This window comes from Bufo bufo, chromosome 5 (genome assembly GCF_905171765.1).
Source record: "Bufo bufo chromosome 5, aBufBuf1.1, whole genome shotgun sequence".
NCBI lineage: Eukaryota > Metazoa > Chordata > Amphibia > Anura > Bufonidae > Bufo > Bufo bufo.
The window spans coordinates 430040475-430172527 of NC_053393.1; the positions used below are offsets into that span (position 1 = coordinate 430040475).

The 132053-nt window shown below is 45.4% G+C and overlaps 1 protein-coding gene across 2 annotated transcripts; it reads right to left on the reverse strand.

Annotated features, from left to right (window-relative positions):
- Positions 1-208: 208 nt before the first annotated feature.
- CAPN7 (calpain 7) lies at positions 209-69966 on the reverse strand. Of its 2 annotated transcripts, XM_040433478.1 has the most exons (21): positions 69219-69966; positions 58760-58868; positions 54414-54571; positions 52275-52342; positions 50938-51144; positions 50758-50844; positions 42972-43098; positions 38892-38977; positions 38170-38263; positions 36518-36664; positions 26352-26458; positions 23957-24077; positions 22170-22314; positions 21146-21245; positions 18576-18711; positions 16396-16471; positions 5688-5833; positions 3652-3714; positions 3441-3571; positions 2126-2218; positions 211-995 (listed from the first exon to the last, which is right to left on the reverse strand). In XM_040433478.1, the coding sequence occupies exons 1-21, from the start codon at positions 69318-69320 to the stop codon at positions 851-853; spliced, it is 2448 nt and encodes an 815-aa protein (XP_040289412.1). In that variant the 5' UTR covers positions 69321-69966; the 3' UTR covers positions 211-850. The 2 variants fall into 2 exon arrangements, with proteins under 2 accessions (XP_040289413.1, XP_040289412.1); XM_040433479.1 differs by lacking the exons at positions 5688-5833; positions 18576-18711 and having other exon boundaries at positions 209-995.
- Between the last annotated feature and the right edge of the window lie 62087 nt (positions 69967-132053).

Consider the following 132053-nt stretch of genomic DNA (forward strand, 5'->3'; position numbering starts at 1 on the left):
CACACGACCGTTCCGTGTTTTGCGGTCCGCAAAACACCGAAGCCGCCCGCGTGCCTTCCGAAATTTGCGGAACGGAACAGGCAGCCCATTGTAGAAATGTCTATTCTTGTCCGCAAAACAGACAAGAATAGGACAGATTATATTTTTTTTGCGGGGCTACAGAACGGAGGAACGGATGCGGACAGCACACGGAGTGCTGTCCGCATCTTTTGCGGCCCCATTGAAGTGAATGGGTCCACACCCGAGCCGCAAAAACTGCGGCTCGGATGCGGACCAGAACAACGGTCGTGTGCATGAGGCCATAGGCTGGATTTACACGTTCAGATATTTTGATGCCAGAGCCAGGAACGGATGATGACCAGAAAAAACATATAAAGGAAAGACTGCATCTTCTCCTTTTTTTTTTTTCCCACTCCTTGATTGGGTTTGCAAAAACCTGAATGTCTAAATCCAGCCCTCAAGTAGACCAAAGGGTCCCAAAGGTAGGAACCAATCTATCAGGCATTTATGGCATATTCTGTGTCTATGTCATAAATGTTTAAGATGGGATCCGCTAAAAAAGTCCAGGGCATATTACAACATGGTGGTGAAAAAATATTTATTTTTTAGCCTATTTATTGAAATTCTCCAATAAAATATTCAAGTAGACCTATATACTGCATCTTAACAGCAGTATCCTTTCCCTTCCATAAAAGAGCGCTTGTCCTTGTGAAGTAGGAGCAGAAAGCGGTGTATAATAATCTAGAGCTGTATCACAAGTCATGTAAGTGCCATGCTTTCCAGAATTCTCCCTTAAGGTGGAATTGTATTGCAGAGAAAAGTCCTGAGAGGTATTGCTCCTTGTTCTTTATCATTGTAGCTGTGACACTTTGATGGGAATTACACTATTGAAGTCCAAAAAGAATGGGCCTTCCTGCGCGGGCAAGAATGTAGTAGGCATAATATTGTAAATTCCTGCCGGTAGATTGTCTATTTCCAGATAGCAGAAACCACATCTGAGGAAAGAAAACAGTAAAATTGAGGATAAACATATATCTACGCTACACAGTCACTTATAAGACAGACCAATCAAGGATGGAAGATATTAGATAGTATATCTTTGGGTTATGGCATCAATGTGTGTTCGCTGTGGGTCTGACTGCTAGGGGCCATAGCTAAATCTTTATTCAAACATGGAGGGTGTAGCAGTGCTTTCTTTGGCTTGCAATGGTTGTGCTCTGCTTTTGCAGCATGCAGAGTACGGGTCCTACATACTTTCTATGGATGCATACTCTGCATGCTTCAAAAGCAGAGCACTGCCGATGTCAGTTGAAAGTGTAGAGCTCTCTGAGAAGTGCTGCTGCAACTTCAGTGCTTTGAGTAAAGGTTTAGGTACCCTTTAAAGGGATATTCCCATCTGAGACAATGGCATATTGCTAGGATATGTCCCCATTGTCTGATAGGTGTGGGTCCCACCTCTGGGACCTGCACCTACACCAAGAACGGAGCAGGGAAGGTGGTGGCCGGCTACTACCAAGCGCCACCGTTCTTATTCATTTGTATGGGGCTGACGGAATTAGCCGAGCCAGCTCAGCTATTTTTGGTGGCCCCATTGAAATGAATGGAGGGCAACTGTGCAAGCGCTGTGCGCTCCCATTCACCGCACTGGGGAGAGTGCTTGGTGGTGGCCGGACCTGGGCCACCACCTTCCTCCACAACTTTCGGGGATCTGTTCTTGGTGTAGGAACAGGACCCGCACCTATCAGACAATGGGGGCATACCCATGCGATATGCCCCCACTGTCTGAGATGGGAAAACCCCTTTAAGCTTTTACTGCTTGTAAAGATCCACCTTCGTCCATGTGCTGCAACCAGCATAATAGATCAGTTACTGCTCAGCCACCTTTACTTGAAAGGGGCTGAGAGCAATATCAGATATGGCGCATGGATGAAGTTAGCTCTGTGTGTGATAACAACTGACCTGCAACGATCGCACACTGTTGGCATACTATTTAAATGGAACCCCTTCAAGTCCAGTTCTAGGCTCAGTGGAGGTACAGTATTACAGTCTGGCCAGCCCTTTGAGAGGAACTTATTGCCACAGGCTTACTGTCTCCCATACAAGCATCCCATCCCAAAGGACATACCTGTAATCACCGCTGCTTTTCTTCTGGAAGCCTGACTGTCCTGCATCACCATTTGTGGACACTGTTATGACCTCAAAGCCCACGCTGTATTGCCTGCAAAATAAAATAAAAGTCTTATGGCTACACATTATAGTGGAGATAAAGATTTCACAAACGGAAAAAAAGCAGTGCTGAAGAACATACACTGGTTTATCCTTCTGTCTAGCACGATTTGTTATCTTAGCCTACTATCCTTTCAATAAATTATTTTAATCCTTATATTCTATGGATTATTTTACTATAGGTAACTTTTCAATTTGCTGCCGATTCCGCATATTAAAGCCTCATGCAGACGTCCGTGAGATACGGGACTGGCATTGCAGGAGCTATGACGCCGTGCACTCCTGCAATGCCAGTCCCGTATCTCACGGACCGTTTTCCACTGACGTCTGCCTGAGGCTTAAGAGTTGGTGTTACCCATGTGAACACTGGAGACCTCTGGTACATGTGATGCTACAGAGAAATGGGCACGTGATATGCAAAATGGGGCAGATTTACTAAGAGAGTCAAAAAATGTGCCATTATTTATCACAGTGGCTGATGCCGGATGATAAACCTGGCGCCTCTTTAGTCTAAATTTACACAAACTATTGCTTGGCTTACTTTATGCCAAAATTGTCTCCGCTGTTCACATGTGGAACAGGTCTCTTGATCCACTTAGTAAGTTGCATATCTATTTATCTTATGCTTTTCGAGGCCGCCACCTTTACTCCTAAAGCATTCTGGGAATTTATTAAAATAATGAAGTTACTGAATGATACTGAGCAGCAGTTACAATCATTAAATATAATTAGTGCGATGTCTAACATCTCAACAGTATCCAAGCAGATTCCTGGCACTCGCCTCAGTCTCTATATCTTGTGGTCAGTGTCTGTGTTATAGACCATAGACTGTTGGTTCTGGGCAGGGGCGGATTGGCCATAGACCTTGCAGGGAAATTTCCCGGTGGGCCGATGCCCAGGGGGCCACCTGAGCTCTCATTAAGGTCGGCCAGTGGAAGTTTTTGGGGATGTATTTTGTGCTGTGGTATTTGGCTCTGTTGGGGTGCTATAATGTGCCACAATATGGTATTGCTGGCCCTGCCTTCTTTCAATTTGGACCAGACTACGAAATGGGGACACTTTTAGTATTTTTTTCAGGGCCACTTTGAATTCCCAGTCCACCCCTGGTTCTGAGTCTCCAGTTGTCTCTCAACCCAATCCATTGTTAGCACTGTTCAACATTCTGTTACTTATCCAAGTATAAAAAAAAGAACAAACATAGACAAACAACAGACCTTGGTCCTCTGAGCTCAACCAGTAATGGTCCAGCTTTCTCCATGTTAAACTGATAGATGGGATTATTTTTGTGGGTATCTCTGAAGTTACCGCAGCCTCCTGCACTCTGGCCTTTCCATTGGCCATTAATCTAGAAGAAAATGCACTTGTTAGAACCCCACAAATTGTCAGTAGTGGTGCAATGTAACCCACCGGATGCATCATTCTTACCCGTCTGTTAATTGTATATGGTGTTGGGATTTTGGAATATGTAAACTTGCAAGCTGCATACACCTACAATACAAAACCGGTAACATGTCAGCTCCCAGGGTGCATCCTACTAAGAGAAATCAGAAATGGACTGAACATATACGTTGACCTCTTAACTACGATATATGAATTGCAGAATGTAGTAGATGCAAAAATTGGGAGCTTGGGAGAACAGATGCAAACTGACGAAAAAATGAAAATTCCAGCCTCCGAATAAAACAATGGAATCCTTTATTGAAGAATAGTCATAAAATCCAGGTATGCCAAAAACACAATGCACAAAAAAAATGCACCTCCTGTGATGCATTTTGGATGTATATAAAACCCTTAGTCGTAGCTATATATGGTGTTATATACATCCGAAGCAGGAGGTGTGTATTTCTTTTGTTCACTATGTGTTTGGCATACCTAGATTTTATGACTATTCTTCAATAAAGAATTCTAGGCTGGAATTAACCGTTTTCGTCAGTTTGTATATGGTGGAGTGCCACACTTTTCCGCAGCCTGGACCTGCATTAGAGCCGGCCGTGATTATTTCTTTGCCTTGGGAGAACAGAGTTACAGAATGAACTTCCCCAGCGTTACATAACTGTCTGCATTTCTGGATTAATGTACAGTCAGTGGGTATATGTCAATAAAAAAAAATAGGTAAAGAACTGGTGGAAAAGAGCAGCTCCTACTCTAGCGGCCACGTGTGAACCACATATTACATGGTTGCCAATTCAAGTGAACTGGTGCATGCAGCTTTCCAGGTGATATCGGTTGTTAACCAATACATATTTAATGTATAATGACCATCCAGGTATCTTTCTAATAAAATGGAATCTGTCAGTTTTAGGCTGCAGTATATAAGGTTTGCATAAACTGCTGACAGAGACCCTAAATACAACCTTGGTCACTTACTTTAAAATCAGCATTGAGGAGTATGAGCAACAGCCGAGGGCTGGAGTCCACTCAATAGACTGTAGAAGCTCAAGAATCAGATATTAATAAGCGTCCAGCAATCAGTGCACTATCTCCACTGACTTCTATAGGAAGAGAGCTTTCAATCCCCCGGGAGGTGGAAGCTGTGAGCTTATGAATATAATAGACTCCAGCGTTCGTGCTGGAGCTGCTCAGTAATGATTTAGCAAAATGACTGGGTCATTTTAAGTCAATGAGTTAGCATTTTCATCAGGGCCTCTGTCATCAGTTTATACTTTTCTCATAAAACTGCTGACAGATTCCCTTAACGATCATTTGCCTCTGTTTACGTGCAGCAACTACCTGATAATCATTTTCTCACTGCTGGTTTAGATGTCTGGGGTTTACATTCATTCATTCATTCAATGACTTCCCTGTAAGCCTGTGATAGACCTGCATTTATACAGAGCAGGCAGAGCTGCAGGGGGAGGAGAGCAGGCAGAGCTGCAGGGGGAGGAGAGCAGGCAGAGCTGCAGGGGGAGGAGAGCAGGCAGAGCTGCAGGGGGAGGAGAGCAGGCAGAGCTGCAGGGGGAGGAGAGCAGGCAGAGCTGCAAGGGGAGGAGAGCAGGCAGAGCTGCAGGGGGAGGAGAGCAGGCAGAGCTGCAGGGGGAGGAGAGCAGGCAGAGCTGCAGGGGGAGGAGAGCAGGCAGAGCTGCAGGGGGAGGAGAGCTGCAGCAGCCTATACCAATAATTAGACCGGAGATGTGTCTCAGACTACTGAAGCCTGCTTGTGGGCACGGCATCCACAGTCACAGATGCCAGCTCTGTTCTAATGGAGCTGAGCTAAAAAGTAGCCAAGCAGCAAGTGAAAGAAGCTAAGAAAAAAAATGCTAAAAATCAGGAATCAGATGAAGTGGATATTTGCTTTAATTATGCAGGAGAGGACAACCTTTGATAAAGGATTTCCAAGAGCTGTCTGTTTGGGGGTCAGCCAGTTTACAGTCTGTTCACTCTCATTAGAAACTGTAACCTGAAGCAGCACCACAGATTGGGGCACTTGCTACTGTCTCCAATACAGGTGTCCTGGCACTTACCCTGAGTGTGTAGTGGATAGTGTTCTGCTTTTCATATTGAGACACCACTAAAGTAAACGTGTGGGTACCAGGGGCGGTCAGAGGGATCTTTGTAAGGTAATGAGGACTGTTTATCCGTATTCCATCGATATAAGGCGCAGGGTCAGCTATAAGACATAAGAGATACACAAACTGCATGAGGTGACAATGCTCAAGAACACAACGGATGCCTAAATTATAATATGGGGAATATAAGATTCAAAAAGTGAAGCAATGGCATGTTCCAAATCTACAATACCGCTTTTTACCAATATTTTCTTAGGTCTGATATTCCTTCATAGCTTCATGTACTTTAGGATTACTTCAATTCAAAGAACCAGAAGTATATTATATTTATAGGTATGTGTACTTATAAACAACATGGAATTATTTAGTTAAAGGGGTTGTCTGGGCTATCAGAGGGTTGGGGTCTGACACTGCAGACTTCCACCAATTAGTTGTTCTCAGGTACCGCCGGTGCCACAAGCAGACAACTGATGTATACCAGCAAGGCGGAGGACACTGTTTTGGCCTGTGTCTGAATATTGGACCCCTATAGAGACATTTAGGGTGTACTTCAGGGTTCTTGACGTACCTGCTAATCATCAACAATAAAACGCAATGTGAACCCAGCTTAGGCTACTTTCACACTAGCGGCAGGACGGATCCGACAGGCTGTTCACCCTGTCGGATCCGTCCTGCCGCTATTTCGCCGTGCCGTCGCTCCGTCCCCATTGACTATAAGGGGGACATGGGGCTAAGCTCCGGCGCAGCACGGCAGTGCACGGCGAGAGGCCACCGGACTAAAAGTACTGCATGTCTGACTTTTTAGTTCGGCGGCCTTTTGCCGTGCACTGCTGTACTGTGCCGGAGCTCCGCCCCCGTCCATATCATAGTCAATGGGGACAGAGCGGCAGTCCGGCGGCACAGCGAAATAGCGGCAGGACGGATCTGACAGGGTTAACAGCCCGTCGGATCCGTCCTGCTGCTAGTGTGAAAGTACCCTTACATGCTTATGGTGCACACAGCCAAAAAAATCCATACACAATCAGAAAGAACTTCCACACACCCACAAACTTATGTCGTAATGCACAACACAACATTCAAAAGGGATGAAAACCTCCTGTTACATCCCACAGCTGTTATTGGTGTATTTAGATATTAAACTGGAAAAGTACTGGAAATGAAGAAAAGAGGTTAGATCGTTAATAAGGTATGTTTCTGCTTCCGTAACCTTAGTAAGGGGGCCTGCATCAACAGCCACGGCTACATAGTTTTGGAATACCTACAATTACCACCTTTGCACACATATGTCACCAATGGGGTGGACCACGGAAAATAATAATTACTAATAGGCCGAGCAAGTAATGCAACATGTGAACAAGAGTTCCTATTCACTGACACAGCACAGGCAAAACTGCAAAATGCTGTATGTTTATGGACAAAGGATCAGATGTCACTGCAAGATTAAGAAAATAATAAAATCCAACAAAATGATACACAACTGCAGTATTGTGGTAATACTTCCAAACAAACATATCATTTTTAAAGTGTACCCTTAAAAAAAAACCTGTATAATAACTGTGAAGGAACAGGTCTTTTTTGGGCTTCTCTAATGTCTCTGCCATATTATTCCCCGTTTCCTAAGCACGGCTAGATGCATTTCACTCAGAAGTAGGGGCCATACCCCTTCTCTGGAAGTCTGCCTGCACTGTACTGCTGTGATATATTTTCCCTTACTTCCCATTATGTTTGTTTTCAGCTCTGGAGCTCATAGAACAGATAAGGAGGCGGATATCACACTTACAGACACACAGGAGGCCATTATAATCAAAAGCTGTGTAGAAGCAGTTCTTTTATCAGGCTCAGCTAGCTCTGACATTTCATGTGAGCCGTCTTTTGTGTCTCTGTTACAAGGGACAGATCTTGCCTGACAACAGGCAGTGGACTGTAAATTAGGTGTCACAAGCAGACAGCTGAGAGGCTCTGACAGGAGCCGTTCAGATCCTCCCCCTTGAGTTTCTTTGTTTTGGTTTCTGTTCCTCACCTCGTTAGGCTATCTCAGCTGTCATGCAGTCAGACTCATTACCTCCCTTTATATTCTCCCCCATAAGGTAGTTGGGTGTGGCTGATACTACTTCCTGGAATGAGTGTGCATGCTGACTTCAGCTCCCAGCTCTCAGTTCTCAGTTGTCTTCAGATAAGTGCTGTTTTGTATTTATTATTTTCTGTTGTCTGGATCCAGGGGACCCTGACTCCCTCCGTGTCTGTGTAGGGAGCCGGTGGTCGTGTCCCCTCACTATTGTAGGGCCTTCAGGTTAAGATAGCCGAGGTACGTGGATATGCGCCCATTCACCTTTAGAGTGGTCGCATAGGCTGAGCATTAAGGGAGAGCGGCAGGTCGATTGCAGGGGTCTCCCTTTATGTTCCTTAGTTGTGGATCCAGTGAGTCATCATTTGTTATTTGTATCATCTTGTTTCCTGTACACCATCCGTGACATTATCAGCCACCAAAACCGTCTCAAGCATGGATCCGGTTTCACTTTTGGCTGAACGCTTCCAGGGTCTTTCATTGGAGGTAGCTGATCTCCGTAAGACTTTTTCTCAGTTTCAAGTGACCGGTTCAGCTTGCGTTCATGGAGTTTGTGCTGAGCCTAAGATTTCGCTCCCGGATACGTTTTCCGGGGGTAGTGAGAATTTTGTACGTTTTAGAGAGGCTTGCAAACTCCATTTTCGCCTTCTTCCCCATTCTTCCGGTGATGAAGAACGGAGGGTGGGGATCATTATATCGCTGCTCAGGGGTAATGCTCAGTCCTGGGCCTTTTCCCTGCCGGAGGGGGCACAACCCCTCCGTTCAGTGGATGAATTCTTTTTAGCCCTGGGTCAGATATATGATGATCCGGATCGTATTGCTCTGGCTGAGTCTAGACTACGTCTGTTATGCCAGGGTAAACAATCCACAGAGATATACTGCTCAGAATTTCGGAGATGGGCAGCAGATACGGGTTGGAATGATGCTGCACTCCGAAGTCAATTTTGCTATGGTCTTTCTGAGGGATTGAAAGATGCATTTGCCTTTCATGAAAGACCTACCTCCTTGAATTCTGCTATGTCTCAGGCTGTTCGTATTGACAGGCGTCTTAGAGAAAGAGGAGAGATTTCTCCTTCTTGTCATGCTCAGTCCCGGGACAGTGCACCGGTGTCATTCTGTGCACAGGGGTCTCAGTCGCTGTCAGCCCCTTCTGAGCAGGAGCCCATGCAGCTGGGGTTGATTGCCTCTGACAATAGAGGATTCAGCCCGCAGGGGAGTGTTTGCTTTTGTTGTGGAGGTATAAATCATCTGGCAAATGTTTGTCCCTCTAGGAGATTCAGGCAGTTTTCTGGGAGTAATAAAGAGACAAAAAGGAGGAAATCTTTTAAGAATATTCCGTCTGTTACTATTGGCAGGGTTGAGGCGGAAATTGAAGAATTGTCTTTTGCTTGTAGTTCCCGTTTTGTCCTGCCTGCTAGGGTGGCGCTAGAGAGCAAGAGCATTTTTTGAGATTTTTGTGGATAGTGGAGCAGCTGTCAACCTCATTGATAACCAATTTGCAATAACTCATGGTTTCCAGGTTTGCACTTTGCGAAAAAATATTCCTGTTTTTTCTATTGATTCAGCTCCACTTTCTCAGAAATCATTAAAGGGCATAGTTCACAATATCCGTTTAATTGTGAATGATACTCATGTTGAGGATGTGTCATGTTTCGTCCTTAGCGGTTTGCCTACTCCTCTAGTGTTGGGGCTACCCTGGCTCTCTAAACATAACCCCACCATTGATTGGCCAGCGAGGCAAATAAATGGTTGGAGTGACTTTTGCAGAGAGAATTGCCTCATAACATCTATTTCTGAGGTTTCTACTAAAACTGTACCACCTTTCCTCTCTGAATTTTTGGATGTTTTCTCTGAGAGTGGAGTTCAGGATTTGCCTCCGCACAGGGAGTATGATTGCCCTATTGATCTCATCCCAGGTGCCAAGCTGCCTAAATCTCGTTTATACAATCTTTCCCAACCTGAGAGGGTCGCGATGCGTGCTTATATCTCTGAGAGTCTGAGAAAAGGACACATACGACCCTCAAAGTCACCTGTTGCCGCTGGTTTTTTCTTTGTTAAGAAAAAAGATGGTTCTTTAAGACCTTGTCTGGATTTCAGGGAGCTGAACAGTATCACTATTCGTGATCCGTATCCGCTTCCTTTAATCCCAGATTTGTTTAACCAGGTTGTTGGGGCGAAAGTCTTTTCCAAATTAGACCTAAGAGGGGCATACAACCTGGTTAGGGTCAGAGAAGGAGACGAATGGAAGACGGCTTTCAATACCCCTGAGGGCCATTTTGAGAATTTAGTTATGCCTTTTGGTTTGATGAATGCCCCAGCCGTTTTTCAGCATTTCGTCAACAGCATTTTTTATCATTTAATGGGAAAATTTGTATTAGTGTATTTGGATGACATTTTGATTTTTTCTCCTGATTTCAAAACTCATAAGGAACACTTATGTCAGGTCTTACTCATCCTGCGGGAGAATAAATTATACGCGAAACTGGAAAAATGTGTGTTTGCGGTTCCAGAGATCCAATTTCTGGGGTTTCTTGTCTCCGCTTCTGGTTTTCGCATGGACCCCGAGAAGGTCCGCGCTGTGCTTGAGTGGGAGCTTCCTGAGAATCAGAAGGCGCTGATGCGTTTTTTTGGGCTTTGCTAATTATTACAGGAAATTTATTTTGAATTATTCCTCTGTTGTTAAACCACTCACGGATATGACCAGAAAGGGGGTAGATTTTTCTTCCTGGTCGGTAGAGGCGCGTAAGGCCTTTTCTGATATCAAGGAGAGTTTTGCTTCCGCTCCCATCCTAGTACAACCTGATGTTTCCTTACCCTTCATAGTTGAGGTTGATGCTTCTGAGGTGGGGGTGGGGGCGGTCTTGTCTCAGGGTTCCTCTCCTGCCAAATGGCAACCGTGTGCCTTTTTCTCAAAGAAGCTCTCCTCCGCAGAGAGAAATTATGATGTGGGAGATAGGGAATTGTTGGCCATCAAGTTGGCTTTTGAGGAATGGCGCCATTGGCTAGAGGGAGCCAGACACCCTATTACCGTGTTTACTGACCATAAAAATCTGGCCTACTTGGAGTCAGCCAAGCGTCTGAACCCGAGACAGGCCAGATGGTCTTTGTTCTTTTCAAGGTTTAATTTTGTTGTTACGTTCCGCCCTGGGGTTAAGAATGTGAAGGCAGATGCCCTGTCACGTTGTTTCCCGGGAGGTGGGAATTTTGAAGACCCGGGTCCCATTTTAGCTGAAGGTGTGGTGGTCTCTGCTCTTTTTCCTGATTTGGAGGCAGAGGTGCAGGCAGCCCAGTCAGAAGCTCCTGATCTTTGTCCTCCTGGGAGGTTGTTTGTGCCTCTCGCTTTGAGACACAAGATTTTTAAAGAACACCATGATACGGTCCTTGCTGGGCACCCGGGGACAAGAGCCACACTGGATCTCATTGCTCGGAGATTCTGGTGGCCTGCGCTTCGTAAGTCAGTTGAGGGTTTTGTGGCAGCTTGCGAGACTTGCGCTCGTGCCAAGGTCCCTCACTCACGGCCATCAGGTCCTCTCCTTCCTTTGCCCATTCCTTCCCGTCCTTGGACACATCTGTCCATGGACTTCATAACGGACTTGCCTCGTTCCTCGGGGAAGTCTGTGATTCTGGTGGTGGTGGACCGTTTTAGCAAAATGGTGCACTTTATCCCTTTTCCCGGTTTGCCCAATGCTAAGACGCTGGCGCAGGCATTTGTTGACCACATTGTCAAATTGCATGGGATTCCTTCTGACATAGTCTCTGATAGGGGCACGCAGTTTGTTTCCAGATTCTGGAAGGCTTTCTGTTCTCGCTTGGGGGTTCGCTTGTCATTCTCTTCTGCTTTCCATCCGCAGTCGAATGGCCAGACAGAGCGTGTCAATCAGAATCTGGAGACATATCTGCGCTGTTTTGTGGCGGAGAATCAGGAGGATTGGTGTTCGTTTTTGTCCCTTGCTGAGTTTGCTTTAAATAACCGTCGTCAGGAGTCCTCTGATAAGTCACCATTTTTTGGTGCATATGGGTTTCATCCGCCGTTTGGGACTTTCTCTGGAGAGGGCTCTTCTGGTTTGCCTGATGAGGACAGATTCTCCTCGTCTTTGTCATCTATTTGGCAAAATATTCAGGATAATCTAAAGAATATGAGTGAGAGATATAAGCGTGTGGCGGATAAGAGACGTATGCCTGGTCCGGACCTGAATGTTGGTGATTTGGTGTGGCTGTCTACCAAGAATATCAAATTGAAGGTTCCCTCCTGGAAGTTGGGTCCTAGGTTTATTGGGCCTTACAAGATCCTGTCTGTCATCAATCCTGTTGCCTACCGTCTTGATCTTCCTCAGACTTGGAAGATCCATAATGTTTTCCATAAGTCCTTATTGAAACCTTATGTTCAACCTATTGTACCTTCTCCTTTGCCTCCTCCTCCGATTATGGTTGATGGGAATCTTGAATTTCAGGTCTCTAGGATTGTGGATTCTCGTCTTGTCCGTGGTTCCCTCCAGTACCTCGTTCATTGGGAGGGTTATGGTCCTGAGGAGAGGATGTGGCTCCCAGTGACGGACATTAAGGCCTCTCGCCTCATCAGGGCTTTCCATAGGTCCCATCCTGAGAAGGTGGGCCCTGAGTGTCCGGAGTCCACTCCTAGAGGGAGGGGTACTGTCACAAGCAGACAGCTGAGAGGCTCTGACAGGAGCCGTTCAGATCCTCCCCCTTGAGTTTCTTTGTTTTGGTTTCTGTTCCTCACCTCGTTAGGCTATCTCAGCTGTCATGCAGTCAGACTCATTACCTCCCTTTATATTCTCCCCCATAAGGTAGTTGGGTGTGGCTGATACTACTTCCTGGAATGAGTGTGCATGCTGACTTCAGCTCCCAGCTCCCAGTTCTCAGTTCACAGTCGTCTTCAGATAAGTGCTGTTTTGTATTTATTATTTTCTGTTGTCTGGATCCAGGGGACCCTGACTCCCTCCGTGTCTGTGTAGGGAGCCGGTGGTCGTGTCCCCTCACTATTGTAGGGCCTTCAGGTTAAGATAGCCGAGGTACGTGGATATGCGCCCATTCACCTTTAGAGTGGTCGCATAGGCTGAGCATTAAGGGAGAGCGGCAGGTCGATTGCAGGGGTCTCCCTTTATGTTCCTTAGTTGTGGATCCAGTGAGTCATCATTTGTTATTTGTATCATCTTGTTTCCTGTACACCATCCGTGACATTAGGTGGAAGTGAGACCCCTAGTGGCCATGACTTTACAGCATTTTTTCAGGTGGATACAGGCATTTTTTTTTAACCCCTTAAGGGGCCCTATTTCACCTTAAGGACTTGGCCATTTTTTGCAAATCTGACCAGTGTCACTTTAAGTGCTGATAACTTTAAAACGCTTTGACTTATCCAGGCCATTCTGAGATTGTTTTTTCGTCACATATTCTACTTCATGACACTGGTAAAATGAAGTCAAAAATTATTATTTTTTTTGCATAAAAAAATACCAAATTTACCAAAAATGTAGAAAAATTTGCAAATTTTAAAGTTTCAGTTTCTCTACTTCTGTAATACATAGTAATACCCCCAAAAATTGTGATGACTTTACATTCCCCATATGTCTACTTCATGTTTGAATTATTTTGGGAATGATATTTTATTTTTTGGGGATGTTACAAGGCTTAGAAGTTTAGAAGCAAATCTTGAAATTTTTCTGAAATTTACAAAAACCCAATTTTCAGGGACCACTACAGCTCTGAAGTCACTTTGCAAGGCTTACATAATAGAAACCACCCCATTCTATAAACTACACCCCTCAAGGTATTCAAAACTGATTTTACAAACTTCGTTAACCCTTTAGGTGTTGCACAAGAGTTATTGGCAAATGGGGATGAAATTTGAGAATTTCATTTTTTTGCCTAAGTTTCCATTTTTACCCATTTTTTCCACTAACAAAGCAAGGGTTAACAGCCAAACAAGACTGTATCTTTATTGCCCTGACTCTGCCGTTTACATAAACACCCCATATGTGGCAGTAAACTACTGTACGGCCACACAGCGGGGCGTAGAGGGTTTTTAGAAGGCAGATTTTGCTGGACTGGTTTATTTACACCATGTCCCATTTGAAGCCCCCCTGATGCACCCCTAGAGTAGAAACTCCATAAAAGTGACCCCATCTAAGAAACTACACCCCTCAAGGTATTCAAAACAGATTTTACAAACTTTGTTAACCCTTTAGGTGTTGCACAAGATTTAATGGAAAATAGAGATACAATTTCAAAATTTCACTTTTTTGGCAGATTTTCCATTTTTATATTTTTTTCAGTTACAAATCAAGGGTTAACAGGGAAACAAAACTCATTATTTATGGCCCTGATTCTGTAGTTTACAGAAACACCCCATATGTGGTCGTAAACTGCTGTACGGGCACACGGCAGGGCGCAGAAGGAAAGGAACTGTTTTTTTTTTTACACCATGTCCCATTTGAAGCCCCCCTAGAGTAGAAACTCCAAAAAAGTGACCCCATTTTAGAAACTACGGGATAGGGTAGCAGTCTTGTTGGTACTAGTTTAGGGTACATATGATTTTTGGTTGCTCTATATTACACTTTTTGTGCGGCAAGGTAACAAGAAATAGCTTTTTTGGCACAGTTTTTTTTTTTTTGTTATTTACAACATTCATCTGACAAGTTAGATCATGTGGTAATTTTATAGAGCAGGTTGTCAGGGACGCGGCGATACCTAATATGTATACAATTTTTTTTATTTATGTAAGTTTTACACAATGATTTCATTTTTAAAACAAAAAAAAGTTTTAGTGTCTCCATAGTCTAAGAGCCATAGTTTTTTCAGTTTTTGGGCGATTATCTTAAGTAGGGTCTCATTTTTTGCGGGATGAGACGGCGGTTTGATTGGCACTATTTTGGGGTGCATGCGACTTTTTTTTTGCTTTTTTTTACACCGTTTTTATTTTTATTTTTTTACGGTGGTCACCTGAGGGGTTAGCTCATGTGATATTTTTATAGAGCCGGTCGATACGGATGCGGCGATACCTAATATGTATATATTTTTTACACAATGATTTCATTTTTGAAACAAAAAAAAAATCAGGTTTTAGTGTTTCCATAGTCTAAGAGCCATAGTTTTTTCAGTTTTTGGGCGATTATCTTGGGTAGAGTATGATTTTTGCGGGATGAGATGACGGTTTGATTGTTACAATTTTGGCGTACATCACTTTTATTACCTTTTTTGGGAAGTAAGGTGGGCAAAATTTCAATTTCATCATAGTTTTTTATTTTTTATTTTTATGGCGTTCACCGTTCGGGTAAAGTAACATGACTGTTTTATAGATCAGGTCGTTACGGACGCGGCGATACCAAACATGTGTAGGGAATTTTATTTTTTTCATTTTTAATCAGTGATAAATGTGTTTTTTGATTTTCACTTTTTTTTGACCCAGACCCACTTGGTTCTTGAAGATCCAGTGGGTCTGATGTCTGTATAATACAGTACACTATATAGTGTATTGTACTGTATTTTACTTACACTTTGTCTGAACAGATCTATGCCTTTAGCACAGATCTGTTCAGCCCCATGGACAGCAGGATGCCTGAAAAGGCGTCCTGTTGCCATGGGAACCTTCCCTGTCTGCTCAGTTGTGGCCACAACTACGCAGGCGGGGAAGGGTAAGGACTGGGGCTCCCTCCCTCTATCACCCCATCCTGTCGGGGGGCTGCAAAGGCACAGCAGCCCCCCGATGGGAGAGGGAGGGAGATCCCGACTGTTAACCTGTGCTTTTCCATACCGCGGTCCGTACGGACCGCGGTATGGAAAGGGTTAAACGGCTGACATCGCATCACAGATGTCAGACGTTTATACCAGGGTGTCAGCAATATGCTGACAGCCTGGTATACCCACTAGACGCCAACGATTATTCAAGGGGAGGCGGGCGGGGGATCGCGATCCCGCCTGCCGCACCGCCCGCCTCCAACACCCCCCCTGCACCTCCCGCCGCCATATCATCATTCAGGGGTGCAGGGGGGGTGACACATATATCATTTAGGCATATAAAAGTTTCTGATCCACGCGGTCAGGGACCGCGGGGATCAGAAACTGTAGAAAGCGCAGCAAACCGCAGGTCTGAATTGACCTGCGGTTTGTTGCGATCGCTGACATGGGGGGGGGGGGGGTGTCACGGTACCCACCCGCGCATTTAGCCGAGGTGCCTGCTCAATGATTTGAGCAGGCACCTTGTTCCGATCACCGCCGGCCGAGCGGCAGTGATCGGAACAACAAATGACGTACCGGTACGTCATGGGTCCTTAAGGACTCGGGAAACATGCCGTACCGATACGTCATGCGTCCCTAAGGGGTTAAATGAAGTGATTTAGAAATTTGCTAGTTACACCATTCTCTATTAAATGAAATTGTGTGAAAGTACAGTGACTCTTTCAAGGGAGATTATTGATGGTCATACTAGTTTTATAGGCGGAATTCCTATTACAATGAATGGAAGGTGGTTTGCAGGCGGATACTGGACGGACTACGCACCGACATCTGCATGAAACTTCCACCGCGTGATCTGCCTTTAGTTGGAGCATGTCTCAGATATGCAGAAGCAACTGTACAACTCACCTGGGTAGTAAACCTTTTTGCCATCATTCTTGTAAACAACCAGTGTAATAAATTCTCGATTTTGGGCAAAATCATCCTACAATAAATAAGCAGAATAACTTCAATATTGTGCTTTTATACCTTTAACTACAAATGTATTGCTTCATTTACGTGCAAAGTTTAAATTATTAATAAAGTGTTATTTGCGTGTTCCTTTAACAGGTCTTCGTTATAGGCAATATGTCATGGGCAAGTTCGTGGGTTTGAGGCGTTTCACCCATCAGTGATTTTTCCCTTTATAAAAATACATTTCTTCCATATAAGACAATGGAGGCTAAAAGACAGATCTGCAGTTTAAGCTTTCATTGTCCCAATACTGTTCCACGACAGGAAATTTGCCGTTCAGCTACTTAATTGTGCAAAACTGCAAAGTTGGTAAGGAGCCCTAACCCCTCTTCATTATCTGGCATGTCACAAAGTACAAGGTGGAAAGTAATTAGTGACTTGGTAACTTACAGACTTCTCAAGCTTATGTAAGAAGAAAGCACTTAGCATGGCTAAATATTTACTCGTTCCTGGTTACAAAGGTGTGGCCATATTATCGCTCGAGAATATTTATGTCACTGACATTTTCCTGCCTTGGACTGTAGATTTATACATCAGAGAAGTACTGCGAAATATTATGACCCTGCGACATTGAAATACACCCGTTCAGGTTTTAATCACGTTTTCTGATGCAGTTTTTGAAGCCAAGTGTGGATCATAAAGGGATCATGAACAGAGAGAGAAAGCACCAGCCCAGGTTTACATATAGATTTTGTGCCGCTTTTCAAAAACACATAAAAAATATGAAAATGTTTTAAGGTGATTGTATGTTTTTACAGGTGCAGTGTTTTAAATCAATGTGTTTCACCTGTAAAAACTACAAAAGCAATGACCACATTGATGCAACAGGTTCCGCCTGTGTAAAAAAAAAAAAAAAAGATACATTTTTTACGATGCATATTTAAAAATGACTTAGAAGCAACAAGTACTGCTATGGGACTGCTCTGTACTATTCACGTGAACAGACAGAGCCGCCCCAAAAAAGTGAATGGGGACGCCATACTTTTTTTATAACTTGGTGCAGTGCTGGATTTCTTGTAGTGCACACCTGGCTTTAGCTTCAAAACTACATCCGAATAGCTGAGCAAAATTTGAACATGTAGCCTTTATAGAAGATCAGGCAGCATATCTATCTGCACATTAAAGGAGTATTCTGGTTGGTTAAAGTTATCTCCTATCCACAGAGCAGGATGGAGCAGGAGTGGGATTTGAGAAAATGTAGTACTCACTGCACACAGATGTGCCCTAAAAAGCAGGCGAGTAGCCAACATGGCACAATTAGGCCTCGTCCACATTTCTGTGCGAGTAAAAAAACTTACATGTTTCATCCGTGATGGATCCGTGGTTGCGCCGTGTGTACATTTTTACTATCCGTGTGTGATCCGTAATTCACTGACGTTGTTCAGCTATAAATTCATTTCCAAAGAATCTCCTATTAGTCTTTAGTGAAAAACTGATGCACCACAGATGCCATCCATGTTGTGTCCTTGATTTTCACGGATCCATAGACTTCTATGGGTGTGCTTGGTCTGTATCACAGATCAAAGTAGTGCAAGTCTCCGTGATTGTTTTACTGACCCACGGTCAATAAAAAATATTGAAATGTGAACAGATACATTTAAATCAATGGGTACCTGCGCTGTCCGTGGAAAATGTGGACAGCACGTGTCAGTGAAAAACGGAAATATGGACGAGGCCTAAGCATTACTCACTGGTACTGAGTTACATATAATGTTTAAGACCATCTGCTATAATTATAGAATACACAGTATGAGTAGAGACCACCTCCTTGTTATAATGTTACATTATTCAGTGCCCCATAATAGTAACACCGATGTCCTTATGCCCAGAAATGCGAGCTGGCGCGACTGTGCATTACACGGACAGCCATTAACTTGATTGGGAGGCATGTAATGCTACATTTCCCCTGCAGACGGCAACAGCAAATCCCCCGGTAGTTGAAGAAGCTGAACCCATGGCGACTATTGGCCGGTTGGGTTCCATACAAGCATGGGTCGCCTTCATGAACATCCACATTAATGTCACAAATGCATGACATTATATGTCAAACTCAGCATGGGATCAGCAATACAAACCTTATCCGTGATGTGCCTGCTTAGCAAAATCCACACTGCAGCTCCGCCCTTTGGACACTGGACATCAAGTCTGTACTGAGGATTGTTGGCAAGACTGTATGCGTCTTTCACAGGACCCTGTTTTGCATCCCATGTACTGGAAAAAAATGTTTTTACAATTATGAAAGGGTTTCTTCTTTTATAAGACTAAATAGAGATAGATAATAGGACGCACCTCTAACTATATATGAGCTTTACAAATCAGTAGTTTTGTCCATAAATATTAAAAAGTATTTCTACAGGTTTTATGGTAGATAATGGTGATGACATATCCTCCGGATAAGTAATCAGATCGGTGAGCATCTGACAGCTAGCAGCCCCACCGGTCAGCTGTTTTCTGCAGCCTCAGAGGCCGAAACTATCCGGAAGCACAGCTCCAAGAGGCTGAAACTATCCGGAAGCACAGCTCCAAGAGGCTGAAACTATCCAGAAGCACAGCTCCAAGAGGCCGAAACTATCCAGAAGCACAGCTCCAAGAGGCCGAAACTATCCGAAAGCACAGCTCCAAGAGGCCGAAACTATCCGGAAGCACAGCTCCAAGAGGCCGAAACTATCCGGAAGCACAGCTCCAAGAGGCCGAAACTATCCGGAAGCACAGCTCCAAGAGGCCGAAACTATCCGGAAGCACAGCTCCAAGAGGCCGAAACTATCCGGAAGCACAGCTCCAAGAGGCCGAAACTATCCGGAAGCACAGCTCCAAGAGGCCGAAACTATCCGGAAGCACAGCTCCAAGAGGCCGAAACTATCCGGAAGCACAGCTCCAAGAGGCCGAAACTATCCGGAAGCACAGCTCCAAGAGGCCGAAACTATCCGGAAGCACAGCTCCAAGAGGCCGATACTATCCGAAAGCACAGCTCCAAGAGGCCGAAACTATCCGAAAGCACAGCTCCAAGAGGCCGAAACTATCCGGAAGCACAGCTCCAAGAGGCCGAAACTATCCGGAAGCACAGCTCCAAGAGGCCGAAACTATCCGGAAGCACAGCTCCAAGAGGCCGAAACTATCCGAAAGCACAGCTCCAAGAGGCCGAAACTATCCGAAAGCACAGCTCCAAGAGGCCGAAACTATCCGGAAGCACAGCTCCAAGAGGCCGAAACTATCCGGAAGCACAGCTCCAAGAGGCAGATACTATCCGGAAGCACAGCTCCAAGAGGCAGATACTATCCGGAAGCACAGCTCCAAGAGGCCGAAACTATCCGGAAGCACAGCTCCAAGAGGCCGAAACTATCCGGAAGCACAGCTCCAAGAGGCCGAAACTATCCGAAAGCACAGCTCCAAGAGGCCGAAACTATCCCGAAGCACAGCTCCAAGAGGCCGAAACTATCCCGAAGCACAGCTCCAAGAGGCCGAAACTATCCGGAAGCACAGCTCCAAGAGGCCGAAACTATCCGGAAGCACAGCTCCAAGAGGCCGAAACTATCCGGAAGCACAGCTCCAAGAGGCCGAAACTATCCGAAAGCACAGCTCCAAGAGGCCGAAACTATCCGAAAGCACAGCTCCAAGAGGCCGAAACTATCCGGAAGCACAGCTCCAAGAGGCCGAAACTATCCGGAAGCACAGCTCCAAGAGGCCGAAACTATCCGGAAGCACAGCTCCAAGAGGCCAAAACTATCCGGAAGCACAGCTCCAAGAGGCCGAAACTATCCGGAAGCACAGCTCCAAGAGGCCGAAACTATCCGGAAGCACAGCTCCAAGAGGCCGAAACTATCCGGAAGCACAGCTCCAAGAGGCCGAAACTATCCGGAAGCACAGCTCCAAGAGGCCGAAACTATCCGAAAGCACAGCTCCAAGAGGCCGAAACTATCCAGAAGCACAGCTCCAAGAGGCCGAAACTATCCGGAAGCACAGCTCCATTAAAAGTGTAGTGGCCATGCCGTTGTACTGCAGCAGAGCTTCCATAAAGTGTTGTTTGAATAGTTTATAAAAAAAAATAAAAAATTTCTTTGCGTTTACATATTGACACCCATCATCTTTGAATATTTCTTACTATGAAGGTGTGTAAGGGCGTTTTTTATTTTAGGGCGATCTGTCATTTTTATTGGTACTATTATAGGGTACGAAGATGTTTTGATCACTTTCGGTTCAATTTCTTTGGGGAGGTGAAGTGACAAAAGAATGGCAATTCGGCCATTTTGATTTCTTTTTCTGTTCCAATGGTCACCATATGAGACTAATATTTTAATATGGGATAAATATTTTAATACTTTAGTATTGCCGCATCGGGAAATGGACAAAGACATGTCTATTTTTTTTTTATTTCTACATGTAAAATGGCAAATGTGAATTCTTAAAGGGGTTGTCCCAATACAACAACAAATCCCCTACCCATGCCATACTGTCATGTCAGTATATTGTCAGCAAATGATTTACCAATAAGCTAATTCATAGGGACAACAGCACTTCTCCCCACTGCAAAAATGGCACTGTAACAAAGCTATGTTGTTATGGCTTGTTTTTTTTAATATATATCAATTACCTCCCTCATTTATAAATGTATAATCAATAAAGCTCATTGCCTGACGATATCACTTACTTGTGAATGCATGTGGATTCTTTAAAAAGACTTGGATTCCAGCTCAAATAAATGACATCATAATACTGACACAGGTCGTCCCATGTGATCCAGAAAATACCTAAAAGAATATGACATTTATTAGAGCTATATCAGTTGCTAGTGACTTGACTGCTTCTTTTCCATACCAGTCTCCTCCTTCGAATGTAGTCAGTAGCGCTCCTTCCCTGGAACTGGTTCAACTCACTCACTTACGGTAAATGACTGTATGAGGACCTCTGCTGGGCACACTGTGTAATAGTCTTTATGCGCAAAACAAAAAAAGAAGACCAAAGTAATGGTAGTAGTAAAACGTACTGATAAATAAAGAAGTACATCTAGACAACGTGTTTCGATGTAGGTACTGAATCGAAACGTGTCGCTTTTATGTATTAGACTATTTATTGAGAAATTTTACAACTACCATTACTCGTTGGCAATGCTTTGGCCTTCCTTCTTTTTGTTGTTTGGCACCTGAATCTACAAGTGGAGTTTGCTATACCGCCTGCTGGCCAGCAGAACCGCAGCCACCATCATCCGTGCTACGTGCTTATTACAGAGTTGTGCCTTCTTGCACAACCCAACAGATTTGAGCAGATTCCCACACTCCATCTTCCCGTTTTGCTGTGGGGTGACTGCACTGTGGTTTGCTGGTCTTTTCTAAATTTCTGCCGGTATTTTGTAACACATCTACCCCCCTCCCACTAGTCAGGCTTAATTTTTAGAGTTACAAATCCCTAGTTTCTTTGGATCTTATAAATGATTCCTAAAGGAGGCCCACTAAAGATCTAAAAACCTTTACAAGTTCTAAAACAAGACATATAAATATTCAGTCATTTCCCACTTTCTGAGTAGTCACGGCAGCCCCCATCACTTTAGCAATAGTTGCGGCAGACCCCCCTATATTCTCAGCAGTCAGAAGCCCCCTCTACACTACTCCCAGTAGTCTCAGCGCGGCTCCCCCTAGCTATCCCCCTACAGTTGGACAAGAATAAGTAAAAATAACCATTATCAATTTTTTGGGCAGTCCGTGGGTCAAAGTTTAAGTATTTCTGTAGCTCTGGGGTCCAGCTTCTCTCATCTTTCTCACAAAAACGACCTTTCCACCGTAAATGGCTCCATGGATTCTTTAGCTGGAGAAAACGTAATGTCTAAAAAAGGAATAAAGAAATATTTTAGATTTTTTAGGCGTTGCTCTGCTAACATCACAGTTTGATTTCAGTTTGGCCAAGTTCTCCAGTATGAAATGTTTATCCTTTATACAGAAAATGATGTGGTAGATGGCTCTTATTAGGGATCCAACATACTTAGCAGATCTGATGTTTCAGGTGACTTTACAGAATCAACTGTAGTGTGTACATGAGGAATAACAGTATATATATTCATTATAGGACTTGTAGTCTGCATTTTGAAGCAGTTTTCTCCCCCTGAAGGCCAATCTAGGAGTAAATCCTGATAGGACTTCTAAGAGAGACAATAAAAGTCCAGATTACCCCCCCCCCTTCAAAGGATGATTGACAGCTCTCCCTGTATCAGTATTCACAGAAGGATGTCATTCATCCTGTGTGGGCGGGTAATCAGGACTCTCTCACTGTGTCTCTTTGGAGTCCAGGCAGGTCTCTCTCACTGTCTCTCTTTGGGGTCCTAGCAGGTGTCTCTCACTGCGTCTCTTTGGAGTCCTAGCAGGTCTCTCTCACTGTGTTCTTTGGAGTCCTAGCAGGTCTCTCTCACTGTGTTCTTTGGAGTCCTAGCAGGTCTCTCTCACTGTGTTCTTTTGAGTCCTGGCAGGACTCTCTTACTGTGTCTCTTTGGAGTCGTGGCAGTACATGGGTGCATTCCTATGGATGAGGGGGAATATAGTCACACTTAATATAAACACTTAGGCGAATTACAGTACAATCCCTGGACAGTATTCATATTAAATGTGACTCTATTCCCCCTCATCCATAGGAATGCACCCATGTACTGCACATAGTTCAGCACCTTTTGGTTCCAAATATTTTTTTCTTATCTAAACCCTAGGTGCGTCTTATAAAGCGAAAAAAAACGGTAGATAGAGAGAGAGACCTGCCAGGACTCCAAAGAGACACAGTGAGAGAGACCTGCCAGGACCACTGCAGTACATGGGTGTATTCCTATGGATGAGGAGGGTTATAGTCTTATTTCATGCATACTTAAGCTCCTGAGCTCCCCTTCATATCCTGGCTATCACTTACCCAGGAACGTCAGGTGTAGACAGTCCAGAAGTCCCAAGGGATAGCAGTGCCGACTGAGGGGGATCGGAGGGTCAGTAACACTCCCTCCCTTCTTCTTCCTCTTAACTTACGGCAGCAGCGAGTGGCCAGGCGGGAGACTGACTAAGCTGAATGGTTGAAGCAGCCAAGCAGCAGTTCGCTGGCACTCACCAACATCAGCTCAACATGCAGGGTGGCAGTAGAGAGGAAGAATCGCTCCTTCTCTGCCTTGGAGCGGGATCCCGCTGCAGAGGACAAGACATGCAGGCTGGCGGCATTCAGCTTTAATGGCTGCCGCCTGCCCCACACTTCTCCTAGAGGGCGCCGCCTCACTTCTTAATGCTGGCGGAGCAATTTTTATTGGACAGGTTTGTTTTATAAGACACATTGACTTTCCCCCACCACTTTACGGTATATCACAGAGCTCTCTCCCTCTTTCACACCTTACAAGTTCACTTTAAATACACAGATTTCTGCAGCACAAGGCTGCCAGTAGGGGGCAGTCATTAACTTCATGGAAACTGTATGCACAGACAAATACAAAACAGTCACATCAGACCTTGTATTCTCTAATGTCCAAGACGGCATATGCATGTGTCGGTACCAAGCCCCACTTTTCACCCTCCTCTTCAGACATCACCCCTGTGGCTGTGGTAACAAGGACATCGCCTTTGTGAAATCTGAAAGGAATACATAGATTTCAGATATATAAAGGAATATATTAAATCGAAAAGCGAAACATATTAGGATTTTTTTTTTCACTTTGGGACAGGGAAACCAACAACAAAAACTGTTTAAATGGTCATTGACAGGGCCAGGATTTTTGCAGTCCTTGCCGTGGCCCATATGAATGCACCCTAAAGACACCGCAATTATTTAGAGGTGCATGCCTCTTAACATTTGTGGTGCATCTTTGCAGGTCTGTGTGACAAAGCAGAGATTTAGACCAGCAAGTGAGCTGGTGGAGATCTCCTCTATAATCTAGGCCACGTTCTTGGCTTAGATTATAATACATACCACAAGAGAATTTAGACTAGAACCTTCAGGATCACAGGTGCACATCCATGAAGCAAACATGATTATAAAAAATAAGATGGCAGCATACCATTATACATACAAACAATAGAGATAAGAAATGGGGGTCATTCTAAATAAAAGTGGTACAATACAGACTATAAATGAGTTAATGGAAGCTCTTAGCGCACATATTTGATCAAACGTGTGTCGGGCCCATCTACCAGGCGTCAAGGTTTGATCAAATATGTGCGCTAAGAGCTTCCATTAACTCATTTATAGTCGGTATTTGTGGCGAAACCAACCTCGCCACAGTGTTTTGGAGAGGCCTGTTTATCAGCCTCTTGCCTCAGGATTATGGCCCATACTAACTTTTAAACCCCTGAACCTATTCAAGTGAATTTTGGATAGGTTTGTCCCCAAGTTATACTGTTTAAATTGATGTAAGTTATATGTATGGCCAATGTGAACTCACAAAGTTGTAACAATTTATAATAAGTGTAACTTGTCAGCTTGGGAGTAAAATGCTGGGTGTGTTTCTATTGTGCCATTGTCCCATTGTGTGTTTAAAAGGTGATGTCTGTCCTGTTGTCTACACATGTGTATTGGCGATCTCCCTTTGTCCTGAGAGATAATTGGATTGCTCCTCAGGTTGTCTCCGGGACAGAGAGGAGGAAACCATGATGCATTGTGGGGATATGTTGTATCTGTCCTATGTCACAGTCTTCATTCTGGTCCTCTGGGGGCGTGAACGATTGGTTGCTGTAGTTACATTGTATGTGTTGTAAATTACTGATTGGTTGTATTTCAAACCCCTGTGGGCAGTACTATGTTTGTGGTTTATGAATAAAAGAGGCTGTACGTGAAGTACAGTCAGACCACTGCTTGACCCTCAACACGGAGCCTTGTCTCGTTATTGGGGGGATCCGCTGTATGCTGTTAGGGACTGATTGCCAGGAGTGTAAGCTGATTCCTGTTCGTCTGCTAGCAGCTATTCGTGAGGTTCCAGTTTGGAGTGCTATTTTGTATCCAGTTCGGGAGTTTGGTGTATCCTGCAGTAGCTGTGCCTGTCTCTCAGAAAGGGGCTTATCAGCTAAACGGATTTTAACCCCTTGTCTGCGGAAACGGTCTGTTACAGTATTGTACCACTTTTATTTAGAATTATCCCTATTTCTTAGCTCTATTGTTTGTATGTATAATGGTGTGCAGCCATTTTATTTTTTATAGATTATAATACATGTGACAAACCGCCTACTCTGGCCCCTCACCACTTTCAAAAGTGGCGAGCGGTGAGTAAAACACCCAAAAATTTGCACAATTTTTGGCAACAGCAGCATACGACTGACTTTTTGCCTCCACTTTTTTGGCGCAGAGGAGATGATAAATGTCCTCCTAAATGTATCCAGTGCTGTCAGGAAACTTGTGAACCATGGACATTTTATTTCAATGAATATATGGAAATGAGCCTCTAGGAGCGAAGGGGGAGTTGCCATTCCACCTGGAGGCTCTTCTCTCTCTGCAACTGCCGCCCCCTATGCACATTGACAGGGCCAGGTATTATGATGTTTACACTGTCTGGCCCTGTCAATCAAAGAGCAGAGGTCACAGGAGTTGCAGGGAGAGCAGAGCCTCTAGGTGTAACGGCAACACCCCTGTTACTCCTAGAGGGTCATTTGCATATATTCAAACATAATTTTTCTTGGTAATGCGGGCACACATGAACATGGGACCAACACAGATGCCTTCAGCTGCAAAGTGCACATGTAATAGGTCAGCCAGTGTCATAGGTACAAATCTGCTGACAGATGTCCTTTAGGTTTTATATAGTCTTCATTTTACTACTCGATCGCCAAAATTAGAAAGTGTCTTAGCTGTTGTATTGAATTTATCTAGAAGGCAGCATGATTAGGAGGTAAGCAGGCGATCTTCGGACATTATACCTTTGGTACAACATTCTAAAAGCGCTTTCTTTGTCAAAGGATTGATTGTCAGAGTGCATAGCAATTCTCTCTGGTATCCATCCAGTCAGCGCATGCAGGTCAATGTTCTGAAAGGCAGACACACCACAGATGTTAAATTCCCTTTGTACTTATTAGATCAAATAACAAATACCTAATTAAAAAGCGTTCTGTAAAAAAAAACACAATTATGATGAAACTGTAATATGTTACACTGCATACTGGGAGCCTGCAGTACACTCCTTGGCACTACACATTAAGGCCATGGCTTTATATACGGTATTCTTAATTATGCTTCAGTTGCAAGATAAAGATTAATAAAAGTTTGGGCACGTGCACTGTGGCTCTATATACATTCTGCGTTTCTCTAGACATGCTTGCAGTCAAGGGGGCAGCGGCCTCCTTGCTTCAAGTCAAGATAACCACGCCCCCTGCCCCTTCACTGTGACTGGCTTGGGATGGTTTTTGGAGGGGACAGGTTCCCTTTAAACAGGTTTTCCAGGATTTTTATACTGATGACCTATCCTGTGGATAGGTCATCAGTATCTGATCGGTGGGGATCCAACACCCGGGACCCCCGCTAATCAGATGTTTTAAGAAGGCAGCAGTGTTCCCGGAGCTTATCAAGCACAGTGTCGTACATTGTATAGCAGATGTGCTTTGTATTGCACTCAGCTTCATTCACTTGAATGGGGCTGAGCTGCTCCTAGGCCACGTGACTGATGAGCATGTCGTCACTGGCCTAGGAAAAGCAGAGAGGAGGCTGCAGCGCTCCTCAAACAGCTGATCGCAGGGTCCCAGGTGTCGTACCCCCACCAGATACAGATGACCTATTCTGAGTATGAAAATTTTGGAAAACTCCTTTAATTTTCGTGGTTTGGAGAGTTGTATCAGTGCAGCCTGTGTAAAGTCTGTTCGGTCTCTGCCGGACTGCACAGACCCCACACAGTGCTTCAGATCACCACTAGAGCCCAGCACTGAATGAAGCCAGGCTCCCCCTGTAATGGTCAGGATCAGACATAACTCTGATCCCGGCCACTTAAACACCTAGATGCCACAGTCAATAGCATCCACAGCGTCAATGCAGTTAGATAGGGGGAGGGTGACTCCCCCTGTTGCCACTGCTCACAAGCAAAAAAATAATGGGGTGCTGATGCATTACCATGGCAGTGAGGGGCCTAACAAAGCTCTCCTATCCTGCTGTGACTGTATGGCTAATAGGCTGCACAGTGTTATAGACTGCCTGTCACAGTTACAGAGAAAGGCCATAATGTATTGGTATACATGGTATAGCAATACATTACAAAATTGATGTTCCCTAGTGGGACAAAAAAAATTATAATTAAACATTAATAAAGTTTATACAAAAAAAAAAAAAAATTCAATAACAGTGGTTTATTTTGCAAGAGTGGTAATGGTAAAAAAAACAAAAAAACAAAAAAAACACATACAATACACATCTATGGTAACGCTGTGTTTGACAAAACCTATATTATAAAGATAAACACGGTATTTAAACTACTCTTTGAACGTAAAAAAAAAGCAAAAATGAAAATGGGATTTTTTTCCCTACCCTCCCCCAGAAAAAAAAGGTTAATCAATATATCATAATCATATACTCCAAAATGGTACCAAAGAAAACTACATCTTGTCCTGAAAAAAAACAGGCCACATACAGCTATGTTGGTGGAAGAATGAATTAAGTTATGGTTCTTAGAATGCAGTGACAACATATTTTTTTTTATTGTTTAAGGAAATAAAAACAAATATAACTACGGTATATATATTTGGTATTGCTGGGATCAGATATCGCAATAACGCCTGTACAAGTGTCTTAGACGCCTGTTAAGGCCATTTTACTCCCTAAAGAAAGTGTAACGTGTACCAATTCGCCTTAGACTACTTTCACACTTGCATTTTGATGCGGATCTGTCATGGATCTGCACAAGCGCATGCATTCAGATAATACAACCCCGCATGCATCTGTTCAGAACGGATCAGTTTGTATTATCTTTTTTTAAAATTTTTATAAATATTCTTTATTATTTTTCACATAAATTATCCTATACATTACAATAACCATTTACAATATTTTTCAATCAAACATTTTTACCATCCTCCTCTTAACCTCATCAGAAAAAAATAGAAGGAGAATACAGAGAAGAGGAAAAAAAACCCAAAAAAACCAAAAACTAAATTGGTACCTTCCTCGCGAAAATCGGCGTCGTTAGCCGACGCATGCGCAATAGTTACTGTGATGCCGTACAAGGAATGGGCATCGCAGTGTGCATGCACCGGCCAAAGGAATGAGTTCGCCGGCGTGGGATATCGGCAGCATAACAAGTTAGTACAAAGGCGGTCAGAGGGAAAGGATGGGCGGGCAGAGGGTAGGAAGGGGCGGGGGGACGCAATGAGAAGGCTGAGCAAGCAGGGCACCTAAGACAGTAACGCCGCCCTGGGCACTTGCGAGCCCTCATTTGCATATCTTATAAAGATCGTTTTTTAGGGTCCAGGATTGATGCCAGAGGTAACGTTTTTATTAACTGTAAGCATGCTAGGGAGCTATGGGAAGGGTTAAAAAAGTGAAATGCTGGTGACAGACTCCCTTTAAGCTCATTTTACATTCTAATAGATTTTTATTTATCTTTATCATATTTGATCTGTAAATCTGAAGAGTATTGAGGGTCTGGATCTTTTTTATCTGTGCTGCTAAATAATACAGTCTTAGACCTGGGACTGACATACCCCCTTTCCCCTCTGGACACTGCAATATCTGTCTCTTAATTCTAGGTTTCCGTCCCCTCCATATTAGTTCGCTCAGCAATTCCTCTATTATCTTAAAGACACTTCTTGGAATTTCTATTGGGGAGTTCCAGAGGACATCATTTATCATCAGTAATAAACACATTTTAATCAGAGAGATCCTCCCGGCCATGGAGAGAGAGATGCCTTTCCATACCTTAATCTTGCTTTTGACTTTAGCTATAAGGGGGATAACATTTAGTCGAGTGTAATCCCGTATTTTAGCAGAGATATTTATACCAAGGTATTTGATGCTCCCACCTTCTTCCTTTATTTCTAATGGTCCTGGTATAAAACTACCCAGAGGGTCCAGTGGGATACACGCAGATTTTTCCCAGTTAATCTTCAGGCCTGCTAACTTACCATATTCTTCAAACTGGGCCAATATATGAACCAAGGAGTTATGTGAGCCTACAAACAGCATTAAATCGTCCGCATACAATGAGAGTTTTTCCTCATGGTTCCCGTATCCAAATCCTTTAATGCCATCATGCTGCCTTATTATTGCAGTGAGGGGTTCCAGTGCCATCGCAAACAATAGAGGGGAAAGGGGGCAACCCTGTCTGACCCCTCTACCTATCTGAAAGGACTGTCAGATCATCGTTTACTGTTATTCTAGCACTTATTTGAGTATACAGGAGTTTTAGTCTCCGAACCCCATTCTCCTCAGGGTAGCAAACAGGAAGGTCCACTCTACAGTGTCAAACGCTGTGGATGCATCACTTGAGACTATTATCCGTTCCCCTCTGTTATTAGGTATTATCTGCATGTTCATAAAACATCTCAGGATGTTCTCAGACGTCGTTTTACCTGGAATAAATCCCGTTTGATCCTCATGTATGATTGTACTAATTATATTTCCTAATCTGGCTGCTAACACTTTTGCGAGAATTTTATTGTCGGTATTTATTAATGATATTGGACGGTATGAGTCCATCGTCGTAGGGTCTTTCCCTGGTTTTAAGATAAGGGTGATCAGGGCTTCCCGCAGGGAATCCGGTAATATTTTACTCATCCTTGCAGCGTTCCACATATTTAGGAGTTTTGGGGTGTATATCTCTTTGTATTCTTGATATACCTCAAAGGGAATTCCGTCCAATCCTGGGAATTTGTTTTTCCCTACATTTTGCAAGGTCTTATTTATTTCATCTATATTTATCTCTTTTTTGAGGTATTCTTTCTTTGCTTTCATCAGAGCATTCACTTTTATGTTGTCCAAAAACTCCTCTATTTCCTTTACATCGGCCTCTAATCTACTCCTATACATATCTTTAAAGTATAACTGTCGTATTATTATTTTTTTGGAGTATTGGATTGTGGGGATTAATATCTCCTTGGTGGCCCTATTTAAATTTTTCACTGTGTATTCAATTACCCCTTAATTCCACAGTTTTGTCCCCTGTACTGCCTACTTTTACCTGTGCTTAACCGCCTCACGTCCGCCCATAGACTATAAACGTCCTATGGGTGGACGTCTATTTCTGACAGCACGTTTTAAAACGTCCTGTCAGAAATAGCAGCTGCACGCTAATCGTGCAGCTGCTGATCGGGTTGCCCGCTGTCAGTGACAGCAGGGCAACCCTAAGACAAGGCAGGGACAGTTCCCAGGTGTCCCTGCCTTCACGATCGCTGCAGACACAGCGCTCACCGAGCGCTGTGTCTGCAGAGCAGGAAGCGCTGTGCGCTTCCTGTTCCGGCCCGGCGGTCATGTGACCGCCGTGACTGGAGAGTGCAGGGGCTGTGTGAGGTCTCTCAGAGACCTCGATCAGCCCTGCTGTGAGGCTGTACAGCGCTGGATTGCTGCTGTACAGCCTCTATAGGGGTGCATTTGTCCTGTAACTGGGGCTACTATGTCAGCCCCAGTTACAGGAGAAATCAACTGTGAAAAAAAAAAGAAAAAGTGAAGCAAATGTCCCCCAGAGGTCTTGTATGACCTTATGGGGGACGAAAAGTGTAAAAAAAAATAAAAAAAATAAAGGGTTGAAAAAATAAAATAAAATAAAATTTCACATTTAAAAAAAAAAAAAGTTCCCAAGTTAGGAATAAAAAAAAAAAATTAAAAATAGAAAAAATAAAATAAAATAGACATATTTGGTATTGCCGCGTCCGTAAAAACCAGCTCTATAAAAATATCACATGACCTAACCCCTCGGGTGAACACCGTAAAAAAAACAAAAAAAAAAACTGTGTCAAAACAAGCAATTTTTGTCACCTTGCATCACAAAAGGTGCAACACCAAGTGATCAAAAATGCGTATGTCCCACAAAATAGTACCAATAAAACCGTCACCTCATCCCGCAAAAAATGAGCCCCTACATAAGAAAATCTCTCAAAAAATAAAAAAACTATAGCTCTCAGAACATGGACACATTAAAACATAATTTTTTTGTTTCAAAAATGCTATTATTGTGTAAAACTTTAATAAATGAGAAAAAGTATACATATTAGGTATCGCCACGTCCGTAACAATCTGCTCTATAAAAATGTCACTTGACTGAACCCCTCAGGTGAACGCTGTAAAAATAAATAAATAGAAACTGTGCTAAAACAACCAATTTTTTGGTCACCTTGCCCCATAAAGTGTTATAATGAATGATCAAAAAATCATATGTACCCAAAAATAGTACTAATAAAACTGGCACCTTATCCCCTAGTTTCCAAAATGGGGTCACTTCTTGGGAGTTTCTACTGTAAGGGTGCATCAGGGGGCTTCAAATGGGACATGGCATCTAAAAACCATGTGGAGTTCCTTTTCTTCTGCGCCCTGCCGTGTGCCCATACAGCAGTTTATGACCACATGTGGGGTGTTTCTGTAAACCGCAGAATCTGGGTAATAAATATTGAGTTTTGTTTGGCTGTTAACCATCGATGTGTTAAAGAAAAAAATTGATTAAAATGGAAAATCTGCCAAAAAAGTGAAATTTAAAAATTTGATCTCCATTTTCCTTAAATTCTTGTGGAACGCCTAAGGGGTTAACAAAGTTTATAAAATCGGTTTTGAATACCTTGAGGGGTGTAGTTTCTACAATGGGGTCATTTATGGGGGTAACCTCTATGTAGGCCCCACAAAGTAACTTCAGACCTGAACTGGTCCTTATAAAGTGGGTTTTGGCAATTTTCTTATAAATTTGAAGAATTGCTTCTAAACTTCTAAGCCTTCTAACGTCCTAAAAAAATAAAATGACATTTCCAAAATGATGCCAACATAAAGTAGACATATGGGGAATGTTAAATAATAAATATTTTATGAGGTATCACTTTCTGTTTTAAAAGCAGAGAAATTGAAATTTAGAAAATTGCGAATTTTTCAAATTTTTGGGTAAATTTGGGATTTTTTCATAAATAAAGGTGAAATATTTTGACTCAAATTTATGACTATCATGAAGTACAATGTGTCACGAGAAAACAATCTCTGAATGACTTGGATAAATAAAGGCGTTCGAAAGTTATTACCACATAAAGTGAGATATGTCAGTTTTGCAAAATTTGGCCTGGTCAGGAAGGGGGCAAATGGCCCAGATGGGAAGTGGTTAAAATAGGGTTGCTAGGCATCTAGGAGGACGCTGCGTGCAAGGTCACTGTAAGTAAATGATTAAAGCCAGGTCCTCCCCAGCAGCTGATAACAGTGCCTGGGCTGTGTGCACTTCTCCCTGTCCCTGCGCTTGGCAGACGCTCCCTCACTCAGCAGACTTGGAGAATGCAGAGTTGAATCAGCGCACAACAGGGAAGGGAGATCTGCCGTCTGCTCAGTGTATAAATGAAAGCAACATGTGGTAAGAGGACCCCTTTGTGCTGCAGGAGATTAACCCTTTAGGGGGGGAGGGCTCTGGTTACTGACACTTTTGGGGGGCTATTGTTACTGGCTAGTGAGGGCAGGCGGGATTAGCCTCAGGGTGAGGGCAGTGGCGGCCATCTTAACTAAATAGAGAAATTGCAGTTTTATGCAGACTGGTTGCTAAGGGCTGAATCTTATTAAATATGGGGTAAGTCAGTCTAATAGTACCGTATTTATCGGCGTATAACACGCACTTTTTCCCCCTGAAAATAGGGGGCAAATCATGTATGCGTGTTATACGCCGATATTCATTGCGCTGTATGAGCCGGGAGAGAGGAGGGGCTGGAGTCCGTAACTAGGGGCGGGGCCCGGTGCAGTCACTGTACTCTTACACCGGGCCCCGCCGCTCACCAAAGTATTTATAAACGTGAATCCTTATCCTGTTATTAAGCTGCCCTCTCCCATGTTCCCCTGTATCCCCATAGCACTTACTTAAGCTTCAATAGCAGGCAGAGCGGACGGCAGCAGTAACGTCACTCACTGACGTTGAGCGCCTGCTCCGCCCCCTTTATGAATGAAGCAGGCGGAGCAGACGCGCGACGTCAGTGAGTGACGTTACTGCTGCCGTCCGCCCTGCCTGCTATGGAAGCGTGTGAATCGTAAGTGCTGTGGGGATACAGGGGGGACATGGGAACATGGGAGAGGGCAGCTTAATAACAGGATAAGGATTCACGTTTATAAATACTTCGGTGAGCAGAGGCCCGGTGTATTGGGGGACACTGTTATGAGGGGGATCTGTGGATGACATATAGCAGTGTCATCCACAGATCCCCCCCATAACAGTTCCATCCACAGATCCCCCCCACCCCATAGCAGTACAATTTGAAATTTAATTTTTTTTCCTGAAATTTCCCTTAAAATGAAGGGTGCGTGTTATACGCCAGTGCGTGTTATACGCCGATAAATACGGTAACTGATTCTGGAATATCATGTTATTACTAACTACATATATGAAAATTGAAATTAGGGTCTAAGTGTGACAGTTATCCTTTAAAGTATTCTCTGATTGTCTCCTTTTTTTCCCACTGTTTGCCCTGCACCGTTTACCAATCTTTGAATAAAGTTACGTTTACGTTGGGCTGCAACAATAGCTGCCAACTTCTTCCCTGGTGTATGCCCCTGGGTATAGTGGTCATAAATATAGTTCACTCTTTGTTGCTCTGCTAATAGAAACATTATGTCTGAATATTCACTTTGTTTGTCTCTCCATGTCTGGAAGTTTCTCTCATTTGGGTTAGCAATGTATTCCTTTTCAGTTATGTCTAGCTCCTGCTCTATTTTTCGTATCTGTTGCCTTTTTTCTTTTTACAAATAGCTATATGTTTCATAAGTATCCCGCTCATATATGCTTTGCCAGCCTCCCATACAATTTTGGTGTCTGCCGTTCCTTCATTAGTGTCAAAATATTCTCTAAGTTCACTTTTTCGTGATTTCCATTTATATCTATCCAACCTAATTTGATTCTAATCCTAGTTTCTTTCTTTTCCCCCGGAGTCCCTTATATTTACTACCATTGGACCGTGATCTGAAACTCCTCGCTGTGTGTACGTAACCTTAGCGATTTCGTGAATTATGCTATAATCTGTCTTGTAGACTGGGGTATTGATTCCCACAAAACTGCCCCCTCAACCCCCCCTGACTCCCCCACCTCTTGCGATATCTGCTTCCCCTTATCTTCTTGAATTTTATCCTGTTTTTTATTACTGCCTTGCGGGGATAGGGACTGTCTCGTCATGGTTGTAATTAATTGTTGCCTAGACCTATCGATCTTACAGTTGCCGGGGGAGATGGATAAATCCAGGGTAGTGGGTGGCTTCCCCCGTTTTCCCCTCATATATTTGGCCATTATGCCTTATGTTCTTCAGTCTATTTCTACGGTATAGCCGAGGGAGTTCCAATTTCCTTTGACCTGCAGTTTATTTTACCTGCAATACCCTTGGTGTTTAAACGCAGCGTATAATAGAAACCCCAAAAAAAGGAACCACCACTCTTCTGAGAGGGTTTGGAGTGTGCTTTATGCCTTATTATTGTGCCCTATACAAATTCCGTTCACTTCTGGTCCCAGCTAATAGCTATTCAAATTAGTATCATCTTCAACATAGCTAAAATCCGTCTTGAACACCATTAAAAGTCAATGGAGGACGGATCCGTTTTCTTTTGTGCCATATTGTGTCAGAGAAAACTGATCCGTCCCCATTGACTCACATTGTGTGCCAGGACGGATCTGTTTGGCTCCGCTTCGTCAAGCAGACAGCAAAACGCGGCAGGCAGCGTTTTGGTGTCCGCTTCCAGAGCAGAATCGAGACTGATCGGAGGCAAACTGATGCATTCTGAGCGGATCCTTTTCCATTCAGAATGCATTAGGGCTAAAGTGATCCGTTTTGGATCGCTTGTGAGAGCCCTGAACGGATCTCACAAATGGAAACCAAAACGCCAGTGTGAAAGTAGCCTTAGACTTTTACCCGTCATACAGGGTGCGCTGTGAACGGTGCAGGCAGCGCAGCGATGCTGGTGCCTGAAATAACCAATATCAAAGCTCTGTACAGCTAGGAGCTTTATTATTTGTCGGTTTGGGGGGGCTGCTGGAAATGGACCGACCCAACGTGATTTATGCCGCATGATGAACGCTGTAAATTTAAAGTGCAAAGAAATATGGTTGAACTGCTCATTTTTCCATTACCGCTCCCAAAATGAGTTATATGTACTCCATATGTACTCCAAAATGGGGTCACTAAAAAATTCTAATTCGTCCCACAAAAACAGGCCCCCATATGGCATCAACAAAAAAATAGAAAAGTTATGGGCAAAAAAACCACCAATCCAATAGTAAATAAATTTGCAATAATAATGGAGATTAAAATTGATAACCATTCTTAAGTTATCAGCCCTAATTCAGTACAAATTGTATTTCCTTCATTTAGCTCCCTGGTCTTTCTATGCTTAGGAGTCCAGTGGACGGTCCTACTCAGTGACTGAGCTTTCCCTTCATGAACGATAGCCGTCAATCACTAGGATCACCCACTGGACTCCTAAGCATAAAAAGAACAGGGTTTTAAATTAATAAAATACAGGTTATATTAAATTTTTCACCAAAATTACGTATATGAATCTTCCCGGCTCCTCCTGCTCTATAACACTTGAATGGGAGGGAACAGTTGTAATTACAAAGGAGACGGCCTGCAGGTAAACTTTGAATTGGAGGCAGCGCTGGTACTAGGGCCACAACCTCTTCAACAGCTGATCAGCGTGGAGGGGGGGGAAGGGCGCGGGGGCGGCGGGAATTGGACCCCCGCCAATCTGATATTGATATTATACCACCACACAATCCATTTAAGACGTTAATGGAAAATACAACTAAAATACGCTTGAAAGAAGTAATGTGTTTTTAAAAGCATCTGCAAATTGTGACCATGTGCAGTCATTTGAAATCAATGGGAAGCTGTTGGTCACGGTTTTGCCTAAAAACCCAGCTAGAAAATATACAGGAAGAAGTTAAGCACTCTCATCTTACTGAATTCGATCCTGGAAAGTCATAACCTCCCATCACTTTCATGTAGGCTTTTTCAATAAGAGACACCCATAATTCATTCTTGTTGTTCGAATAGGAGCACAACAGCTCTCCATTATGATCCACTGGCAGAAAATCATCTATGATCACCTGCAAGAATAAAACAATGCCAGAAATACTAAATCACTCACAACTAGGTAGACTACTAAAACATTTTACAAAGAGTCAAAGGGGTTGTCTCACCCCAGACATTGGGGGCATATCACTGGGACCTGCGCCTAGCTTTAGAACGGAGCCCACAAAGTGAAGGAGGGCGAACTGCGCATGCATGTCCACCCTCTATTCATTCCTATGGGAGCCAAAAATAGCCAACCGCTGGCTCGGCTATTTCCATCAGCCCCATAAAAAAAATGGAGTGCTGGCCGCGCTTGCGCAGTGCACTTCCCATTCATTCCAATTGGACTGGCGAAAATAGCCGAGCATGCCGCTCGGCTATTTTCAGCGCTCCCATAGGAATGAATGGAGGGCGGCTGCGCATGCGCGGGGTGTCCTCCTTCACTTTGCAGGCTCCGTTCTAAGGAGAGGTGCAAGTCCCAGAGGTGGGACCTGCCCCTATCAGACACTGGGGGGTACATCCTAGCGATATGCTCCCAATGTCTGAGGAGAGGCAACCCCTTTAAAAGGAATCTGTCATCACATACCTTGATATAAATCAAGCTGCCTTGGAAGATGTGCGCTGGGCATCTGAATGTAACCCATGTAGTTCCGTGGTGCCAATACAGAGCTGTCAGCTATAGTTGGGCATTGCCGTTGCGCCCGGAATACCAGTCAGGGTATGCGCAGGCAAAGCCCCCTCCACTGTGAGTGACAGGGCCAGGCAGTGTAAAGCTAATCTTGCCTGGCCCTGAAATCTGGTGGCAATGCATGCGCTTCTGTACAATATTGAAGCTCGCTGGGCGGATAGATACATACACAGAACAGATTCCATCCGCTTCATTAAAAGATACAGCGCGTAGATTTCAGGGCCAGGCGAAATTACCTAAATGGAGCTCCAAGTGCAACGGCAAAGCATTGGTTGCACCAAGGGTGTAATTAGAATAATATAAAATAGCTGATATCTCTGGATTGTCCCCACAGATCTACGTGGGACAAACTGCATATATATCAAGGTTCCCTTTAAGTCTATGGGACACAATGTTATTAGTAATGTATACATGTGGTATCTTTTGTATTAGTACAGAATGATTTAATTCAGCCCTATAAGGGTCCATTCACACGTCAGTAGAATGGGTCCGCATCTGTTCCGGGTGCGGACCCATTCATTCTCTATGGGGCAGGAATGGATGCAGACAGCACACAGTGTGCAGTCTGCATCCACATTCCCGGAGCGCCCCCCCCCCCCCCCCCCGATCTTCCGGTCCGCGTTTCCGGAAAAAAAATAGAACATGTCCTATTCTTGTCCGCAATTGCGGACAAGAATAGGCAGTTCTATAGGGGTGCTGGCCGGGTGTATTGTGGATCCGCAATACACTACGGACGTGTGAATGGACCTTAACCTACAATTTATCAGTTCATCTAGGAGCGTACATATATAAACAGCGAGAAGAGAGGGGAACTCTTTGAAAACCACTTTCTAGGTCCCAATGAGGAGTTACCTTTCTAGGTACGCCATTAATGTGCAGCTTCACCATGTATTTGCCACAAGGGTTGTATTCTGGTTCTCCCTTTTTGTTTTGTGGGTAGATGATGCTGTGAATAAAAGAAAATACTGGTATATTATCAAGAAAAGTCATTTGAAAGAGCAGAAAAGAGAATGACTGCACAACTGGTGCCATGATACAACCAAAGGCAACAGCAGAAGGATCCACCTGGTCAATAAGCCAGTTCCCAGCGCCAATATAAATCCAAAATCCTACACAGGCAGATAGTAGGGTCCATTAGGGAAGATGACTGCTGCGTGTAAATGTAGCTTTGTGTTCACAATTGTGCAAATTTTTCTCGTAAAATGACGAACACCATGATGGAAACCTGAATGACTAGAGGTCTGTCGGGGACTGCTGGTCTCTGTCATGCGACTGATCAGTCCCCGACATGAATTCTGCTTTTCTGTTCTTTGTGATGGAACAGAAAAGCCGAAAACCCGACACAGATGTGAACAGAGCCTAAGCTGTCTAAAGCCAATTATTATTTTTACAGCACATAAAAAAAATGCCTGATGACGATCCTCTTATCCCCACTATTTTATCACATATTTACAGAATCAGTTTAAGTTATATATAAAAATATTGGATACATCCAAAAAGGATTTCTCTACTAACTGGTATGACGTACAGAGACCCCCAACCAAATGTAAGAATGCACTGTATTGGTCTCATACCTTGTAATCAGTTTCTTGTTGTAGCGTCTTTCATAGGCAGCACTGATGGCGAGGGAGGCCACAAAAGAGCAATCGGACACTATTGTCTGACAAAATACACACAGTGGTTACATTATGTTCTTTCCACATTTCACATAAGGTAAGGTTAGTTTCATATCACCCTACCAGAGTCCACCGTATCTGGCCTAGACGGATACTGCCACTCTCCGCCAGACCCTATTGACTATATTGGGATCTGGCAGGGATTCTGGCGGTTTCCAGTAGGAGTGCCGGGTTTCGGCCAGACAAAAACCGGTGTGTGCACCAGTTTTTGTCTAGCCCAAACCTGGCACTTATGCTGAAAACCGGCCAGATCCCCTCTGGATCCCATTATAGTAAAAGGGCTCCAGCAGTATCCAGCTAGGCCCTATACGGTGAACTCTGCCAGCTTTACTGCAGGTGTGGAAGTAGCCTAACCTTCCCCTAAAAGTTATCTATCATGTCTGACCTATTAACTGCATTAATACATGTACACTATTGCCACAGATCAGAAATGTTATGGTAATGCTCTCCGCTATCGTCGCCCACTGTGGGCCATGAAATGCATTGAAAGGACTCCTGAGCACACTCAAGTCTTCTCTATGCATTCAGTGGCCGGGTTTGAGCGCGCACAGCGGGGGACCTTTAAAGACCAACAAAAACTAGAGCTGGATGCTAAAGGAACACCCGTGTCTGAAGCCAAATCCTCAGTGATAGTCAAAGGGTGGCAAATTATAAAAAATATATAACCAGGAATAGCTAGTGTTGCAAATGGGCTGCTTCAAGGTATTTGTTATTTTTCCATTTATCAAGATTATCAAAATGATACGTCCTTCCAATTTTTTGAAAGAGTTATAAAAGGGCAGGCAGTAAATGAGGACCACGTCTGTTCGCAGGTTATGCGTGGTATTGCACCTCTTCCTAATCACGTCAATACCGTGAGCTGCAATACCATACACTATTAGGGGACAAATGTGGTGTTGGAGAGCAACCATGTTTTATCTAAAGCCTGACAACGCCTTTAAAAAGGTACGGCCACACAGTTTTTTGGACGAGGTTCTGAGGAAGATCTGTCTGCAGGATTTTCAGCTAAAGCCAGAAGTGGATCCACCAGGAAGGAGAAGTATAAATCCTTCCTTTATATTTGCTATTTTTTTCAATCCACTTTTGACTTTGGCAAAAAATCCTGCAGGTAGATCTGACTGAAAAACTTATCCCAAAAAACTGCCCATACCCAAAGAGGACCTGTCCGCCGCTCTCCAGACAGTCCTTCTTTAGAAAATGTAGTAATAGAGTAATGAGCGAGCACTCATACACTTGGCAACCAAATTGACATGTGCAGAAAATATTTATTATATCCCCATAAAATACAAGTAATAAAATTTATAAGAACAATGTAGCAATAATATACAACATTACAATCACATATATTGTGGTAGATATGATCAACACTATATTCATATGACTCAATAGTGTCGATAAATTCAATAATATATATCACACCAAGAAACTTCAAGTATATGCTGATATTTGGGAAGAGGGGGTATTATCTTCTAGCGCTCTATCCCAATTTGGGAAACTGAATGTCACTGAAAATGTTGTAGGTGTATTCACTGGGAGCGCAATATGTTCATAAAGTGTCCACAGGAATCCTGATAATGTGAAAAGTCTCTTATAGCATATCCTTTTAAGCTCGATATGAGCTTTGGATTGGAGAAAACTTTAAATCGATGTTTGGCTTACCGTCTAGCGTCTGCTGTCTCCCTATTGCTTCAATGGAGCTTTAAATATTTGCCGGCTTATTCAGTCGCTCCATACAGCAAGCTGGTTTAAATTTCGCAGGAGTTCCAAAGATCGCAGGAGTTACCACTCTGTTCCGCAATTTCCTTTGGTGCAGCTTTCGACGATAAGAATAGTTAATCCTTTACTGTAGAGATTGTCTTCTGTATGGCCATACAGTATTATCGGAGGCTTTTCAATGCAGGTACATCACTTGTTTCACCATACGCGTTACGGGTAGATTCACTCTCCCTTCCTCAGTGGTCAAGACACTGAGGAAGGGAGAGTGACCACTGAGGAAGGGAGAGTGAATCTACCCGTAACGCGTATGGTGAAACAAGTGATGTACCTGCATTGAAAAGCCTCCGATAATACTGTATGGCCATACAGAAGACAATCTCTACAGTAAAGGATTAACTATTCTTATCGTCGAAAGCTGCACCAAAGGAAATTGCGGAACAGAGTGGTAACTCCTGCGATCTTTGGAACTCCTGCGAAATTTAAACCAGCTTGCTGTATGGAGCGACTGAATAAGCCGGCAAATATTTAAAGCTCCATTGAAGCAATAGGGAGACAGCAGACGCTAGACGGTAAGCCAAACATCGATTTAAAGTTTTCTCCAATCCAAAGCTCATATCGAGCTTAAAAGGATCAGCTATAAGAGACTTTTCACATTATCAGGATTCCTGTGGACACTTTATGAACATATTGCGCTCCCAGTGAATACACCTACAACATTTTCAGTGACATTCAGTTTCCCAAATTGGGATAGAGCGCTAGAAGATAATACCCCCTCTTCCCAAATAACAGCATATACTTGAAGTTTCTTGGTGTGATATATATTATTGAATTTATCGACACTATTGAGTCATATGAATATAGTGTTGATCATATCTACCACAATATGTGACTGTAATGTTGTATATTATTGCTACATTGTTCTTATAAATTTTATTACTTGTATTTTATGGGGATATAATAAATATTTTCTGCACATGTCAATTTGGTTGCCAAGTGTATGAGTGCTCGCTCATTACTCTATTACTACATTTGCCTTTAAGAGAGGGTGGGGTGATTCCCTCTATATGAGCTTGCAGCACCATACCTTAACTACTTGCTAGTGAGCCACCACAACCTACCACTTCTTTAGAAAATACTTGTACTCCCCATGAAATAATTTCTTTTAACTTTGTACTGCGCTGTTATTCTGTCATCCCTCTGACAACTGGGTACTACCAGTTGGTGGGGTGCCTGCAATTAGGGCTAACAGCATCAGACTGTAGGGACACAACCTTTGGTAACGCCCACTAAGGGTACTTTCACACTAGCGTTTTTGTTTTCCGGTATCGAGTTCCGTCACAGGAGCTCAATACCAGAAAAAACTGATCAGTTTCACCCTAATGCATTCTGAATGGAGAGTATTCTGTCCAGGATGCATCAGTTCAGTCCCTTTTACGTTTTTTGGACAGAGAAAATACCCCAGCATGCTACAGTTCTCTCTTCGGCCAAAAATGCTGATCCCTTGCCGGAACGCCAGTATTAATTTACATTGAAATGTATTAGTGCATCCGGCATTAAGTGTTCCTGCAAAATGGATCTGGCTTTTCAGTCTGCGCATGCGCGGACCTTTCAAACTGCAACAAAAAAAAACTAATACCGGATCCGTTTTTCCGGATGACACTGGAGAGACGGATCCGGTATTTCAATGCATTTGTCATACGGATCCGCATCTGGATCCGTCTGACAAATGCCATCAGTTTGCGTCCGGATTGCGATGGAACTGCCTGCCGGAATCCTCTGTGAAAGTACCCTTATAAATTTCTAAGTGGAATGACACAGCTCAAAAAGTTATTAAAAATGCTCCAGAATTTAAGGAGAATGCAAGAACTACTAAAACAGACAAGTGAAGACTAGTGACAGGTGCCCTTGAATGTGTTACTAGTGCTATGCTCTGGAGCAGTACACCAGTTATACTGTACGGCAAGGTTCACAGCAGCAGCGCCATTTGTTTTTCTGTTCTGGTACAAGAGCAGAAGAAATGACAGCCCTGCATCCGGCCTATGCTGGACACCACAACATTTGATGGATGCCATTATATATAATGGGGTCTGTGAGGGTTCTGCGGATGTGAACCAAGCCTCGATTATCTGTTAAATATTAAAAAAACAGGCCAATGCTTAAATGAGGCATTTTGCTGAACGTTAGAATAGCTGTCAAAATCAAACAGCCCTTGTTAATGCCGCCACACACGATCTTACAGTATGTGACACAGTGCTGTCCTACCTGCTTAATGCTGAAACTGGAGACAGTGTAGATCATGGTGGGGTTGTTGGTGATTTCATCCGGCCTCACCCACCTGGAAAACATGGCTTTCTGCTTGGGGGACAATGCCAACTTGCCAAACTTGTCTCTGAAGTGTAAAACATGTGGACGGTCAAAAAAAAACGTAACCATGTTGTGTTCTAGTCTAGCTGCTACAATGTTAAATGTGTGGAATATGCTGATCAAAGTAGACCTGTCGCAGGAGGCAGGGCTCAGCGGGAAGTAAGACGACTGCCAATAATACACTGCAAGTGGGGATTAGGAGTAGTAACACAATACAAAGAAAAAACTTCATTATGTAAAAAAAATAATACAATGAATGAAAAATCGCTGCATATAATTGGTATCGTCACATCTGGAACGACTAGGACTATAAAGGGTATCACAATATCTAACCCGCCCTGTTAAATGTCATTAAATTGCTGTTTTTACTTATCCTAACTCCCCAAAAATGGAATAAAATGATCAAAGTGTCACCTATACCCCCAAATGCTACCAATACACACCACACTCCCCCCCCCCCCCCCCATAAAGGCCCCATAGTTCTCACAAATACAAATAAGTGTTTTTATTGTACAAAAGTAGTAAAAATAACTAGATACATATCAGCACTTGACATCAAATCTAATGATTGTCAATGGGGTCACGTTGTGGCTCCTGCACTGGTGTGACCACAAGGCGACAATCACGTCTTGTCTACGACTCGCTGTCGAGTGACACGTTGTCATGTAGCCACAGCCTTATATGTACCCAAAAATATTACAATTAACAATCTAGGGCCGCATAGGCTAAGCAGACAGAAAAGAAAAAAATAATGGTTGAGATGGAAAAACTAATGAAACTGCAGAACTACAAGGACCAAAAAAGGCCACAGTGGTAAGGGGTTAATTAAATGTCGCTGCACAGTGTGTGCTGGTGCTGCTGTATAGAAATAACGGGCTGAAAAGAATCATTCTGGAGCTCTGTTATCGTTTCTTACCAATATGTCCAATTAACAATCTTGAATATGATCTGGAATACTAAAAACGAGGCAGAGTAAGCAGGGCTCCAGACTAAAAAAATATCAAGGAGCCATTGGCTCCTAACCTGAAAAATTTAGGAGCCAAATTTACATTTTTAGTCGCCAAATTTAAAATACATATAATTACGGTATAATAAAAAAAAACACACACATGTCTTACCTAGGGTTGTCACGATACCAAAATTTTGACTATCTCGGGAGGAGCCTGCTCTAGTTCTCCTGGGCGTCTCCTTCTCCCAGGCTGGAGTGCTGGCCAATCGCAGCACTCAGCTCATAGCCTGGGAGAAAAAAACCTCTTAGGCTATGAGCTGAGTGCTGCGATTGGCCAGCGCTCCAGCCTGGGAGAAGGAGACGCCCAGGAGAACAAGAGCAGGATCCTCTCGGTTGAGCCGAAAATCTGAAGATACCGGAGCCTATACTGGGAGAACGGAGCGGCGCCCATGGATAATAGTAAGTGCAGGGAGATCCCTGGGCGCTGCTCTCCATATCTGTATACTTAGTTTAGATTTTTTATTGTAATGAAAAATTGAAAAATCCTCTTTAACCACCTCAGCCCCCAGTGCTTAAACACCCTGAAAGACCAGGCCACTTTTTACACTTCTGACCTACACTACTTTCACCGTTTATTGCTCGGTCATGCAACTTACCACCCAAATGAATTTTACCTCCTTTTCTTCTCACTAATAGAGCTTTCATTTGGTGGTATTTCATTGCTGCTGACATTTTTACTTTTTTTGTTATTAATCGAAATTTAACGATTTTTTTGCAAAAAAATGACATTTTTCACTTTCAGTTGTAAAATTTTGCAAAAAAAACGAGATCCATATAGAAATTTTGCTCTAAATTTATTGTTCTACATGTCTTTGATAAAAAAAAAATGTTTGGGTAAAAAAAAAAAATGGTTTGGGTAAAAGTTATAGCGTTTACAAACTATGGTACAAAAATGTGAATTTCCGCTTTTTGAAGCAGCTCTTACTTTCTGAGCACCTGTCATGTTTCCTGAGGTTCTACAATGGCCAGGACAGTACAAACACCCCACAAATGACCCCATTTCGGAAAGTACACACCCTAAGGTATTCGCTGATGGGCATAGTGAGTTCATAGAACTTTTTATTTTTTGTCACAAGTTAGCGGAAAATGATGATTTTTTTTCTTTCTTTTTTTTTCTTACAAAGTCTCATATTCCACTAACTTGTGACAAAAAATAAAAAGTTCTATGAACTCACTATGCCCATCACGAAATACCTTGGGGTCTCTTCTTTCCAAAATGGGGTCACTTGTGGGCTAGTTATACTGCCCTGGCATTCTAGGGGCCCAAATGTGTGGTAAGGAGTTTGAAATCAAATTCTGTAAAAAATGACGAGTGAAATCCGAAAGGTGCTCTTTGGAATATGGGCCCCTTTGCCCACCTAGGCTGCAAAAAAGTGTCACACATCTGGTATCTCCGTATTCAGTAGAAGTTGGGGAATGTGTTTTGGGGTGTCTTTTTACATATACCCATGCTGGGTGAGATAAATATCTTGGTCAAATGCCAACTTTGTATAAAAAAATGGGAAAAGTTGTCTTTTGCCAAGATATTTCTCTAGGGTGAATAGGACTTTACACTCTCCCTGCTGTCCTGTGCTTTGTGCACACAACAGCAGGGAGCTGACCATGGCAGCCAGCCTCTGATCAGCCCCCTCCAGCCTCTGATCAGCCCCTCCAGCCTCTGATCAGCCCCTCCAGCCTCTTATCAGCCCCTCCAGCCTCCCTCTTATCAGCCCCTCCAGCCTCCCTCTTATCAGCCCCTCCAGCCTCCCTCTTATCAGCCCCTCCAGCCTCCCTCTTATCAGCCCCTTCAGCCTCCCTCTTATCAGCCCCTCCAGCCTCCCTCTTATCAGCCCCTCCAGCCTCCCTCTTATCAGCCCCTCCAGCCTCCCTCTTATCAGCCCCTCCAGCCTCCCTCTTATCAGCCCCTCCAGCCTCCCTCTTATCAGCCCCTCCCCCCCCTCTTATCAGCCCCCTCTGGTAACAAACCCACCCTGCCTCCCTCCCCAGTATTAATCATTGGTGGCAGTGGCCACAGGGTCCCCCTCCTCCTCCCCCCATCATTGGTGGCACTGGCAGTGGGCAGTTCCGATCGGAGTCCCAGCAGTGTAATGCTGGGGCTCCGATCGGTTACCATGGCAGCCAGGAGTCACGCTACTGAAGTCCTGGCTGCGATGGTATGTTAGTGAGCAGCATTATACTCACGTGCGCCGTGATCGCCGGGAGCTCCTTCTTCTCATAGGTCTGTGCGGCGCATTGCTAATGCTATAAGCATAGCAATGAGCCGCACAGACAGAAGAAAGAGCGCCCGGCGGCCACGGCGCACGTGAGTATAATGCTGCTCACTAACATACCATCGCAGCCAGGACTTCAGTAGCGTGACTCCTGGCTGCCATGGTAACCGATCGGAGCCCCAGCATTACACTGCTGGGACTCCGATCGGAACTGCCCACTGCCACCAATGCAGAGAGTCGAGACTGAAGAACCCAGCCCCCGACCTCTGACAGGACGCTGTGATCCGCGCGAATAACCCCTCAACTGAGGGGTTAATCGCGCGGATCACAGCGTGCAGTCATAGGGGCCGGGATATGGCCGGCACATTCATTGGTGGCGCAGTGGCCACAGTCCCTCCCCTCCTCCTCCTACCCTGTTCTTAGTGGCCAGCGGCAGCCGCGCACAGTGGGGAGGGAGGGACTCCTCTCCTCCACTGTGCCGCTCAGGAAACCATGGTGCGCGCCGAGAGCGCATCTTTGAAAACGGGCTGACAAATACCCAAGCGCCAGGACCAAATTCCTGGTCGCCATGGCGACCTGGCGCCCGGGATTTGTCGAGCCCTGAGTTAGTGGAATATGAGACTTTGTAAGAAAAAAAATAAATAATTCCGCTAACTTGGGCCAAAAAAATGTCTGAATGGAGCCTTACAGAGGGTGATCAATGACAGGGGGGTGATCAATGACAGGGGGGTGATCAGAGAGTCTATATGGGGTGATCACCCCCCTGTCATTGATCACCCCCCTGTAAGGCTCCATTCAGATGTCCGTATGTGTTTTGCGGATCCGATCCATGTATCCGTAAAAATCATACGGACATCTGAATGCAGCATGACAGGGGGGGGTGATCAATGACAGGGGGGTGATCAGGGAGTCTGAATGGGGTGATCACCCCCCCTGGAAGGCTCCAGGGAGACGCCTGTATGTGTTTTGCGGATCCGATCCATCTATCAGTGGATCCGTAAAAATCATGCGGACATCTGAATGGAGCTTTACAGGGGGTTGATCAATGACAGGGGTGTAATCAATGACAGGGGGGTGATCAGGGAGTCTATATGGGGTGATAACCACAGTCATTGATCACGCCCCTGTAAGGCTTCATTCAGACGTCCGTATGCGTTTTGCGGATCCGATCCATCCATCAGTGGATCCGTAAAAATCATGCGGACGTCTGAATGGAGCTTTACAGGGGTGTGATCAATGACAGGGGGGTAATCAATGACAGGGGGGTGATCAGGGAGTCTATATGGGGTGATAACCACAGTCATTGATCACGCCCCTGTAAGGCTTCATTCAGACGTCCGTATGCGTTTTGCGGATCCGATCCATCTATCAGTGGATCCGTAAAAATCATGCGGACATCTGAATGGAGCTTTATAGGGGGTTGATCAATGACAGGGGTGTAATCAATGACAGGGGGGTGATCAGGGAGTCTATATGGGGTGATCACCACAGTCATTGATCACGCCCCTGTAAGGCTTCATTCAGACGTCCGTATGCGTTTTGCGGATCCGATCCATCTATCAGTGGATCCGTAAAAATCATGCGGACATCTGAATGGAGCTTTACAGGGGGTTGATCAATGACAGGGGTGTAATCAATGACAGGGGGGTGATCAGGGAGTCTATATGGGGTGATAACCACAGTCATTGATCACGCCCCTGTAAGGCTTCATTCAGACGTCCGTATGCGTTTTGCGGATCCGATCCATAAATCAGTGGATCCGTAAAAATCATGCGGACATCTGAATGGAGCTTTACAGAGGGTTGATCAATGACAGGGGGGTAATCAATGACAGGGGGGTGATCAGGGAGTCTATATGGGGTGATCAGGGGCTAATAAGGGGTTAATAAGTGATGGGGGGGGGGTGTAGTGTAGTGTAGTGGTGCTTGGTGGTACTTTACTGAGCTACCTGTGTCCTCTGGTGGTCGATCCAAACAAAGGGGACCATCAGAGGACCAGGTAGCAGGTATATTAGACGCTGTTATCAAAACAGCGTCTAATATACCTGTTAGGGGTTAAAAAAAACACATCTCCAGCCTGCCAGCGAACGATCGCCGCTGGCAGGCTGGAGATCAACTCTCTTACCTTCCGTTCCTGTGTGCGCGCGTTTACAGGAAGTCTCGGCTCGCGCGAGATGACGCGTATATGCATGACTCTGCGCAGGGCTGCCACCTCCGGAACGCGAATCTGCGTTAGGCGGTCCGGAGGTGGTTAATACCCATTTTCCCCCTTAGGGGCTAGAACCTGGGATCTTTCATCCCTTGTGCTAATTACCCTGATAGATCTCTATCAGGGTGAATAGGATCTCCCACTCTCCCTGCTGCCCTGTGCTTTGTGCACACAGCAGCATGGAGCTGACTATGGCAGCCAGGGCTTCAATAGCGTCCTGGCTGCCATGGTAACCGATCGGAGCCCCAGGATTACACTGCTGGGGCTCGGATCGGAACTGCCACTAATGATAATACTTGGGGGATGGGGGGGTTGGGGGCGCACTGCGCCACCAATGATTCTGATTTATAATACTGGGGTTGGGGGGGGGTTTCGGCACACTGCACCACCAATGAATATCGTTTATGCTTAATACAAACGCAGGCTGCGGGTGCCGGACATATGCCATACCCGGCACCCAGCCTCTATGACTGCGCACTGTGATCCGCCGCTATTAACCCCTCAGGTGCCACTCAATAAAAAGGCCGCACATGCTCCGTTTCATCCTTCAGCTGCCCCCTGAGCTGTGATAGGGAGAGCATGGACACACATACATTAGTAAGTGCCTTGTATTAACTTTCTCTACATGATAAATGGATGCGGACAGCACAAATATAACATGTGTGCTGTCAACATTTTTAGCGGCCCCATAGAAATGAATGGGTCTGCATTTGATCTGTAAAAAATGCAAACCGAAAATACGTTTGTGTGCATGAGGCCTAAGTGTGTATACATATGTACATAGCTCTCAGTCACTGATAGCTGACCAGAGGAGGTCTTAAAGGGGTTTTGTTACTTCAGCAAGTGGCATTTATCATGTAGAGAAAGTTATTACAAGACACTTATTAATGTATTGTGATTGTCCACATTGCTTCCTTTGCTGGCTTGGTTCATTTTTCCATCACATTATACACTGCTCGTTTCCATGGTTACAGACCACCCTGTAATCCATCAGTGGTGGCCGTGCTTGCACACCATAGGAAAAAATGCCAGCCTCTCTTGTGGCCAGGACAGTGGGAGCTCACTTAGACTGGTGCAACCACTCTGTAATCCAGCAGTGGTGGTCGTGCTTGCACACTATAAGAAAAAATGTCAGCCTTTCTGGTGGCTGGGATGGTGGGAGCTCACATAGGCTGGTGCTTTTTTCTATAGTGTGCAAGCACAACCACCGCTGCTGGATTACAGGGTGGTCGTAACTATGGAAACTTTTGGAAAATAAATGCTATTTGCTGAAGTGGCAAAACCCCTTTCAGAAAAATGCTTTACGGCAGCCCCATGGGCCATAGACACAATGGTCAGGAGGGGACCTCATTGTCTTCTATGGGAGAGTTTTCTAGGCATGCTGTGTGACCTGTGCAGAGGTCATTGTACAAGGAAAGAATAGATAAGCTTTGACAATCACCTATTGTGAATAGTGGATCCTGTCTTATCTATACACAGAGGTGATCTCATTACAGGCAGAATTAGAATGACAGATAAGAAGATAATTGCAGGAAAGTGATGTGTATAGACCTAGAAGTGGCGCCGATTATTATTCTTAGTGGCCAGTGCGAAAACCTCAGGATTTTATGGTTTTTGATTACATATAGATATTGACATGGAAAATTAAAAAGAACCTCATCGAAAATTCTTTAAAAATATGTTAAACATAAAAATGTGATTTAAAGAGGACCTTTCATGTTTTTTTTTAAGTTCAGATAAATACCTTTCCTTGCGGGGTACCCCCCGCTGATCCAATCACAGCAGACAGCGTCACAGCAGGGAGAAAAAAAAGCTCACCTTCTCCCTGGCTGTGACGCTTTCTGAAGTGATTGGATCGCGGCACAGCAAGGGAGAAGGAGACGCCCAATGAGAGACCCTGGCGTCGTCTCCTCCTCCCTGTACCGATGTTCAGTATTGACATACTAAGTGGGAAAACTGCAGGAGGGCACAGCGGTGCGTAGGAGCGATATTTGAAAAGAACAGGCAGGGTGGCAGCAGTGTAAAGGAAAGGTACCCCGGAAGGAAAGGTATTTATCTAAACTTAAAAAAAAAAAAAAAATGAAAAGTCCTCTTTAAACAATAGGTCATTTTCTGATGACACATTCCCTTTAATATAAAAACAACTTTCTTTAGGTTTCTTTTAATAAACTGTGTATATTTTTACATACTGCCTTTCTGTGTTACGCTATGAATTTTTACTTTTCATTTGCTTACGATTACTTTACCGCACACTTACGAGAAAGGCATAGGGAAGGCGAAGCGCTCTCGCAGATCAACGCTCATGAAAGGCACATATTCAATGCCATTAATTTTTGAGGTCTTCCTGTAAAAAAGATGAAGACTGTCAGCCCAGAACATAAAGGAATGCACTTATGTATTGAAGGTAGTGTGAGAACGCAGCAGTGAGATCGCTTACCTCAGCACTTCTATTTCCTCCGCTGTATACCTCTGACGAGGGGGCTCGCTGTTCTGGGACGGTCTGGCAGATGCTGGTTTATCGTTTAGGCTGAAGTCTGGACCCAAAGGCAGGAAGTTTCGTGACGGTTGGTTTTGGTTTTGCTTGGGGGCAGATGGCTTATCTTTTGAAGCTGCTTTAAACATGGAGTCTTTCAGCGATTCTGCTCTATTGAAGAAAATAAAGAAAAGTTTCATATCTGATTTCTAAAAAACGGTTCATTCAACAGCCTAATGAAGTCAAAGATGGAATCTTTATAACTACTGGGCTGAAATGATAACTTCTAAAAATGAACCACTTGTCAAGGACGTGTAGAACTTGATTACATGTTTCTTAACCCAAAGGGTACTTGCACCCATTGTGGATTACACTGGTTTTTAGTGCGGAAAAAACACAATGTAATACAGTATGAGAAAAGTGGATGAGATTAGAAAAAATAAATAAAAAAATTGACATGTCTGTTCTTGGTTCGGTCTTCAAAACCGCACACATAAAAAAAACCTAAGGCTAGGTGTACACAACGACATGTGTCGTGCGACAATTTTTATAATGATAGTCTATGGTGTCGCACCGTGACATGCTGCGACTGCGACAGTTGCAGAAAAATCCATTTCGAATAGATTTTTAGCGACTGCCGCATTGCAGTATGTTGCAGTGTGACACCATAGACTATTATTATAAAAATTGTCGCACGACATAATGTTACAACCGCATGCATCCGTCATGAACTCCAGGGAGACGGATCCATTTTCTATTGTGCCAGTTTGTGTCAGAAAAAATGGATTCGTCCCCATTGACTTACATTGTGTGCCAGGACGGATCCTTTTGGCTCAGTTTCGTCAAGTGGACAGCGTTTTGGTGTCCGCCTCCAGAGCGGAATGGAGACTGATCGGAGGCAAACTGATGCATTCTGAGCGGATCCTTTTCTATTCAGAATACATTAGGGCAAAACTGATCCGTTTTGGACCGCTTGTGAGAGCCCTGAACGGATCTCACAAACGGAAAGCCAAAACGCGAGTGTGAAAGTAGCCTAAAAAGCTGGCTAACCCCTTTAAGAGTACCTCAAGTGTGGAGGCATTTTTCAGGGGTACCCCTGCGGTAACAGGGCTGGTTGGGAATGACTGCTTTAAAGGATTGTTGTTTGGCAGCACAGTCCGACTGTACAAGTATTTCACTTTAACAGAATTAAGGCAAGTGTGATTTCCGCGAATATATGACATGCCGACAAAGGAATGTGCCACAGGCAAGAGGCGGCTGACACACTATGAAGAACTGCTCCGAAACATGGAGGTGATCACCTGTCCAGAGCTTGTCGAGCCAGCTGCTTCAGTTTTGTTTGCATGTGTTGATCTGTAGTTTCATTGGACTAAACAGAAAAATTAACAAATTGTTAGAAAGAAAAACAATGAATGATTTCAAACAATAAATAATTGAAAACATGTCTTTGTTACCCATAGCAACCAATCACAGCATTCATTTTTCAAAAGAAATAAAACCTCTGCTGAGAGTGGTATCAAAGAGAAATCTCCTGCGCACCTAGGCCTCGTCATATTAGGACTAGCGTCCAACAGTCTGTGCGCCAGAGTGAAATCTACCGCAGCTCGGAACTGGCGTAGATTTCTGTCTTCATACACACTTGGCCCCGCCCCCTTTTCAGAAAGTGCCGAGGGAGGCGCTCAAGCGCCACAGTGTTTATGACTTTTTTATGCCACAAAAATAGGTGCGGGGAGATGATAAATCACCCCCCCCCCCCCAAAGAGCTTTTCTTTTCTACAGCTTGACGCATCCAGATAAAATCTGCTGATTGGTAGTGGCTCATAGTGGGGAGGAGGTTTGGAGTGGGGCACCCCTCTTTGATATTGTCATGCTGACAAGGGATGTCCTCATGGGAATTTTTATTTTATTTGCCTCAACACATTTTATGACCCTCCTGTTGTCGTAATCAATACGTTTTCTGGGGAAGGAATCAAAGGGGCAGGCGCCATAACAAGCATTTAAAGGCAATATCCAACCACTGTTATGCTTTGTGGGCACCTCCTTAAGGTTGTAGTGATGAGCGAAGCGACTTCGGGTGTTAACTTACATCCAAAGCCTCTTTGTTCATAACTTCGGAATAATACTGCGCGGAGATCTGTCTCCATACAGTATTAAAATGTATGGGCTCCGATGAGACAGATAGTTATTCGCAAAGTTGTGCGGGACTTCGTTGAATAACTTCGGTTATTGATTTTTAAAGTGGAAAAACACTTTCGAACTTGAAACCAAACTGGGATTCGGTTCTGACTGGTACCTCAGAACCGAAGCAGAGTTTGGTTTCAAGTTTTAAAGTGGCTTTCCACTTTAAAAATCAACTGCTTCGGCTCATCGGAGCCCATACATTTTAATACTGTACCGAGACTCTCCGTACAGTATTAATCCGAAGTCATGAACGAAGAGACTTCGGATGTAACATCCAAAGCTCGCTTAGCTCATCACTAGTTGCAGCCACACAGGACAAATTTTCCAGAGATTCCGCAGGCAAAATTCCATTTTATTTTGCTGCGGATATTCTACGGATTTTACTCTCTGCATTTAAAATTTGAACCACAGGTCAATTTACATTGTGGATTTTTCTGCAGTGTGGGGATAGCCCAGGCCCATCCGAAGTTATGAACAAAGCGACTTTTGATGTGACAAATGACCGTGACGTCATTGGCCTAGGACGAGGCTGCGGTGCTCAGTGGAGTCCCGCAACCTCTTCAAACAGTTGATTGTGGGGGTACAGGGAGTCCCCACTGATCTGATATGGATTTATAGGAAATGGATCATCTGAATGTGACCATTCATATAAGAAAATATACATTCTGAAATGCTCTGGTTTTCACACGGACCACTGTACTATGAATAACTGGAGAGCGTTGAGTTCATGTGCTCTACCATGCTACAATAAACCAAATCTCAGACAGGATTAAAGCTCTGTTCACACCTGCAGTAGTCTCTGCACTGCTAGTTTTATCATCAAAAGGACAGACCATGTGGTGGAGCCTAACGTCATTGTAAGTCGATAGGGACCATTAGCGCTTCGCCACCGACATCCGTTTTGTGATGGATCTGGCACAGCATTTTGGTTTATATTTTCAGTCAGGCTCAAAATAGCGTAGCGTCGTATCCATCAAAAATAAAATGGATGCCACAAGGTAACTTAAGGCGATTGAAACATAACATGGATTTGTCGTAACTGATCCATCAGAACTGTCACAAAGTTGGAAATCATTACACGCCAGTGTGAACTGGGCCAAACTTCTCATGCTACAGAAGAACACACTTTTATGTGGCAGGTGACACCACCGAGATGTCCCGTCAGTCCGGCAGACATTACTGAACATATGCCGTCTCTGATCTCTTCATCTGTGCCATCGGTGTCAAGCATCATGCACATTGCCAGACATGTCACTCACCGTCGTCAGGCAAAGCTCCACTGCCTGAGAGTACAGCTCAATCGCCTCTTCTGCATTGCCTTTGTCATCTTCATCAAACGCCTGGGTGACAAGGAAGTGCGCTCGTTCTAGATCCAAATGCTGCTTTGATTTTAAGGGGTCAATGTTCTGGGCTTGAACTGTGTGATATTGTGAACAGTACAGAACACAGGTTAATACAGTCCTCTAGGCGATGTGGAGCTCTTCTGTGAAAATATCGAATCTGTCACCTCCATCATCACCATCTAAGAAAGGGAATTGCATAGTAGCACTTAGCCCCTTATTCACAGTTGTACCTTTCTTTCAGCCATCAGTGCTTCCTATCTTCAGAAAAAGAACTTTGTTTGAAATGCAAATGAGCCTGTAAAGTGCCCAGCGGGGGGCGTTAATCTTGGCAGAAGGAGCCCAGGCATGCCTCTTGCCAGTGCCCAAGTCCACCTGCATGCGGAGCCCGTCTCCTCTCATCGTTGACATGACGCGCCCCCCCGCCTCAATGTCAAATTCCAGCCCTAACTCTGCCCATCTGTTTGCTGCAGCATCACGTCAAAATCCTGCGCATGTGCAGTGCCAAAGTGTCTCACTGCGATCCCTCGCCCCCATACAGAATCATTGTTTAGACAGCACGATCTGCTGCCCAGAAACGAAGATTGGTGTGCCCGGATGAACGACAGGCTCACTAGATAAACGAGCGTTTCGCTCGTTCATCGGGGGCACATTTAGATGGGCAGATTGTTGGGAATGAGCGTTCCCGATAATCTGCTCGAGACCGGGCAGTCTAAATTGACCTTAATGCTCCGCTGGGCACTTTGAAAGTTCATTTTCTGAAGATCGGAAACACAGATGGCTGAAAGAAAGATTGTGAATGAGGTACTATGTGCTACTATGCACTTCCCTTACTTAGCAATGATGGAGGTGGCAGATTTCCTCACTGAACGGTATAACCAATATATACTATTATCCTTATGGCCCATTTAGTAATACATTTCCTTAGTAAAATGGTGACAGCAGGTTTTTTCTTACTATCATGTTAGTAATCAGGCTACTTCTATAGAACATGAACCATATTTATAGGAATACAATTTCAGAAAATCCTGGCTTTTTCTAAATTCATGTAAGTAAACATATGAAGTACTATGCATTTAATAACTGGAAAACACTGTTATACACTTAAGAAAGGCTCACGGGTGCGGACCTGTTCATAAGGCTGCGTGAATGCGCCCTAACTGTAAGAAATCTATGAATTTGTCCTCAAAAAGAGTTAGAAAAACTCTATTGGGGTAATTTATCAAACTGGTGTAAAGTAGAACTGGCTTAGGTGCCCATAGCAACCAATCAGATTCCACCTTTCATTTTCCAAAGGAGCTGTAAAAAATTAAAGGTGGAGTCTGATTGGTTGCTATGGGAAACTAAGCCAGTTCTACTTTACACCAGTTTGATAAATGACCCCATATATGTATGTATGTCCTGGAAATGCAGAGAATCATCTGCGAGTCTAAATTGGAATAAAAGAAACATGTAAAAGTGTACCTGGTATATTCTGTGGTGCCATAAAAGGGTTGTCTGGGAATAAATAACTTTTCACAGCAGTCCGCCACCTCCCTCCGCTATGGAAAGAATCATACCTACTTGCTCCGTACAGCTTTGGACCTGGTACCCGTGTGTCCATCTTCTAGTCCGTGATTTGTTTACTTAGCTTCCGCCATGGGCTTGATCATCTGCTCTGTTGCAGCCAACAACTGGATTCAGCGGTGAGGTGTCCACAAAACACACATCACAGCTGAAGCCAGTTATTGGCTGCAGTGGAGCAAATGACCATGCCTGTCCAGGGACGAATTAAACAAGCCACAGGCTGGAAGATGGACACGTGGGAGCGGCACACAGGACCGGTGCGGCAGGAAGTAGGTAAGTATGATTTTTTTCTATAGCAGAGGCACGCTGCAGGTTATTCCCGGATAACCCCATTACTGCTGTCTTCCTGTTCTGTCTAGCAGTCCTGAGATGACTGCAGGCATGCCCAGTGGTGAACTTCTCCTCCAGTCTTTAGAGGAGGAACTTACTACTGAGTATGTGCTGCACAGTTTCATTGTAACTAAGGGCCTTGGAGCAGTATGAGGAAACCTGGATAGAACTGATTTTCTATCACCACTAGAACACCCTGCTTATCAATGTTTATAGTATAAGGGACAGGGGAGAACACAGGAGAGGTGAGAACTGATTATCTATCACCACTAGAACACACTGATTATCAATGTTTATAGTATAAGGGACAGGACAGAACAGAGGAGACGTGAGAACTGATTTTCTATCACCACTAGACTACCCTGCTTATCACTGTTTATAGTATAAGGGACAGGAGAGGTGAGAACTGATTATCTACCACCACTAGACCACCCCGCTTATCACAGTTTATAGTATAAGGGACAGGAGAGAACACAGGAGGAGAGGTGAAAACTGATTTTCTATTACCACTAGAACACCCTGCTTATCACTGTTTATAGTATAAGGGACAGGAGAGGTGAAAACTGATTTTCTATCACCACTAGAACACCCTGCTTATCACTGTTTATAGTATAAGGGACAGGAGAGAACACAGGAGAGGTGAGAACTGATTTTCCAGACTTTACATTAAAGCTCGGTATATGCCTTATTCATCTTAAACTCCTAAAGTCAGAAAAGGAAGAACTTTGAAAAGAATTGGCAGCTAGAAGAACATTTGAATCAGCTTTAACAGTCCTTTGTGAGGAAAACTATACTGACTAAACATAAGAACCTGAAAAACAAGAACACCACAGTGGATTCTGAGGTCACGGTGAAGAAATTTCTGATATTCAGAGTTTATAGTTTCCCCATTGACTTAAATCACCAGTAATAAGATAGTAATTGCCAAATTTAGATCGCCACCAGGGTTCCAAAATTACCTAAATTTGTATTAGTGGAATAACAAGGGGTGTGGGTTTTGTGGCCATACTATAAACACTAACTCAAGGCAGTATTACAAGTCTTCGGCCTCATGCATAGTTAGAGCTTTTCACATGGATTGCATTCAGAATGTTTACAAATTTATTAAACAGTAAAAACTAAAATTTTGCAGGGACATAAGCATTCAGACCCTTTGCTACGGCACTTGAAATTTAGCTCTGGGTGTCTCCCATTTTGATCATCTTTGAGAAGTTTCTACACCTTGGAGTCCACCTGTGGTAAATTAAGTTGATTGGACATGATTTGGAAAGACATACCCTTGTCTCCTCTTAGAGTTGGCTGCCCCAACAAACTAAGTAATTGGGGGAAAAGGGCCTTGGTAAGAGAGGTGACCAACAATCCATTGGTCACTCTGGTTGAGTCCCAAAGATCCTGTATGCAGACGAAAGAAACTTCCAGAGGGTCAACCATCACTGCAGCACTCCACCAATCTGGGATTTATGGCAGGGTGGCCAGAAAGAAGCCCCTCCCCAGTAAAAAAACTAACAAAAAAAAAAAAACAACAGAAAGCCTGCCTGGAGATTTCAACAAAGACTGTGAGAAACAAGATTCTCTGGTCTGATGAAACAAAGATTGAACTTTTTGGCCTCAATTCTGAGTGGCATGTTTTTGAGGAAACCAAGCACTGCCCAATATACCTACATGATGGTGGCAGCATCATACCATGGGGGGGGGGGGGGGGTTCAGTGGCTGGGACAGGGAGACTGGTCAGGGTCAAGGGAAATCTGAATGGAGCAAAGTACAGAGATATTCTCAATGAAATCCTGATCCAGAGTGCTTTGGACCTCAGACTGAGCCGAATGTGTACCTTCCAACAAGACAATCACCCTAAGCACACAACCAAGACAACACATGAGTAGCTTAGGGACAACTCTGTGAATGTCCTTGAGTGGCCCAACCCGATCCCTGACTTGAATCCAATCAAGCATCTCTGGAGAGATCTGAAAATCACTGTCTACCCAAGGTCCCCATCCAACCTAACAGAGTGAGAGGATCTGCAGAAAAGAATGGTGAAAAAAATTCCCAAATTCAGCTGTGTAAACCTTGAGGCATCGTATCCAAGAATAATGGAGGCGATAATCATTGCCAAAAGTGCTGAGTAAAGGGTTTGCATACTTGTCAATGCCAGGTGTTAGTTTTTCCTTTTCAAAAAATTTGCAATGATAGTGAACATTATGTTTCCACTTAGCCATTATGGGGTACAGAGTGCAGAATGATGGGGGGGCTTGATATTTTTATTTTAGCACAAGGCTGCAGAAGACTTTCCGAAGCCACTGTTCATGTTAGACAATGGGGCTATGCACATGCTGCAGTGTCTACTCCATCTTCTTGCTGCCATGTCCACTTACCTGCAGTGTAAAGTGCTTCAACTCTTTCCTGGTATTCATTTATCTTTTCCTGAATATTCTCTAGTGAGGATCCTGCCATTTCAGCATAAATTAGTGCTTGAGCGGCCTCCTGCATTGTAGAAATCAATGGGGTAGAATTGATCAAAACTGGTTTAAGAGGAAAACTGGCTTAGTTGCCCATAGCAACCAATCAAATTCTACCTTCCATTTTTCAGAGCTCCATTGGACAATGAAAGGTGAAATCTGATTGGTTGCTATGGGCAACTAAGCCAGTTTTTCTTTACACCAGTTTGATAAATCTCCCCCACTGTCTATATTAATACAGTTAATACAGTTATATAATATTAATATAGTTATACAGTTAATATAGCCTTAAAAACAAAATCAACTATTAATAGCAAAATCTACATACAAGGAAATTTTGTTCTTCTGTGACCCCTGTTGGGTAATCTCCTGGAGAAAGCAGTGATATATTTTAAATGCCTAATTCTGTGTAAGATCATGTACAGTGGTCCCTCAGGATACAATGGCCTCAGGATACAATATTTTCGACACACAATGGTCCTTTCTGACCCATCGTAAGGCTACTTTCACACTGGCGTTTCTGGGTCCGCCTGCGAGATCCGTTCAGGGCTCTCACAAGCGCTCCAAAACGGATCAGTTCAGCCCCAATGCATTCTGAATGGAAAAGGATCCGCTCAGAATGCATCAGTTTGCCTCCGTTCAGCCTCCATTCCGCACTGGAGGCGGACACCAAAACGCAGCTTGCAGCGTTTTGATGTCCGTCTGATGAAACTGAGCCACACTTACAATGTAAGTCAATGGGGACGGATCCGTTTTTTTTTACTGACACAACATGGGGCAATTGAAAACGGATCCGCCTCCCATTGACTTTCAGTTTAAGTCCAAACGGATCCGTTTGCATTATCATGAAAAAAAATATATATATCAATTTTTTTTTTGTTCATGGTAATGCAAACGGATCCGTTCTGAACGGATACAAGCGTTTGCATTATAGATGCGGATCCGTCTGTGCAGACACCAAACGGATCCGCACCAAACGCAGGTGTGAAAGTAGCCTAAGATGAAACCAGACTCCACATACAATGTCTCAGGCTCAGATCCAACCAATCCAGGCCACTTCTCTGGTAAATAGCTGGATTAGTTGCTGGTTAGCAGCCATTCCTGACTGTTATATGTAAGGACTTGTATCTGTCTTAGTTATCTGCTTATTTTTCTTAAATCTTCATTTTCTCTTATCTTGGATGACATTTTGGAGCTTTGGAACAGATTACTCAAGTTACAATGGTCGTCATGGAACCAATTAATATTGTAACTTGAGGGACCACTGTATTGACATTTAGCCCCTTTCACACGGGCAAGAATTCCAGGCGGGTGCAATGCGTGAGGTGAACGCATTGCACCCGCACTGAATCCGGACCCATTCACTTCTATGGGGCTGTGCAGATGAGCGGTGATTTTCACACATCACTTGTGCGTTGCGTGAAAATCGCAGCATGTCCTATATTCTTCGTTTTTCACGCAACGCAGGCCCCATAGAAATGAATGGGGATGTGTGAAAATTGCAAGCATCTGATGCGGTGCGATTTTCACGCATGGTTGCTAGGAGATGATAGGAATGGAAGCAACCCCGGACCCCATTAAAGTAAATTCACTGTATTATTTTTCCCTTATAACATGGTTTCTTCTTCTTTTAGGACCCGCAAAAGGGCCTTTGATGATTTCTATCTTCATTCAGCGGGACCTGCGCTGACGTCACCGCGCTCTCCACGTGGTTAGCGCGATTACGTCATCAAAGGTCCTTTTGCAGGTCCTGAAAGAGGAAGAAAGAAGAGGATGTCAGCTGCGCGATCAATTGGATGAGGTTTTTTTTTTTTAACCCCTCAATCCACATTTTAGTACGCATTCTGTATTAAGAATGCTATTATTTTCCTTTATAACCATGTTATAAGGGAAAATAATAAAATGAATAGAACACCTAACCTAAACCCGAACTTCAGTGAAGAAGTCCGGGTTCGGGTCTGGGTACCACATTCAGTTTTTTCTCACACGCGTGCAAAACGCATTGCACTTGCACGGAAAAAACTGAACATAGGAACGCAATCGCAGTCAAAACTGACTGCAATTGTGTGCCTACTCGTGCAGTTTTACCGCAATGCACACGCGACACATCCGGAGCAAATCCGGAACACCCGTGTGAAAGAGGCCTTAAATTGACTGTAAAGAGCATGGGTCAAGAGCCATAAAACCACCTAAAAGACAGGTAAAAGGGGTGAGGCTCTGCAGACATGTGCGTCGGTATTTTAGCGTCTCTAAGGACTGACACCAACAGCGCCTGACCACTGACCATCGTGCAGTTTCCATTATGGTGCAGGTTATTTTAAAGGGAAATGTGCAGCACGGTTTTTGTCCCCAGAGTTTTTACTTAGCAGGTATAAAGGGTATAATCTATAAGCACTGCCAGAAGAGTTTAAAAGGGTTGTACCCTCTAGACAACATGCCATAAATGTCTGATAAGTGTGGGTCCCATTTGGCGCCACAGTGAATGGAGAGATGGCCATTCTCTTCACAAAAGGGCGCTTGGCTATTTTTGGAAGCCCTGTAGAGGTAAATGGAGGGTACTGCAGCCATCCTACCATTCACAGATCAAGTTCTGAAACCATCTTGACCCTGAAAAAGACACTGTTCAAACATGTGGCAACACAAAAACAAAAAAATGCATCCAGTTTTTATGGCGTTTTTTTTTTGTGGTGAAAAAATACCAGACCTAGTGTGTAGAGGCTCTTTAACCCCTAAGGCCCCTTTCACACGGGCGAGTATTCCGCGCGGATGCCATGCGTGAGTCGAACGCATTGCACCCGCACTGAATACCGACCCATTCATTTCTATGGGGCTGTTCACATGAGCTGTGATTTTCACGCATCACTTATGCGTTGCGTGAAAATCGCAGCATGCTCTATATTCTGCGTTTTTCACGCAACGCAGGCCCCATAGAAGTGAATGGGGTTGCGTGAAAATCGCAAGCAACCGCAAGCAAGTGCGGATGCGGTGCGATTTTCACGCACGGTTGCTAGGAGACGATCGGGATGGAGACCCGATCATTATTATTTTCCCTTATAACATGGTTATAAGGGAAAATAATAGCATTCTGAATACAGAATGCATAGTAAAATAGCGCTGGAGGGGTTAAAAAATAATAATAATTTAACTCACCTTAATCCACTTGATCGCGGAGGCCGGCATCTCCTTCTGTCTCCTTTGCTGAACAGGACCTGTGGTGAGCATTCATTACAGGAAAATGACCTGTGGTGACGTCACTCCGGTCATCACATGATCCATCACATGATCTTTTACCATGGTGATGGATCATGGAGTGCTTCCGTGGGGTTTCGTCCAGTACTTCCGTTCCGCAAAAAGATAGAACATGTCCTATTTTTTTGCGGAACGGATGGATCGCGGACCTATTAAAGTGAACAGGTCCGCGATCTGCTGCGGCTGCCCCACGGTGGGTGTTCGTGCATTGCGGCCCGCAGAACGGCCACGGGGCGCACACGTGTGCAAGAGGCCTAACAGAGATCTATTAGGGTGAATGGGATATTGACACTCCCTGCTGAGCTGTGCCTCGTACATAGTTCAGCAGCGAGCTTACAATGGCAGGCCTGGTAAGCTTCAGAAGCGTCCAGGCTGCCATTGTAACTGATTGGAGCCCTGCAATTTTACTGCGGAGGCTCTGATCGGAAGGCAGAGGTAGCTGTATCCCTCTGCCTGACGCCACAGATGATGTGATCCGTGTTAAATGCAGCATCTTAGGGGTTAAATAACAGGGTTGGTCGCGATTGCCGTTCCTCGTAATTTTGGTTAAGTGCCTGCTGTATGATACAGTCAGCACCTGCCACGTATGGAGCGGGCTCACCGCAGCAGCCCGCTCCATACAATTGCGGGCGCATAATGCTGTACATGTATGGAATGGCATTATGCGTTAATGGGTTAAGAGAACCTGTCGCCATTAAAAAAACACAGTACAATCTGCAGGCAGCAGGAGGAGCAGACTGCTACTTTCACACTTGCGTTCGGAGTGGATCCGTCTGGTGTCTGTACAGACGGATCCGCTCCTATAATGCAAACGCTTGCATCCGTTCAGAACGGATCCGTCTGCATAACAGTTTTTTTCAGATCTGATTTTTCACTTTGTGAAAACTTAGATCCGACAGTATATTCTAACACAGAGGCGTTCCCATGGTGATGGGGACGCTTCAAGTTAGAATATACTAAAATAACTGTGTACATGACTGCCCCCTGGGGGCAGACCCCCCCCCTGCATTTAACTCATTGGTGGCCAGTGCGGGCCCCCCTCCCTCCCCTGTATTTAACTCATTGGTGGCCAGTGCGGCCGGCCCCTCCTCCCTCCCTCCCCTGTATTTAACTCATTGGTGGCCAGTGCGGCCGGCACCCCCTCCCTCCCTTGTATTTAACTCATTGGTGGCCAGTGCGGCCGGCCCCCCCTCCCTCCCCTGTATTTAACTCATTGGTGGCCAGTGCAGCCGGCCCCCCCTCCCTCCCCTGTATTTAACTCATTGGTGGCCAGTGCGGCCGCCCCCCCTCTCCCTCCCCCCCTAATTAAAATGACCGACCCCCCATCATTGGTGGCAGCGGAGAGTTCCGATCGGAGTCCCAGTTTAATCGCTGGGACTCCGATCGTTAACCATGGCAACCAGGACCCTACTGCAGTCCTGGCTGCCATGGTTACTTAGAAATTTTAGAAGCATTATACTTACCTTCGCTGTCTGTGGCCGGCCGGGCGCTCCTCCTACTGGTAAGTGAAAGGTCTGTGCGGCGCATTGCTTATAGCACAGACCTTTCACTTACCAGTAGGAGGAGCGCCCGGCCGCACTGGCCACCAATGAGTTAAATACAGGGGGTGGGAAGGGGGGGGGGCGGCCGCACTGGCCACCAATGAGTTAAATACAGGGGAGGGAGGGAGGGAGGGGGGGCCGGCCGCACTGGCCACCAATGAGTTAAAAAACAGGGGAGGGAGGGAGGGGGGGCCACACTGGCCACCAATGAGTTAAATACACCTGCCAGGCAGCAGGGGGCAGTCATGTACACAGTTATTTTAGTATATTCTAACTTGAAGCGTCCCCATCACCATGGGAACGCCTCTGTGTTAGAATATACTGTCGGATCTGAGTTTTCACAAAGTGAAAAATCAGATCTGAAAAAAACAGTTATGCAGTTAGTCTGGACGGATCCGTTTGGCTCCGCACGGCCAGGCGGACACCCGAACGCTGCAAGCTGCGTTCGGGTGTCCGCCTGCTGAGCAGAACGGAGGCCAAACGGTGACAAACTGATGCATTCTGAGCGGATCCGCATCCACTCAGAATGCATTGGGGCTGTTCGGGGCCGCTTGTGAGAGCCTTCAAACGGAACTTACAAGCGGAACCCCGAACGCAAGTGTGAAAGTAGCCTAAGGCCTCATGCACACGACCGTGCCGTTTTTGCGGTCCGCAAAAAACGGAAGCCGCCCGTGTGCTTTCCGCAATTTGCGGAACGGAACGGGCGGCCCATTGTAGAAAGGCCTATTCTTGTCCGGAAAACGGACAAGAATAGGACATACTATTTTTTTTTTTGCGGGGCCACAGAACGGAGCAACGGATGCGGACAGCACACGGAGTGCTGTCCGCATCTTTTGCGGCCCCATTGAAGTGGTCGTGTGCATGAGGCCTAAGATATAGTTTTATGGAAAAGATTCAGCATAGTCTGGAAATGTATTCATGTCTCTCCTCATTCTACTTTAAGCTAAGGAGTCATGTGGGCGGTCCTAATCAGTGATTGATAGTCTTCCCTGTATCTGGCAGGCCGTTCCTGGCCGGATCAGCGGACGCAAGCGTGAAACAAGTCTGGGCACAGAATGGGCAGAGGTTTACATGAATAACATACCAATTCTGCCGAATCCTTTCCCATATAAGTAATCTGCTCAGCTCCTCCTGCTCTATACTATGCTGGCTGTAGACTGCACTTTCATAGTGACAGGTCCTCTTTAAGGAGCTTTCCACAGAGCTATGGCTTTCATCAGGCACCCACAATGGCTGTCGGTATTCTTAAACTAGATTATTAAAGAATTACTCCAAATGAAATCCTTATATCATAGAGACAGATCTGGTTACAAAATGTAAATGGTTGTCCACGTCATGGGAATATTATTCAACATAAATAAGCGGACACGCTTACTGCCATTATGACATACTGTGAATGGCATCTGACCCATAGCAGGAAGTACTGAGTGCAGGGAGACGGCTCACGTGCCCTCGAATCACATGGTTCGTGTCTGAACTGACATCACACGGGATTACACATCCAGGTGATTACATCACTCCGCTGCTATGCGAAGGAAGAACGTTTATTCTTTCCAAATATTAATCAGACATTTTCCAGGAGGAATAACAGAGGAGTGGCCCACTGCAGGGTAAAAAAAAAAATTGTTGCAAAGAGTAAATCTGCTACAAAAATCATCTCATTAAGGGCTCATTCAGACGGCCATATGCTGCCCGCAAAAATGCGGATCCGTTTTTTTGCGGACAGTTCAGGATGTCCGCAAAAAAACTGATTGCATTCCGTTTTTTTGCTGATCCATAGGACTATAATAGGACCATGTCCTGATTTTCACTGACAAGTATAGGACATGTTTCATTTTTTTGCTGAGCCGTGCAATAGAAGAAAAGGGCCCCATGGAATGGAATGGGCCAGCATCTAATCCGCAAAAAAACTGATCCGCATTTTGGTGATGGATCATGTGATGGACCATGTGATGAGCGCAGTGACGTCACCACAGTTCCTTTTCCTCACAGATGAAGGCAGAAGAGAAGCCGGGCTGTGCGAACAAGTGGATTAAGGCGAGTTAAATTATTTTTTATTTTTTTTAACCCCTCCAGCCCTATTGTACTATACATTCTGTATTAAAGGGCTTCTGTCCACCCACTAAACAGTTTTTTTTGTGTACTTATAATCCCTATACTGCGATTTATCCATACATAATGTGATTAATCATTTTGGTTCAGTAGATTCTGCTAAAAACGTACTTTAATAATATGTAAATTATCCGGTCTACCAGCAAGTAGGGCGGCTACTTGCTGGTAGCAGCCGCATCCTCCTATCATAATGACGTCCCCTCCGCATGCTGATTGACAGGGCCAGCGGACGGGATCTTTCTCTGCTGGCCCTGTTTGCATTCAAAATCTGGCGCCTGCGCCGTACCTGTCTTCAGTCGGCGCAGGCGCACTGAGAGGAGGACGCTCGCTCGGCCGGCGTAGATGTGACGTCATCAGCACAGGCGCATTGAGGATGGAGCGGCCGAGCGAGCGTCCGCCTCTCAGTTCGCCTGTGCCGATTGAATACCGTTACGGTGCAGGCAGGAGATCTTGATAGCAGACAGGGCCAGCCATATAAAGATCCCGTTCGCTGGCCCTGTCAATCAACATGCGGAGGGGGCAGCATTATGATAGGAGGATGCGGCTGCTACCAGCAAGTAGCCGCCCTACTTGCTGGTAGACAGGTAATTTACATATTATTAAAGTACGTTTTTAGCAGAATCTACTGAACCAAAATGATTAATCACATTATGTATGGATAAATCGCAGTATAGGGATTATAAGTACACAAAAAAAAACAAAAAACTGTTTAGTGGGGTGACAGAAGCCCTTTAACGGGAGCAGGAGCACCAGACATGGAGGTGTTGTCTACAGTGCATAGGCCATTAATCCTTCAGCTGTCATTTGCAACCCATGTAAATGCCAAAATGACATTCTCTTGGCCCCTGTCAGGTGAGGAGACCCCTATAGATACATATAATGTATACCCCGGAAGCTTTGCCCAGCATATGCATTAAGCACAGGGCTCAGAGATAATGTGCGCCAAGCCTGACATTTTTCCAGGCCTCCTATACCATCAGTGTTTTAAAGGGTTTGGCTCCTCTCAGACATCGATGGCATACGTCTCTAGGATGTGCCATCAATGCCAGATAGGTGTGGGTCTCACCTAGCTGGAGAACAGGACCCCCGAAGTGAAGGAGAGCACACTGCGCTTGTGCAGCTCCATTCACTGCTATGGGAGTTCTGAAAATAGCCGAGCCGAACGCTCTTAGCTATTTTTGGAAGTCCTATAGCAGTGATAAGAGATTATGATGCGCAAGCGCGGCCACCTCTTCGTTCACCGCTATGGGACTGCCGGAAACAGCCAAGTCAGAGCTCAGCTATTTTAAGAACTCCCATAGAAGTGAACAGTAGGGGCCACACACGTACAACTTCCTGTCTTCACTAGGAATACCCCTTTGAAGGGAGTCTGTCACCACATTGGACGTTATAGACCGCTTACATAGCGTTCTGGCATAACTTTAGATTAATCAAATGGTACCTTTGTTGCGTTCTTCTGCGGTTCACCTGCAGCAAAAAGGGGCTTTTATTCATATGTAAATGAGGGCTCGCACAAGCACAGGGGCGGCGTTAACCTCTTTGGAGCCCAGGCTGCTCATCCTCTTTTGTTAATATCCCCGCCCCAGCCTCTGCCCGCCCTTCTCTTCCCTTGCGTCCTCCTCCTCTTCCAGCGAAATCCCGCGCCTGCGCTCTGGCTCGCTTGGCCGGGGCACGTGCACTGCGATGCCCTCCTCTTCTCCTGCGCGACTCTGATCCGCCTCCTTGTAGCTGAGTTCGCACCGTTGGCCGGAGCATGCGCAGTAGCTACATCGATGCCATGCCCACAGTGGGCATCGCAGTGCACATGCCCCGGCCAAGCGAGGCAGAGCACAGGCGCGGGATTTAGCTGGGACAGGAGGAGGACGCAAGGGAAGAGAAGGGCAGGCAGAGACTGGGGCGGGGATATTAACAAAAGAGGATGAGCAGCCTGGGCTCCAAAGAGGTTAACGCCGCCCCTGTGCTAGTGCGAGCCCTCATTTACATATGATACACGTTTTTGCCGCAGAAGAAGAAAGCAACAAAAGGTACCATTTGATTTATCTAAAGTTATGCCAGAACGCTATGTAAGCGGTCTATAATGTCCAATGTGGTGACAGACTCCCTTTAAGTCTCTTAAAGGGAACCTTTTACCGGGATTTTGTGTATAGAGCTGAGGACATGGGTTGCTAGATGACCGCTAGCACATCCGCAATACCCAGTCCCCATAGCTCTGTGTGCTTTTATTGTGTCAAAAAAAAAAAAAATGATTTGATCCATATGCAAATTAACCTGAGAAGAGTCCTGTCCATGAGATGAGTCCAGCGTGAAGGAGCCGGGCACCGCCCCGCATCCTCCGAATCTCCTCCTTGCTCCCCGACGTCACAAAGCTAGAGCGCTGTAATCTCGCAATGTGCGAGCTAGCGCATGCGCAGTGTCCTCATAGTGTTCCTTCCCTGTGCTTGCATCAGCCTTAGGGAAGGAACTGCGCATGCGCTAGATCGCGCATCGCAAGATTACGGCGCTCTAGCTTTGTGACGTCAGGATTCTGAGGATGCGGGGCAGTGCTGGGCTCCTTCACGCTGGACTTATCTTGGGGACAGGACTCATCTCAGGGTAATTTGCATCTGTATCAAATCGTTTTTTTTTTTACACAATAAAGCACACAGAGCTATGGGGACTGGATATTGCAGATGTGCTAGCGGCCATCTAGCAACCCATGTCCTCAGCTCTATACACAAAATCCCAGTGACAGGTTCCCTTTAAAAAGGAATCTCTGGACTTTTCTAAAAATCTGGCAGTCTTCTGATGGTTTTCTCAGCACTTAGCCCTCCGCCGCACCACCACTGTCACATGGGACCGCCAGGACTGGATGCAGGGTCTTCTTCTCAGATACTGACCGGATGCCTACTGAGTACACATACTGCATACAGGAAGACCCTGCACCCAATCCTGGCTGTTAAGTGAAAGGAGCGAAGACTGCAGAATCAGCTGCGCCACAGAGGGGTAACTAATGAGGAACCCATCTAAGAAGGCTAACGGACATTTAGGAAAGCCTGGAGAACCCCTTTCAGACCCTGCATACGATTCCTTGCTGTAGAGCACCTGTTGTCGGGATGCTCGCCTTACGCTATACATTTATAGAAGTGTTAATGCAGCTGCCATTCCCAATCCTTGTCAGACCTCCCGCACTCAACTGTATCCGTTTTGCGGTCTGCAAATCGCAGATCCACCAAATATGGACGCGGTCCGTGTGCATCCCGCACTTTTCACAGTCCCCATTGTAAAAATGCCTCATCTTGTCCACAAAACGGACAAGAAGAGGACCTGTTCCATCATTTGCTGCCTGGCTGTACGGATGACATCTGTCTGCTGTCCGCATTGTTTGCGGCCCCATAGTAAAGAATGGGCTCGCATTCCAGCTGCAAAATCTGGTGGTGCGAATGAGGCCTTAGGGAAGGTCTATTCTATGATCGGACTTCCGATCCCATCCATACCTTGTAATAGAAGACCGCCTCCTTGTATTTGCCTATCTGATCGTTGACCACCGCTAACTTGGCGAACTTCAGGGCATCCAGTTCCAGTAAGGAGGCATCCATGGTGACAGCGAGATAGTAAAGAAATAATAAATAGGTGTATGGGCAAGTGCGATGATGTGTCGGTCAGTACAGCATTGGGCGGTAGGTATTGTCACTTGAAGGGTCTTCAGTCTTAGGATCCAGTTTGTCAGTCTTGGAAGATCTGGGATCAGTCAGTAAGCAGGCGATTGTCAGATCTGAGGGGATTTCGGATTGTCTCCAGTCTCAGACACTTCGGTAGCAATGTCTCCTGGGGTCTCCGGCAGCGCCCATCATACTGTGGTGAGGTGCCATTGCCAGGCTCCGCTGGAGTAGTAGTCCTAGTAGCAGAGATCTTGATGACTAGTTCCTTGATGAACCCTTCCTGGTAATCCTTAATGCCAAGACACAGCTTATCCTTCAGAGCGGAGATCAGAGGGGTGACAGGTGTGCCATGCACTGTCTGCGCTCACACACCCCTGTGTTTACCTGATGTCGGCACACGGTCACTTCCTGCTCCGCACTGATGAGCTGCCCCTGTCATCCTGCTGCCTCCTCCCCCTGACACAGCAGGCTGCTCCCCGCTCACCTGCTTGTGAGGACGGGGCTGGCCGGGTATGCGGAACTGAAGTGTGGCGTGGAGGTTCCCGCGTCCCCACCTCCCGGGCTGACAGCAGGCAGGAGCGGCCTGGGGAACGCAGCTTCCTGTGAGCACTGAGCATGCGCAGAGCTGCTAGCAGCGCACTTGGCTCCTTTGCCTAGTCCCGTGCGGTGAAATATGAACTGCACAAATTATCCATATTACTACCGTAGTAGCAGCCAATAAGATTACAGCTATCCCATATCCAGAGTAGTTGTCAAAATGAAAGATTGATTCTGATTGGCTGCCTTGATTGATAGGCTTTTTAGTACAACAGTGGGCACCTTACAAGCACCCATACCTCCCATCTTCAGACATCCCAACCTGCAAAAACTCATTTCAGGGAGGTGCACTTCTCATTTCAGGGAGGTTTTCTTTCGCAAACTTTTTATTAAATTTTCCAAACATATGCAGTATCTGCACACTTTGCTCTATGGTGTGGAGGACTGGGCTCATCACCCTGCCCCAAATTATCCTATTTCTGTATATGATTAAAGGGATTCTGTCACCACCTATAAGCCCTGTGAGCTAAACATATGCACATGTCCAGGGCAGCATTCTGATTTCTAAGGTGGTCTTATAAAAGCTATTTGTGGCTTTATTCTGTGGAAAAACAGGTTTTACTAACCTGTCAATCATTGAATTAAGGTGCCCAAGCAGGGGAGGTCTGTGGATGCATGGTGCCCGGCCGCACGCATCGCCGTTCGTGCCCAGTGCCGCCTTCTACTCCTCAGTGCCGCCTCTCCCCCCCCCCCTCCTCCCGCTTCAAGATCCGCGTGCGCACAGGCTCAGCCTGATGCGCCGTTGCGGACTGCTGGCACCGGCTTCTTCTTACACTGTGCGCCCGCGCCGAGAAGGAGACACAGCTACAGGTTGCCGGAAAGGTTTAGCGCCGTTGCGGACTGCTGGCATCGGCTTCTTCTTGCACTGTGCGCACGCGCCGAGAAGGGGACACTGCTACAGGTTGCCGGAAAGGTTTACTGCGAGTAAACTAGAGATGGGAAGTTCGGATCTTTCACATGAATCGGTTAATTTGAATCAGTTCATTCAAATGAACCGATTCATGAATCGAATCTTCGGTTCATTCGCTGAGCTGACAAGAAGCAAGTGAACCGAAGCTTAGGTTGCGCAATGCGCATGCGCGGATGACGGAAGCTTGGATTCACTTGCTGACTCACTGAGTCGGCTCTTGGTCTGAGTCAGGAAGTTTATTCTTTAAAACCCTGTGTGTAATTATCTACCCCACTGTAGGAAAAAAACAAGCATCCAGGGGGGGTGAATTTAACACTGGGGTAAATAATATAATTAAAATGGAGGGTTAAATGTGTAAATGTATTTAAAAAAAATACATCTCTCTCAATAGTTCTATAGCTACTGAATGAGACAGAAGAAGGGATGCCTTTAAAGGGCTTCTGTCACCCCACTAAAGTGATTTTTTTTTTTTGGGCTAGTTAAATTAGTTATATAGCGATATATTAAAATATAATAGTGTTCCTTACTTTGATCCAGCAGTTTAGTCAAAAAACGAAGTTTTATCATATGCAAATCCGGTCTCTACCAGCAAGTAGGGCGTCTACTTGCTGGTAGCTGCTGCAGAAATCCGCCCTCTCCTCTTTTTGATTGACAGGGCCAGCCGGGATCTCCTCCTCCGGCCAGCCCTGTCGGCATTTCAAAAATCGCGCGCCCGTGTTGATTCTGCGCAGGCGCTCTGAGATGAGGAGGCTCGTCTCCTCAGAGCTCCCTCAGTGCACCTGCGCCGATGACATCATCGAAATAGAAGACGTCATCGGCGCAGGCGCACTGAGGGAGTTCAGAGGAGACGAGCCTCCTCATCTCAGAGCGCCTGCGCAGATTCAACACGGGCGCGCGATTTTTGAAATGCCGACAGGGCTGGCCGGAGGAGGAGATTCCGGCTGGCCCTGTCAATCAACAAGAGGAGGGGGCGGATTTCTGCAGCAGCTACCAGCAAGTAGCCGCCCTACTTGCTGGTAGAGACCGGATTTGCATATGATAAAACTTCGTTTTTTGACTAAACTGCTGGATCAAAGTAAGGAACACTATTGAAGTAAAAGAAAATCCAGCACCTCGTATCTTTGCTTGACGGTGTTTATTCCACAATCCAAAATGTAAGCGGTAACGGAACCTTCAAAATACAAGCCCCAATGCGGTCTACATGTTTCGAACCAGATGGTTCTTAATCATGACCTCCACAATAAATTTCCAACACAGTGTATATATAGACGTGAACTTAACAAATCCCTCCCCCATTAAACTAGCAGGGCGGTGCTGGTCATCCCAGGTCTTCTAATTAGAAGTGTTCACAGAAATTTAAGTGCACAAAAACACATTTAAAGTTAAAATCTGGAATAAGCCATTATAAACAGACATTCCATAGTATAAGGTCCAGCAGATAGGGAGGAAAAATACAGACAAAGACAGGTCAGGGATATAAAAAAATAATAATAATGAATGAATGAATACATGACTCAGTATAAATACACTGAGAGATCCCAGCATGAAAAACCGCTCTGTCTGAATACTCCTCTATATCTGCTGGCTACAATACATCACAGTTCAATTAGGCTATATTTTCTTCAAAGTTGCAACATGGTATGATTTAATGCTATTAGTAAATATACATGAGTTCTTTTCTCTGATTTAATCCTGCAGGGAATCTGGAATTCAGTTTAAGAATCCAGAAAGCTTCTCTCTGGTATACAAGCCTTTTGAAGTCTCCACCTCTTGTGGGCAAAAACACTCTTTCAATGGCATAAGCTGTAAATGAAGATAAACTTCTATTGTGTGCCAGGATAAAGTGCTTTGCCGCACTTGAGATGTTGACATATGCAGGATTTAATATATAGTTGATATGTTCAAGCAACCTTACTTTAAATTTTCTGGTTGAACAACCAACATATATTAACCGGCATTCCTCACATTCGATAATATATATAATTCCTGATGTGTTGCAATTGATGTAGGTTTTAATATGATATTTATTAGTTCCATCTGAATCTTGGAATTGTTTTTTTGGAGTGACATAATTGCAAGCTCTGCATGGTGAGCTACCACATCGTGTGAAGCCTGTATACCGCAACCAGCATGTCCGTGATTTTCTCACTGGGTTTGAACTAAAAAATGACGGAGACAAAACGGTAGCCAAAGACGCAGGTCTCTTGGATACCACCCTGTGTCCTCCTCCTAATATTTTCTATAATTGTGGGTCTTCATACAGGATTGGGATACATTTAGATACCACTTTTTCTATTGTGGAAAATTGATTACTGTAAGTTAGTACAAGTGTTGGGATATTAGTGGGTTTATCCTCATGGTCTGATTTAATTTTATTTCCCCTCACCTGTCTATTTACAGCATTTTTTTCTTTATTATTATCATTTCTATTGGATTTTTTATAATTCAAGGGGCTTCCAAACAAAAGGTCTTGCCTCACTTTATTTTTGGCTATATTGGTTGCCCTTTCAGTCATCCACAGTGGATATCCTCTATCGTGTAATCTGTTTGCAATTATCTGTGTTTCTTCATGGAAATCAGTGTCCCTGCTACAATTGCGCCTGGCTCTAATCATCTCACCCACTGGGATGGCTTTTATCGTATGGAGCGGATGATGGCTGTCAGCTCGAAGTACCGTATTTCCCGCTATGGGTTTACGGTAGGTTCGGGTACATATTGTCTGGCCTGGAATACCAGTCGATGTTAAATCCAGGAAATTAATTGTGCAGCCGTCATGTGCTCCAACGAACCGCAAGCCATAGAGGTTATCGTTCAGATATTGCAAGAAAGAGGGTATGGCAGATATATCCGTAGACCAAATGAACAGCATATCATCGATATATCTGCCATACCACTCTATATGCTGCCCAAAGGGATTGTCAACATCATATATATAGCGCTCCTCCCAGTATGCCATGGTGACGTTTGCAAGTGACGGGGAAAATTTAGCTCCCATACTCACACCCTGTATTTGTAAATAAAACTGGTTGTCAAAACGAAAATAATTGTGTGTGAGTAAGAAATCTGTTATCTTTAAAACATAGTCAATGAAAACGTCACCATGGACACTATAGCGATGTAAATGATATTCCAATGCTGTAAGCGCTACCTGATGGGGAATAGATGGATAAAGGCTAACGACATCTGTTGTCAGCCATGTATAGTTTTGGGACCATTTTTTGTCATAAAAGCTTCTCAGTATATCTCCTGTATCTTTAATGTATCCTGGTGTTCTCTTAACAAGAGGTTGTAAGATTGTATCCAGCCATTGGCCCAATTTCTCTGTTAGAGAACCAATTCCCGAGACTATAGGGCGGAGCGGTGGTGGGAAAAGACCTTTGTGAACCTTAGGTAAGGCATGTATAATAGGGGTAACTGGACATTGTACATTTAGATATTGGAAATCACTGTGGGAGAAGATTCCCAGATTTCTACCTTCTTGCAGAATATCCATTAACTCCCTGCGATAACACTCCAAGGGATTGGAGTCCAACTTACAATATGTAGTTGTGTCCCCCAAGATTTGCAACATTTGTTGATGGTACACAATTTTGTCTAAAACCACCACCGCGCCGCCCTTGTCTGCCATTTTAATGACGATATCTTCCCTGTCCTTTAGTTCCCCCATGGCGATTTTTTGCAATTTAGTCAGGTTGCTATTTCTTTTAGCATGATTTTTATTATCCACCATATCAGCGTTAATTTGCACTAATTCTCTCTCTATTATTTCTTGGAATGTGTCCATTCCATTACTGCGTGATTTAAGGGGATAAAAAGTCGGGGTTTTTACCTGAAAATTTACTGCTTTTTGTTCACATTTATCTTCTGAAACTTCCTGCAAGCTGTGCAATTGCAATAAAGTAACCTGTTCCCGGAATGAGAAACCTGCATAATAATTATGCTGATGTTCAGCAAACGCATTTGGTCTACGGATATATCTGCCATACCCTCTTTCTTGCAATATCTGAACGATAACCTCTATGGCTTGCGGTTCGTTGGAGCACATGACGGCTGCACAATTAATTTCCTGGATTTAACATTGACTGGTATTCCAGGCCAGACAATATGTACCCGAACCTACCGTAAACCCATAGCGGGAAATACGGTACTTCGAGCTGACAGCCATCATCCGCTCCATACGATAAAAGCCATCCCAGTGGGTGAGATGATTAGAGCCAGGCGCAATTGTAGCAGGGACACTGATTTCCATGAAGAAACACAGATAATTGCAAACAGATTACACGATAGAGGATATCCACTGTGGATGACTGAAAGGCCAACCAATATAGCCAAAAATAAAGTGAGGCAAGACCTTTTGTTTGGAAGCCCCTTGAATTATAAAAAATCCAATAGAAATGATAATAATAAAGAAAAAAATGCTGTAAATAGACAGGTGAGGGGAAATAAAATTAAATCAGACCATGAGGATAAACCCACTAATATCCCAACACTTGTACTAACTTACAGTAATCAATTTTCCACAATAGAAAAAGTGGTATCTAAATGTATCCCAATCCTGTATGAAGACCCACAATTATATAAAATATTAGGAGGAGGACACAGGGTGGTATCCAAGAGACCTGCGTCTTTGGCTACCGTTTTGTCTCCGTCATTTTTTAGTTCAAACCCAGTGAGAAAATCACGGACATGCTGGTTGCGGTATACAGGCTTCACACGATGTGGCAGCTCACCATGCAGAGCTTGCAATTATGTCACTCCAAAAAAACAATTCCAAGATTCAGATGGAACTAATAAATATCATATTAAAACCTACATCAATTGCAACACATCAGGAATTATATATATTATCGAATGTGAGGAATGCCGGTTAATATATGTTGGTTGTTCAACCAGAAAATTTAAAGTAAGGTTGCTTGAACATATCAACTATATATTAAATCCTGCATATGTCAACATCTCAAGTGCGGCAAAGCACTTTATCATGGCACACAATAGAAGTTTATCTTCATTTACAGCTTATGCCATTGAACGAGTGTTTTTGCCCACAAGAGGTGGAGACTTCAAAAGGCTTGTATACCAGAGAGAAGCTTTCTGGATTCTTAAACTGAATTCCAGATTCCCTGCAGGATTAAATCAGAGAAAAGAACTCATGTATATTTACTAATAGCATTAAATCATACCATGTTGCAACTTTGAAGAAAATATAGCCTAATTGAACTGTGATGTATTGTAGCCAGCAGATATAGAGGAGTGTTCAGACAGAGCGGTTTTTCATGCTGGGATCTCTCAGTGTATTTATACTGAGTCATGTATTCATTCATTCATTATTATTATTTTTTTATATCCCTGACCTGTCTTTGTCTGTATTTTTCCTCCCTATCTGCTGGACCTTATACTATGGAATGTCTGTTTATAATGGCTTATTCCGGATTTTAACTTTAAATGTGTTTTTGTGCACTTAAATTTCTGTGAACACTTCTAATTAGAAGACCTGGGATGACCAGCACCGCCCTGCTAGTTTAATAGGGGAGGGATTTGTTAAGTTCACGTCTATATATACACTGTGTTGGAAATTTATTGTGGAGGTCATGATTAAGAACCATCTGGTTCGAAACATGTAGACCGCATTGGGGCTTGTATTTTGAAGGTTCCGTTACCGCTTACATTTTGGATTGTGGAATAAACACCGTCAAGCAAAGATACGAGGTGCTGGATTTTCTTTTACTTCAAGTTTGTCAAATCGGGGTCTCATCCCTTCCGTGCACCTTTCAAACTGCAGATGCAGGTGAGCTGGACTTTTACCATTATGTAAGGAACACTATTATACACTGCTCAAAAAAATAAAGGGAACACTTAAACAACACAATGTAACTCCAAGTCAATCACACTTCTGTGAAATCAAACTGTCCACTTAGGAAGCAACACTGAGTGACAATCAATTTCACATGCTGTTGTGCAAATGGGATAGACAACAGGTGGAAATTATAGGCAATTAGCAAGACACCCCCAATAAAGGAGTGGTTCTGCAGGTGGTGACGACAGACCACTTCTCAGTTCCTATGCTTCCTGGCTGATGTTTTGGTCACTTTTGAATGCTGGCGGTGCTTTCACTCTAGTGGTAGCATGAGACGGAGTCTACAACCCACACAAGTGGCTCAGGTAGTGCAGCTTATCCAGGATGGCACATCAATGCGAGCCGTGGCAAGAAGGTTTGCTGTGTCTGTCAGCGTAGTGTCCAGAGCATGGAGGCGCTACCAGGAGACAGGCCAGTACATCAGGACACGTGGAGGAGGCCGTAGGAGGGCAACAACCCAGCAGCAGGACCGCTACCTCCGCCTTTGTGCAAGGAGGAACAGGAGGAGCACTGCCAGAGCCCTGCAAAATGACCTCCAGCAGGCCACAAATGTGCATGTGTCTGCTCAAACGGTCAGAAACAGACTCCATGAGGGTGATATGAGGGCCCGACGTCCACAGGTGGGGGTTGTGCTTACAGCCCAACACCGTGCAGGACGTTTGGCATTTGCCAGAAAACACCAAGATTGGCAAATTCGCCACTGGCGCCCTGTGCTCTTCACAGATGAAAGCAGGTTCACATTGAGCACATGTGACAGACAAGACAGAGTCTGGAGACGCCGTGGAGAACGTTCTGCTGCCTGCAACATCCTCCAGCATGACCGGTTTGGCATTGGGTCAGTAATGGTGTGGGGTGGCATTTCTTTGGAGGGCCGCACAGCCCTCCATGTGCTTGCCAGAGGTAGCCTGACTGCCATTAGGTACCGAGATGAGATCCTCAGACCCCTTGTGAGACCATATGCTGGTGCGGTTGGCCCTGGGTTCCTCCTAATGCAAGACAATGCTAGACCTCATGTGGCTAGAGTGTGTCAGCAGTTCCTGCAAGACGAAAGCATTGATGCTATGGACTGGCCCGCCCGTTCCCCAGACCTGAATCCAATTGAGCACATCTGGGATATCATGTCTCGCTCTATCCACCAACGTCACGTTGCACCACAGACTGTCCAGGAGTTGGCAGATGCTTTAGTCCAGGTCTGGGAGGAGATCCCTCAGGAGACCGTCCGCCACCTCATCAGGAGCATGCACAGGCGTTGTAGGGAGGTCATACAGGCACGTGGAGGCCACACACACTACTGAGCCTCATTTTGACTTGTTTTAAGGACATTACATCAAAGTTGGATCAGCCTGTAGTGTTTTTCCACTTTAATTTTGAGTGTGATTCCAAATCCAGACCTCCATGGGTTGAAAAATTTGATTTCCATTTTTTTATTTTTGTGTGATTTTGTTGTCAGCACATTCAACTATGTAAAGAACAAAGTATTTCAGAAGAATATTTAATTAATTCAGATCTAGGATGTGTTATTTTTGTGTTCCCTTTATTTTTTTGAGCAGTGTATTTTAATATATCGCTATATAACTAATTTAACTAGGCCAAAAAAAAAAAATCACTTTAGTGGGGTGACAGAAACCCTTTAACATATATATCTCCTTGAGAAGCCAATTTGACCCTAAAGGGTTAAATCAACCTGTAATGTAAACTCTGTGTCCTGTCACTTCTCTTATCTCTCTGCTCTGCTATCAGTAAACCTTTCAGGATATATTGTCTCACATGCGGGTGTCAGGGAGCCGCTATCTAATAGCGGGAGACTCCCTGAACCTCCGGGAGACTTGAGATCCCTGCATCTTTTGAAAAGCAGAAAGAGGGAGAATAGGTGTGGTGCATGGCAAACTATTTCATGCTAGGCCATGCCTCTAATTCTAACCCAAAGCATAACTATACACACCCAATCCCACCCAGTCCCCTTAATCCCCCCACATAGTAGTTATGCCCAGATTGTGCCCCGTCACAGTTAGGGTTGCCACTCGGCTGGTATCTCACTGTCCAAGCCAGTATTTTAATATAAAGACTGTTACTAATTAGCGCTTCCATTGTGGAGGGCTCATTAGTAGAGCCTTTACCTCCCCTCACCTCCTCCGTTGGATGGCACCGCGGTGAACACTCGCTGCTCACTGGAAGTGCAGGACAGGACCTGCGAGACGTCATCACCCTGAAGTGCGGGTCCTGTCCTGAGCTCCCAGTCAGCAGTCAGTGTTCACCGCGGCGCCATCAAATGGATGAGGGCTCTTTTTTTTTCTTTTTTTTGCAGAAGCAGAGAAGGAGGCTCTAATCGGGGAATTACTCTTACTGGTGGGCACTAATGGGGGGCATTATTAATTGTGAGATGCACTAATGGGGGCATTACTCTTACTGGGGGGCATTATTAATTCTGTGGTGCAGTAATGGGGGCATTACTCTTACTGGGGGGCATTATTAATTCTGGGGTGCACTAATGGGGCATTACTCTTACTGGGGACACTAATAGGGGGCATTATTCTGGGGTGCACTAATGGGGGTGTTTCTATTACTGGGGGGCACTAATGGGGCTATTATTAATTCTCGTGCGCACTAATGGGGACATTACTCTTACTGGGGGGCATTATTAATTCTGGGGTGCACTAATGGGGGCATTACTATTACTGGAGGGCACTAATGGGGGTCATTATTAATTCTGGAGTGCACTAATGGGTCATTACTCTTACTGGAGGGCATTAATGGGGCGCACTATTAATTCTGGTGCACACTAATGGGGGTATTACTCTTTCTAGAGGACACTAATGGGGGCATTATTAATTCTGGAGTGCACTACTAGGGGCATTACTATTACTTTGGGCATTAATGGGGGCACTATTAATTATGAGGATCGCTAATGAGGGCATTACTATTACTGCGGGGCACTAATGGGAGCATTACTATTACTGGGGGGCACTAATGGGGGCATTACTATTACTGGGGGCACTACTGGGGGTATTATATTATTGGGGGTACTAACGCGGGCATTATTAATTCTGGGATGCACTAATGGAGGCATTACTATTAATGGGGGCATTATCAATTCTAGAGGGGCGCTAATAGGGGCATTATAAATTCTAGTGGGCACTAATGGAGGCATTACTATTACCGGGGGCACTAATGGGGGCATTATCTTTTCTGGGGGACACTAATCAGGGCATTACTATTACCAAGGCACTAATGAGGGGCATTATCGATTCTGGGGGACACTAATGGAGGCATTAATATTACTGGGGGGCACTAATGGGGGCACTATTAATACTGGGAGCCACATTATGACTTAGCGAATTAAGACCCAGTGTTAAGCCATGCCCACAACCACACCCCTTTAGGGCGTGGCTTAACTTGGCCGGTATTTTTTGTTGGATAGGTGGCAGCCCTAGTCCCAGTAGCAATATCCACATTGTGCCCCTCACAGTAGTTTTGACTAGGGATGTGCAAAGTGAGCTTAGAATCCTACATCAAAACTGGTTTAATGCTGTATGGAGATCCGTCTGCGTACAGCATTAAAATGTACAGCCCCCGACGAGGCGAAGTGAGTTATTCCCGAAGTCTCATGAGACTTCTGTGAATAAGTTCGGAATTTGATTTTTTAACTGAAAAACCATTTGGTTCCAAAGTCGGCTTCGGTACAAAGGTACCAGTCAGTACCGAAGCCGAATTCGGATACCTGTTTTAAAATGTTTTTTTTTCAGTTTAATAATCAAATACTGAAGTTATTCACTGAAGCCTCGCAAGACTTCGGGAATAGCTCACGTCGCCTCGTCAGAGGCCGTACATTTTGATGCTGTACGGAGATGGATTAAACCAAAGTTTTGACCGAATCTACTTCGGATCTAGGATCGCACTCTGCAGACTTACTAAACCCTCAAACTGATGATAAAATTGAGAGATTAGCCAACATGTCCTACTAGGAGGACATGTCTGAGCCCGAGCACTGCACCAAGGTTTCTCAAGTAGCTCGGGTCCTAACACTCACCTACCTGAGCCGTACGGGCAATACCAGGAGCCAGTGGGTGAATTACAGGAGCGTGAGTCCGACTCACAAACAACTCACCAGTTACCTCCAGCATGGAACCATGCTTGCAATGGGAGGAGGGAGGAGTCTGCGAGTCCCACTCAAGACTGGCCTCACAGGTGCACCTAAATGTAGCCTGTAGATGGAAAGCAGGCACATTTAAATTGGAGTTTATACACCTCCAGGTATCTCTATATATGCAAACAAACTGAAAAAAATGGTGTCGTGTTAAACAGTATTTCCTTAATTTTATCATCAGTTTGAGGGTTTAGTAAGTCTGCAGAGTGCACCTGTCTTTGCTATTATTATATTGTTATATTGAATATCACATCCATATAATTGCTATCTTGTGTAGGATGTCTATTGTGGTACTTGTGGTTCGCTGCGGGCATCCTCCACTGTATGCATTTTTGCTGGGGATCGCCATTAGCAACGGGCCACAAGTGCAGGATTTGCTCCCCTGTTTATATAGGCACGACTGCATGTGGGTTTGAGCACCTCCTGCCTGTTTAATACCACGCCATTCTTTTCAGTTTGTTTCCAATACGATTTGCCGTTTTTGCGTCGCTTCACCTCCCACAAAAAATTAATAAGAGGTGATCAAAAAGTCATACACATGCCAAAATGCTATCAATGAATCGTACAGATCGCCCTCACAGCCACGTTCACATAGCTATAAAAAAATTATAGTCAGAATATGGCGACGAAATTATTATTATTTTTTCAGTATTAAAACGCAAGAAAAGCTATACATATGTGGTATTACCACTACATTGTATGCAATATTAAATGGTGCCATTACAAAGTACAACTTGTCCTGCAAAAAACAAGTCCTCAGTCATACGGCTATGTGAACAGAAAAAACGCAAAAACAGAAAATCGCTCCAGGTTAGAGGGTTGGTCAGGTCCCTAAACTTATTTATGGCCCTAACAGTGTGTAAATGAAAGAAAAAAGGGCACTCATCACCTATTCACTGCCGCGCCATTACCATGCTGAGGCTCCTGTCCCCGCTCTTTGCCCACTGAGCGTCTATAGTCATAAGCCTCTTGGAGGCACTTCACTGCCAAAGCCAGTTAATAGCTGCAGCAGTGCACATGACCATAGACGGGATGGCACCCTTCTGGTCCATAAGGTAGGTGCTGCGGCGAGATTCTCAGCACAGGAATGGACAGGTGGTGAATAGGTGAATGACTGACTGTTTTTCTTTCATTCAGGGACGGCCTTAGGAGTGTGCAGCCGCACAGGTAGCACCACCCTTTAATCCTGAATGGGGCACCAGACGGTTCCCTCTCCTGGGCACCCGGTTACTGGGTCCATTCACCCGGTTTCTGGATGCCCATGCACTCAACTGTATCTGTATCCTGTATATGAGCATCCACCTGAGCAGGGCCGGTGCAAGGATTTTTGCCAACACAAGTGAAGCTACATTTTGCCCCCCCCCCCCCCCCCGCCCCGCCCGCCCCACCTCGCAGTTCACCTGGCCCTGGTCCCGTCTGCAGCAGCTGGCTTCTCCTCTGTGTGGTCCTGGTATCTTCTCTGCTTCAGACAATCGCTGGTTTGAGGACTGTATTTTTCGCCCTCTAAGACGCACCTAGGTTTTAGAGGAGGATAATAAGAAAAAATATTTTCCATTACACCTCAGGTCAGACCAGCAATCAGACCCTTAATGTTAATCATACCTCATGCCCCCATGTCAGCCATTAGCCCCCAATGTCAGCCATTAGCCCCCCATGTCAGCCATTAGCCCCCATCCATCAGCCCCCCATGTAAGCCATCATGCCCCCATGTAAGCCATCATGCCCCTCATGTCAGCCATCAGCCCCTCATGTCAGCCATCAGCCCCTCATGTGACATTTGTCCCCCTCCAGTGACATTTGTCCCCCTCCATGTCAAATCACCCCCCTATGTCACATCAGCCCTCCATGTCACATTTCCCCCCTCCATGTCACATTTCTCCCCCTCCTTTTTACATAATTCCCTCTGTCACATCACCCCCATGTCACATTTCTCCCCATGTCACATTTCTCCCCCTCAAGGCCTCAATGTCACATTTTTCCCTCTACATGTCAAATCATCTATGTCACATCAGCCCTCAATGTCACATTTCTCCCCCTCCATCCATGTCACATTTCTCCCCCTCCATCAATGTCACATTTCTCCCCCTCCATCCATGTCACATTTCTCCCCCTCCAAACCATGTCACATCATGATCACATCATTAACCCCTTATTGTGTCACATTTCAGTCCCCCCCATGGCACATCATCTGGCCGTCTCTGGCCCCATCCCTATGTCACAGACTACAGACATTGTCCCCCCTCCTATCATGTCACAGTCACCCCCCCCCCCTCCATTTATGATTGTTGTTTGTGTAATAATTTTTTTAAAACACATTTATGCCGTGCACCAGGCGCTAGTGCGCCCATCAGTGATCACCTACCCACCTGTCCTGCTGCTACGGCAATATGGCTGTGTGTGAGTCAGACTCACAGACACAGTCAGCTCCAGTCCCTGCTGCCGCTGCGCCACTCGCCAGTCACACCCCCCTGGCCTGACCCCGTGACCGTGTTGCCGTGCTGCCGGGCCCGTGCCGCTGGGGCGCAACTCACAAGTAAGAGATAAAAAAAAAAAAAAGAAAAAAAGGTTCATTTTGCCGCCCTCCCCCAGGGTGCGCCCTAAGGGCCTGCACCTGAGTGCCAGCAGGACAAGGCAACCATTGGTTCCCTGTACTGCCGTTCACTGCTAGTGTAGTGTACGGGGACTGTAATGCCCGTCACTACAAAAGGGTCACTTGGTGTGCTGTCGTCCCCCCTTATTTATGGGGAAGTTGGTATATGTCATCTTTATAAAATGTCATGTAATGTAATGCTATGTATTTCCCTGTTACTGTGAAACTCGCATGTACAGGCCTGCTAGGGGTTTCATTCCAGCTCTTAGTCACTAGAGGGAGCTAGGGAGCCCTAGGTTATATAAGGCCCAGTCAGGGAGAAAAAAAGAGGATTTAGTCTGTGTTAGAGATCAGACTATGTCAGAGACAAGTCCAGGCCTGAAGCCTGCGGACCAGGAGAGGGTATTGCAGTCCCTGTAACCGGGTTCCAGATCCAAGGAGAAGGTTCCCCTCCTGAACTTATATATGCAGAAGCAGGAAGACCACTGTTAAACAGCCTGGGAGTTCAGAAGCTTCCAGAGAGAGTTCAGAAGTTTCTAGAGCCTGAGGAAGCTGAGAGAGAGACAGAGGCATGTCAAGAAAAGCAAGAGGTACTCAAGACAACAGAGGAGGTACTTGATAAAGATAAAACCAAGGATATACGCCAGAGCTAGGGTATTGGGCCTTGGAGAAGAGTTTATATGTTCCAGGATCAGTCAGGAATAGAGTGCAAGCTGCCTGTACTGCAAGTCCTGTGTTTAACACTCTGAAGTCACCTTGCTATACATATATTGTCTGGATCAACTGTATTGAAAATCTACTGTCTGCAAAGGAACTGCGTTTCCGTTAATGTCCCTATATGATGACTACTAAAGTTTGAGTTCTGCTTTAACATCACGTGGTTCCTCAGTTATTCCTGCTATCAGCAAACGGCGTGCCACCGTTTAATTGGCACTGGCGTCACGAACATTTCTCATCATCACCTGCCCTTGCAGAGAGTCAGCCGTCTCAGGTTAGTGTCAATTGCACTACAACACCCAGGAACATTTCTACACCTAACTTGAGTACGCTGCACTTCTCTTTTGGCGTCACGAACAGAATACGCACGCTTTCTAGTGCAAGAAGCGTGAACTTTGTGCCTTATACAGTTGCCCTGTGACCAAAGTGACAAATTGCCTGTTTTATTAAAGTGGACTTTGTGGACTGAAAAACATACCCAAAGTGTCCCAAAAACCTCAAAAAAGCGCTGTGCAGTGTTGCGCTATCAAGAGGAAGAAAATCGCCACACCGGAGTGTGGTTTTATGGACTTTTCATCATCCTGCTTGCTGTCAGTGAATAGACAGCGTTTGTACCCAAAGATGGCCGCTGAGGCTACTGAAATAGCTGCTGCGTCATCTTCATCCCGAAAAGGCGGGAAAAATTGGCGCCTTTCTGAGAAAATAGCGGGAAGGAGTTGAAGGTCAGGCGCCACTGCTTATCTGGACATTTGCATGTCGGCCAGCATGGACTCCGCCTTCCATATACTGGAATACCTGGGGGGCGGCCTCCCAGTACAATGGGAGGAGCTGGCTGATCTTATTGGCGCCACCCTATCGCTCTCCAGAGAAGGATCGAGCATGTTGGAGAGTGAGCACCGCTTTGCTGCAACGTCCACGCCTGAAATACCAAAGATGACTGATATTGGTGTAGAGCCAGAGGAGGCTCCACCGGCCTACTCTCCGGGACCGGAGAAACCCGCCTGCCCGCCACGGGAGAAAGAACCGGAGCCCTGCTATGGCTCCTGGAGAGACTTCTTTCAAGTGGTCTTCACTAATGGCAGAGATCCGGGAGGCCGCTATAAAGCGGAATACAAAGACCAAAATCTATTATGAGGAACTGACCAAGACTATCCATGAACGACACACCAACACCCAACCCCGCCTGGAAAGGAGAAAGGGGTTGGTGGTGTCCTTTGACAAAACCCGTGGCTACGGGTTCATACAAGATTACCTGACTGGCAGAGATCTATATGTTAACAGAAGATCTGTCAAGAGAGACTACCTCCCTTCCTATCAGCACAGCCTCCGCGAGGGAGAGGAAGTGGAGTTCACCCCTGCCGAGAGCCTGAGAGGCCCTTATGCGACTGCTGTGACCCGTCCCAAGCGAGAACCTGAGGACTGGGAAGCAGAAGAAGAAGACTACTCTGGCTGCGAGCGGGAACCGGAACGCTCTCCAGAGCCGGCCCATCACGCCTTCCAGGAGCGGAGCTCCTTCATTGGGCCTAACGTCTTCTGGCAGCCAACCGTGTTGGAAAAATGGGTGAGCCCCTATCCTTCCCCCGAGCTGCCTCGTCGGGAGAAGACCATGCAGGATATGGAAAACTTAAAAGGACTTCGCAATACCTTTGAGAACATCCGGAGGGGTCGGAGACCCGATGCATCACCAGAACCTGCAGAGGCCGAGTCCGCGCCATCGTTGACTGTACCGGCGGCGCCAGCAGATGACAGCGACTCTGACACGGGGAGCATCGGTGAACAGATTGTCCGGCTGGAGGAGAAGTTGCGGGAGCTGCGCAAGATCGCGACCGCCAGGATCCAGACGCCGCCAAAGAAGGACGAGGTAAGGGTGCCTGTCACCACCCGTAAACCACCGTCTGCTAATGTTGCTCCGTCAAGGCCCCAAGGAAGACCCGTTATTCCTGTGAGTTGCTGCACCGAGCCCACCGGACCGCTTGCGGCGGCGGTACCAACTGTCTTACATCCCACAATTATCATGCCGGGACCAGTACGGTCCACCCAAGGGTTTACCCCTAGGCCCATGGGGCCAATACCTATTAGGGGCCCCTTTACCTTGCAGCTGCCCCCTAACACCGTTATGTGGGCCCATCCTCCTGTAGAGGACTACTACAGGCCGTATTTGCCAGCAGAGCCGGGTAATGATGACATACCCCTGTGAATCAGCCTGCTAGGCCTTTGATTTATTTCACCAAAGAATGATGTTATTAACCCTTCCAGGACAGAAGTCCTATGTTTCCTGGTCGTTTGTTGCTGCTGCCAGTTTATCCACGGCTAAGTGGTAGGTGTTGACCACTGAAGTAATAAAGTCAACAAAACTACGTTTGTTTCCAGGACCTCCTGCCTGCTTTTGCTATCCCACGCCAAGTTGTGCCTGTTCCGTTGTTGCACCTTTTACCCTTACCCCCCTTTTCAGGTTGATCAGGGGTATTACAGCACTTGTTTTATATTCTACAATTTTATTGTGCAACTTGATACTAAGGAACCGTGCCCGGAGACAGACTCAAAAGAACCTGAGCCTCTGAGATTTTTGCTCTTTTAAAAGGAAATGTGCCCAGAGATGGACTCCACCGCATGAGAGCCTCTGTGATTTAATAGGAAAGTAACCTGGGTACGGACTCATGTTTGTTCCTTGAGCCTCTAAGAACTTTTATACTGTTTTATCTATTTTGCTGTTCTATTATGGACTATCCTGGTTATAATGTTACGCTGTGCCAGGTCAGCGCCCCAGTTCCATTCACTATCCTGAGGAGAAGAGAACGACGCCCCTTGTCACCACCCTTCACCTTTGCCAATTGGACCTGATATGAATGTAAATGCAGATAAATTACATATATGTATGCCTGCATGTCTCTTTTTCTGTTTCAGGTAGAGATTCCAGTTGGGCGAGCCCTGATGGAGTACGAGGTCGTATTCAGCTTAAAGCAGTGGGGTATGTAGTGTACGGGGACTGTAATTCCTGTCACTACAAAAGGGTCACTTGGTGTGCTGTCGTCCCCCCTTATTTATGGGGAAGTTGGTATATGTCATCTTTATAAAATGTCATGTAATGTAATGCTATGTATTTCCCTGTTACTGTGAAACTCGCATGTACAGGCCTGCTAGGGGTGTCATTCCAGCTCTTAGTCACTAGAGGGAGCTAGGGAGCCCTAGGTTATATAAGGCCCAGTCAGGGAGAAAAAAAGAGGATTTAGTCTGTGTTAGAGATCAGACTATGTCAGAGACAAGTCCAGGCCTGAAGCCTGCGGACCAGGAGAGGGTATTGCAGTCCCTGTAACCGGGTTCCAGATCCAAGGAGAAGGTTCCCCTCCTGAACTTATATATGCAGAAGCAGGAAGACCACTGTTAAACAGCCTGGGAGTTCAGAAGCTTCCAGAGAGAGTTCAGAAGTTTCTAGAGCCTGAGGAAGCTGAGAGAGAGACAGAGGCATGTCAAGAAAAGCAAGAGGTACTCAAGACAACAGAGGAGGTACTTGATAAAGATAAAACCAAGGATATACGCCAGAGCTAGGGTATTGGGCCTTGGAGAAGAGTTTATATGTTCCAGGATCAGTCAGGAATAGAGTGCAAGCTGCCTGTACTGCAAGTCCTGTGTTTAACACTCTGAAGTCACCTTGCTATACATATATTGCCTGCATCAACTGTATTGAAAATCTACTGTCTGCAAAGGAACTGCGTTTCCGTTAATGTCCCTATATGATGACTACTAAAGTTTGAGTTCTGCTTTAACATCACGTGGTTCCTCAGTTATTCCTGCTATCAGCAAACGGCGTGCCACCGTTTAATTGGCACTGGCGTCACGAACATTTCTCATCATCACCTGCCCTTGCAGAGAGTCAGCCGTCTCAGGTTAGTGTCAATTGCACTACAACACCCAGGAACATTTCTACACCTAACTTGAGTACGCTGCACTAGTTGTTGACATAGGCAGAGTGATAACGTCATTGTGCAGTCTGCGACCTTCCACAGATACAGGCCTGGCATGAAGAGGCCAGGACTGCACCTCTGGATAACTTTTGTGGGATCGGGGAAAGGTAAGTGTGTGCACTGTATACTGGGGCACAGAGCCTGGGGCCACAAGAGCAGAGGGCACAGAGCGCATATAACAATATATTGGTGGCATAGAGCATGGGGACACAGAGCATGTGGCACAGTATTGGGGCACAGAGTGTGTGGCGCTATCTATGGGGCCACAGAGCATGTATCATTTTGTAGGGGGGCATGGGGACACATAGCATCAGTGTCAGACTAGGGTGCCTGGGGGCCACCAGTAAAATTCCTTCAGGGGGCCTACTGTACAGCTACTTTCAAATATTACCTGACCCCACTCTGTAACACACTTCCTAGATGGTTCATTTTGTGCAATAACCTGCTGATTGGCTCCTGCCTTGGACTAGGGCTCTCTGATTTATTTCAGCCAAGGACACATACTCACACAGCAGCAGCAAAACCCTGCAAGGTGATTTATGATGGGGGCCCCTGCAGTGACATCAAGGTCCCAGATGAAAGAGAACACTTGTTGGCCTGCCTTTGTACCTACAAGTCATCTCATCCACCAGATGCATCTATAATGATACACTAGGTAATTGTTTTAATATGGACATAGGCTGATTGAGATGCTGTATATATAGTCCAGTCAGTCTACTGTGCCACTTGTGTAGGGGTTGAGGGCTAGGGACCCACCTTGGCTCAGGGGCCCTCTGGGGGATTCACCTGTTCTGCTCTGGGCCAGTCTGAGTTTGCAGCGCATGTATCACTATATAAGGTGGCAAAGAGCATGGGGGCACAGGATGTATGGTACTATATATAAGTGACAGCCGGACTCCTGCCTCTGATCGGGCGGGCGACCCCTGCCCTGTACTGCGTTGAGATTTCTGTCCCGCATTTCTGCGCCGTACATGTACGGCGCTGGTATCCTAAGGGTTAAAGTCTAAAGAGATAATCAACAAAAGGGTAGCAATGTCCAATAAACATAAAGGTTATAAAATGGTTGAGTTTAGATAATAAATACCTTACAGAAGAGATAAATGTATGGGTTGGTCTTCAATAAGTATTTACTTCAAAGTAAATGAATGGATTATAATGGTTACATTGTAGACATACAGTATATAGATAACGGTAAAATTACATGACATGGTCATAATTTCCATCTGGGAAAAAGGAAATGACCTTCATGTCATAAAACTTGTAATGCTTCCAGCACATCCTGGGTTTTTATTTTGTGGTGTCATATTCTGAAAGGGGTTGTCCAAGTTATTTTTATTGATCTGGGAGTTAGACCTCCACCGATCTGATATTGATGACCTGTCTGGAGGATAAGCTATCAATATCTAAATACCAGAAAACACCTTTAATGATTACACCCATGAACTACTTAAAGGGGTTGTCCGGGTTGCACCACATTCCTGTGTGGCGGACATTTTCTGGATCACGTATCATACATTGGGCATGTGATCCTAGCCCACGGTTAGAACCGCAGCTCATGTTGTGAGTCTGAATCTCTCACCACAGTGCTAGCGAGAGACTCACGCATGCACTGTGGGTTCCAATGCCAGGCTAGGATCACGCGCCCAATGTACAACACGTGAACCTGGAAGTGGCCATATCACTCATCGCGGTGCAACCCCTATAACACTTTTATGGGTATATTCACACATGACGGTTTTATTTTGGTTTTGATGTATATTTAGTAAAATTTACAGGAAAATGCCATGAAATGTTATGGAAAATGCATTTAGAGCACAATAAAAAGAATATTCTCCTTTTCACACCTCCAATCGTTGGGGGGTCGCCAGACTCTAGTACAAAGGACGCTAGTTTTGGAGGTAGAACAAGGACAGTGACAGGTACCTCCCACCAGATAGACAACATATAGACCAAAGACAAATATTACTTGTTAACCGGTCTTAAAAATAAATAAAACACACACAAAAAAAAAGAATTGATACTATAGATATCAATAATAGTTAGGGAGGCTTAATACAATAATTAACATTTTAACTTTACTTAGAAAAAAGTCTGTACTTTATAATTATGACACTAGAGGGCACCACTGCTCCTCTAGTTGGATTCCCTATAAAAAAAAAAAAAAAACATATAGAATACATCACTTTAACATCAGGCGCTTATTGGGCATTAATGTGTGATGTCATATACCACAGGAGCAGAAGCTTTTTATATGAAATAGTCTAGTTCCTATTAACCCGCAACTTTTTTCATATGGGAACAAAATCTACCACCAGCATCTCGGCACCAATATGGGTAGTGGGGTAGTGCCTACCTACGTAAATGTATTTATGGGTAGGATCGAATCTATACACGTTATGAACAATTCTTGCTTTCGTGTTCTTTAAAAGATCCATTGATGACCTGCTCTTTATCTGCCGAGGTGATGACACGTCTACAATAGCCTTTCACACTGAACTGAATAGTGATGAGGGGGGCATTTCTTTCCCCCTAACTAAAGCGAAAGAAAAATTGAGTTTTTGGACTTAGGGGGTAATTTATTAAGAAATATATGGCACTTTTTGGCGTATTTAAAGCGCAGATTCTGTCGCAAAGGGCTTTTGCTGCAAAATCTGCGACTCTTCCCCGCTCACATGGTGGAAAAAGGGTGTGTGGAGTAGGCGGGGAAGAGGACCAGCCGGCCCATCTAAAATGGTCTTAAAGTACGCCAGCAAGGGAGCTGGCCTACTTTAAACCATGTCGCACAGCCGGCGAAACCAATCGCCAAAGTTATATAGCGGCCCGTGCCTCTACATAACTTTGGTGCATCCACCACTAGTGCATGGGGATTAAGAACTGCATTTAAATCACCAATCTTAAAGGGGTTTTCCAGGTTCAGAGCTGAACCCGGAAATATTCCCATTTTCACCCAGGCAGCCCCCCTGACTTGAGCTTTGGAGCATTTCATGCTCCAATGCTCTCCTTTGCCCAGCGCTGAATCGCGCAGGACAAAGGCATTTTCAGAAGTTCCAGTGACGTACCGAGCTCTCCAGCAGTGAGCCCGGTGACGTCACCGGCACTGATTGGCGGGCTTTAGCGCTGCCCTAGCCTGTAAAACGACTAGGGCAGCGCTAAAGCCCGCCCATCAGAGCTGGTGACGTCACCGAACACAGTGCTGAAATGCTCCGATGCTAACATCAGGCGCGCTGCCTGGGTGAAATTATGGGTATGTCCGGGTTCAGCTCTGAACCCGGACAACCCCTTTAATAAATGACCCCCTTAGTGATTTCCACCAAAGCGGATGAATTTGTCACGTCAACTTACAATGTTGGCTGTGGATAGCAATAGCTATTTGGACTTTTCCAACCGCCATTATAAAAAGTGGTTACTGAATATCCTGTATGGTCAATTTCAGAGGATTAGAAGGAATTGTACAGAGGATTCTATTCTAAGTCCAAGTACTGAAAATAAGATTTGGAGAGAAAGGGTATCCTCCCTCCAAGCTGATAGACAATGCTGATAGACAAAGCTATAGCTCTCAATCAAAATGAGTGCCTAAGGCCTAAAGTGAGTAGAGATGGCCCGAACTATCCGACGGCGAACAGTTCCCGGCGAACATAGCTTGTTCGCGTTCGCCTCTGCCGGGCGAACACATGCGATGTTCGGTCCGCCCCCTATACATCATCATTGAGCAAACTTTGACCCTGTACCTCACAGTCAGCAGACACATTCCAGCCAATCAGCAGCATACCCTCCCTCCCAGACCCTCCCACCTCCTGCACAGCATCCATTTTAGATTCATTCTGAAGCTGCAGTCTTAGTGAGAGGAGGGAGACTGTAACTGCTGCTGATTTAATTGGGAAATCGATAGCTAGGCTAGTGAATTCAGTGTCCACTCCAGTCCTGAAAGACTCATCTGATCTCTGCTGTAAGGACAGCGTCCTGACAGCACCCCAAAAAGCCCTTTTTAGGGCTGCAACATTAGTCTGCTTTTTTTTTTTCCTTTATATACATATTGCAGTTGCCTGGCCTGCCTGTGTGTGAGGAGCTGCAGGCCCACAGACTGTAGTGTGCCCACTGCCAGTGCTCACCCCTGTCATTCCGTGTGGCACAGGACTTTGCTTAAAAAAAGGCACTTAATTTTTACACTTTAATCTAAGGTTAGTTGCCTGCCAGTGTGTGTCAGGCTGACTTCCACTGACTGTAGTGTGCCCACTGCCAGTGCCCACCACTCATACCGGCTGGCACAGGACTTTGCATAAAAAAGGCATTTAATTTTTACACTTTAGTGTAATTTCAGCTGCTTGCCTGCTGCTAGTGTGTGTCAGGCCGACTTCAACTGACTGTAGTGTGCCCACTGCCAGTGCCCACCCCTGTCATACCGAGTGGCACAGGACTTTGCTTAAAAAATAGGCACTTAATTTTTACACTTTAATCTAAGGTTAGTTGCCTGCCAGTGTGTGTCAGGCTGACTTCCACTGACTGTAGTGTGCCCACTGCCAGTGCCCACCACTCATACCGGCTGGCACAGGACTTTGCTTAAAAAAGGCATTTAATTTTTACACTTTAATGTAATTTCAGCTGCTTGCCTGCTGCTAGTGTGTGTCAGGCCGACTTCAACTGACTGTAGTGTGCCCACTGCCAGTGCCCACCCCTGTCATACCGAGTGGCACAGGACTTTGCTTAAAAAATAGGCACTTAATTTTTACACTTTAATCTAAGGTTAGTTGCCTGCCAGTGTGTGTCAGGCTGACTTCCACTGACTGTAGTGTGCCCACTGCCAGTGCCCACCACTCATACCGGCTGGCACAGGACTTTGCATAAAAAAGGCATTTAATTTTTACACTTTAGTGTAATTTCAGCTGCTTGCCTGCTGCTAGTGTGTGTCAGGCCGACTTCAACTGACTGTAGTGTGCCCACTGCCAGTGCCAACCACTGATACCGGGTGGCACAGTAGCTTGCCGATAAATAAGGCATTTAATTTTTAGACAGTAGTCTAAATTCAGTTGCTTGCCTGCTGCCAGTGTGTGTCAGGCCCGCTTCCACTGACTGTAGTGTGCCCACTGCCAGTGCCAACCACTGATACCGGGTGGCACAGTAGCTTGCCGATAAATAAGGCATTTAATTTTTAGACAGTAGTCTAAATTCAGTTGCTTGCCTGCTGCCAGTGTGTGTCAGGCCCGCTTCCACTGACTGTAGTGTGCCCACTGCCAGTGCCAACCACTGATACCGGGTGGCACAGTAGCTTGCCGATAAATAAGGCATTTAATTTTTAGACAGTAGTCTAAATTCAGTTGCTTGCCTGCTGCCAGTGTGTGTCAGGCCCTCTTCCACTGACTGTAGTGTGCCCACTGCCAGTGCCAACCACTCATACCGGGTGGCACAGTAGCTTGCCGATAAATAAGGCATTTAATTTTTACACTTTAGTGTAATTTCAGTTGCTTGCCTGCTGCCAGTGTGTGTCAGGCCCGCTTCCACTGACTGTAGTGTGCCCACTGCCAGTGCCAACCACTGATACTGGGTGGCACAGTAGCTTGCCGATAAATAAGGCATTTAATTTTTAGACAGTAGTCTAAATTCAGTTGCTTGCCTGCTGCCAGTCAGTGTGTCAGGCCCTCTTCCACTGACTGTAGTGTGCCCACTGCCAGTGCCAACATCATACCTGATCGTATACACACACTGGATGTTTTAAAGCACGTTATTCCAAACAATTTAGGAATGTTAGTTGATTTATGCCCTTTATGGATTAAAACCCGACTCTGCGTCCACTACGTAATTTTCCATGGGAGTTTTGCCATAGATCCCCCTCCGGCATGCCACAGTCCAGGTGTTAGACCCCTTGAAACAACTTTCTCATCACTATTGTGGCCAGAAAGAGTCCCTGTGGGTTTTAAAATTCGCCTGTCTATTGAAGTCTATGGCGGTTCGCCCGGTTCGCCAGTTCGCGAACATTTGCGGAAGCTCGCGTTCGCTGTTCGCGAACTGAAAATTTTATGTTCGCGACATCACTAAAAGTGAGTAATATGGAGAGATCCACAAAGGATTTCAAATAGAATTTCATTACCACTTACTCCTCCTCGCATCGGGAAATCAGAAGTATTTTATGCAAGCATTATCACTATTAAGGAGTGATCCATAAGAAAAATATTAACATTCCACGGTTACAGACTATTACATATCGGAGGGCCCCCAGCATTAAATATATGTTAGTAACGAGTCGTTGGAAACAATACGGGCACAAAAAGACGGTCAGTGTGCATGGTAGACTGCAAAGCTTTAGATGCGGGTCTAGTAAATGTTCAGCAATAGGCCATGGTAGGACAGCGTTCCAATCTAATCTGAGCAAGAACACATTCCCAGTTAAACATTATTTAACCTGTAGATGGGAATATGTGATCTATAATTACCTGAAGCAGGGCCTATCTAGACACTGTGTCCTCCAGCATGAGGGAAATTGTAAGTGCCTCTGGATTATGCCTATAGATTATGGGGGTCATTTTTTAAGACCAGCATTTTAGACACCAGTCTTAATAAAGCCCCTGTCCTGGATTGCTGAAGTTATGTAAAGGCGCCGGCCAGCTTCCTTGCTGGCTTACATTTAGACCATTTTCTACGCCTAAACCAGGTGTAGAAAATAATGAATGTGACGAGCTTCCTCGCCCACTTTTTCAGACGTGGCTTGAGCGGGGAAAAGTCGCAGATTGCAGCGAAACTAACAGTTGCGCTGCAATCTGCGCCTAAAATATGCCTAATATAGGCGTATTGCCGATTAATAAATGACCCCCTATATACCCACAGATACATATAGCCGATTTGATGCCCAATTTGAAAACGTTTAGAATTTCCAATTTACGGTCCATACAACCATAAAGTCTCTGAAGTTGTCTGATATTGGGGATGGTTCATCTCCTAATCCACTTTATATTTACACTTTTTTATTTACATATTTTGTTCCATTTTCTATTCTTTTAATGAACTGATAATAAATTCTCACCGTTGCCTATATTATGATATTTATTTTTTAATAGGAAATCCGATTAGAGGAGCGTTGGTGCCCTCTAGTGACATAATTATAAAGTACAGCCTTTTTTGTAAGTAAAGTTGATTCAATGGTAATAAATGTATTAACCCTTCACCTATTTTGATATTTATAGTATCAATTTTTTAATGTGTTTTATTTGTTTTTATGAACAAATAACATTTGTCTTTGATCTATATGTTGTTTATCTGGTGGGAGGTACCTGTCACGCTCCCTGTTTTACCGCCAAAACTAGCTTTTAAAATATTAGATAGTGTGTCTGTTAACTGTCGATGTGTTAACCTGAAGAAGGGGTCGGTCTGACCCTGAAACGCGTTGTATGACATCGGCCCTGTCGGCCCTTTACAGAGTAATGAGGGGGGAGTTGCAGAGAGTGATGAGGAGAAAGCAAAGCTGTTAAATATTTTTTTCTTCACTGTATTCACTATATTCAATGCAGAATGTAAAAAGTAAATCCCCCATTAAAAGTTCCCTGTCTGACCAAGGAAGAAGTACAGTGGCGTCTTAAAAAGATTAAAATAGACAAATCGCTAGGACCAGATGGCATACACCCCCGTCTCCTAAGAGAATTAAGTAATGTCATAGCCACACCCTTATTTCTGATATTTAAAGGGAGTCTGTCACCACATTTGAGCATATTAGACTGATCAAATAGCGTTATATGTGCCACCCAGAACTTAAAAACGGTACCTTTGTTGTATCTAATGGAGTTTTCTTTCATCCAAAAATGAACTTTTAAGATTCTGTAAATGCGCCCTCTCAAGTGCCCAGGGCGGCGTCTCAATCGTCCGAGCCCCAGGCAGCACCACCTCAACGGCTCATAACCCCGCCCTCCGTGTGCCTCTGCCCGCCCGTTTACTCTCCTCCTCTCTCCTTTTCCACTGCGGCTGCGCGGTCAAATTCGTAGCGCAGTGGAAAAGGAGAGAGGAGGAGAGTAAACGGGCGGGCAGAGGCACACGGAGGGCAGGGTAATGAGCCGTTGAGGAGGTGCTGCCTGGGGCTCGGACGATTGAGACGCCGCCCTGGGCACTTGAGAGGGCGCATTTACAGAATCTTAAAAGTTAATTTTTGGCTGAAAGAAAACTCCATTAGATACAACAAAGGTACCGTTTTTAAGTTCTGGGTGGCACATATAACGCTATTTGATCAGTCTAATATGCTCAAATGTGGTGACAGACTCCCTTTAAGGACTCTATACGGACAGGGAGTGTTCCACAGGATTGGGGCATAGCAAATGTGGTGCCAATATTCAAAAAGGGTCCAAAAACAGAGCCCGGAAACTATAGGCCGGTAAGTTTAACATCTGCCGTGGGTAAACTGTTTGAAGGTTTTCTAAGAGATGCTATCTTGGAGTACCGCAATGAAAATAAGTAAATATCTCCATATCAGCATAGCTTCATGAGGGATCGGTCATGTCAAACTAATTTAATCAGTTTCTATGAGGAGGTAAGTCCTAGACTTGGGGGGCATGGTGTAACGGATCTCCTGGCACCCCGACCGGGTACCTCCGTCGAATGATGCTCCTAGTGCTTCCCGAGGACTCCAAGCACTCCGCGCTGCAGACCCCACGAACCGCCGAAGCTTGGTTGAGGTCTCACCGTCTCCTACCCACCCTGGATCTATGACAAGGCCCCAGGCTCCAGTGGGTGAACCTCTCCTAAATCCAGAGAGCAGAAACAGCTCTCACAAGAGCTAGTAGTTATAGCCAGGGGAGTATACAGCGTATATCAATCCCCATACACATGAGACGAGGCTCTATGCTGAATGTAAAACAGGAACCCTTTATTGAACACACAAGTATTGACTTATATACACATTTTCCAACAAGGGTACCACCCACAGGGTTTTGTAAAAACAACCAATAAACACGTACAATACAGTAAAACACTCCCATACAAAATCCTACCCTCTGCCTGTGATACAATTACCTTACACAATGGGTTGATGTAATTATCACAGGCAGGAGAATACAAAATGTCTTCTGTCCTGGAGAGAACCGAGGAGTAATTCAATTATCTCTCAGGACAAAGGGAAATCGCCAATACACACGTGGGGACATTAGGACAGACATCACTATTCAAATATACAATGTACCAACCATTACAGTAAATATAGACATTTAACTTATCCCCAGATGGCTTGGATCTGAGCGCTCAATATATCCAAACAGCGCTCAGATGCCACTAACACAGTCAAATCGCCATGGGGTTTAAGTTTAGCATGGGCTGATGAGAGGGCTCATAATCCTGGGGCAAGAGGCTGGCAACCAGGCTTCTCCAGCACCCAGTGGCGAGGTTGGTTTCACCACACATGGCTAGCCAGGGATGTGAGCGGCCGCTTGTCTGCTGAGCTCCTATGCACTCTCGGCTGTTTATCTTGAAATTTCAGAATCCCCTCGCTGCAAAAGTACTTACCCTGCTCCTGACCTCTTAAGGATCCCTCTGGTACTTTGCAGGAACAATACCTCCTCGCCATGACTAAGAAAAAGGAGACAAAAAGGTGCTGATAAGGATGGCGCAGTAGGAGCAACGCCTGGGCCGCGCAGTGGAGGTGCAACGGGAGGCCGCAGCAAAGTTAGATAAATATGCCCGCTTGACTTCAACACTAGCTGCAAAAGGAGCTCACAAGAAGCAGCTGCCTCCACAAGATGACTCAGGCCTGGACTCAGGTAATGAGGCAGTCGGTGCCAGAGCAGAGGCCATATGTAGCCCCAATAGATACAGCGTCTTGCAGACACGTGGCGCAGAAGTGGATTCGGTGGCCCAGGATTCGGACTCAGAGGAGCCAACCTTTAAAGATGTAATGCATGCTATCGCCAAATGTGGCAAATCGTTGAACACTCTTACAGTACAGGTGGGAGTAATAAAAGAGGACATTACCATTGTTAGACACGACTTAAAGAAACTCGCTGAACGCACAACAGCCCTGGAAGATCGTATGGGGGATGTGGAGGACGCCATACAACCACTCAAAAGAGATGTAGTGGAACATGCACGAAGGTTGGACTCAGTTGCAGCCAAGCAAAATGACTTAGAAAACCGGCTACGCCAGAACTATGTGCAGATGGTAGGGGTGCCCGAGAAGGTAGAGGGGGAAAACTCCACCGAATTCTTTTTAGCATGGCTGAAGGAAAAGTTTGGAGTGGAGACTTTGACCCCACTATTTGCTGTTGAAAGAGCCCACAGAGTCCCAACTGACCCATTGCCACCGGGTGCGCCACCACACCTGTGCTAATGAAGATATTACACTATGGAGATCGAGACATTATTCTTAGAAAAGCTAGAGACTTGCCTGAACTCTCCATCAATGGTCACAAGGTGTTGCTCTTTCTCAATTATTCCCTAGAGGTACATAAGAGGAGAGCGAGATTTCTGGACGTAAAGCGTCGCTTGAGGGCGCTCAACATCCCATATTCCATGCTGTACCCAGAAAAACTTAGGATGAAAGCACTAGGTTCCACCAGCTTTTTTGAAGAATCGAAAGAGGCGATGAGATGGCTGAATCGGCATGAATGCCAGTTGAGAGAAGACAGGAACCGGGAGGATTAAACAGACTCACATCCAATCGCAAGTACCATGATCACACACAATGAGACTGAATGTATGTGGGCATGATTGCGCGAGAGGGTTGTTGTGCAGGGTTAACATGGTATGCTGACAGGGTCATGTAAAGGGAGAGTATGGATATAACAAACTGCAGTGGGGTGTATATAGGAATGGATGGCCTTGTTCAAAGGCTTGCCGTGAGATATGCAGGGAGCTGAGGAGTAGACGGGTTCATTAATCGTGGTTATATATAAGCATTGTTCTGTTTTTAATACTGTTTTGTTGACATCTGTAACAAGGAGCGTCCCCCCACTTACTGGTGGGATAGCTAAGCAGTCTTAGCTGACTCTGCCAGCAGGTACTATTTCGTCCCACAGACCTACAACTAGGTGCCTAAGTTGTAGCCTGCTGGGAAGAGGCACGGTTTAGGGACATTATTGGTTTACAACCTGGGGAACTGCAACTGAGATATGAGGTTTTGAGAAGTAGAATAAGGGTCCGTGCTATAACCCGAGAGCACGATGTATACCTGCCACTGACTCTGTGCAGTTACACGAGGGCTTCATTTATGTTACTATGGGATGTAAACGGCTAGTTCGCTGAGGCTTTTGAGCTAGAATGTCAGGGGGTTAAAAGAAGCCAATAAAAGGAGGGCTATTATTGATAGTATGAAACAATACCAACCTCTGATATGTTGCCTTCAAGAAACACACTTAATAGAGGATCATACCCACTTACTCGCTCCCCAGTGGGCAGGGCACAGCTATCATGCCAACTACTCTGCCTATGCAAGAGGAGTAAGTGTCCTTATCCATAGGTACATAGCATTTGAATGTATATCTAAAATCATAGATGAGGAGGGGCGATATATATGTCTGCAAGGCAAAATATTTACGATCCCCTGTATTATAGTAGGCATCTATATCCAGCCGCCATATTCACCACTGGTGATTAGGAGGGTTCTTTCTTTTCTGGCTGAGTCAGAAGACATCCCGGTTATAATACTTGGGGACTTTAACAATGTAAATCACCCGGCTTTAGATACATTCTGCCCTAATATCCAACCAACACCGGGGGAACGGTGGGGAAATTAACTTGGGAGATTATTGCAGGAGGCCCTCCTGCTGGATTATTGGAGTTTGAGGAACCTGCAGATAAAACAATACTCCTGCTACTCTAGTACTTATGGGTCACTATCCATGATAGACTTAATACTGGGCAACACTGCAATGGGACAACTAATTCAGGACATACAATATCTTCCCTGTACAATATCAGACCATTCCCCTGTGCTTGTCACGGCCAACTTCCTTCCTCCTGTATTGCGGGGATGCATGGTGTGGAAATTTAACCCATACTGGCTTAATGTGCTGGCGGATGTGGTGGGTATAGGAGACAAACTGAATGAGTTCTTTATGCATAATCTCCCCTTGGCACCCCAGCTTGTAGTTTGGGACACTATGAAGGCTTTCCTACGGGGGGTACTAATTGCAGAGGTAAACAAAAAAAGAAACGAGACTAGGGCCAAAGTAAAAGGCCTCCTACTAGATGAGAGGTGTGAAGCCAGGTATATTGTAAACCCATCTATTGAACAAGAGGAAGAATGGCGAGGAGCACAACAGAGGCTGAATGAACGCTTGCTACTGAACGCAAGAAATAAAAGTTTTTTTCAGAAACAGACGTATTATGAGGAAGGAGAAAGGGTAGGTAGATTTCTGGCTACGGTTTCCAAGGCTCAGCAACAATCAGCCTATATACAGTGACTTGCAAAAGTATTCACTCCCTTGACTTTTTTCGTGTTTTGGTGCCTCACAAACTGGAATTAACATGGATTGTTTGAGGATTTGCATCATTTAATTTACAAAACATGCCCACAACTTTGAAGATTTTTTTTATTTTATTGTGAAGCAAAAAACAAATTGGGACAAAATAACTGAAAAAGTCAATGTGCATAACTATTCACCCCCCTTAAGTCAATACTTTGTAGAGCCACCTTTTGTGGCAATCGCAGCTCCAAGTCGCTTTGGATAAGTCTCTATGAGCTTGCCACATCTTACCACTGGGATTTTTGCCCATTCCTCCTTGCAAAACTGTTCCAGCTCCTTCAAGTTGGATGGTTTGAGCTTGTGAACAGCAATTTTTAAGTCTGACCACAGATTTTCTATTGGATTGACATCTGGGCTGTGACTCGGCCATTCCAACACATTTACATGTTTCCCCTTAAACCACTCAAGTGTTGCTTTAGCAGTGTATTTGGGGTCATGGTCCTGCTGGAAGGTGAACCTCCATCCTAGCCACTAATCACTCACAGAGTGGGACAGGTTTTGCTCAAGAATATCCCTGTATTTAGCACCATCCATCTTTCCCTAAACTCTGACCAGTTTCCCAGTCTCGGCTGCTGAAAAACATCCACCCAGCATGATGCTGCCACCACCATGTTTCACTGTGGGGATGGTGTTCTTTGGGTGATGTGATGCGTTGGGTTTGCGCCAGACATAGCGTTTTCTTTGATGGCCGAAAAGTTCAATTTTAGTCTCATCAGACCAGAGCACCTGACTCTATACATTTTGGGAGTCTCCCACATGCCTTTTCGCAAACTCACAACGTGCCTTTTTTTTTTTTTTTAATGAAAGTAATGGCTTTCTTCTGGCCACTCTGCCATAAAGCCCAACTCTGTGGAGCATATGGCTTATTGTCGTCCTATGTACAGATATTCCAGTCTCTGCTGTGGAACTCTGCAGCTCCTCCAGGGTTACCTTAGGTCTCTGTGCTGCCTCTCAGATTAATGCCCTCCTTGCCCGGTCCGTGAGATTTGGTGGGCGGCCGTCTCTTGGCAGGTTTGCTGTTGTGCCATGTTCTTTCCATTTGGTTATGATAGATTTGATGGTGCTCCTGGGGATCATCAAAGATTTGGATACTTTTTTATAACCTAACCCTGACTTGTACTTTTCAAAAGCATTGTCCGTTACTTGTTTGGAGAGTTCCTTGGTCTTCATGGCAGTGTTTAGTTAGTGATGCCTCTTGCTTAGGTGTTGCAGCCTCTGGGGTCTTTCAAAAAAGGTATGTATATGTAATGAAATATCATGTGACACTTAGATTGCACACAGGTGGACATCATCTCACCAATTATGTGACTTCTGAAGGTAATTGGTTGCACCAGAGCTTTTTATGGGCTTTCTAACAATACATATGCACATGCCAATTTTCTGTTTTCTATTTTTAAACAATAGTTTTATTTATATATTTTTCTCATTTCACTTCACCAACTTAGGCTACTTTCACACTAGCGGCAGGATAGATCCGACAGGCTGTTCACCCTGTCGGATCCGTCCTGCCGCTATTTCGCCGTTCCGCCGGACTGCCGCTCCGTCCCCAATGACTATAATGGGAATGGGGGCGGAGCTCCGGCGCAGCATGGCAGTGCACGGTGAAAGGCCGCCAGACTAAAAGTACTGCATGTACGACTTTTTAGTCCGGCGGCCTCTCACCGTGCACGCCATGCTTCGCCGGAGCTCCGCCCCGTCCCCATTATAGTCAATGGGGACGGAGCGGCAGTCTGGCGGAACGGCGATATAGCGGCAGGACGGATCCGACAGGGTAAACAGCCTGTCGGATCCGTCCTGCCGCTAGTGTGAAAGTAGCTAAAGACTATTGTGTTCTCATCCATCACATAAAATTGTGATTAACAAAACATTGAACTTAAGGCTGTAATGTAACAAAACACAACAAAAAGTCAAGGGGGGTGAATTATTTTGCAAGGCACTGTAGCTGCTCTCCGCAACCCTGAAGGAGAACTCTGTACAGCTCCTGAAATAGTACTTGAGATTATGCACTTGTTTTATTCCTCCCTGTATGAGTTTAAAACTTCTGCATCTGAAGTGGAGACCCAGGCGTTTCTCGACCCGCTGAGACTTCATACCCTTACTACGGAACGGAGAAATATGCTAAATGCCTCTATTACTCTAAAAGAAATGGAGGAGGAGGTGGGTAGTATATCTAATAATAAAGCCCTGGGGGAGATGGATTACCAACGGAGATATATAAAACCTATTTCTCAATCATTTTACCCCATTTACTAGAGATTTATAATGAGGCCAAAATGCAGGATAGATTACCAACCTCCATGAATAAAGCCATAGTGGTGGTGCTCCCTAAACCGGGTAAAGACGTCCTAGCAGCAGAGTCCTATAGAGCCATAGCCCTACTCCAGGTAGATGTTAATATATTAGCGAAAGTATGAGAAAATCGCTTAAACTCAGTAGTAACGTCACTTATTCACACTGATCAGGCTGGCTTTATGCCGAACATTTCCATAGCAGTAAATATCCGGCAATTATATTTAAATATTCAGGTTAGCCAAGTCCACACCTTGAATTCAGCGGTTGCATCCCTTGATACAGCAAAAACATTCGACAGTGTGGAATAGCGATACCTGTGGACAGTGATGGGAAAGATGGGTTTTGGACCTGAGTTTATTAAATGGATACAACTACTCTATGCCTGTCCCACGGGTGAATGGAAGACTCTCAGACTCCTTTCCCTTGCACAGGGGGGCTAGACAGGGCTCTCCTCTGTCACCGCTACTATTTGCGGTGGTGATGGAACCTCTGGCGGCAGGGATTAGAACAGCAGCAGCAGTAAGAGGCGTCCAATATGGGTCCTTATCCAAAAAAGTTGCCTTATACGCAGATGATCTACTACTGTTTTGGATGAATGGGCTTCTTCTCTTCCAGAGGCCATGTCGATAATAAACCACTTTGGTAAGCTGTCTGACTTGGTCATTAATTGGACAAAGTCAGTATTGATGCCATTGTCTAGTAGTACAAACAGTGACGTTAACCCAACTGCAGGGCTACAGGTAGTCACATCTTTTAAATACCTGGTAATTCATGTGTCAGCTAGGACCCAGAACTTTGGGGAGTTGAATATTGTCCTTTTGCTGGATAAATTTAGACACAAGCTACAGGCCTGGACACGATTGCCCCTCACTCTAGTCAGCCGCACAAATCTATTAAAAATTATTCTCATGCCCCAGCTTCTCTATGTATTGCAAAATGCCCCGATTTATATACCACTTACATTTTTCTATAAAATAGATCCAATATTCAGGGATCTCATCTGGAATAGGGGAATTCCGCATATAAAACCCACAATGCTGCACAGGCTAAAAACACAGGGGGGACTCACGGTACCGGATCCATGGATATATTATTTGTCGGCCCAACTACAACACCTTAGGGGATGGGGAAATGGGGATAAGGTCAACATGACTGGACGGATTGTACGGCATCTCCTCAATAGCAAATGCCTAATGTCAGCCCTGGAGGATGGAACTTTCTTTACACGGGGTAGTCAATATCAGCTATTGCGCACCATACATGGAGTATGGTGAAAGGCTAGAGAATAACAGGGTTTACAGAACACACCCCAATATGGCCTAACCGTATGTATCGGGAACTATATAAAGTGTCAAATGTGCAGGCATGGGAGGTATACGCGCTCAGACGCATCACCCAACTATTTGCTAATGGTACTCTCAAGGCATTTACTCAGCTACAACAGGAATTTAGCCTACCTAAGACATTCTTTTATTTATACCTGCAAGTAAGACATGCCATACAGTCCCAAGAGAAAAAAGGTGCTATAACACCTGTGGCGAAACACACCATCATAAACCTCACTGCCACGCATGGAGACACTAGTGGTGTAATCTCACTCCATTATAGAAGTCTTAAAGAAATGCAATATAAGAAACATCCCATGCAGTCGAGAAGATGACTTGTGTCCAAGATGTGGGGTGCCAAATGCTGATTTAATACACCTCATGTGGAACTGTCCTCGACTAAGACGCTACTGGACAGACGTTGTGGGAGTATTGACCACAGTGTTCCGCATAAAAATAGATCCGTCAGCACTGATATGTATTATGGGTTGTGTGAAAACAATGCCCATGACACCAGGGAGGAAAGTAGCTATTATACGTATTCTATACCAGGCAATGAACCTTATTGCATACTATTGGATTGCTTCCAAAGGTGCAGGAACTTGTAGATAAGGTCCATAATTTTATACAATTGGAGAGATTCATATACTAGAAGAGAGGCACCATAAATTTTTTTTAGGAGATATGGAACTCATGGATGACACATTACAATATTACTCAACACCCTTTCGGTTTAGGCTACTTTCACACTAGCGTTCGGGGCTCCGCTTGTGAACTCCGTTTGAAGGCTCTCACAAGCGGCCCCGAACGCATCCGTACTGCCCTAATGCATTCTGAGTGGACGCGGATCCGCTCAGAATGCATCAGTCTGGCTCCGTTTGTCCTCCGCTCCGCTCAGCAAGCGGACACCTCAAAATTATTTGATTAAAAAAAAAAGTTCTAGACTTGACCGCGGTGAATCAATGGATGTCGTATATCTGGACTTCTCCAAAGCATTTGACACAGTACCACATAAAAGGTTAGTATATAAAATGAGAATGCTCGGACTGGGAGAAAATGTCTGTAAGTAGGTAAGTAACTGGCTCAGTGATAGAAAACAGAGGGTGGTTATTAATGGTACACACTCAGATTGTGTCACTGTTAGAGTTGAGTGAACACCTGGATGTTCGAGTTCGAGAAGTTCGGCCGAACTTCCCGGAAATGTTCGAGTTCGGGATCCGAACCCGACCCGAACTTCGTCCCGAACCCGAACCCCATTGAAGTCAATGGGGACCCGAACTTTTCGGCACGAAAAAGGCTGTAAAACAGCCCAGGAAAGGGCTAGAGGGCTGCAAAAGGCAGCAAAATGTAGTTAAATCCCCTGAAAACAAATGTGGTTAGGGAAATGAATAAAAATAAAAATAAAATAAATAAAAATTAACCAATATCAATTGGAGAGAGGTCCCATAGCAGAGAATCAGGGACCTCAGGCTTCATGTCATAGCAGAGAATCAGGCTTCATGTCATAGCAGAGAATCTGGCTTCACGTCACCCACCACTGTAACAGTCCATTGTCATATATTTAGGCCCCGGCACCCAGGCAGAGGAGAGAGGTCCCATAGCAGAGAATCAGGCTTCATGTCATAGCAGAGAATCAGTCTTCATGTCATAGCAGAGAATCAGGCTTCATATCAGCCAAAACTGGAACAGTCCATTGTCAGATATTTAGGCCCCGGCACCCAGACAGAGGAGAGAGGTCTCATAGAAGAGATTCAGGCTTCATGTCATAGCAGAGAATCATGCTTCACGTCACCCAACACTGGAACAGGCCACTGTCAGATATTTTTAGGCCCCGGCACATTGTCTTTGTACCGTGGATCCAGCAGGGTGGCAAGCCAGTAGTCCGCACACGTTAAAATGTGGGCAACTCTGCTGTCGTTGCGCAGGCACTGCAGCATGTAGTCGCTCATGTGTGCCAGGCTGCCCAGAGGTAAGGACAAGCTGTCCTCTGTGGGAGGCGTATCGTCATCGTCCTGCGTTTCCCCCCCAGCCACGCACCAGTGATGGGCCCGAGCTGCGTTGGGTGCCACCCCGCTGTGAACATGCTTCATCCTCATCCTCCTCCACCTCCTCCTCGTCCTCCAGTAGTGGGCCCTGGCTGGCCACATTTGTACCTGGCCTCTGCTGTTGCAAAAAACCTCCCTCTGAGTCACTTCTAAGAGACTGGCCTGAAAGTGCTAAAAATGACCCCTCTTCCTCCTCCTCCTCCTTCTGGGCCACCTCCTCTTCCATCATCGCCCTAAGTGTTTTCTCAAGGAGACATAGAAGTGGTATTGTAACGCTGATAACGGCGTCATCGCCACTGGCCATGTTGGTGGAGTACTCGAAACAGCGCAACAGGACACACAGGTCTCGCATGGAGGCCCAGTCATTGGTGGTGAAGTGGTGCTGTTCCGCAGTGCGACTGACCCGTGCGTGCTGCAGTTGAAACTCCACTATGGCCTGCTGCTGCTCGCAAAGTCTGTCCAGCATGTGCAAGGTGGAGTTCCACCTGGTGGGCACGTCGCATATGAGGCGGTGAGCGAGAAGGCCGAAGTTACGCTGTAGCGCAGACAGGCGAGCAGCGGCAGGATGAGAACGCCGGAAGCGCGCACAGACGGCCCGCAGCTCTGACATGTCGGGGTAGTTGTGAATGAACTTCTGCACCACCAAATTCAGCACATGCGCTAGGCAAGGGATGTGCGTCAAACCGGCTAGTCCCAGAGCTGCAACGAGATTTCGCCCATTATCGCACACCACCAGGCCGGGCTTGAGGCTCACCGGCAGCAACCACTCGTCGGTCTGTTGTTCTATACCCCGCCACAACTCCTGCGCAGTGTGGGGCCTGTCCCCCAAACATATGAGTTTCAGAATGGCCTGCTGACGTTTACCCCGGGCTGTGCTGAAGTTGGTAGTGAAGGTGTGTGGCTGACTGGAAGAGCAGGTGGGAGAAGAGGAGGAGGAAGCCGAGTAGGAGGAGGAGGCAACAGGAGGCAAAGAATGTTGCCCTGCGATCCTTGGCGGCGGAAGGACGTGCGCCAAACAGCTCTTCGCCTGGGGCCCAGCCGCCACTACATTTACCCAGTGTGCAGTTAGGGAGATATAGCGTCCCTGGCCGTGCTTACTGGTCCACGTATCTGTGGTTAGGTAGACCTTGCCACAGATGGCATTGCACAGTGCACACTTGATTTTATCGGATACTTGGTTGTGCAGGGAAGGCATGGCTCTCTTGGAGAAGTAGTGGCGGATGGGAACAACATACTGTGAGACAGCAAGCGACATGAGCTGTGTCCACCAGCCTGAATGACAGCATTTCATAGGCCAGTAGTTTAGAAATGCTGGCATTCGGGGCCAGGGATCGAGGGTGGCTAGGTGGGAATTTATGCTTTCTGTCAAATGTTTGTGAGATGGAGAGCTGAACGCTGCCGTGTGACATGGTTGAGATGCTTGGTGACGGAGGTGGTGGTGGTGTTGGTGGTACATCCTCTGTTTGCTGGGCGGCAGGTGCCAACGTTCCTCCAGAGGCGGAGGAAGAGGCCGAGGCGGCAGCAGCAGAAGAGGTAGCAGGGGGAGCCTGAGTGAGTTCCTTGTTTTTAAGGTGTTTACTCCACTGCAGTTCATGCTTTGCATGCAGGTGCCTGGTCATGCAGGTTGTGCTAAGGTTCAGAACGTTAATGCCTCGCTTCAGGCTCTGATGGCACAGCGTGCAAACCACTCGGGTCTTGTCGTCAGCACATTGTTTGAAGAACTGCCACGCCAGGGAAGTCCTTGAAGCTGCCTTTGGGGTGCTGGGTCCCAGATGGCGGTGGCCAGTAGCAGACGGACTCTCTTGGCGGCGGGTGTTCTGCTTTTGCCCACTGCTCCCTCTTTTGCTACGCTGTTGGCTCGGTCTCACCACTGCCTCTTCCTCCGAATTCTGAAAGTCAGTGGCACGACCTTCATTCCATGTGGGGTCTAGGACCTCATCATCCCTTGCATCGTCTTCCACCCAGTCTTCCTCCCTGACCTCCTGTTCAGTCTGCACACTGCAGAAAGACGCAGCAGTTGGCACCTGTGTTTCGTCATCATCAGAGACGTGCTGAGGTGGTATTCCCATGTCCTCATCATTAGGAAACATAAGTGGTTGTGCGTTAGTGCATTCTATCTCTTCCACCCCTGGGGAAGGGCTAGGTGGATGCCCTTGGGAAACCCTGCCAGCAGAGTCTTCAAACAGCATAAGAGACTGCTGCATAACTTGAGGCTCAGACAGTTTCCCTGATATGCATGGGGGTGATGTGACAGACTGATGGGCTTGGTTTTCATGCGCCATCTGTGCGCTTTCTGCAGAAGACTGGGTGGGAGATAATGTGAACGTGCTGGATCCACCCAATTGACTAGTGCCTGTACCTGCTCAGGCCTTACCATCCTTAGAACGGCATTGGGCCCCACCAAATATCGCTGTAAATTCTGCTGGCTACTGGGACCTGAGGTAGTTGGTTCACTAGGACGTGTGGCTGTGGCAGAATGGCCACGTCCTCTCCCAGCACCAGAGGGTCCACCAACACCACCACGACCATGTCCGCGTCCCTTACTAGATGTTTTCCTCATTGTTACCGTTCACCACAATAATAAAAAAATTATTTGGCCCAATGTATTGAATTCAAATTCAGGCCTTTTTTTACAGGCACCTAACACTATCTGGCTATCTATTTAGGTACCGTATTACACTAATACAGGCACAACAGTAACGACAGATTGAGCTGAATATAAATTGTAGGCCTAGTATTTAGGCGCTGGGTGACAGGTATACGTTTACGGACAGAATTAAACTTGGAAATGCACGGTAGCGTGTGAAGTTATTGAGGATGACCCTATCCGCACCTTCAATCTAATATACCCTTTTATGGATCAATTTAAACTTGGCCTGATACAGCAGAAGAAAAATATTTAGGGGATTGCTAAGTTGGGAATTGTATTCAACCCAGAACAAAAACTGTGCTTTGGCGGACACTAAATAAATTGACCAGCCTCAGCAATAAACATAGATTTAGCTGAATATAAATTTTAGGCCTATTATTTAGGCGCTGGGTGACAGGTATACGTTTATGGACAGAGTTATTTAAACTTGGAAATGCACGGTAGCGTGTGAAGTTATTGAGGATGACACTATCCGCACCTTCAATCTAATATACCCTTTTATGGATCAATTTAAACTTGGCCTGATACAGCAGAAAAAAAATATTTAGGGGATTGCTAAGTTGGGAATTGTATTCAACCCAGAACAAAAACTGTGCTTCGGCAGACAGCAGACAGTATTACAATTGGCTAGCCACAGCTGAAACACCAGATTTAGGGTACTGCTATTTTGGCCAATTGTATTGTACCCCTCAATAAAATAGCAAGCACAGCCAAGCCCCTGATGTAGGATATAGCAAAAAAATAACCACACTATTGATGGTTAAATGGACTTGGTGGCAGCTTGTGCTGGCGCACCACAAGACACAAAATGGCCGCCGATCACCCAAGAAAAAAGTGACATAAAAACGCTCTGGGCAGCCTAAAAACAGTGAGCAATTAAATAGCAGCAGTTCAATGATCCACAGCTGTAGATCGATCACTGACTTAAGTGTTTTTGCTGAGTAAATCCCTGCCTAATCTCTCCCTAACAGCAGCAGCTGCAACCTCTCCCTACACTGATCATAGCAGAGTGACGTGCGGCGCTATGTGACTCCAGCTTAAATAGAGGCTGGGTCACATGCTGCACTGGCCAATCACAGCCATGCCAATAGTAGGCATGGCTGTGATGGCCTCTTGGGGCAAGCAGTATGACGCTTGTTGATTTGGCTGCTTTGCAGCCTTTCAAAAAGCGCCAAGAAAGCGCCGAACACCGAACCCGAACCCAGACTTTTACAAAAATGTTCGGGTTCAGGTCTGTGTCACGGACACCCCAAAATTCGGTACGAACCCGAACTATACAGTTCTGGTTCGCTCATCCCTAGTCACTGTCACTAGCGGAGTACCTCAGGGGTCAGTATTGGGCCCTATTCTCTTTAATATATTTATTAATGATCTTGTAGAAGGCTTGCATAGTAAAATATAAATTTTTGCAGATGACACTAAACTGTGTAAAGTAATTAACACTGAAGAGGACAGTATACTACTACAGAGGGATCTGGATAGATTGGAGGCTTGGGCAGATAAGTGGCAGATGAGGTTTAACACTGACAAATGTAACATAGTCCTACCACAAATCACTAGTCAGACCACACATGGAGTACTGTGTACAGTTCTGGGCTCCTGTAAACAAGGCAGACATAGCAGAGCTGGAGAGGGTTCAGAGGAGGGCAACTAAAGTAATAACTGGACTGGGGCAACTACAGTACCCTGAAAGATTATCAACATTAGGGTTATTCACTTTAGAAAAAAGACGACTGAGGGGAAATCTAATTACTATGTATAAATATATCAGGGGTCAGTACAGAGATCTATCCCATCATCTATTTATCCCCAGAACTGTGACTGTGACGAGGGGACATCCTCTGCGCCTGGAGGAAAGAAGGTTTGTACACAAACATAGAAAAGGATTCTTTACGGTAAGAGCAGTGAGACTATGGAACTCTCTGCCTGAGGAGGTGGTGATGGTGAGTACAATAAAGGAATTCAAGAGGGGCCTGGATGTATTTCTGGAGTGTAATAATATTACAGGCTATAGCTACTAGAGAGGGGACGTTGATCCAGGGAGTTATTCTGATTGCCTGATTAGAGTTGGGAAGTGATTTTTTCCCCTAAAGTGAGGAGAATTGGCTTCTACCTCACAGTTTTTTTTTGCCTTCCTCTGGATTAACTTGTAGGATAACAGGCCAAACTGGATGGACAAATGTCTTTTTTCAGCATTATGTACTATGTTACTATGTTAATGGGGTAGATTTCAGCATCATACAAGTGCTCCTCCACACTCCTTGTAGTGCCACCGATATCTCTGTCTTCTTTTCTCTGACTCTCTAGGGCGATCACTGGCACTTCAGTACTAGCAGGAGGGCGTGCAGCAGCAAGTGTCTGCTCCAATACATGCGAGTTTGGTGGTTGTGCACCCAGCACTGCCAAGTGAGAGACTGTCTTTCCCCCCTCACCCCCTTAGACCCTTATCCTCAGGGTCAGACTGGCCCACCGGGAAGCCGGTGAAATGCCCGGTGGGCCACTTGCCTGTCTGCTTATACTACAGCCAGAGCCACCAGCTGGGCAGTTACTATACTGTCAGGCGTCTGCAGCACTGGCACACATATCATTTTACTTTGGTGAAAGGGACAGCACAATACCTTGCAGCGCTTGTTCCTTTTTCCAAAGTAAAAATTCACGGACCGCACATGAGCGGACAGCCCCCCCCCTCCTCTCTGCAGTGTGATATTCCATCATGTGTGAGGAGGGGGCGGAGCCAGAGGAGCCGAGGCAGCAGCAGGAGATAATGGAGACGCTGCTCTCTCTGACCTCCTGTGTCACTGTGCCTCCAGTATAAAGTTCAGTTCTCTTCTCTCACTGGTCCCACTACTCCACACAGCAGAACTGGGGTAAGTTACTGTGGGAGGGAACTGGAAAGTTAGGAGAGTCCTGAAGCTGCTGCCCCTGCACATCTTGTGTCCCCCTGTTGTTCCAGCCCCTCACAGACCTTTGCCCACCAACTATCTCACCTATACTTTATACAGAGCTCCTAAGAAGTTATGTCTCCCAGTATCCCCCCCCCCTCCCTCTCATCAGTGGCATTTCACATTTTCCCAGCCCCTCACCCCCACATAATATGTAATGTCTCTGGAGGTTATATCAGTGCTGGAGCGTTATAAGAGGAGCAGCTGATATCAGTCACATATGATGTAATGTCTCTGGAGGTTATATCAGTGCTGGAGCGTTATAAGAGGAGCGGCTGATATCAGTCACATAGGATGTAATGTCTCTGGAGGTTATATCAGTGCTGGAGCGTTATAAGAGGAGCAGCTGATATCAGTCACATATGATGTAATGTCTCTGGAGGTTATATCAGTGCTGGAGCATTATAAGAGGAGCGGCTGATATCAGTCACATAGGATGTAATGTCTCTGGAGGTTATATCAGTGCTGGAGTGTTATAAGAGGAGCAGCTGATATCAGTCACATATGATGTAATGTCTCTGGAGGTTATATCAGTACTGGAGCTTTATAAGAGAAGCGGCTGATATCAGTCACATATGATGTAATGTCTCTGGAGGTTATATCAGTACTGGAGCATTATAACAGGAGCAGCTGATATCAGCCACATATGATGTAATGTCTCTGGAGGTTATATCAGCGCTGGAGCATTATAAAAGGAGTGGCTGATATCAGTCACATATTACTGTGGATAGGTCATTAGTATCTGATTGGTGGGGGTCTGACACCCGGGACTAGGGATCGACAGATATTGATTTTTATACCAATATTCTGTGCATTTTCATATTAGGGAAAAAAAATCCTACACAAATCTGCTGTTAAATGAAGAGATGCCATTATATATATATATATACAGTACAGACCAAAAGTTTGGACACACCTCATTCAAAGAGTTTTCTTTATTTTCATGACTATGAAGGCATCAAAACTATGAATTAACACATGTGGAATTATATACATAACAAACAAGTGTGAAACAAATGAAAATATGTCATATTCTAGGTTCTTCAAAGTAGCCACCTTTTGCTTTGATTACTGCTTTGCACACTCTTGGCATTCTCTTGATAAGCTTCAAGAGGTAGACCCCTGAAATGGTCTTCCAACAGTCTTGAAGGAGTTCCCAGAGATGCTTAGCACTTGTTGGCCCTTTTGCCTTCACTCTGCGGTCCAGCTCACCCCAAACCATCTCGATTGGGTTCAGGTCCGGTGACTGTGGAGGCCAGGTCATCTGGCGCAGCACCCCATCACTCTCCTTCATGGTCAAATAGCCCTTACTTTCAAAGTTTTCCCAATTTTTCGGCTGACTGACTGACCTTCATTTCTTAAAGTAATGATGGCCACTCGTTTTTCTTTACTTAGCTGCTTTTTTCTTGCCATAATACAAATTCTAACAGTCTATTCAGTAGGACTATCAGCTGTGTATCCACCTGACTTCTCCTCAACGCAAATGATGGTCCCAACCCCATTTATAAGGCAAGAAATCCCACTTATTAAACCTGACAGGGCACACCTGTGAAGTGAAAACCATTTCAGGGGACTACCTCTTGAAGCTCATCAAGAGAATGGCAAGAGTGTGCAAAGCAGTAATCAAATCAAAATGTGGCTACTTTGAAGAACCTAGAATATGACATATTTTCAGTTGTTTCACACTTGTTTGTTATGTATATAATTCCATATGTGTTAATTCATAGTTTTGATGCCTTCAGTGTGAATCTACAATTTTCATAGTCGTGAAAATAAAGAAAACTCTTTGAATGAGAAGGTGTGTCCAAACTTTTGGTCTGTACTGTATATTAGATTAAATATTTATACTTATTTTGGTGTTTTTTTTTTATGTGATAACTATTTCCCCCTTAGGGGCTAGAGCCTGGGATCTTTTGATCCCTTGTCCTATTCACCCTGATAGAGCTCTATCAGGGTGAATAGGACTTTACACTCTCCCTGCTACCCTGAGCATAGTACACACAGCAGCAGGGAGCTGACTATGGCAGTCAGGGCTTCAGTAGCGTCCTGGCTGCCATGGTAACTGATCGGAGCCCCAGGATTACACTGCTGGGGCTCCGATCAGAAGCTGCCACTGCCACTAATGAAGATAACTCACCCATTAATTCAAATATAGCCACATCTGACCTCTATAAGAGGTAGCTGCGATCCGCGGAAGTTTACCCCTCAGCTGCATCGCAGCTACCTCTCATAGAGGTCGGGTGCAGCTATATGATTCACCCGCCTCCTGAATTTGAATTTATAACTGAGTTAACATCATTGGTGGCGCAGTGGCCACAGCCCCTCCCCTCCTCTCCCCCTCTCGCCTCTCATTGATGGCAGCGGCACATGGGGGAGGGAGGGACTGCTCCATGTTCGCGATTCGTTATCGGCATATTGGCAAGGTTAGATGCTGATACCGATAACTTTGAAAATCCTGAATATTGGCCGATAATATCGGTAAATCCAATAATCGGTGGATCCCTACCTCGGACCACTGTCGATCAGCTGTTTGAGAAGGCACCGGGGCTCCTGTTTGAGCGCTGTGCCCTTCTCTGTGCTTTTTCTGTTCCATGTGATGTCACGTTCATTGATCAAGTGGCCTAGGAGCAGCTCAGCCCCATAGAAGTGAATGGGGCTGAGCATGATACCAAGCACAGCCGCTATACAATGTACGGCGCTGAGCTTGGTGAGCTGTGAGGAGGCCGGGGCACTACTGCGATCACTTCAATAAACTTATCCTTTTGAATATGCCAGGAAACATTTCCTTCACTTTGGATATTGTTTAGGCTGGATGGGGGACTGGGTGGTTCATCTAGGACATGGAATGTCCACGTGTGACTGCTGTCCAAACTACTGACTGTAAATAACAGATACAGTTATCAACTAAATGAGTTGCTTAATGAGAAACAATTTGATATAGTGCAGTACACCATACTGTTCTGTTTAGCATACTGTATTGTGTGCTAAAATGAATACATTTATGTGCGAGAGACTGAAAAATGAACAAGTAATATCTCCAGCTCCAGGGTGGGCCCCCAAAATCAATTCCACTGGTGGGCCCTAGGCACCCCCTTCTTTGTTTATTAGTGCAAATTATTAAATGCTATAGGTCCTGTGAGATATTATTAGTAGATGTGTTGGATGTTCTAAAATATTGTAGTATTGCTTTTTAGACAATTGCATTACAAATTTAAGGGGTTGTCCAGTTTAGGAGCCAACAACCATTATAGTCCTCTCCTGTTCTCCTGAGCATAAAAGACCCCAACTCACCTGTCCGTGGTCCTGCCGCTACTCTGTTCCCTGCTGCTTGTGGTCCCCACAGGAGCAGAAAAAGGCCTCGTCATGTGACTGCAGCAGGCAATCACAGGCCTCAGCAGTCACAGCAACTTAAACGCTACATCAAAGCAGTGATGTGCCATTCAAGCTTCTGTGGCTGCTGAGGCCTGTGATTGCCTGCTGCGGTCACTTGACAAGCAAGGGTTCATTAAGTGCGTCATAGGCCCGGGACTGTTTACGAACTTGGGCCCCTTTCCTCTATCAATGACTCCCTTCTGTGTTCTGCCCTATAGTTATTTTTATTTAGGCTGGGTTCACATCATATTTTTGTCATACATTTACGTACACAAAAAAAGTATACATTAATGGATTCCCCAGACAGATACCATGCTGTGACATCTGTATAGAGTTCCATTGTAAAAAAAAAAGTTCACCTTTTTTTTGAAGGATGCTGCAGGCTGGGAAAGCGTAGTATACCACATTTTTCCATCCTGCAAAGTCCAGCCAAAAAAGTATACGTTAACGTTTACTTTTTTCTTTTTTTTTTTTTACAATGGAACTCTATGGTGACGGATGCTACAGTACGGCATCTGTCTGGGGCATCCATTAATGTATACGTTTTTGTGTATGTTAAACGTTTGACAAAAACGCGGTATAAACCTAGCTATATAGTAAATACAGTATTTAAGATAACTATACAACATGAAATTCTTTGCAAACTTTGACCCTTTATTAAAGTTTTTATAACGGGGAAACAATAGTAAATGGTCATTCAGATAACAATATATTAAAGGGAACTGTCACGGCCTTTGGTTAGCGCCGTGACACTGTTGCCACACTTGCGGTTGCCCGCGGCAACGTGTTGCTGTGAGAGCATGCGGTGGCAGTGTCTCGGCCTTCTGGGCGATTGCCGTGACATGTTTGCCACGCATGCTTTTGCCGGTGGTAGCGTGTGGTTTGATATGCTTGTGTGTGCACTTCCCCTTAAGTGGCTTACTTCCTCTGTCTGGTGTTGGTAGGGTTAACTCCCTTCCTAGTGTTTTGTGCGTGGGTTATGTTCAGGGTGTTGTATGTCTTGTGTGGTGTTACATGGCTGGTGATGTTTGGTGTCCAGCATGTTTGCTAGACATTCCCCTGTCTCACGTTTATTGCAGCTATGGATGTGTCCTGGGTTCCTGTGTGGTTGTGGTTTGTACTGTATCCTTTAACGTTGGTGTGGACAGCAGCACTTGTGCACGGGTTACAGTCAGTGTGTCTGTGGCAGGTAAGTGTGTTATGGGTTTCGCTTACCTGCCATCTCCTTATAGCTGTATGTGCAGCCTGGCCTCAGATAGAGACTCCTGTTCCTCCATGACTGGGATGAACAGGTCGTCTCTTCCCAGCTCCTTGGTGAGGGATTACCAGGGCGACTCAGGGTCTCTAGGAATCCAGAGTATGAGCCGTCCTACCGTTGGGGTCCACTCATACGGTGAGGAGTCAGGGAGAGGATTAGGGACGCTATAGGGGGTGACCTGCTCCCTTATTACTCCTTTTGGCCAGGCTGATCCCCTTTTACCCTTTGACACCGCACGGTGGGGGGTTTCCTCCACTGAACACCGTGACAGAAACCTGTCATCAACTCTATGCTGCCCATACTAACGTAGGTAAGGTGAGTTCTATCATTTATAAGTTAGCAGTCTATCATTTATAAGTTAAAAGTAAGTGGTTTTCGAGAACCAACATCACAATCATTGCAGACTAGGCCTGGAAAAGAGTCATGGTCACCTGAGAAGAGTCATGGTTATTCATAAATTCTTGCTGATGACTGACCGTCTTCTACCTAGTTTTCCCCCTTTCTCTCTAGGAGAGAACTGCCAATCATCAGCAGATGGGTGAGAGAGCAGGAGCTCATGAATAACTATGACTCTTCTAAAGTAGATTTGACTCTTTTCAAGGCCTGTGCTGCAATGATTATGATGCTGGTTCTCGGCAACCACTGACTTTTAGCTCATGAGTGACACACCGCTGACATCAGCATTTCTGTCACTATCTTATGCCGCTCTCAGTGAGGTCAGCATAAAGTTGATGACAGGTTCCCTTTAAATATTTTTTTTTTATTTTTTTTTTTAAATATTAGAGGGACATTTATCAAAACTGGTGATCAGATTCCACCTGGTTGCTAGGGGAAACGAAGCCAGTTTTCCGTAGAACCAGTTTGGATTAATGTTCTCTAAAATGTACAAATATTTGAGAAGCCACTCAGGAGCTTTGGCACTGCTCTGCTCCACCTGAAATGGATGCCACTGCTTGCCTCTTTCTCTCTGCTAACTGCTCTGTCTCTCTTTTACCAGGTACCCAGCACAAGAACACACACATCCACTGGCCCGCTCTGCCTAAAATAAATGATGCAGGCCACCGCACTGCTGCTCTGCCTGACTGAGAGCCTGCACACAGACCAAGCTCAGCGCGCCACAGGGTGATGAAGCTGGCACTGAAGATAGAGGGGCGGGCATTCATGACATCAGAGGGGACGGGCACTGCAGGAATTCTCTCCTTGAAGCTGTTTGGAGGAAGCATGCAGTGACATTGATCCCTTCCTCCTCACTCTCGCTCCTTCTACTCCGGCCCGGCTGTTATCGCAACACTAGTGCTGCATATACATATCATATAAAAATGTTATAGCACTGAGGGCGGTGCGCGGGCATTTGGGATGGCGATGGGCCCCTCATTGACAAGGCAGTTTTTTGCTTGTGTGGGGACAGCTGAATCAGGTATTTAAAAATGGCGCCCACTTACAAGTGCAGTGGGCATCATAGCCACTGGGTTTCTGCTGTTTTAACAGCAGACACTTGGGACTAATGTCGGTGATAGGCGATAACAGAGATTGCAGACATTTAAGCCCTCAGATGCCGTGGTCAATTGTGACCACGCATCTTAGGAGACTTTCCTCAGGAGTGCTGCACTCCCAGTGCCTGAATGGCACCCCCCCTCCCTGTGTGACAATCAGGCAACCCATTGGTTGTATGTAAAAGCCCTGATCTTTCTAAAAATTCTAATCAGCCCCCCTTCCCCATAATTCAAATAAAAATAAATAAACAATAAAAAAATTAAACATCATAGGTATCACTGCTTCCTGAAATGCCCAAATTAAAATATAAATATAATTATATATTATATATATTTTTTTCTAGTTTTCCACTACATCCTTTGCAATATTAAATGGATCCATTAAACTGCAGGGTGTTGAAGGGTTTAATGCAGTTATTGCAGAACAATGCGTTTACTAAAATTGCACAGTATATTGATGTAATACAATGCGTTGAATGAAACTGCAGTTATTGTAGTACAACACGTTCACTAGCGGCATGGTATATTGTCGATAGGGATGAGCGAACCGACTTGGGATGAAACATTCAAAGTCGATTCACATAAAACTTTGTTTCAATACTGTACGGAGCGAGCGTTCCGTACAGTATTAGAATGTATTGGCTCCTATGAGCCGACGTTATTACTTCGCGAAGCCCCGCGGGACTTCGGGTAATAACTTCAGAAATTAATTTCTACTGTAAAAAACCTTTTATCGAACTCGGGTTCGGTTTCAAGGTACCACTTGGAATTTTTGTGATTTTTATTTTTTTGTGATTCAATTTTCTAGGGATGTCCCGATACCATTTTTTTAAGACTGAGTACGAGTACCGATACTTTTATTTAAGTACTCACCGATACCAATTACCGATACTAATTTTAACAATAAAATACACACACATGTATTTTCTGACCACTGACCAACCAAAAGGCCCAAAAACAGAACTATAACATTCCAAGGAGAGGTTATACTGTATGGGGGGCAGCTACAAGGAGACATTATACTGTATGGGGGGCAGCTACAAGGAGACATTATACTGTATGGGGGCAGCCACAAGGAGACGTTATACTGTATGGGGGCAGCCACAAGGAGACGTTACACTGTATGGGGGCAGCCACAAGGAGACGTTACACTGTATGGGGGCAGCCACAAGGAGACGTTATACTGTATGGGGGCAGCCACAAGGAGATGTTATACTGTATGGGGGGGCAGCCACAAGGAGACGTTATACTGTATGGGGGCAGCCACAAGGAGACGTTATACTGTATGGGGGCAGCCACAAGGAGACGTTATACTGTATGGGGGCAGCCATAAGGAGACATTATACTGTATGGGGGCAGCCACAAGAAGACGTTATACTGTATGGGGGCAGCCACAAGGAGACGTTATACTGTATGGGGGCCACAAGGAGATGTTATACTGTATGGGGGCAGCCACAAGGAGACGTTATACTGTATGGGGGCAGCCACAAGGAGACGTTACACTGTATGGGGGCAGCCACAAGGAGACGTTACACTGTATGGGGGCAGCCACAAGGAGACGTTACACTGTATGGGGGCAGCCACAAGGAGACGTTACACTGTATGGGGGCAGCCACAAGGAGACGTTATACTGTATGGGGGCAGCCACAAGGAGACGTTATACTGTATGGGGGCCACAAGGAGAGGTTATACTGTATGGGGGCCACAAGGAGACGTTATACTGTATGGGGGCGGCCACAAGGAGACGTTATACTGTATGGGGGCGGCCACAAGGAGACGTTACACTGTATGGGGGCGGCCACAAGGAGACGTTATACTGTATGGGGGCAGCCACAAGGAGACGTTATACTGTATGGCGGCAGCCACAAGGAGAGGTTACACTGTATGGGGGCAGCCACAAGGAGACGTTATACTGTATGGGGGCCACAAGGAGACATTATACTGTATGGGACGGCCACAAGGAGACGCTACTGTAAGGAGTCAGGACAACAATTTTTGAAGCCCCCCCTCCTCAGTATAATAGTCTTGTGGCCATCATACAGTAATGTATATTTCTTCTTGCCCTAATGCCTGCTTTTAGAGATCAATGTGCAGCTTGCAGGCAGGAAGGGAAGGACCAGGGCCATAGAAGACAGACACTATCACTTTTAGAGGGACTCGCTCCTGGCAAACACAGCTCTGCTGCAGTGAATGCAGTGGAGCAGACTGTGATGTAATTGTAACGGGGTTTTGGGGGCGCCCCCTAGTGTCTATGGGGTCCCTAACCCTAGTTAACTCACTATGCCTGACAGGCGGATCCTGAGCCTCCGCTATCTGGGAGTTGGGGTACATGTCTGCGGCAGTGCCTCCACCCAGTGGAGCATCCGGGGTAGGGATGTGAGGCTCCACTGGGAACATACCTGGTGCAAATGAGACTGACACAGCCTAACTGGAATTAACTTTATATAGTGCGTAACAAATGAAGCAACATACATAGGAAAATACAGTAGAGTAACACCGATAACAGGGTAATGTGGATTCTTCCTCACCCACCCACTAGCACACCTGCGTCCCACCCCCTATCTTCGCCCTAATGGCCGTTGGTGCACATAGGAGAGTTAGGGCCCTTATAAGCTCTTGCTCCGCAGGGTCACTGAAGCAGCCTGAGCTGTGTAATGTCCGTCACTGGACCTCAGAGTCTTTATTGTGGTGAGGAGACAGGTGCCCTGTGGTGATACAGGGAGAGGTTTGACTTACCCTCACAACACCATTTACCAGGCCAGTCCGCAGCAATCTCCTCTCACTGGATTCACCAGACATCTGGACTCAGTGCTTGTCTTTGCCAGCGGTCCCTCTCTCAGCAGGTGTGATCTTGGGTGAAGTAAGTTCTCTCCGCCAGGTTCTATCTCTGTGCTGCAGTCTCTCAATGCCAGACCCATGTCCTCTCTCTGGCTGAGCAAATCGTAACTTCTAGAAACTTTTCCAGGACCTTCCTCCTTAGAGCTGTGCAGCCAGCGTCGTTTTAGGACCTGCGATGATGTCACTAACCATGTGACTCATTTCAGCCAGTCATGTGATCAATGCTCAATGTCTTATTAACAGCATACTGAGTCCATCTACTGGGCATTTCAGATAACGCAGCCGGTGTAACTTTACAGGGTTACATGCTCCCCCTTGAAAAATACTTGCCTTCCACTGGCAAGTCCGAGCCAGCGGCTTAACAAAAATTCAACAGAAATATATTTAGCATACATACAGTACAGTTGGCACAGTAATATCCTAGCTAGCTATTTATTTAGGGTAAAGAGTCACTAACATTTACCACTTCAGCTAGTGCATGTAGGAAAGTGGCCATTTTAGATGCTGCTTGTGTCAGCGGGGCATAACTGGGCTCTCCTATATTATCATAAACTAAGGCCCTAGGGGGTTGCCGCACTCTGGTACTGTGTCTCAGTTCTCGCTGTGGGAGAGGATCTTGGGACATCAACTGTGGGACTTCGACTCCTGCCTTCGAAGTAGAGTCTCTAAGGGGAGTTCCAGGCACAAAACATGGACTTTCTGGATTCAACCTTGGAGAACTTTGTGACCCAGGAGAGGTTCCGGGACTTTGTGGAACCACCGGAGTTAAAGGAGGCAATTGCTGTGTTTCTTCTGCGGGTGATGACCACCACGGATCCTCTGCACTGGGAGTTCCCGGGGTCTCCTCTGCCACATTTCCAGGACTCTCTGCTGGGTTTCCCTCCAGTTCTTCACTACTCTCTTCCTCTTCATCAGCATACACAACTGGAAGCAGATGGTTTCTATGCCAAGCCTTTATTCGGCCCTCCGGGCCCCTAATGTTGTACACTGGCAGTCCTTCCAGTTTGGACACAACCTCAAACAGGGTATCTTTCCATCTGTCAGCCAGTTTGTGTTTTCCAGGCACACCTAGATTCCGGAGAAGAACTTTATCCCCTGCTTGGATCTCCCGATATCTCACCTTAGAATCATACCTTCTTTTGTTCCGTTCCTCCATTTTTGCTGCAGCTTGGGTGGCCAACTCATAGGCCCGATGAAGGTTTTGTTTGAGGTTCCTCACATATTGAAAGTGTGAAGTTGAATCTGTTCCATCAGGAGACACTCCCAAACGGACATCTACCGGTAATCGAGCTTCTCTTCCGAACATTAGGAAATAGGGTGAGAACCCTGTAGATTCATGCCTTGTACAGTTATATGCGTGGACCATGGCTTCCACATGTTTACTCCAAGACCGCTTCTCGACTTGCTTGAGAGTCCCTAGCATATCTAGGAGGGTCCTATTGAACCGTTCTGGCTGTGCATCACCCTCCGGATGATAAGGTGTGGTTCTGGACTTCTGCACCTGCAACATGTCCAACAGCTCCTTGATCAACTTACTCTCAAAGTCTCTACCTTGATCAGAGTGTATCCGATTGGGTAGTCCATAGTGAATAAAATACTTTTGCCAAAGGACTTTGGCTACAGTCACAGCTTTTTGATCTTTAGTGGGGAAGGCTTGAGCATATCTGGTGAAATGGTCCGTTACCACCAGCACATTTCCAATTCCCGCTGTATCGCTCTCAATGCCGAGATAGTCCATGCACACAAGATCCATGGGTCCCGTACTTTTCAGATGACCCATAGGGGCAGCTCTCACAGGCAGGGTCTTCCTCTGGATACACCTCCTGCATGTCTTTACATGTTGCTCGACATGTTCCCTCATGCGAGGCCAATAGAACCGATCTTGTACTAGGCCATAGGTCTTGTCCACCCCGAGATGCCCATGTTGATCGTGGAGAGCTCTCAGGACCATGCCACGGTATCTGTGGGGTAGTACCAATTGTTTTCTGTCAGGGTGATCATGATACTTCACGACCCTATAGAGTACTCCATCTTCAAGATGTAGTCTGCTCCATTCTCTTCGGTATAATTCTCTTTGACTCACAGGTAGAGAAGTCAGCAATTTAGGATTCTTAGTCTTTATTGCTCTGATAACTATCCCAATATACCAGTCCTGCGCTTGAGCCTTCTTCTTGTCTTCTGTGGTTATACTGGACCACTGTTGAAGCATGACTGGAGCATGGAACACCTCAGGCACGGCTTCTGGAGAGTGGCTAATGGAGTCTATCCCCCTTAGCTCGGCAAACTCTTCTTGTCTCTCGGCCACCACATACATCTGACAAAAGGCTCCTACCCCCGGCCCAGGGATCTCTTCCCACTCCTCTTCTTCTTGGTGAGGAGGGAGTCTAGGTCTGCGGGACAGGGCATCTGCGCTGACATTCTTGGGCCCAGGCTTGTACTTCAGGCTGAAACTGTAGCTTGACAAGGCAGCCAACCACCTATGTCCTGTGGCATCCAGCTTAGCTGTAGTCTGAATGTAGGTAAGTGGATTGTTGTCAGTCCTTACTTCGAATGTTGCTCCATACAGATAGTCATGTAGTTTATCCACGATGGCCCACTTGAGTGCCAGAAATTCTAATTTATGGACTGGATAGTTCTTCTCTGCACCTGTAAGACTTCTACTTATGTAAGCCACCGGCCTCAATCCTTCTGGATAACTTTGGTGCAGTACACCCCCTAGACCTTCCATACTGGCATCCACATGGAGGATATATGGTTTCTCAGGGTCTGCATAGGCTAAAACAGGAGCTTCTGTAAGTCTCTTCTTCAATGTCAGAAAGGCATCTTCACATCCTGAAGTCCATTTCTCTCCAAAGGGGTCTTTAGGAGATGGTGCCTTAGCACCCGTTACGTCAGAGGTAATCTTCAGTAGGTCATGTAACTCTCGAGCAATCTTTGAGTAGTCTTTCACAAACCTTCGGTAGTAACCACAGAATCCGAGAAAGGACCGCAACTCACTGATGTTATCTGGTCTTGGCCAATTCAACACTGCTTCAATTTTAGCAGGATCTGTGGCTACTCCTTCAGCGGAGACTATATGCCCCACATAAGTGACAGAGTTCTGGGCAAATCGGCATTTGTCCACTGATAGCTTCAGGCCTTCAGCTTGAAGTCGATCCAACACCTTTAGCAATCTTTGTTCATGCTCCTCTTGTGTCTTCCCGAAAACAATTAGGTCATCTAGATACACTAGACACTCTTTGGGATTCATATCCCCCACAGTTTTCTCCATCAGCCTCTGGAAAGTAGCAGGAGCTCCTGTGACTCCCTGTGGCATTCTGGTAAACTGGAAGAACCCCAAAGGGCAGATGAAAGCTGTCTTTTCCTGATCCTCCTTCTTCATGGGTACCTGATAATATCCAGACCTCAAGTCAAGCACACTGAACCACTGGCTGCCAGATAGGGCGTTCAGAAGATCCTCTATCCGGGGCAAAGTGTACTGATCTGGCACAGTCCTCTTGTTCAAAGTACGGTAGTCCACACATAGCCGAACTGAACCATTCTTTTTTCTCACTACCCCAATAGGTGAGGCATAGGGGCTCCGAGACTCTGTGATGATGCCTGCTCCTTCCATCTGCTGGAGTATGTCCCGGACATCTTCCACATCTCGAGGGGGTATTCTTCTTGACCTTTCTCTGAAAGGAGTAGAATCAGCAAGTCTTATAGTATGGGTGGCACTCTTAGAACACCCCACGTCCATCTCTGCTCTGGAAAACACTCCCTCTCGGGTGACCAGTTTTGAACGAAGGCTGTCTTTCCACTCCTGTGGTAGAGGAGAATCTTCTAGATCAAAATCTAAAGGTGCTTTCACATGATCCTTCTGTTCTGCACTCACAGACATGATGGACGAAACTTGATCTAAAAGGTGTATCACACCAATCTTCTGATGACGACCAATCCGGATTTCCGTGGGGGTTAAATTCTGTACCATCACAGGAAAGCTCCGACACCACCTTTTCCGCCAATCTTTCACCTCAGGTATGAGAGTCCACCCTTTCTTCTGATCCTCTTCAGGCAGAGACTCAATAAGGTATTGTCCAGTTCCCCCCAACATTTCATGGTGCATTGAGGCTATGGCTCGTAAGGTTTTGGTCTCACCAGGCTTCACAAATGCAGGTTCTGTTCCTGAATAGTGGCACGACCCTGGTTTTGTTTCAAGGGCTAGTCGTCTACACTCTTTCCCTAGGACAGGGCTGACCTCCATCAGTCGGTCTAAGGAGACATCTCCCACTTCTGTCAGATAGGCCTTGAATACATCCTGTACCATCTTTGCATTAGTGCCCAATATTATTGGGGCACACACTTTCCTGGCTGCAGGGCATATTAAAGCTTCCAGCTCCATAGGACATATTATCCCAGTGTTTAACTGGGGAATAGTTATGGTCACTTTTATGCATCCCTCCACAGGTTGAGCTTGAGAACCAATGCCCCATAGCTGAAACTCTCCTGCAGGTTCCATAGGAATGTGTTTCAAATGACGTTCATAGAAGTCTCGGTAGATAATGGTGACTTGAGAACCTGTATCTAGCAATGCTGAAGCCTGAATTCCTTCTACTTGCACGTGTATCAAAGATTTAGGCCCAATCTTGGCTCCTACAGATAAACCATAGGTAGGCCGGGTCTTCCTTCGCTTGTAAGACCTGGTCATTTGAGTCTCCTCAAGCTCGGTTGCCAGCACCTCCACATACACCTCCATGGAGTTCGCAGGGCACTCCCGCTGAAAATGCCCTGACTTTCCACATTTAAAGCAATCCCCTTGGCGGGGTGAATCCTCAGGAAACAGTTTTTTCTGAGTCTTCCTGTGTTGCCCCCCACTTCCAGGGGGAGGATCTGCTCTCTCTGGTGGTGACTTGCATAAGAACTCCAATTCAGCCACCTTCTTCCTAAGAGCTGACAGTTCTGTATCCTCTTTCTCCTTCTGTAGGGGTGGACACATCTGGTCTTCCAATCTCCTGGCTGTATTTATTAAGGTGGAATAAGGCAGGACTTTATCATCCAACTTGGCTCTCAGCAGAATCATAATTGGATTATTGATTAAGCCACCTCTCTGAATTTGCTTAGATAGCCGAGCATCCAACTCAGAGGCAGGAACTGCTCCTTTATGGAATAACTTTCCAAGCGATAGCTGTAACCGGTTGATATAGTCAGTGGCTTTTTCATGCTCCTTCTGCTTAGTGGCTAGGAACTTAACCAGCAGATCATCCAAATCTTCTGATTTCCCATAAGCATCCTGCAAAACTTGTAGATAGTCGTGCACAGTAGCTTGCCCATTTACTCCCTTGTACAGTCTTATCATGTCTGTAGCGGGAAAACGAAGACTCTCCACCAACCGCTGTTTCTTTATGGTATCCGTACAAGACCATTCCTCCAACAACTGCATAGCATTATCCTTCCAGAACTCAAAAGGCTCTTCTCCTGAAGGAACAGGCTGATTCCCAGAAAACACCTTTAGTTTGCGGTAACTATGGGTGTGGTTTGCCGTCACTATGGCTTCTGAGAGTTTCTGGAGTATGTCCGATACATCACTACCTCCTGTAGGCGGGGTGCGGACTTCAGGGTTGTCTGGTTTCAGTAATGCTGTAGATGGATGAAATTCTGCTTTAGGAGTAATCATCCCCTGTTCTCTAGGAGGATGGGCAGCTTGTTTAGGAATGGCTCCGGCCTTTCCGGAGATGGGAGTCAGGAGCTTAGAATAATTTTCTGTGACATAATCTCTCTGTTCTAATTTAAAGGGTTGTTGCAGCGAGACCCTTTCTTTCTTATCAAGGAGAGCGTACACTAAAGAGCATCCTTCATCCCTGGCTCCATATAAATGAATGTTGGTAGGCATCTCATGGTCTCCCAAGTCCGTATGACAATATATTAACATGTAAGTTTGGCCTTCAGAATCCTGCAGGATATCCCTGACGGTCGCCATTCCTATTCCCAATCGAAGTTCTATACACAAGATGACGTGATTCATCTCACAGCAGGATGGGACTCTGCATAACATCACAGCTTGCTGCAATGGTACATTTCTTTGCTGGGCCCACTCTTTTGCAAAGGAGGGAGTGGCCTGAGGATTTAACCTATTCTCACTGGTTGTACCCCAATTGATCTCAGCAGTGCCTCCATATGTAACGGGGTTTTGGGGGCGCCCCCTAGTGTCTATGGGGTCCCTAACCCTAGTTAACTCACTATGCCTGACAGGCGGATCCTGAGCCTCCGCTATCTGGGAGTTGGGGTACATGTCTGCGGCAGTGCCTCCACCCAGTGGAGCATCCGGGGTAGGGATGTGAGGCTCCACTGGGAACATACCTGGTGCAAATGAGACTGACACAGCCTAACTGGAATTAACTTTATATAGTGCGTAACAAAATGAACCAACATACATAGAAAAATACAATAGAGTAACACAAATAACAGGGTAATGTGGATTCTTCCTCACCCACCCACTAGCACACCTGCGTCCCACCCCCTATCTTCGCCCTAATGGCCGTTGGTGCACATAGGAGAGTTAGGGCCCTTATAAGCTCTTGCTCCGCAGGGTCACTGATGCAGCCTGAGCTGTGTAATGTCCGTCACTGGACCTCAGAGTCTTTATTGTGGTGAGGAGACAGGTGCCCTGTGGTGATACAGGGAGAGGTTTGACTTACCCTCACAACACCATTTACCAGGCCAGTCCGCAGCAATCTCCTCTCACTGGATTCACCAGACATCTGGACTCAGTGCTTGTCTTTGCCAGCGGTCCCTCTCTCAGCAGGTGTGATCTTGGGTGAAGTAAGTTCTCTCCGCCAGGTTCTATCTCTGTGCTGCAGTCTCTCAATGCCAGACACATGTCCTCTCTCTGGCTGAGCAAATCGTAACTTCCAGAAACCTCCAGGACCTTCCTCCTTAGAGCTGTGCAGCCAGCGTCGTTTTAGGACCTGCGATGATGTCACTAACCATGTGACTCATTTCAGCCAGTCATGTGATCAATGCTCAATGTCTTATTAACAGCATACTGAGTCCATCTACTGGGCATTTCAGATAACGCAGCCGGTGTAACTTCACAGGGTTACATAATTATAGTTATTGCAGGGACTCAGAGAATCGTCTGAGAGTTTATTAGTTAAAACGAATCGATTGAGTCAGAGACTGTCACCCCAGACTTCCTGCTCTGCTACATGCACCCTGTACACACACAGCTCCACTACATGCTATGCTAATAATGCCCCCCCTTCCCCCGGACGGACTTACAGGGAGCCGCAAAGCAGGAAGCCTGGCAGGGACTCGATGACACGGTCTGTGACTCATTGGATTCTTTTAACTAATAAACTCTCAGACGATTCTCTGAGTCCCTGTGCTGTGAGTCAGTGCTGGTTGCCTCTGATTGGTTGGAAGGCGGGGAGGAGCTAGCTTCCACTCTAGGCTCCAATTACACTGCCTGCGAAGCTGTTAGCTGTGGGAGATGCAGGGGCCGCGGACGGACACATAGAAGCGGTGCACAGGTATCGGCAGTGGTATCGGGGACATTTGCACGAGTACATGTACTCGTGCAAATGCCCGGTATCGGTCCCGATACCGATACTGGTATCGGTATCGGGACATCCCTACAATTTTCTCATCTCTAGTGGAGAGGAATGAAGAGGAAATAGGTCTTGTGGCAGTAGGGTTTCCTTCTCTAGAGCGTAGCACAGTTGAGGTGTATGAAGACAGTATAGAGACTGATTTTTATGAAGACTATCTTTCTTCTGTCCAAAGGTTTGGATTAATGTTTTAAGCCCCTATTAGACCACACAATAGTTGCGCAAATTATCGGGAACAAACATATTGGCTCATGTAATCGTGCAGTCAATCAGGATGAAAGATGCCTGATTATCGGCATGTGTAATAACGGATGTGATTATCAGGGATGTGCTGCCGGTATGTGTACTCAGGGATGTGCTGCCGATAATGAATAGAACAGAATTAGGGACTCAGTTTGCATTGGCCTGTGTAAACAGGTGGGTGCAAAAGAGCACTGATGGATATGTTATAATCCATGGGCGATCGCACTGCCCAATGATCAGGCAGTGTAATACCGCCCTTACTCCAGAATTTAATGAGACACAGTTTAGTGTTGATGTGAACTCATTGTGTAACCTGAACTGACCTAACCTACATATAAGACCAAATCAGCAGCAGATTGTGAAAATGTCATGGATGGTGACATCCCAGCATATGCAGCCCCCCTAGGCTTTTACTTTAACATGGACAGGTCAGAGACTTTGATTGAATTCTTTGAGATTCTGAATGATGAATTCTCTCTTCATTATGCAAGTGATGTATGAAAGAATTATTTTTAAAGGTGGTCTAAGATCTTCCGTGTTCTTTCCTTTGTCATTGGGCAGTTCTTTAGCCAATTTTTCTAGGGCTGTAAAGACAGATCTGAAGGCATTGATCTATCCCTCTTAACCTACTAGTTTATCTGAAGGAGAGAAGAACGCTCGGAGATGGCTTCACCAATACCTCTACCTCTATATGTAAAACGGCCATGCCTCTACAGCCAGTTGGAGTAGCAAAGGTGGCCATTGATTTGCAGTTCACTAAATCAAAGACACTTGCCTATCACCATTATATTTCTCAATAATAAGCTTAAAGAGTAACTGCACTTTTTTGAAACGTTTGGTAATTTATAGCGACAGGTAAAAAATTTTGATCGGTGGGGGCCCGAGTCCTGAGACCTCAACTGATTGCAAAAAGAAGGTAGAAGTACTCAGCTAAGTGCGGCTTCTCCACTCTGCTCAGCAGGAAAGTGAAGGCAGCCTCATAAACTTTCTGTTGAACCCGTCTACATTTCCATGTTCAGGAGCCAGGAGAAGCAGAAGCTGAGTACTTCTAACTCCTTGTTCTAACGATGTAGAGGTCTCAGCACTTGGATACCTACCAATCAAAGCCTTTGATATGTCACTATGACATTTAAAAAGTCTTAAAAAGTGCACAGTTAGGCCTCATGCGCATGACCGTTGTTTTGGACCGCATCCGAGCTGCAGTTTTGGCGGCTCGGATGCAGACCCATTCACTTCAATGGGGCCGCAAAAGATGCGGACAAGAATAGGCAGCTATATTAAAGGCTGTCCATGCCGTTCCGCAGAATTGCCGAACGTACACTGACGCAATCTGTGTTTTGCGAATCTGTGGTTTGCGGACCGCAAAACACAACGGTCGTGTGCATGAGACCTTACAGAGAGATTGTGCCATTCTCTTTGATTTTGCAATATGAAGCTTGTGTAATAACTCTTGTAACTTAGTATTTTTTTTAGACTGGCAAATCATCAGTAAGTACATATTCATGTATTACTGCCCTTTAGACACACTGACGGAGATAAATGCAGCAGCCAGGCTCATTTATCTGTCCACCAGCTTCACCGACACCTCTAGCCTGTGCCAGTGACTTCACTGGTTGCCCATTTGCCACAGAATACAGTTTTAATTTCTTACCCGCTCCCACAAGACCCTCCACAGTGATGCACCTCCATACATCTCCTCCCTCATTTCCACCTACCACCCTACTTGCTCTCTCCATTCTGCCAATGATCTAAGATTAACATCCGCCATAAATCAAAACTCTCACTCCTGTCTTCGAGACTTTTCTCAAACTGCACCTGCTCTCTGGAATGCACTTCTCGGCACAATTGGGTTCATTCCCAACTTCTTTAGCTTCATTTGTGCCTTTAAAACACATCTTTTCAGGCAGGCTTATCATGTTTGGTAAACTGACTCTTCCCTTAGTAACCCCATTTCCCTCCTCTAATCCTTATTCTGAACTAAATTCTTCTGACAGTAATCCCCCCACCCAATGCACTAGTATGCACAACTCAGCCTGCACAACTTTTTTTAGTACATAGGTGGCTGGACCACTTTGTAAAACAACAAACTTTACCTTTTGTGTCACCTTCATTCCCTCATAGATTGTAAGCACTCGCGAGCAGGGCCCTCACTCCTAGTGCCCACAATATATGAGATGAGCCAACCCCTTTAAGGATGCAGCCGTTTTTAGTTTTTAAATCACTGCCTTCCACTGCCATAACAATATTCTGTTAATGTTTTATACATGAGTCATCATATATGGTTATAAAGATAGGAAGTATTGTAAATTAGGAGAATTGGCACATGTCAGCTATGGGTGCCATATTGCTGAACATCGTTCTCTAGTATCATTTAAAGTAGCATTAGGATTTTCGTATAATGACACTCTATTAACCCTATGAATAACCACTGATATAGAAAGTGAAGTAGACCTCCACCTGGAGGTTATATGTAGTCTCGCAGACATCAAGATATACTGTAAAAGTTTGTAGGCCTTATTATTAAATGTTGGCGGTTTAAGCCCCAGCAGGTATGCAGGTGCTGGCAAGGGAAGATCCCTTCCAAATACCTCAAATAATAATTAGTTCAGAACCGTCTGGAAACGGTCCACCATATGTGTAAGGTATTAGGCTACTTTCCCGTGCAGACATCGATACTGAGGTCGTGAGCTGTCTGATTTGGAATTTTACTTTCACACTTGCGGCAGGTCGGATTCGACAGGCTGTTCACCCTGTCGGATCCGTCCTTCCGCTATTTCGCCGTGCCGCCGCTCCGCCCCCATTGACTATAATGGGGACGGGGCGGAGCTCTGGCGCAGTACGACAGTTCGCGGTGAGAGGCTGCCGGACTAAAAAGTCGGACATGCAGGACTTTTAGTCCGGCGGCCTTTCGCCGCGCACTGCCGTGCTGTGCCGGAGCTCCGCCCCCGTCCCCATTATAGTCAATGGGGATGGAGCGGCGGTCCGGCAGCACGGCGAAATAGCGGAAGGACGGATTCGATAGGGTGAACAGCCTGTCGGATCCGTCCTGCCGCAAGTGTAAAAGTAGCCTTACCCACTTCCTGTAAACCACAAAAACAGAGGGGAAACCAGTGGGTAGATAAGGTGCAGCCTAGAGGGCACCATATATACTCTATGAAGTACAGTTGTGTTCAAACTTATTCAACCCCCAATGTTATAAAGGGTTTTAGGGAATTTAGTGTACATTTGTAATTGTGTTCAGAATGAAATCTTACAAGGACTTTTTAAAGAACCAAATGCAACTAAAATGACATCAATTGTTTTTGTAATACAGTATTAAATGTTTTTTTTTTGTGATTTCTTCATTGACACAATTATTCAACCCCTTAAAGACTACCACTCTTAAGAACAGAGGTTGATTCAAGTGTTTTCGATCAGTTATTGA

Excerpts from the sequence above, each read along its gene's own strand:
- CAPN7 (XM_040433478.1), bottom strand. The coding sequence starts at position 69,320 with ATGGATGCCTCCTTACTGGAACTGGATGCCCTGAAGTTCGCCAAGTTA. Across the intron at positions 52,343-54,413 it reads TGGAGCTTTGCCTGACGACG|TCCAATGAAACTACAGATCA; the intron begins GTGAGTGACATG and ends TTTTCTGTTTAG. Across the intron at positions 16,472-18,575 it reads GCAGGCACATCACGGATAAG|GATGATTTTGCCCAAAATCG; the intron begins GTTTGTATTGCT and ends TATTTATTGTAG.